This window comes from Carya illinoinensis, chromosome 2 (genome assembly GCF_018687715.1).
Source record: "Carya illinoinensis cultivar Pawnee chromosome 2, C.illinoinensisPawnee_v1, whole genome shotgun sequence".
In the NCBI taxonomy this organism is placed as follows: Eukaryota; Viridiplantae; Streptophyta; class Magnoliopsida; order Fagales; family Juglandaceae; genus Carya; species Carya illinoinensis.
The window spans coordinates 20,698,183-20,821,337 of NC_056753.1; the positions used below are offsets into that span (position 1 = coordinate 20,698,183).

The window sequence follows — 123,155 nt, forward strand, 5'->3', positions numbered from 1 at the left end:
TTTAACAAATATAAAAGATAGCATCAGCAACCCGGCGGAGCCGCATCCTCGGGCTCAGCCTCCTCCTCTTCGTCCTCTAACTCTGCACCAAAAGCTACGGAACCACGAATGGTACCGCAGGTAAGTAAAACCCAAACACTACCAGATAAAAACACATAAAACTCAAACAAGATGCATGAACCATGCCCAATGCACAAAGCCCATAAAACACCAGTTTTCCACACACGCCAAAAACCCATTTGTCCCAAAAACACATCCTTACCAAAAAACACGCCAAAAGTCACATTTGGCCGCCAAAAGTCCATTTGGCCCAATATCTCGCCAGAAGTCCATCTGGCCCAATATCTCGCCAGAAGTCCATCTGGCCCACGCCAAAAGTCCCATTTGGCCTCATAAACCATTATCCAATTTTAACCGTATGCACCATGACCTCCCCTAGGGGTCATCCGCACACCCTGGCTCCAGTGTCACATCGTAGAATACCACCACGCATGTGACACCTAACGAGCGATGCCCAGTTCCGCGCCCCGCGCGTGCGTAGCCAAGCATCCTCTAGCCCTCGCCAGCGAAGGGCCACAGAGTCGGTGAGTAGGGCGATGCCCGGTTCCGCGCCCGGCGCGTTCGTAGCCAAGCATCCCCTAACTCCGCTCCCGTCATCGCTCTCGACAACTCAGGGGACATCACTCAGTTTATTCCGCTCCCGAGTGACCAGAGGAGCTCCACCGAGATAATAACCCATCCCGGCTTGGGCTCGTGATACACACGCACCCGCAATACACTTACGCCAAAACACAGGCTTTTCACATAAATCCTCAAACACACGTGCATGCACCATGTAATGCCATATCAATGCATAATAAAATAATCCAACAATCATAAATCAAATAAACAGGCAACTCCGTCCTCCATCCATCCGACCCCCGAAACTCCTCGGACTCAGTCCGGAATCAACAACCAACAACAGTAAATAATTGAATGAGCAATATATATTAAAATCTGAAAATAGGGTTTGGAAAATACTTACAGCGCTATATGGCAATTTTAGAAAACAAGCGGCGTTGCAAACGGCGGAAAAACAGCAACGTCACAGTGAAAATTCACTGTGGCCGTGGGTTTGAAAAACCCACTTTTGAACGGGGACAAACTAGGACACGAAATTGATAGGGAATGGTCTAGGGATGGTTGTGAAGCTATTGGAAGTGGTGGTTGGCCGTGGGTGGCGGCGGAATCGCCGGAAAATGGCCGGATTACCCAAAACGGAAAGCTAGCTCGTAGGAGCTGTTCCGGTGGTCGTTGGAGGCCGGAAATGGGTGGGTTAGGACGGCAAGGAGTCGGTGATGAAGTGGTGAAGAAGTGGTGGCCGGAGGTGGAGCGACGGCGGCAGATCGGAGCCAAAACCGTGCGGCTTTGTTGGGCTTTTTCCGGCCAAATGGCCGGCCGGTTGGGGGTGAGCTTGGGTGGGGTGGTGCACCGGAGGGAGGGGAAGAGAATGAGACCGGTGGGGGCCGAACGGTGGCCGGACGGCGGCGGTCTGGGCTGTTGAAGGGACGCCGGCGTGAGGGAGAGGGAGGAGAGAGAGAGAGCTCGGGGGGGGACCGATCGGGGAGAGAGAAGAGAGAAAAAAGAAAAAGAAAAAAAGAAAAAGAAAGGAAAAAGAAAAGAAGGGAAAAAGAAAAAAAGGAAAAAGAGAAAAAGGAAAAAGATGTAAAAAGAAATGAGGTCCAATCCTCATTCCGGGAAATGAAACTAAACCGCCAAAAAGATTAAAAACCACAAAACAACTTAAAGAAATAAAACACAACATCAAATAAATTAAATTAAATTAAAAACCAATTTTAAAACGCAAATAAATTAAAATAAATAACTGATATATTAATTAAAATAAAAACAATTATTTCAGCAAAAATACACTTAAAAGCGGGTCATCACATCCTCCCCTCCTTAAAAACAATTTCGTCCTCGAAATTGCAAATCAACCACCAACTTAAAGCAAGCCACATAAACGCTCATAAACCAACTGAGATCAAGATTAAAATACATACCTTCATCATTCGAACAAATACGGGTACTGCTTCCTCATGTCCGCTGCTCGCTCCCAAGAGAAGTCTTGAGCTAACGGATCTCCCCAAGCCACTTTAACTAAAGGTATCGTCTTGGACCTCAACTGTTGCTCCTTCCAATCCAAAATCTGCGACGGAACAACTTCGTAAGTGAGATCCAGTTGCAACTGAATACCTGCTGGGTCGACGAAACGTGGCTCTTGCTGCCCAAAGCTCTTCTTCAGGGATGATACGTGGAAGACATCATGAACATCTCCAAAATAATCTGGCAAAGCAACTCTATAGGCGACAGACCCTACTCTCTCCAGAATCTGAAAAGGGCCGACGTACCTCAGATCTAGTTTCCTCTTCTTACCAAAACGCTTAACACCTCTCATGGGAGAGACTTTAAGATAAACCCAGTCACCAACTTCAAATGACAATTCTCTCCTTCTGGTATCAGCGTAGCTTTTCTGGCGACTCTGAGCTGCCGCCATTTTATCTCTAATGATCCGGACTTGGCTTTGAATTTCTTGAATTATTTCGGGTCCAATTACCCTACTCTCCCCAACTTCATCCCAACACAAGGGCGACCTACACTTTCTCCCATAAAGAGCTTCATAGGGAGCCATCTGAATGGTCGCATGGAAGCTGTTATTGTAGGCAAACTCAATGAGCGGCAAATGATTTTCCCAACTCCCTTGGAATTCCAGGACACATGCTCGCAACATGTCTTCCAGGGTCTGTATGGTGCGCTCTGACTGGCCGTCTGTCTGCGGGTGATAAGCAGTACTGAACTTCAACTTAGTACCCAAAGCTGCCTGCAAACTCTTCCAGAACTGCGATGTGAACCTCGGGTCTCGATCCGACACTATACTCTTTGGTATGCCATGTAGCCGCACTATCTCCTTGACATACAAATGGGTCAACTTACCCAAAGAGTCGGTATTATTAACAGGCAGAAAATGAGCGCTCTTCGTTAACCGGTCCACAATCACCCAAACAGAATTCTTCCCACTAGGTGTTCTCGGCAAACCCACTACGAAGTCCATCGTGATGTCATCCCATTTTCACTCAGGAATTGGGAGGGGTTGGAGCATACCTGCAGGTCTCTGATGCTCGGCCTTTACCTGACGGCACGTGTGGCATTTCTCCACATATAAGGCAACGTCCTTCTTCATTCCATCCCACCAGTAAGTTTTCTTCAAGTCTCGATACATCTTTGTACTGCCGGGATGAACTGAATACGGGGCCGCATGAGCTTCCGCCATGATCCGTTCTTTGAAATCTGAGTCCTTTGGGACCACTCTGCGATCTCGGAACCGAAGTACCCCATCACTATCCATGCTATAGTGCAACGGCCCTCGAGATTTTCGGACTCTTTTCCTGATGTTCAGCAGCTTCGGATCCTTTCTTTGGAGAGCTTTCAATTCTTCAAAATCAGTTACCCGAATATCAAGAACTGAAGACAAAATCTCTACTTGCTGCGAACTCTCTATAAGGAGCCTTCTCATCCCATAAAGTAACGAATCCATTTCTGACGGTTCGGCTTCATCCTCCAAATGTGACTTCCGGCTCAAAGCATCAGCAACTATATTAGCCTTCCCCGGGTGGTACTTGATCTCACACTGATAGTCACTGATTAGCTCCAGCCATCGCCTCTGCCTCATATTCAGATTTTTCTGGGAAAACAAATGCTTCAAGCTCTTGTGATCGGTAAATACCTTGCAAGCTTCCCCATACAAGAAGTGCCGCCAGATCTTAAGGGCAAAGACAATCGCAGCCAATTCTAGATCATGCGTCGGATAATTCTTCTCATGGTCCTTAAGCTGACGAGATGCATAGGCTACAACCCGTCCTTCCTGCATAAGGACACAACCCAAACCAAACTTAGACGCATCACTGAAGACTACGAATGGCTTATGCGGTTCTGGGAGTGCTAACACTAGTGCCGTTGTCAACCTGTTCTTCAATTCCTGGAAGCTTCTCTCACATTTCTCTGACCAAACAAATTCTGTATTCTTCAGAGTCAAAGCTGTGAGAGGTCCGGATAGGCGAGCAAAACCCTCTACAAACCTTCGGTAGTATCCGGCGAGCCCCAAGAAACTCCTGATCTCACGTACTGTAGTTGGGCGTGGCCATGACAAAATGGCTTCTACCTTACTAGGATCAACTGCCACTCCGCCCCGGGAAATTACATGCCCAAGAAATTTAACTTCTTCCAACTAGAACTCACACTTGCTGAGCTTGGCGTATAGCTGGTGTTCTCTCAATCTCTCAAGTACCAGACTAAGATGATACACATGCTCTTCAACATCTCGGGAATAAATCAGTATATCATCAATAAATACTACCACAAAGGAATCCAGGTAAGGTTGAAACACCCTATTCATCAAATCCATGAACGCTGCAGGGGCATTAGCTAACCCAAACGACATCACCTTAAATTCATAATGCCCATACCTCGACCTGAAAGCAGTTTTAGGCACATCCTGGTCTCTGATTCTCAGCTGGTAGTATCCCGACCTCAGATCAATCTTAGAGAACACGGCTGCTCCTTGAAGCTGGTCGAACAAATCATCAATCCGCGGGAGAGGGTATTTATTTTTGATGATCACCTTATTCAATTCCCGATAGTCAATGCACATACGGAGGGTTCCATCTTTCTTCTTAACAAATAAAACTGGTGCACCCCACGGCGACGTACTAGGCTGAATAAATCCCTTCTCTACCAGTTCTTGCAACTGAGTCTTCAACTCTTTCAATTCAGCCGGTGCCATGCGATAAGGAGCTTTATGCACAGGAGCCGCTCCAGGTTCCAAGTCTATAACAAACTCCATCTCCCGAACAGGAGGTAGTCCGGGCAAGTCATCCACAAACACATCGGGGAATTCTTCCACAACTGGAATGTCTGCCAAAGACTTCTTCTCAGACGACGTGGACACCATCTGCACCAAGAATGCATCCGCTCCCCATGCAATCTCTCGTCTTGCCTGAATCGCCGATATAATTATCGGTTTCTCTTTTAATCTACTCCCCACAAATTCCAGACAATCACCATCTGGAAGCTGAAAGCTAATTATCCGACTTCTGCAATTAATACTCGCAGAATATCGATATAGCCAATCCATTCCGAGGATAATATCAAAACCCAACAGCTTGAACACCACCAAATCCGCATCCAAGAATCTTCCCTCAAAATTTAACGGGCATCCCAAAGCAACCTTGGAACACCACACCATCTCGCCATCAGGTAGAGCCACTACCATAGCCTTCGGCAACGGTTCCGTGACCAAATTACACACCCGAGCAAACGTGGAAGACACAAACGATCGTGAAGCACCGGAATCAAACAAAGTACAAGCATAAAACTCATACAAACGGACTCTTCCTGAACCAAACACACAACCCATGAAATAAAAAAAAAAAACAACGAAGAAACCAAATGCACCAAAAATTAAATCCAACTTAAAAATTAAATTAATCCATACCTGTGATTACTCCAGCATCATGGGTCGCTGGTGCCTCATCATCCACCTCTCCGGGTGTGACAGCATAAACCCGGGCTTGCACTGCTTGTCTCGGGTTGGTTCTTCCATCGTGTCTACCTCCACGGCTTCCTTGAACTCTGACGGGGCAATCCCGAGCAATATGTCCCACTTGGCCGCACCGATAACACTGGGGTCCGCTACTCGTCCGACACTCGCCCTCATGAGCTCTATTACAAGCTCCACAAACAGGCATACGTCCTCCCATGCGAACACTTGAGGATGCTTGAGGTCGAGTTCCGGTCCGCTGAACAAACTTCTGAGGCGAACCCGAGCTGCTTCCTTCACCAGAAAAACTCCGCCTCTTTTGCCCTGGAGGGGAGCCCATACTCAGATTATTTTCCCGCTCTATAAGGGTGGCCACATCCACTAACTCCTGAAAAGTGGATATCCGATGGCTGACCACCATACGGCGTATGTCATGACGCAGCCCCTCCTGGAAACGATCTGCTCGCATCTCCTCAGTGGCGACAAGGTGAGGAGCAAACCGCTCAAGTTCTATGAACCTCCAGGCGTACAGCTCCACTGTCGCGCCCCCTTGGACCAGATTGGAGAACTCTCTTGCCTTTTGCTTCCTTACCGATGCGGGAAAGAAGCGGTCATTGAACTCCTTCTTGGAACGCTGCCAGGTCACCGCAGCGAAAGATCCCAGTTCAGATTCCAACAGCACCCTCTTGGTATCCCACCAATTAGAAGCAGTACCTTGCAAGAGGTAGCTGGCGTAAAGTACTTGCTATGCCTCAGTGCACCCACACACCTCAAAAGTCTTCTCCAGATCTTTGATCCATTTTCTAGCCTGAAGTGGATCCTCATTTCCAATGAAGTGTGGAGTCCGATGCGCTAGGAAGCGCTCATAGGTGCATCCGGCTTGCACCATGCTACTGGACCCTCCTGGATACATCCAAGGCCCTCCCTGAAATGGCCAGGGACCTCCTGGTTGTGGCCAATACCCTCCTTGTTGTGGACAAGGCTCTCTTGACGGTGGATAAGGCCCTCCTGATGGTGGACAAGGCCCTCCTGATGGTGGCCAAGGACCCCCTTGTGGTGGCCAAGGTCCTTGTGGTGGCCAAGGCCCTGCCTGTTGAGACCTCGCACTCTGTTGCATAAACTTCGTCATCTGCCGAATTGCTTCGGCTATGGAGTCATCCCTGGAGGTATTGTCCTGCGGTTCCTGAGTATTTTTCCCTGGTCTCCCCATACTCTTGCCACAACACCACTCTTGACCCTCCTTTACGAAAACAAATAAAACCATCATAAAACCAACAAAAACAAAAACAGCACTACATAGCAAGAAACAAAAGAAACCAGCATGCCAAAACATAACTAAATAAAATAAAAACAAGCAAACAAGCCCAAACAAATAAAACAAATAAAACAACTATACTTAACATAATTTTCAAAACACAACTTTAAAAACATTCTGGTACTACCTACGGGACATGTGGTTTTACCCAGAGCCAAACCGATCTGATACCACCTGTGACGCCCCCAATTCCCCACGCCCGAACACGGGGAAATTGAGACGTCCGGATGGTGACAACCCGGGTCACCATCCCATCAACGGGTGCCGAGTGTGTGCAAGGCAACAGATGTGTACAGAGAAACACGCAGCGGATAACGAAAGTCATAACTAAGTACCAGAATTTTTCTTAACGTAATACAAGCTGTTTAAAACGTACATAGATAAAATATTACAAAACACAAATACAGTTTTAACAAATATAAAAGATAGCATCAGCAACCCGGCGGAGCCGCATCCTCGGGCTCAGCCTCCTCCTCTTCGTCCTCTAACTCTGCACCAAAAGCTACGGAACCACGAATGGTACCGCAGGTAAGTAAAACCCAAACACTACCAGATAAAAACACATAAAACTCAAACAAGATGCATGAACCATGCCCAATGCACAAAGCTCATAAAACACCAATTTTCCACACACGCTAAAAACCCATTTGTCCCAAAAACACATCCTTACCGAAAAACACGCCAAAAGTCCATTTGGCCCAATATCTCGCCAGAAGTCCATCTGGCCCACGCCAAAAGTCCCATTTGGCCTCATAAGCCATTATCCAATTTTAACCGTATGCACCATGACCTCCCCTAGGGGTCATCCGCACACCCTGGTTCCAGTGTCACACCGTAGAGTACCACCACGCATGTGACACCTAACGAGCGATGCCCAGTTCCGCGCCCCGCGCGTGCGTAGCGAAGCATCCTCTAGCCCTCGCCAGCGAAGGGCCACGGAGTCGGTGAGTAGGGCGATGCCCGGTTCCACGCCCGGCGCGTTCGTAGCCAAGCATCCCCTAGCCCCGCTCCCGTCATTGCTCTCGACAACTCATGGGACATCACTCAGTTTATTCCGCTCCCGAGTGACCAGAGGAGCTTCACCGAGATAATAACCCATCCCGGCTTGGGCTCGTGATACACACGCACCCGCAATACACTTACGCCAAAACACAGGCTTTTCACATAAATCCTCAAACACACGTGCATGCACCATGTAATGCCATATCAATGCATAATAAAATAATCCAACAATCATAAATCAAATAAACAGGCAACTCCGTCCTCCATCCATCCGACCCCCGAAACTCCTCGGACTCAGTCCGGAATCAACAACCAACAACAGTAAATAATTGAATGAGCAATATATATTAAAATCTGAAAATAGGGTTTGGAAAATACTTACAGCGCTATATGGCAATTTTAGAAAACAAGCGGCGTTGCAAACGGCGGAAAAACAGCAACGTCACAGTGAAAATTCACTGTGGCCGTGGGTTTGAAAAACCCACTTTTGAACGGGGACAAACTAGGACACGAAATTGATAGGGAATGGTCTAGGGATGGTTGTGAAGCTATTGGAAGTGGTGGTTGGCCGTGGGTGGTGGCGGAATCGCCGGAAAATGGCCGGATTACCCAAAACGGAAAGCTAGCTCGTAGGAGCTGTTCCAGTGGTCGTTGGAGACCGGAAATGGGTGGGTTAGGACGGCAAGGAGTCGGTGATGAAGTGGTGATGAAGTGGTGGCCGGAGGTGGAGCGACGGCGGCGGATCGGAGCCAAAACCGTGCGGCTTTGTTGGGCTTTTTCCGGCCAAATGGCTGGCCGGTTAGGGGTGAGCTTGGGTGGGGTGGTGCACCGGAGGGAGGGGAAGAGAATGGGACCGGTGGGGGGCCGAACGGTGGCCGGACGGCGGCGGTCTGGGCTGTTGAAGGGACGCCGGCGTGAGGGAGAGGGAGGAGAGAGAGAGAGCTCGGGGGGGGACCGATCGGGGAGAGAGAAGAGAGAAAAAAGAAAAAGAAAAAAAGAAAAAGAAAGGAAAAAGAAAAGAAGGGAAAAAGAAAAAAAGGAAAAAGAGAAAAAGGAAAAAGATGTAAAAAGAAATGAGGTCCAATCCTCATTCCGGGAAACGAAACTAAACCGCCAAAAAGATTAAAAACCACAAAACAATTTAAAGAAATAAAACACAACATCAAATAAATTAAATTAAATTAAAAACTAATTTTAAAATGCAAATAAATTAAAATAAATAATTGATATATTAATTAAAATAAAAACAATTATTTCAGCGAAAATACACTTAAAAGCGGGTCATCACAAATTAGATATGTTGCCACATCATTATATTCTAGAGAGATGGACCATCAATGCTAAGAGTCGGGCCGTTCTTGACATACCAAATTTCGATAGCCATGTAATGACACACGATGATCCAATGATAAGAAAAAGTAAGTTGATAATGTAATTCTATGATATTACCAAACTTGGCTCACAATCACCACAGAAATACAAACACCTCTCTCTTACATTAGACAAGATCCACAAGGAGTTGCTCTTTATGGAAGATATTGAGGGAGAAAAAAATATAGAAGGTGGAAATATGTCACAGAATGATTCGCAAATGTTTAAATCCCAAGTTGTATCAAATTTTTCTCAAATTTTATAAGATCCTCCAAGGGTGCCAATGAAAGGCCGACCAAAATCATTGAGAGCAAAAAATCCGAAAGAGACTCAAGCCACAAATAAAAAGGCGTTGTAGCATTTGCAAGACTGAGGCTCATGCTCAGAACAACTGTCATTCAGTAAAGTTGGTTTAAAGTTTGAAAATTTTTTGTGTTTTAATCACTACATGTATAATTTTTTACTGTTTATTATCTTTTATGTAGGGATCTTGGAAATACAGGTAGGAACATATCTCAAAACTTGGATGCGTCGGGTCAAACATGAGGTTGGTGTTTTAAATGGTATGGGGATCGAATGTGATGGTGTTGTTTTTTAAATTATTCTTATTGGATGTAATTGTTTTGTTTTGTTTTGTTTTTTTTAATGTTACAGTTAATAAGAGTGAAGAATTGTATTGGTTGCCTTAGAGATGAAGTTGGAGGATTACAGTGATGGCTCAATACAAGGAGCATGTCAATGGAGATGTTAATGGAGATGTCAATGGAGATGTTCATTTTGGAAATGTTATGTAATGAAAGGGATTCTGGAAATGTTATGTATTTATTGGATATTTAGATTTTAGCAAGTTAGTGTAATGTTGATGATTTAATGGAAATGGTTTTGAAAATGTTATGTATTTGTGCATTTTTAGATTTTGGATAGTTAATGTAATGTTGATGATGTAATGGAACAGATTCCGGAAATCTTATGTATTGGCAAGTTAATGTAATGTTCATGATATAATTTTCGTCATTTTAGAAAGTTAAGTTTCAGATTTTCAGATTTTAGCAATTTAATGTAATGTTGGTAATTGTTTTTTACCAACAGATTCTGGAATACAGGTAATTTACAAAGAGCGTGTATTTTAACAAAGTCAGAAATTACAACATAAGTATCATTAGATTTCCAACATAAGTATCATTACATCCCAAAAGTACTAGTTTCAACAACATTACAAAGGTAATTCACAAACAACCTAATACCCATAGGTTGTAACTATTGGCCGACATACATAATTGTTGCTACGATACAAAATTATTGCAACCCAAATCAGTACAAAACAAGACCATGACAACAATAAAGCTTTTAATGTTCCCTTATACTTCTTCTCCATAGCAATAAATTTGGCTTGTTCAGTGATTACGCGTTCTTGGTTTAATATGTTGTTCCTTCTTTGAGCTAGATCTAACGTTAACTTGCAACATGTATTTAGTTTCATTTCAAGATCTATCCATTGAATGAATCCACATTGCTTCTTGATTTTATAATTTGGACAGTTGTAAAAGCGTCTGCCAAAACTAGTAGCTTTGTCCGAAATCCTTAGCTTAGATGGAATCCCACAGTAGCAAAATGGCCTCTCAAAACTGTCACTGTTGTCTTCGTATTTCATAATGCTTGATTCTGGATCACCTTACTGACAAAAGAAAATTGTTAGTTTATCCTTTTAGTTAAACCAGATAATGGCATAGTACTTGATAAAAAATAAAGTAAAATAACCTGGATGTAAAGATCTGAAGAACAGTAGAAGAAAAGAGACTAAAACAAGTTTGTGTTAAACCTTATCTGTCAAATGTTTTATACTAGGTGCTGGATGAAAAGAGACTCAAACATTATTTCTAAATTATCTGTCAAATTAAACTAGATGTATCTATTGAAACCAGGGTTGCACCTTGACATGTCAAGTCACATTTAAAATGAACAGGCATTTTTGTCACAAAAGTGCGTTGAATCCCATGGACATGTTGCTCGTTTCACAATCCAAAAGCAACTTTTGAAAGTATGAACCACGTTCAAACTTCAAAAGGATTATGTTAATACCCTAGCCATGAGCGAAAAAAAAATCACCAATGAATTCTTTCCACTGGTTTTTATACTATACAAGTTCAACTTCACCAACCATAGTCATTATCATAAGATTCATATTCATAAATATCATGCCATTCAAGTTGGTCCAACAAAATTCCAAGCCTAACTACACTAAAAGTGACAACAGGAGTGCAAGTGCTGGGGAATCCATTTCTAGAGTAAAATCAAGACTATCACCAAGTACCTCATGTGGGCAATGGTGCTCAATTATATTTATAAAATAGGTAAACAACAGCCAACACAAATAGACTATTTTGAGATTCCACAATCCAATGGCATCAAACCAATCAAACCCAAGCTCAAATCCAAAAACAGAGGAAATTAATTGCAATCTCAGATGAAGTCCAATGGCAGCAAACCACAATCCAATGGCATCAAACCACAATCAAACCCAGAGAATAAGTTTCGAAGGGCATACCAGTCTCTACCGTCGTCGTTGGCACTGTAACTTAAAAAAATAAAGACATGTTCAATTAAAATCCCACGTATAATCTTCGAACAAAATTATATAGCAATACTCTGGTATATGATAACCTAAAAACAAAGCACCATATATCATAACGCAAATTAAAGAAATACCCACACCGAAAATAGGTGACCTCACTGAAACAGCAAAACAGAGGAGATTGCACGGGCACAGCAGACGGAGGGAAGGAGTGGTGCCCGTGGGAACGTTTTTCCTAAATAGATTGCACGGGCACGGAAGACGAAGGGAAGGAGGCGTGCCGGTGGGAAGGTTTTATAAAAATATGAGAGAGACCAAGTAATCGGATTAGGCGGCAAGGTTAGGACACATAATCGCACTCCTGAGAGAAAGCAAATGGGCGAGAGAGAATATGAGAGAGGGAGGGAGGAAGTCCAACAACCAGGTTCGGCAGCAGGGCTAGGGCACATAATCGCACTTCTGAGAGAGCAAATGGGTGAGAGAGAAAATAAGAGAGGAATGGGGGAAGTCCAACAATCAGGTTCCTCTGTAACGTAGACCCATTATTGTGAAATAGGATACCTACGTGGCAACATTTTATTGGATGCCCTTTTTATTAGGAGATAGGGCGTGCCTTCGAGAATGTTTTCTCTTATATTTATGGGTAACTAAATTGTCAAGTAGAATTAGGGATGAACTTGCATATTAGATAGTATTTTTAATTTATGTATTTGATTTTCAATTACTAAAACTCTTTTGTTTTATCAATCTCAATTCATCGTTGATATTTTCTTCTCCGAATAATCATAGAATTTATTCTTTTTATGAATTCAATCATACTTTTTCTATTGAATTGATTGGTTCTTTAATTATATTTGGATCAATTATTTATCTATATTAATTTAGTTCTTTGTTATAATATCGCTCTCTGAGTATATTGTCTCGCTGGATTTTCTCAATAGGGATAATAATTTTTGTATTTTAAAAATGGTGAATGATTTTTCAAAAGGTTGCATTTGGTTTAATTTTGGCTTATAAATCTATAACTTCCGATTGAGAATTTCAAGAATTGAGTTCTCAATTTAGTTATTTAATGAATTAATAATAATTAAAATACCAGATTTGTGTAAAGGATTCTCGACGCTCTACTGTTTTTCAAATTTGAGTACTTCTTCCATTAGTAATTTTGCTTCACTTTAGTTTATATTTGAAATTAATCTTTGTTCTGTATTAATTATTTAATATTTTTATTTAGCTTTTTTGTTCCTTCTACTATTCTTTTAATTTGTCTCCCTGTGGAATCGACATCCCAAACCTATGCTACAACTATCACGTTATTCTTTGGGCATAGTTAAATTTTGACACCGTTGCTGGGATGATGGTAGAAGAATTACTAAATACTTTTTCTTTTTAGCAGTTTGTAAAGGCTGTAACTTCATTCCCTCTTTTAGCTTGCCGCATCTTTATTTTATTTTCTTTTTCTTCTTGTGTTTTTTTTAGTCTAACATTTTTCTCTACCTTGGATGCATAGGTATAGGGATGCATTGGGTCTATTTGCTTGTAGACCTGTGTTAGAATTAGAGTCTGAGTCTGATTTTTATAATCATTTATTTAATAATTCTTATAATTCTGAACAAATTAGTGAACATGAAGATCAACTCATTAGGACCCTTCAAGATTACATCCACCCTGCATGCATAGTTGCATCATTATGTATCATGTTTCTAGCTAATACTCACAAACTGAATTTTAAAACAGGGATGATACAGTTACTCTATACTTTTCATGGCTTGAAAAATGAAAATTCATATGTGCATATTAGTGAATTTGACGAAGTAGTTCCGACTTTTTATACTCAAAATGCAATTGATGACATTGTGAGACTTAAGTTCTTTTATTTCTCTTTGAATGATAGAGGTAAGAGTTGGTTATACTCGCTAAGATCACGATCTATTGGGTCATGGAATGAGATGACTCAGATATTCTTTAATAAATACTTTTCCCAATATAAGACCAACGCTTTAAAAAGGAAAATATCCACCTTTGCACAAAAGGATAGAAAGATTTTGTATCAGTTTTGAGAAAGATTTAAGGAGTTGTTGAGTATGTGTCCTCACCATGGGTAAGAAAATTGGCACTCAGTGAGCTATTTTTATGAGGAACTTACACCTAGAGAGCGCCAATTTGTAGAGATGATGTGTAATGGTGAGTTCTTACAGAAAGATCCTGATGAGGCCATAGAATACTTCAATGATTTTGCTGAAAAAGCTCACACTTGAACTAGACCTAGTGCTACTGAGAACACAAAGAGGTCACGACCTGCAGAAAACCTAAATGGTGGTAGAATTTACCATTTTAGGGAAGAGGATAACCTGAAGGTTAGGTCTAAGATTGAGATGCTTGTTAGAGAGTTAGAGGTGTTAAAGAATATGGATTTAAAACCAACACACATGGCTAATCATGCATAACCTTTTGGACCATGTTTGTGTGTGGCGGGGTAGATCACCTCGCCTAAGAGTGTCCCACATTTGCTAAGATGAGAGGGATGTATGATGAACAATGTAATGTCTTAGGTATGTACATGAAACCTGTTGCACTTTTCTCTGACACCTACAATCTTGGGTGGTGTAATCACCTGAATTTTAGCTGGAAGTCTGAAAATCAGCCACCTACACAACCGCTTAGATCATATCCTGCACCATATCATACACCTTCATCTTCTATGAGTCCTTTAGAAGACACTTTGAATGCTTTTATTGGGACACAGAGTAAAACTAATCAAAAGTTTGAATCTTTGATTATACAGGTTGTTGAAGAAAATAAAGGGATAAAGAGTCATATATCCAAAATGATGAGTTTCTTGAATATGAATGAGCGTGTCAAATTAACTTCTCAAGCTTAATCTGCACCCCAAGGTCAGCATATGACACAATAAAATTTGAAAGAGATCAATGCCATTGTGACAAGAAGTGATAAATCCTTACACATACCAACAACTGATGCGTCAAAGAATGTTGAAGAGGAACAAAGTAATGATAGTACTGAGTTTTCCAACGAAGCCGAGGTAATCAAGAGCCCAGTTAAGGTACCATTTCCTCAAACTTTAAAATCTGGTATGCAAACTTTGGATCTAATAATGAAATCTTGGAGAACCTTAGGCAAGTAAAGATTAACTTTCCTCTTTTGCATGTTATTAAACAAGTTTCTACTTATGCAAAAGTTCTCAAAGATTTGTGCACAATTAAGAGGAAGCACCATATTAACGAGACAATATTTCTGACAGAACAAGTTAGTACTCTAATTGAGTAGCGAATTCTTCCTAAATACAAGGATATTGGTTGTCCAACCATTGCATGTAATATTGAGAATCATGAGTTTGGGTAAGTCTTACTAGATTTAAAAGTTAGTGTTAATTTGATGCCTTATTCCATTTATTTGCAGTTTGTTTGGATGAAATTAAGCCAACTACTGTTGTGCTTCAACTGACTGACTGTTCAGTTAAGAAATCGAAAGTGATAGTTGATGATGTTTAGATCCATATTAACAATTTTATTATCATGTTGATTTCTTAATCATTGACACTAGTTCTATTGTTGACTCTAATTCTAAAATCTCCTTAATTTTAGGTAGACATTTCCTCGCTACTGCTAACGCTCTTATGATTGACACACTCATAGACAAGAGAGTTCACATAACTCATGATTTTGATCCCTTTGAATATTTATTTGTTAATTCTGAGTTTGATACTATTAGTGATTCATCTGATGTTGCTGATATTTGTACTATTTTTTAAAAAACTTATGATTATGGTACATGGGCTTGGCAACTGAAATTTGAGGAGTTGCCTAACAAAGGTGAAAGATAGATTCCTATAACAATGAAAGCACCAAGAGTTAAATTGAAATATTTGCCTAAGTCTAAAATCTATAAAGTTGAAATGAAAATGTTTCATGGTAAAAATATTCTTAAGAATAAGTTTGAGCCTAATGATCGAGTATACTTATATGATTTCGGATTTCACAAGCACTAAGGAAAATTTCAATTTAGGTGGACTGGCACTTTTGTAATGAAAAATATTTTTGAAAATGGGGCAGTAGAAATAAAAGATCTTAAGGATGGTCAGATTTCTAAAATAAATGGTCAACGCCTTAAAAGTCTTAATTGATAGGCAAATTTTGAAAGTGGAAGACATTCCACTTGTGGATTCAATCTATCAATCTTAACCACACCACGCATGTATTTTTTTCTTTATTTGTTTTGTTTGTTTTGTTCTATCAACTTTAATGTGTATTCTTGAATTGAGTTTCTATTTATGTTAGAATACTCCTAAATAATTTTTTATGTTTAATTTCAGAGTTTATAAAAGAGCAAATCAAAGCCCAGTCAAATTCAAATAAGAACTTTCATGGGGTTTGAGAGTACTTTGAATCAAGAAAAAAAAATGAAAAAAATCACAAAAGGAAACCATAAGAAGTCTAAGCCCAAAATTCACTAGGAGATAGTCTGGACATATTTTAATATTTTGACCATAACATTCTACTCACATATCGAATTGATGCAATTATTAATGTATTAGAAATATATCTTAAAGGGCTATAAATTTGTCTCTAATAAGGATTTCTAAATTCGAACTCCTGAAGTACGTATGTGGATAACAAGATGAATCCTAAAATTTAGGTAATTTTTTTACGCGAAAATTATGAAGACATTATGATTTATTTTCTATCTTATATAAGTATATCATTAGCACAAAATAGGGAAAAAAGAGAGGCACAAGAGGCATATTTGAAAAGAGGAGAAAATCATTTCCATGGCTGCCGTTTGCTTTATTTTTCTCTAGAGATTTTTGTTGTCCATTTTATTTATGGGTAACTAAATTCTCAAATAGAGTTAGGGATGGACTTGTATATTAGATGGTATTTTTAATTTATGTATTTGATTTTCAATTGCTAAAACTCTTTTATTTTATCATTCTCAATTCATTGTTGATATTTTCTTCTCTCAATAATCATAGAATTTATTCTGTTTATGGATTCAGTCATGATTTTTTTATTGAATGGATTGGTTTTTTGATTATATTTAAATCAATTATTTATCTATATTGATTTAGTTCTTTAATGTAATATCGCTTCCTGAGTATATTGTCATCGCTGGATTTTCTCAATAGGAATAAAAATTTACTTATTTTAAAAATTTTGAATAATTTTTCAAAGGGTTACATTTGGTTTAATTTTGATTTATAAATCTATATATTCCGATTGAAAATTTCAGGAATTGAGTTCCCAATTAAGTTATTTAATGAATTAAGAATAATTAAAATATCAGATTTGTGTAAGAGACTCCCAACGCTCTAATATTTGTCAAATTTGAGTACTTTTTTCGTTAGTAACTTTGCTTCACTTTAATTTGCATTTAAAATTAATATTTGTTATCAATTAATCATTTAATATTTTTCTTTAGTTTTTTTGTTCCTTCTGCTATTCTTTTAATTTGTCTCTCTATGGAATCGACACCCCAAAACTGTGCTACAACTACCACATTATTCTTTGGGCGTAATCACTTCTCCTTGTAGTTCTTTTGATCTGACTTTACCCCTAGCTTTACTAGATTTGTCACTTCTCCTTTATCCTCCTCCTACTATTGACTCTTCTCTTGCTGTCCATCCACTTAATTCTAATAACAGTGCTTGTCCCTTACCCAAACCCATGCATCATAGTTCCTCTCCTTTAGTCGCTCCATGCACTGATGATCAATTACAACCACCTTCTGTTAGCACTGCTGATCAATCTCAAACAACACCTTCCAACAACAATGATCAATCCTATGTCATCCACCTTAGAAAATTTAATCGAGTAAGGCAACCACCCACTTATTTAAGTGATTATTATTGCCAGTTAACTGTCAATCCACCTTCATCCACTCAACACTCAACTCACTCGATCACTGCTCATCCCATTCATAATTACCTCTCATATGCTCAACTCTTTACCTCCCACAAAGCATACTCTATCTTTCTATCCCTTACACATGAACCTAAAACTCATAATTGGGTAGTGATGTATGAGCATTGAAGAGAGGCCATGAAATCTGAATTAAAGACTTTAAAGGTTAACAACATCTAGATAATTAGTCCCTTAACTATGGGTAAGGTAGCAGTGGGATGCAAATATGTTTAAAAGTAAAATTGAGGTTTGATGGTACAATGGACAAATACAAAGCCAGATTGGTAGCCAAGGGCTACACACAAGTAGAAGGCTGCTATTATCAAGAAACCTTTAGTCTTGTTGCTAAAAACACCGCTGTCAGATTATTCTTATCCTTGGCAGCCATCCACAATTGACATTTATGTCAATTAGATGTCAACAATGTATTTTTTCATGGAGATCTTGAAGAAGAAACTTATATAGATTTGCCTCTAGGCTATCAAGTTTAGGGGGAGTCTCCTTCACATGGAAATAAAAGGCTAGTGTGTAAATTGCAAAAGTCCTTATATGGCTTGAAACAAGCCTCAGCCAAAGGAATTCAACCTTGAAATTCTCGAAGATATGGGTCTTCTTGGTTGCAAACCAGTTAACACTCCTATAGAAGTTAACCACATATTGGCTCATTCTCACATAAACTTATTAACTTATATTACTGGTTATAGAAGGTTGGTGGGTAGGTTGATTTACTTGACAAGCACACGGCCTGACATCACATATGATGTCGATGTTGTAAGTCAGTTCATGGACAAGACAACTCAAGTCCACTTGCAAGCTACTCATAGGATCTTGAGGTACATAAAAAGCACACTTGGACAACGATTTTTCTTCTCTTCACAAACTTTATTGCATCTCAAGGCTTTTAGTGACTCTAATTGGCATGCATGTCAAGAAACCAGGAGGTCAATCACTGGTTTTTGTGTATCATTGGTGACTTTCTAATCAGCTGAAAATCTAAGAAACAGGCCATTGTGTCATGATCATTAGTAGAATCAGAGTATTAGGCTCTAGCTCATACAAGCTATGAACACACACAACCTGCTTAACTCTACCGTGATAGTCAATCAGCTCTCCACCTTACTAAGAATCCTATCTTCCACGAAAAGATAAAACACATAGAGTTAGACTATCACGTTGTTAGGGAAAAAAGTTCTTGTTGGTATCATCACACTAGTCCATATTGCTTCCAAATTTCAGCTTGCAAATATACTAACTAAAGCATTGCCAGCAGTTGCATTTTAGTTTTTACCATCCAAGATGGGCATTTTGAATATATATGCCCATCTTGAGGGGGAGTCTCAAGATTTGAGAGGTAAATCTAGTATTTTTCCCAAGTCACAGAAGCATGCATCCTCATGCATAGCTGTACAAAAGACCAAAAATGTAGCTGTCCAATATGAATTAGTTACCTGATATTTCTCTATAATGTATTATGTGTATTTTTGTCATTCTCTGTACGTGGCTGTAGTGCTAGCACAATTCATTGCACCTTTTGTTATTCTTTTGGTTGGCTTCAGCCATGTATATATTGCTCTAGACATTGTAACATAAATTACTAAGGAATGAAATCTTTGTTCTTAGAATTCTGTTGTCATCTTCCTTTATCCTCTGAAAGTTTCATTTTTAGCAGGAATACTGGAGTTAATTTATTTGGAGAAGATGACACCAAAATCAAAAGAGACATAGCAAGTACTTAAATTAGCAACACAATTATAGTTTGGAGCTTTTATATTCTCAAAGCGGTATGTAGAACACACAATTCACATTACTTAAATAGTAAAATTTGATTTTTAAAATTCAGATTTTAAATTATTTGATTTAAAATCAAATTATGTCATATAAGTATTTTATTATGTATGTTATCCATAACGGCTTATAGACATAAGTGATAATGTTTTCTATATACATGCTTGAGAATAGAAAAACGTGCAGCTTGAAATGCTCTAGCTTATGAATTTGGCAAGAACAAGCTCAAATGGTAAGGAATTTGGTACGATCAACTGCATCCCTCACCATTTGTTTCCCTTAGAAGTGGCTAGATAGTATGCATGATTTAACCATCTGACGTCATAGTTCTTCAAAGTAAATGAAAACCGCACAGCTTTATCTGCAAAAAATATACCCCATTTTCCCTCAATAATATAAAATTACCTAAAAAAATTGCAAAAACAGACAAGATACACCTAGCAAATTTGCAAAAAAAAAAAAAAAAAAAAAAAAAAAAATTACAAATATTTTATGTTTTTAATATTTTATACCTTTTCATTTTTTTCTTGGTTCCTTTTAGTTTTTTTTTTTTTTTGAATTTTAAATTCTTAATGGTATTTAAGTCAATTATTTGATGAGTGCTGCAATGGAAACTTTTTGGTAGCTCAAGGGGAATTGTCAAAATTGATCATTTAGGGGGTATTTACAAATTGGGTAGTAGTTTAAGGGAGTATGTGTATTTTATCCCCCTCTTTTTTCACTTATTGATTTGTCAAGTGGATGTAAACTTTTTAAACTAAATCACTTAAATCTACAAATTTTCAGAGTTATTTGTATTTTTTTTTTTTAGTGTGAGTTTGTATTTATAGAAAATGATATTAATAGTCATATAGTGTGTAAATATTTATCATTTTTTTAAATGAATAAATATCTTAATATCATACTTGCGACTATTCTAAAAAGGGCATGCAAGAGTTTGATGCCAAATGCTGATTTGGATTTAAAGATGAAATGAGATGATTTTAGATAAACGATGAAAATTAGATAAATATTGTTAAAATATTATTTTTTAGCATTATTATTATTTTAAAATTTGAAAAAGTTGAATTGTGATTTGAAAAAGTTAAATTATTTATTATATTTTATGTAAAAATTTAAAAAAATTATAATGACGAGATGTGATGAAATGTTTTTCAAATTCAAATGAGATGTTGAATGACATAAAAAAAAAAAGAAAAAAAAAAGACAAAAACTTGAATACGAGGCAATCAAGTTGAGACACATTCAAGTTGGATCATGGAAAGATCTTAAAAGGTTGAGTTTTGCTATATACAAGTACAGTTGCGCACTAATCTGTTTATCAATATTAATTTATTTATACTTAAAATTTAAATTAACACTATTTTTAATAAAATTTACTTTTTGACCAATCACATCATATTAATGTACAGATTAGTACATAATTATGCTTGTAACTATATTTTTCCTAAAAAGTTATGGTGATCATATATGAAACTCAAATTGTTGTCTATTTTAAGTTACTTTTCTTCTTACTTCTTCTTAAAATTGAGTTAAATAATTTTGATTGTCTATGATAAAGATAAATAGCAATATTATTTATATTGAAAAAATGTCTCGAATTTGTGTCTCAAAATTTTTTTACTTAATCATTAAGAAATTTTTTTAAAATAATATTGTGATTTTTTATTTGTTTTAAAAAGGTTTATGATGATTAAAAAAATGTATAAAAAAATAAAAAAATAAGAAAAATGAAATGCAGTGTTCGGGACTTTTTTGGGGATGTGCTTCACTTCTTCGGTGGCTGTAGAAGGGGTCAAAGATAAAACCTCCTAGTGTCGGCTGTGAAGTGACAACAGTGAAGGCGAGAGTTCATAGGTGCAAAACGCTTGCATTCAGCTCGTGTCTTTCATTTTCACTCACTCTACAAACAACAGGAATCCTGGAGTTCAAAACCCCTCGTCGCATCTTCATAACAAGACCAAAAAAATAAAAAGAAAAATAAAAGCCCTCATTCCCCTCCCTAAACCCCAGCTCCACACGACGCGCCGTAATGCAAGCCACTTTAGTAGCACCAACCCCGCGCGCCGCCCTGATTGCCTCACACTATGGGCCAAGTCAGTACCGCACCTCCTTCTCTCTCCGAGCGTCCGTCTCCTCCCCACCTCCCCCGTCTGTCACCGTCGACTCTTCGTCCGCACCCCCCACCGCCCAAACCCACAAGCTTAACAAGTATAGCTCCCGTGTCACCGAGCCCAAGTCCCAGGGTGGGTCCCAGGCGATCCTCCTTGGCGTGGGTCTCTCCGAAGACGACTTGTTGAAGCCCCAGATCGGCATCTCCTCAGTATGGTACGAGGGCAACACGTGCAACATGCATCTACTAGGGCTTTCCGAGGCTGTCAAGGAAGGTGTCCGGGAGGCCGGTATGGTTGGGTTCAGGTTTAACACCGTTGGGGTCAGTGACGCTATCTCTATGGGGACCAGAGGCATGTGCTACAGCCTGCAGTCCAGGGACCTCATCGCTGATAGCATTGAGACAGTGATGAGTGCTCAGTGGTACGATGGGAATATTTCTATTCCTGGTTGTGACAAGAATGTGAGTCGGGAAACTCTTTTCTTTCGGGGGCTGGGAACTTTTGGCTGCTGGGTTTTTGCTTGGTTTTTTAATTTTCTGTGATGGGTATTGGTGATTGCGATTGTTTTATTGGTTGTTATCGTCTTGATGTTTTCAGTAATGACCCAAAATTCTATATTTCATTTATCCTCTTTGCCTTTTTGTATCCTTTTATCTTTGTTTTCCCCACCTTGTTTCTGGTCATTTTCACTTTGTTGTCCTATTTCTTTTCAATATTTGTTTCGTTGCTGTTATGTTTAGTTGCATGGAAGGCTCATCGTATTGTTCAATGCCTCCGTGTGTTTGTTTTCTCAAAAAGAAAGAAAACTGATTAAAACTCGGTACAATCCATCTTCCCTGGCGTCCACAACATACTCTTGATACGAAATAAGCCTCCCTAGAGGAGAGAGTCTGGGACTCCTCGATCACCCTCGAACTAAAAACCCAATAGAGATGGAATTTGAGTCCAACTTCCACCCGTTTTGACCAAGTAAATAAAGCTCCTCCGTATCTCTCGATCAAGTTTCAATGTTTTAGTTTAGTCTAGAATACGTCATGGGTACCTGAGCTACGCCTTTTGAGTTCTTCTATAAATTCTCAATTACTTACAAGAAAACGCTTGGTTGATTCTAAGAATGTGGTTTTTTCTAGTCCTCTTATTGCCAACGTATCCACTTATCTAACTTGAGGCGCGCATCTCGGTTTTTATATAGCAAAAAACCTGGTGGCTCTGGTCTTTCCATGGCCAGAAGGATGGAGAGAAAAAGAAAGAGGGGGGGGGGGGGTAGGAATGAATAGGGATGCCGATTGGTAGTGAGCTCTATTGGGTTTGTAGGGTCTCTTGGGAGCACCTCGTTGCTATTAAAGATCCTAATTGGCCAGAGGGGTGTTGTTATAAGTGGGTGTTGGTGTAGCTTGCGTGAGTTTAGCAGTTGTGATTGGGTAGGAGGGCAAATAGTGGCTTTTGAGTAGACTTGGGTCTGTGGTGGGCTAGCTGAAGACTTACCTTTTTGAGGCCAGAAGGATGGAGAATAGGGTAGAAATAAACAGGGATAATGACTGGTAGTGAGCTCTATTGGTTCCCGAGGATCTTAATTGGTCAGAGGCGCAATGTTGTTATAAGCAGGTCTACGCAGGTTTTGTTTTGGGTTTATCGGTTGTGCATCACCCCCTTCCCTAGGTTAGGAGTGTTACGTGCTTCGTAAATGTGCCTGGTTAAGAGACCCAACTTGATAAGAATACCTAGTTTATCGAAAAATAAAAACATAATCTCATAGCAATAAAATTTAAAACTGATATTTTTGTGAAAAAAAAAAACACTTATTAACTAAGTTTGAAAGCCCCTTGACACATGATCTATGCCTGGCCGTCAGCTCATTCACACTATCTTCTTTACCTGGACATTTTAAAAACATAAAAAATACGAACAAACAACAAAAAATGAGTCGAATACTCAAAAAGTAGTACATCTTATACTAAACATAATAAACATATTGTTTTCTTGAAAGGCGTGCATACTCAATACTTATAATAACATTAACATGTAAAATGTACTATGCATAACACATTAAACTTGTCTTTCCCCCTTCTTTAATAGTTAGCACACCTTAACCTCCGTGTGCAAGGTTGTGCACTTGTTCCATTGCTTGTGGCCACAAGGGGAACCATTTAACTTATAATAACATAATATGGTGGACCACGCTTAAGTCCGTGGCTTGCACATCCCCCCAAAACTGCATTGGTACCATGCATCTCTTATGGCCATTCTTAAAGGTTCTTTTATAACTTGTCTTTTATCTTTCTTACCATGATGCATGGAGAACATATAATGACATAGCTTATCGTAATCATAAATGAAAACGTATCATGATGCATGTTACTTAGGCTTATCCATACATATTTGGGCCTATTGGGCTGGACCTACTCCATTTGAATCTGGTCCATAATTTCATATCCAATCCTATCTCCTCAATACTAGATCCTCAAATAAAAAGTACGGGCTAATGGCCCATTAAAATAATCTTCCTTCTAGCTGTAACAAAATTGGTCCTGTGGTCCAAACTTATAAAGCCTATAAAATTTGGGTTTGGATGTTACAGGTTGTGATTGGGCAGGACATTTTGTGGCTTTTGAGTAGACTTGAGTGTGTGGCTGTTTTCTTTTGCAACTGTAAAAATTTAAAATTGTTTGTGAATCTTATGTTGGTAATTCTTTTGCAGATGCCAGGTACAATTATGGCAATGGGCCGGCTTAATCGACCAAGTATTATGGTTTATGGTGGAACTATCAAGGTTTGGGACTTGACTTTGACTGCTTATGAAGATTTGATGTTAATAACTGGTTTATTATTTTAGCTCATGAACCTTAACCCAAATATTCCTTGAATAAGTATTGACATGAGAAAATGGTCTACATCGGGGTTAATGCTTTAGTCTATTTTTTGTTAATTGTTTTTTGGAATTTAGAAAGTCAACAGTTGTGGAATTAAGTAAGTGTAGAAGAGTTAATATTGTTTTTGAACCAATGAGTGCCTACCTATTGCTGGATTTATTTTGCTTACTTGGCTGATGAAAAACTGTTGTAATTATGAGCATGAGCTCTAAATTGCTAAAACACCAAGCAGGTAATGTTAAAGGATCTCTTATCTTACGTAGTCTTGTGGTAGGACATCATCCAGAAAATCACATGCTATAAAAATAAAAGAAGTTTTCCTCTTTGCTTTAGGTTTTCAGTATCCTAAAGATCAGTGAAATTAAATTTAAATAATTGAAAAAAAAAGGTGCTGTTTGAAGTCTTGAAATAACTCCAAAATAATAATCTCAACTGATGGGTTGGCCAATACCTTATGGACCCTTCTAATATACTTATGGTTCTAATCCAGTTTCAATGACTTGATGTTCCATTTAGTTTAAAGTCATACTCTGCGAAGATGCCCCTTTTTTTAAGTTTAAAGGCATACTCTGTGAAAAAGAGTACTCTACAGGGATGGGTCCGAAGGGCCCTGCCTTGGAAAGGTTCCTTGACATAGAAGAAAAGTTTACTGATCCAAGGAATGCTCATGCCACATATGGGCTTATGCTTAAAAAGGACTAGTCAGTGGTATAATTGGAGCCCCTAGAATTATTATAATGGGCAAGAACTTCTCGCTCTCAAGCAATGTGGGATTCCATTCACCACCTATACGTGACATCACAAAAGGTTTTCTTGCATTCAGAATCATCATACTTGGCAGACCAAGTAAATTTGTTCTCATTGAAACACTGAGGTGCTGATTGAAGTCTTGTAATGACTCCAAAATAACCATTCCAACTGATGTGTTGGCCAACACCATATGGACCCTTCTAATATACTTATGGTTCTGATCCAGCTTCAATGAATTCACTGAACTAGAACGCACAGGTGATGCTTGTGTATATGTCCCGTATGCCTAGGCTTTTGCCTATTCTTATAATCAATAAGATTTTGTTTACTGATAAAAAAATCCAGTTTCAATGAATTGATGTTCCATTTAGTTTAAAGTCATACTCTGTGAAGATGTCCTCTTTTTTGGGTAGTCAAATAAAAATATCCAGAAACTCCCTTGTGAAGTTTTTCCCAAGTTGCTATCAAATTTCAGCATGTCCTCCCTCCTGTGACTTAGGGTTGTTAGCACAAATCCGTCATAATGGGAGTTTTGTTAGTATGATGTAGAGCAAATGGCAAGGTGTCAACCTGTTGGATCAACTAGAACCATCAAATATTTCAACTTAAACGGTTTTGGTACTAATAAAAAAAATTCATCTGGCATTCTGTCAGAATGTTATATCTGGATTAATTTATTAATGATTAAGACACAATGTTGTCTATCATATAATTATACACAATTCTGATGCAACTATTTACTTGACATGTTTGAATTCACTGTTTCTTTTCTTGGTTTCTCCTATTCAAGTTGTAGCTGGTCAGAGAGTTGAAGTTTTGTTTAATGTGTTCATAAAGTATCTTCTTTGATTGTTTGTTTTGCAGCCTGGTCATTTTCAAGGCCATTCGTATGATATCATCTCTGCCTTTCAGGTATACTTTCTGAGGCTATTTCTTCTAGCTTAAAGTTATATATGAGTTCTTTGAAGTCTAATTTTAACCCTCAATTATTTTTTTACTGTCACACACTTCTTTTCTCCCTTCTGCAATGCCTTTGGTGTCTTGAACAGATTTCTTTTGATCGGTAAATAAAATTTTATTGATCATAAGAATAGGCAAAAGCCCAAGTACATGGGTCATACACAGGAGCAATGCCTAGGAGTGATGTCCTAGTGATACAAGAAATCATCTTGAACAGATTTGAAAAGTAGAGAAGTTTTTCTGGGCAGATTCATCTGGGTCTTATACTTTTGACTCCTTTTAGTGATTGTTTTGGCATTTTTGGATGGTCTGGTGTAATCGATAGTTGTCAATTGCAGTTTTGGTGGAATCGAGAGTTGCTATTACACCTAGAGCCTAGGTGTAATAGCAAAATATCAAAAACAAATATTGAAACTTCTCTGCCATTTGGAATAATATATAAAAATGTTTAAAAAAGGAAAGATAGTAATATATATAATAGCTATTAACTTAATTTGTTAATAAAAAGGAAAGATTACATGAAATTCAAATAAGATTTTATATAATAATCTTGTCCTTTATGAATTATACAAAACCATGACAAGAAGTGTGGTAGTTAAAACTCATTTTTTTTATATATTATTTAAAAGAATTACAAACTTGTATTTTTTGCACTTTTAGCTCACTAAAAAAGTGCCCAAAAGCAAGCTTTGTAAATCTGCTTTGCTTTTCATAAGCGAAGTGCTTTAGCTTTGGCGCTTTGTGCTTAACTGTTCTTTTAGCAATATTGGTCTTTTGTCAACCTAGATTAGTGCTCAAGTTTGCAAAACTTTTTTTGGGCAAATGCTGCTTTTATGGGATATTTCTGATAGAGCTTCTGAGACTTGGGGCTTGTTTGGGAAACATATCTCTATCAAAATTTCTCATAATTTTTTTCCCAAACATCACTCAAAACACAAGCACTTTTTAATTTCAAATCTTCAACATTTTCATCTAATCATTGCCTAATCATTCTAATTTTCCCACACTTCCAGACAAAACACAAAAAATAATGTTTATTTTTTCAAATTTCAAAACAAAATAATATTATAACAATATTTTAACTTTATAATATTTTTTCTTCAACTTTTTCTCTCCTTTCCCAAAACCCAATAAAACATTTTAACTCAAACCATTTCACTACTATTCACAAACCCTTTCAGTAATATTTACAAAATTCACGTCTTTTCTCATTTCCCAAGCATCCTCTTACATTCTCGTTTGAACTGCTAGTGAAGCCAGTTGGAGAGAAAACATCAAAATTGACTAGAACCATTTTTGTTTTATTTAGTAAAAGTAAAACGGGGTTGGGCCTTTGAAAAGTGTAAGGAGATAAGGGAGGTTTTCTTTATTTTTTAAAATTTATGTTGGGGAACATAAGTAGAGTTTTTATTTTTATTTTTTTGCATGATGTGTGGTGTGGGGAATTTGCTTTAAGAGGCATTTGGAGCAGCAGAGTCCCTAAGAAGGTTACTTTTTTTTAGATTGCCCCTGGTGTCCGGAACAACGTCCTGACTAATCCTAGGGGTGCATAGGCCCTTGGCAATGAATTTCCTGCAAGTGCATCTTGGGTAATTTAAGGGAAAAATCTCTCAATCCGATGGCTCCTAGAGATTGCCCTAGAGATTGTTTGCACCTAGTGGGATTCGAACCTTGGATCTTGGATGGAGCATACCACCAACACCAAGGCCTTTGCCACCCTTAGAAGGTTACTTTTTTGCTTGGACATGTGCATTGGGGAGGGTCAAACTCTGGATAATTGTTGTTGTTTGTGTAATTCTTGTGAAGAATTAGGTGGACATCTATTGCCTGAGATTTTTGGTCTTGTGTCGTGTATTTATTTGGAGTTTAGGTGATGCCTTTGAAGGTTAGTTATGAGCTGATATGGAATGCTACTCCTCTAGGTATGATATGGACTATTTTTTTTAATCAGTAAACAAATTTTTATTGATCAAAAGAGTACACAAGAGCCCAAGTATACGGGGTATGATATGGACTATTTAGAGGAAGAGGAACAACACGAACTTCAATGGTGTTGACGGTTCATTGATTCAACTTAGGTCTAATTTTGCGCTCATCATATGACTTGAAGCTTGCTTTTAGATGTGTCCATTTTTCTTCCTTAGATTTTAAATGCTGTCTAAAAGTTTCATTATAATTTGCAGGAAACCTATCGTACACCCCCCCCCCTCTTCTCCCCTTATACTTATGGTGTCTCATTTTTCTTTGTTATTCCATCTCAAAAAGGGATGGGTGTGCATTCTCAAAACCGTAACAATCTACTTTTTTTTTTTTGATAGGTACGTAACAATCTTCTTAAAAAGACCTTAGGTGGGCCGAGAATGGTGGTTCAAATTTGAGGAAAAGTTATGTTCTTATTTACTGATAATATGAGAAGTTAAGTGGATCAATGTTTTCATCCTTCACAACTTCCATATATTTTCAAACAGTCCAAACAAGGAAGCATTTCATCTATTTTGGGACAAAGGGAATTTAAAACTTCGTTACTTAATTGAAAGAGCAAGTAAAGTGGAACTCTGATAGTTTGCCAAAAAAAGCCCTTGGCTTTGAAGTGAAACATTCATCCCCAAAAGGATTCACCCATTCCCATATCTTTTTGTTTCCCTAGTATCTATTGGTCGGCTAACTGTGACCCGCCAGTATAGACTTTGCCGGCGACTTCCCCGACCACCCTTCCGACGCAGAAACAGTCGACGAACACCGTGGTTACCTCGGTTTTACCGGCGTTTTCCCCAGAGGCGTCAGCTGAGCCTTTCTCCCCTGTAGAGGCCACGCGTTTGGACTCCATCAGTGGTTCTCAGGCCACCGCTCCTTCCCCACGGTTACAGAAGGGGCCGACGGTCTCCGGCGACCACTCGGCTCCTATTCTGTCTTCCACCCTTGCCGTTAACAGTTCTAATGGGATGAAACTCTCTCTTCCACTGGGGCCAAACGTGGGTGATGCTTCCGATACTTCTCAACTCTTTGGGTCTCTCTTAAGGTTGGGTTTGGATGTTGGGTTGAGTTGAATAAAGTATTGTTAGAATATTAGTTTTAAATATTATGAGTGTGTTAGGATTTGAAAAAGTTAAATTTTTTATTATATTTTATATAGGGATTTGAAAAAGGTGTATGGGGATTTGAAAAAGGTGTATGGGGATTTAAAAAAGTTAAATTTTTTATTATATTTTATATAGAAATTTAAAAAAGTGTATGGAGATTTGAAAAAGGTGTAATGATGAGATGAAATGAGTTGAAGAGAGTTTGGCAACCAAACGGAAGTCACTCTCAAGGATTCTGGAAACTGAGTTGGAAGTGGCTGACAACTCCTCGGTGGATGGGAGCACTTCGGATGAAGGGTCACTATACGGTTCTGATCTCCAGCTGGTATGTAAGGAATTTGGGGCAGACGCATTAGCAACCGATCTGTATGTACCTGGGGATACGCCAAGTCCTTTATGCTCACTGCCACCAACAGAACCTTCGGCTGACCCACAAGTAGATTGGATTTTTCAGAAGATTAAGGATATGAGCCATTGTTTAGGGATGTCTTGTGAGGGCTATGAGGATCAGTTGCAAGCTCTTCTCATCGCAATAAAATCAGGCCAACCTTTACTTGCTAGATCAGCAAAGAAGAAGGATAGGGAACTCAAGAGACTTGCTTGCTCCATTAACTATGATGCACGAGAGGGTAGCGTGTGCAGGGGACGGCACAAGGATAGGGTGAATCTTGGCGATCCATGAAGCCCAAGATTCTTTCTTGGAATGTTCGTGGCTTGAATGACCCGAACAAGCGCCTCAAAGTGAAGAACTTATTACGGGATTGGAAAGCGGATATTATCTGCTTATAGGAGACAAAATTAAAACTTATTGACAGGCACATAATAAGAAGCTTGTGGAATTGCCCTTATGCAGGATGGACCACTCTTGTTTCTAAGGGTGCCTCAGGGGGTATCATATTAATGTGGGATAAGCGAGTAGTCAATCTCGTGGAGGACTTTGTCGGGGAATTTTCGTTAGCATGCTCTTTCTCGAATGTGGATGATGACTTTGTTTGGGGTTTTGCAGGAGTTTATGGGCCAAATGATGATAATAGCAGAAAACTTCTCTGGGATGAGTTAGCTGGCCTATGCTGTTGGTGGGATATTCCGTGGTGTATCGGGGGCGATTTCAACATCACTCGGTTTCCGAGCGAGCGGTCGGGGGTTTCTAATTTGGGCTCAGCTATGGCTGATTTCTCAGCCCTTCTCTTTGACCTAAACTTGGTGGATCTCCCTTTGGCAGGGGGAGATTTCACTTGGTCAAACGAAAGAGCTTGGTCGAGATTGGATAGGTTTGTTGTCTCTCCTTCCTGGGAGACTCACTTTCCCAACTTGTGTCAGAAGTGGCTTCCTCGGCTTTGCTCGGATCATTTCCCCATTTTACTAGATTGTGGAGGTCTTCAGGAGGGACAAAGATACTTTAAGTTCGAGAACATGTGGTTAAAGGTTGACGGATTTGTTGAAAAAATCCATTCGTGGTGGGCCTCTTATCTTTTCACAGGCTCTCCTAGTTTCGTCTTAGCAGGAAAGCTTAAAGCATTAAAGAACGACCTCAGAAAAGGGAATTTGGAAGTCTTTGGGCACATCAAAGACTAGCGGGACAAACTCTTTACGGAGTTACAGCAGCTAGATGAGAGAGAAGTAGATATGACGTCATCTCTTGAGGGCAGGACTAGAAGACTTGTAGTACTTGCAGAGCTGGAAAAAATCACACTCATGGAGGAAATCTCGTGGAAGCAAAAATCACGGGCCCTTTGGTTAAAGGGGATAGAAGCACAAAGTTTTTCCATAGGGTCACTAACTCCCATAGAAGGAATAACGCTATAGAGGTACTCCATGAGGAGGGCAGGGTTATATTGGGTCGAGATGAGATTAAGAACCATGTTGTCCGCTCCTTTGAGAAGCTTTTGACAGAGCAGTACCTTTGGAGACCCAAGACGGACGGCCTAGCTTTTGACTCCATTGACCACACTACCGCCGCATGGTTGGAGAGGCCCTTTGAAGAAAATGAGGTGTTTGGTGTGATAAAAGGTATGAACATGAGGTCCCGGGGCTTTATCTTTGTTCATACAAAGATAAAGCCCCGGGAAACCTTCATGCTTTCCAATGGCTTTTTTTCACACTTGTTGGGAAGTTGTTAAAGAGGACATCATGAAGGTTTTCTTGGAATTTCACTCTTTTATGAAATTTGAGAAGAGCCTTAATGCCTCATTCATTGCTCTTATTCCCAAGAGAGCAAGATCGGTGGAAGTAAATGATTTTCGCCCTATAAGTTTGATAAGTGGAGTTTACAAGATCATCTCTAAAGTCCTAGTGAAGCGATTGAGCGAAGTCATGGGGAAGATTATCTTGAAGTCACAAAACGCCTTTGTAAAAGGAAGGCAAATTTTAGACTCGGTCCTCATTGCCAATGAATGCCTAGAGAGTAGAGTCAGAACCAGCACTCCAGGTATCTTGTGTAAACTGGATATGGAAAAGGCCTTTGATCATGTGAACTGAGATTTTTTGTTGTATATTCTTAGTAGGCATGGTTTTGGGACAAGATGGTGTCAGTGGATCAAGCACTGTATTAGAACTGCCAGATTCTCTGTTTTGATCAACGGCACTCCCGAAGGCTTCTTCAACAGCTCTTGGGGTTTGAGACAAGGGGACCCTTTATCCCCACTCTTATTCATCCTTGTCATGGACATACTGAGCAGAATGTTGGACAGGGCAGTGGTTTCAGGCTTCATCTCGGGTTATTCGGTGGGCGGTTCAACACGTAGAAGCATGGTGGTTTCTCATCTCCTCTTCACCGATGATACGCGGATTTTTTGTGATCCGGATCTGGATCAGATCCGCTCACTCAGAGCACTTCTTCTTTGCTTCGAAGCTGTATCTGGTCTCAAGGTGAATTTATCTAAGTCAGAAGTAGTTCTCGTTGGCTCGGTTAACAACTTAGGGGAAGTGGCTGCCATCTTGGAATGCAAAGTCGCAACATTACCAATGAAGTATCTTGGACTCCCTTTGGGAGCCCCCCATAATTCTAAGGTAATGTGGGAAGGAATCGTGGAGAAAGTTGAAGGCAAACTCGCGGGATGGAAGAGAATCTACTTGTCAAAGGGCGGGAGAACCACACTTATTAAGAGTACGTTATCCAATCTTCCAACGTATTTCCTCTCACTTTTTCCAGTGCCTGCAGGGGTTTCGAATAGACTGGAAAAGATCTTTCGTGACTTTCTATGGGGAGGCTTAGAGAATACAAAGAAGTTCCATTTGATCAAATGGGAAAAAGTATGCACCCCATTATCTTGTGGAGGTTTGGGCCTACGAAATTTGAGAACCTTTAACAAGGCACTCCTTGGGAAATGTTTATGGCGCTTTCATCTTGAGGGAGACGCTCTTTGGAAAAAAATTTTAGAAATCAAATATGGGTGTGCATGGGGAGGTTGGTGCTCAAATGAAGTCAGAGGGGCCTATGGTGTGGGAGTTTGGAAATATATCCGGAAGGGTTGGGATGAGTTTCTTGGCAACTGTAGGTTCGAGGTGGGAAGAGGCACGCGGACAAAATTTTGGCATGACCGTTGGTGTGGAGATGTGATCTTGAAAAATGCTTTTCCCTCTCTTTATAGGATCGCGTTGGATCAAGGTTCTTCAGTGGCTGATTATATGTGCATTAATTCTGACTCCATCACTTGGTCTGTGAGTTTCACCAGAGCTGTACAAGATTGGGAGATGGGGGACATCACTGAGTTCTATAGAGTGCTATACTCGCTGAAGCTAAGGGCAAGAAGGGAGGACAAACTACTTTGGACTGGCACAGGGAACAAGAAATTCTCGGTCCGCTCATACCATAAAGCCTTGTCGACACACTCTTCCAATGCTTTCCCCTGGAAGAGCATTTGGAGGAGCAATGTTCCCCTCAAAGTCGCTTTTTTTGGTTGGGTGGCCTCCCATGGTAAAATCTTAACAATCGACAAATTAAGAAAGCGTGGATTTTACGTAATGGACTGGTGCTACATGTGCAAACGCAACGGTGAATCGGCGGATCATCTTCTCCTTCATTGCGAAGTAGTTAAGGCTTTATGGGATGCAATCTTCTTGAGGCTTGACATTCCATGGGTCATGCCTAAGAGGGTGATAGACCTATTGTCTTGTTGGCAAAGGATTAGGGGCAATCGCCAGATCGCTGCTGTATTGAAGATGATACCTTTATGCCTAATGTGGTGCACATGGAATGAAAGGAATGACCGCTGTTTTGAGGATAAGGAGCGTTCCCCGGACAGCTTTAGGGACTTTTTCTTTCATACTTTGTTACTTTGGGCCCACTCTATTGCATGGAATGGCACGGGAATTAATGACTTGTATGCTACTATCCGTAGCACGTAGCTTTTGTAACTAGGCTTTTCTTGTATACTCCCTGTGTACTCGGGCTTTGCCTATTTACAAGGATCAATAAATTTTCTTTTTACCTATCAAAAAAAAAAAAGTATCTATTGGCCTTTTTTTGTTCACATCTGTATGGAGCACTAAAACCATTAAGATATCGTGAAAAATCAAAATATTCATCAACTGTTAAACAATTTAATAGTACTTCTCTTGTATAAGAAGGTTGTTTAATATTGTTGAATATTCCATCTACCAATGTCTTAAAAAATTCCAATATTCAATTTGAGCTGCATATGCTGCCAATTAGGTTGTTGTAATGGTCTTGGAATTCGTGGAAGTTAGGTTGGTAATTCTCATGAACATTGGTTTTCATGAAACATGAAAAATGTTGTGTTTAAGAAAACTATTAAGATGATATCCAATTTTTTCTGAAAATAACTATGTGGAGTTAATTCTTGGGGGAAGAAATGTATGATAGGATGACATAGACCTGGGAAACGGGGCTAGCAATTTAGCTTTATGTCTGTCTCTCATGTTACGTCTGAACTTCCATTACATGGTATATAAGCGGCCTCTTTAATGATGAGCTCTAAAAAGTCACCAAAAATTGTGAATATAGACAAGTAAAACAAATATATATATAGAAGTTTTAAGGTGACAGTTTGCTGTTGTGTGGAATATTTTTCTTGTCCTGACTTATAAATATTCATGGAAAATCTTATAAGAGTAAGATAACTGATTTTTTTTCGCATTGGTAAGCAGGGACTGCACCACATGTGGCTATGGTTAATCGCATGTTTTTGTGTGATTCACATGCAGCTGTGCTTGGAAAGGCACCTTTGTATTGCATGTCCTAGTTAAATTGTTAAAAATTCTACTTCCATTTGTATGGTACGCTTTTGCCAATATGTATAGCCATAGCTTTTGAAAATTAAGAATAATCTGTATCGTAAATGCTGTAACTCATTTTTGTCGTGCTAACTTTGCAACTCATCTTTGTCTGATTCAATTCTCACTGTAGTGTTATGGAGAATTTGTTAGTGGTTCCATAACTGATGAGCAGAGGAAGATTATTGTCCGTAACTCATGCCCTGGGGCAGGGGCTTGTGGTGGGATGTATACGGCCAATACCATGGCTTCTGCTATTGAAGCAATGGGAATGTGTCTGCCTTACAGGTAGAATTATTTTTCAACGTTTGATCACTTGAATTGGCATCAGCTAGCATTGTTGTTCTTATTCTCTCTCTCTCTCTCTCTCTCTCTCTAAAGCTCTTCGACACCTGCTGAAGATCCATTGAAGTTGGATGAGTGCCGTTTAGCAGGAAAGTATCTTTTGGAATTACTGAAGATGGACTTGAAACCACGAGATATTATCACTCCAAAATCCCTACGTAATGCGATGGTTATTGTCATGGCACTAGGTGGCTCGACAAATGCTGTATTACACTTGATTGCTATTGCAAGGTGAGGAGACTTCTCGCGACCTGATTTTCCATGAATACCATTGATTGAAAGTGCCTTATGATGAAATTCTTTGCAGGTCTGTTGGTCTGGAACTAACTCTTGATGATTTTCAGAAGGTCAGCGATAAGGTTCCATTTCTTGCAGATCTTAAGCCTAGTGGCAAATATGTCATGGAGGATGTACACAAGGTCTGCTTTATAATAAATATCGTCTTGTGCTTTAAATTTACAACTTCTATTGCTCTTGTATATGCCCCGTATACTTGGGCATATGCCTTCTCTTTTGATCAATAAAAATTGGTTTACCGATCAAATATTTTTTTTAAACTTCTATGAATGAATTTGGCTCAGGATATTTTTAAGTGCATGTGACACTTTTAATATGGTTTTTGTTTGTCACCGTTTCCTCTTGATGAGCCTATGAATAATTGTTTTGATAGATTGGAGGAACACCTGCTGTCATTCGCTACCTTTTGGAGCACGGTCTTCTAGATGGGGATTGTATGACTGGTAAATTTATTTCGATCTCTTTCATCAGAAAATGCATTTTTTTTTCTGTGTTTTTATATTAACCTAGAACTATTTCCTCTTTAGTCACTGGAAAGACACTGGCTGAAAATGCAGCAATGTTCCCTCCCTTAGCCAGAGGACAGGTTTGATGGCATTTATATTGTTATCCTCATCTATTGATTTTTCTGTTGCTTTTATTGTTGATCACTTACATTTGAATGCAAACAAGGCAGTTCTTGCTTGTTTTTTCCCCTTCGTTCAGGATGTAATACGACCATTGGAAAACCCCATAAAGAAAACAGGCCACCTCCAGATATTGTATGGAAATCTTGCACCAAATGGTTCTGTAGCAAAAATCACTGGCAAAGAAGGGCTATATTTCTCTGGTGCTATTTTATGTTTTACTTTTGTACTATTATTCTTGAAGTTCCACGTTCTATATTTAATCTTCACTCTACTGCAAAAGTATTTAGGTATTTATTACAAAATTGTTCTCCAGGTCCTGCACTCATATTTGAAGGAGAGGAATCTATGATTGCAGCTATCTCAGAGGATCCTCTGAGCTTTAAGGTATGTTGTTTTAGTCAACAATGTTATGTAATGAGGTCTTTATAGGCAGCAGTTTTTACTGCTGTGTTACTGATTGTTAAGGTCAAACCCAAAAAGATAAAACAAGAGGATTGGATAACTGTCTGTGTATATGTCCCATCATTGAAAAGCTGATGATTTATCTGATCCGTGTGATGGGGATGTGTTACACAGTCCAGGTTTAACCGGTCAAAAGACATGTTGCACCCATGGTCTTCGAGATTCCTCATTAAAAATTATAGCTTTTGGGAAAAGAATGACTGTTGCCCAATAAGTTGTTTCAGATATAATTTATTTACTAAAAATGGCCACCTTTTATCTCAAAAAATAAAATTAAAAAAAAGGATAAAACAAAAGGAATTAGGAATTGTTTTGGGTAAAAAATAGTTAAAAGCAAGCGTCATTGCTAAGCACTGCTTCTTTTTTAGATGGCTGCTTTTCTCTCATATCATTTGGCCTGGTAGTGAATGATATTTTCTGGTGTGTCGATTTTAGTTCTCCAACCTGACCTTTCTCTAAGGAAATCCATTAAATCTGAGTTTGGGTTTGTGTTCTAACAGTTTGGTGATACTTGAATTATTCTTGAATTGGCTGAACTTACACCCTTATCTGTTAAAGACTTGTTATGCCCAAAGGACTAAGCATGATTCTTTTGATCATTTTTTAACGTTGATTTTTATTATTGATTTTCTAGAAGGAGAGGCCTGAAACAGTGAAACTTTTTTTTTGATAAGTAATAAAAGATTTTATTCCCAAGAAATAGGCATAAGCCCAAGTACACAGGACGTATACAAAGGAAATACCTACTACTTTCCAAAAATGAAAGGGAAAAAAAAAAAACAGATTCTGGAAATTATCTTCCATTACAAAAGCTAGCCCACAAACTCAAAAGTACTAAAGAAAAAATCCCTAAGTTTTCCCAATGATCTTCTTTGTCTTCGAAGCATCTCCCATTCTTTTCAAGCCATAGGCCCCACATGAGACAAGAAGGAATCATCTTCCAAATGTCGGAAAGAAACGCGTGTTGCTTTGAAAACAAGAAACGCAACATGGAGGAGCTAAAGAACTTCTGTTTTCAAACTTTAATGCTTTGGTTTTCCACTATTGTACTAAATGGGGACAATGTTCATGATTTTTATCTTTAATTCCTTGAGCATAGAATGTATCTAGGTATCTTATGTGTACTTCCTGTGTACACGGGTTACGCCTATTATATTCTGAGCAATAATATTTATCTTTTACTTATAAATAAAAAAGGAATCATCTTCTAAACATGAACAGCATTCTTGCTACCCTTCCACCCTACCAATAAATCCACCACTTCCTTGGGCATTACCCAAAGTAAACCAGTCCGAGTCAAAACCTCATTCCTCAAGAACCTGGCCACTTCACAATGAAGAAAGAGGTGATTAACAGATTCCCCATCCTTCTTGCACATGACACAATGAAACTTATCAGTTTTTATCTCCTATATATGATATTCATCCTGAACATTCATTTGCATTACCCTTATTTCGTTAATTTTATCTTTCCAATGATCGAAGAGGAATTTCATACTTGGAAGAACTTTCCAAACTCTATTTTGAGGGGGCTGAAAGTTTAATTTCTTTGGTTTCTTCTTTAGAAGTTGTGCCTTGATTGCTGCTTGTGCATTACATGCAGACCAGTCTAATATCAATTATCTGCTGAAAACTCGTGAAATTTGGAGTTTGAAATGATCTTCTTCTAGGTTTTCATATTTTAAATCCTTATTTCTTGCATCAACAAATTTCAATTTCACTGCTCTTGTTAGGCTCCTAGGTATTCTGTCTGCATTTTGTAAATTTTGATATTTTCTTATTTTAACTTGCACCCGTGATACTTTCCCATGATACTGTTATTTATATCTTAAAAGTCTTGGGCATCTGTCCATCACATCCAAATGTAAGCAGCGTCCCTCATGATAGTGGTATCTTTTCTTTTTTTATTTGTGTAGTCATAGATATTATTGTGGAACTCAGATGTGGTGTGATTTTTCTTTATATCATGTTTATGTTTGCCATGTTTCAGGGAAAGGTAGTCGTTATTAGAGGAGAGGGGCCGAAGGGGGGACCAGGCATGGCTGAAATGTTGACACCAACAAGTGCAATAATGGGAGCAGGTCTTGGAAAGGTTTGGTTTTATTCAATCCCAGTTTTGGTTTGAGCTATGGTCTGTTCTTTTCAGAATCTGGGTCAACTCATTATCCTGTAGTTTTCTGGATCGTGTGACATGGACACTTACTAAATACTTCTTTTGTGTTCAAATTTTATGGATGGCTCAATCTATTGGGATTCATCAAGGTCATGAATCTACAACAAAACTGATAAATTCGTTATATGTCTTTTTAAACATGAACTTAGTTGACTATGCATGTTGTTTCCTAAGAATATGACGTGTTTGTTTGGATATTGCTTTCGATTGCTGCAGGATGTTGCTTTGTTGACTGATGGTAGGTTTTCAGGCGGTTCACATGGATTTGTTGTTGGCCACATATGCCCTGAAGCACAGGTGCACCAGCTATTTATCATTATCATCATGGATAACTAAATTAAAAAAGTACTAGAGGAAAAGTTTTCCCTCTTTCTAAGGGAACTAAAACCTACAAAATTAAGAAAAATAGGAGACCAAAATAATGCGTTGCCAATCGTTTTCAGGAAGGTGGTCCGATTGGTTTGATTGAAAATGGAGACATCATCAATGTTGATGTTCAGAAGAGGAGAATAGATGTGCAGGTATCGGATGAGGAGATGGAGTGGCGACGGAAGAAATGGACTCCACCTGCATATAAGGCCAACAGAGGAGTGCTTTACAAGGTACTTTTGAGACTCTGCCTTGACATCCATTTTTAGTGTATACTAGTTGATGTATTTATTAAAGAAGCGTCCTATTTTATTTCCAGTACATCAAGAACGTGCAGTCGGCTTCAAAGGGATGCGTGACTGATGAGTAGTGTGGCCAGCCAGCCCGTAGAGTACATGCCTTTTTTTGCGGCTATTCTACTTCATCTGTTCTTTATTAATTCAGGGAGAACTTGTTTTTCTCTCCATTTAGGGGATAATTTCTCAAACCAATACTTCTTGACTCTGCATAGATGAAGTACGAACATGTTGCTTATCTTAATGAATTTTGGAGGTATTGATACACCTACTTGGGTAGAAGTTTGATGCAAATTAGGAGGATGCTCCATAATTTGTGGAGATATTTTAATTAATAATGATCTTTTTCTAATTTATTGCTTTCTTAGTTAGATTAGCATTTCCTAATTTTATTCTATCTGCAATTGTTATTTCCTAGTTAGATTAGTATATTTTAGTTTTATTCTATCTATAATGGTTATTTCCTAGTTAGATTAGTATTCTATTTTGTTGGCTATTTAAGGATCAAGGATGTACAATTAAAGACACTTCTTGAATGATTAATGAAATTGCATGTTTGATCTTGAGATGAGACTAGTCTCATTAGACACCGGAACTGTTAATCTATTTTCTTGGAGAGATTCCAATTTTATAGAGAGAGATTCTGTGCTTTTCTCTTCTTGACATCGACGCGTGGTTGAACCAGGAAGTTGGCACCAAAGTTAGAACTCACCATTGAAAACTCAAGTTGCAAGGGAGGATGTCCAAGAGCTTGTTTACACATTATTAACCTTTTGCTTTTGTCAAGTGGGACATGAATTGTAACATTCTACAACGCTTCACAGCAAACGACCATGGTGACTTACGGCCTGAACCTGGACCCGAGTGTGTAATGCAGCTTGGGATATGGCCCAAGCCAGTAGGTTTTGAAACCCAAAAATTTGGGCATCCGAGGTGTACCCTTTATTTTATTTTTTAAAACTATTTTACTAAAATATTTTCAAGAATAAAAGTATTGACAAAACAATAAAGGCAATGAAAGAAATCTTAAAACAACTAACACTGTCCATTGTCCATGATGATAAAAAGTACTATGTGAGAAAAATAACTAAAACTAGAAACAACTATTTACCTTTTTAATTAATTGCATAAAGAAAAACCTCATATTTATTAAGGAAAATGCATGCAGCACACGTAATGCAATCCATATACAGAACACAAAATTGCATGGTTATACGCACTAATTTGATTTTGCTAACAAGCAGTTGGTCTAGAAGCATACCTTCAGTTACATATTTGCTCCAGACACCAATAGGCTCTTCGATGAATCGGTGAAGGGAATAGAAGCATAGGTATTAATAATTATTATAATTTTTTAAAATTTTTACACAAAATAAAATAAATAATTTAATTTTTTCGTATTTTAAAATAAAAATAATATTAAAAAAATATATTTTAATAAGATTTTATTTCATTTCTAATTTTTATCTCAATTCATATAGAAAACAAACGAGAACGTGGTTTATAAGCCACTTCACTACAAATAAAAATGCACCACATGGGCTATAAAATAAAAATCCATATATGCACATGGGCAATGATAAACCTTACACTTTTCTTATTGTTGCTTTACTAAATTGTATTTTTTTTTTTTCTTTCCGCTCTTTAAATTTGGATTAAAAATATTAGAACAGGACTTTTTTGCATAATTGAGAAGAAAATAAATTTAATCAACTAATGTAATTTAATTAAAAATAAATTTAATTAATTTACATGATTACATTGGTTAATTGAATTTATATATTTTTTAGATTATATAAGAAGGTTATATTCTAAAATTTTTAATTCAGATTTAAATAGTAAAAAGAAAAAAAAGATAATAAAATAATAATAAATAAAATGTAAGGATTACGGACGTATACATTCAGATACTTAAAACCCAAACACTGCTTTAAAAAAGAGAGAGAGAGAGAGAAACCCAAACAGATACTGCATCAGATTTTAGGGTTTTTATTTTTTATTTTTTGAAGTTTTTGGGTCGAAGAAGATAAAAGAGGGTTGGATGGTTGGCTTGGGCTAACTCGACCCGGCCTGTTCTTTAGGGACCCGACCCTTCGCCGCACCTGGAAACGAAACAACGGGCCTAAGGCTGTAAGACAGGGGGAAGGAGAATGAGATGAGACATGATGAGTCTATGGCATGGTCATCTTCCTTGGATTCCTCGAATTTAAATTCAACTTCAGGTCTTCTCTCTCTCTTGGATTTGAACCTGCAACAAGATCAGGTACCCTTCCTCTCTCTCTCTGGTTCTCTGGGTTAAAAATCGCATTTTATTTTTGAGGTCGGTTTACTTCCTCCTGATTCTCTTCTATGTTAAATTTTCCTTTATTATTATTATTTTTTTTTTTGTTTTGAAAATTTTCATTGAATCAGTCATGTTGTTTTGTTACGATATTATTAATTAAAAAAATTAATTTATTATTCTTGAATCGATCATATTGTTTTGATACTATTTAGTTAATTAATTAATTAATATTGTTTGATATTTTATATTTGTGGGGTAGATATACTTGCATTTAGACATTTTAATTTTAATTTTTAATCTCATGCCCTATTTTAATGTTAATTACGAGTTTTATACAATTTTTATATGAAACATTTCATATGGTTAATATCATTTTCTGGTTTATTTTTTATTTTTTTTTTATGGGGGGTTGCATTAAAAAAAATAATTTTTTCATAGTATTCTCTCTTTTACCGACGGTGATGTTGAGGCTTAAATGAATTCGTGTTTGTGAAAGCTTATTCCAGATGTTCGTTATGTAAATTTTTTGATGGGTAAAATGATGTTCTGTGTATAATCATAAGGTGAAAATGTCAGAGGGCAATGAAGCTTGCCTAATTTTAGCCCACTTCAGAACATTGGCTCATGATTCTATTACCGTGCTTTATATTTGCTAATGGCTTTCATAGCTTAGAACGGTGCATGGTTTGAACAAATCGGACAGCGAATCCTTTGTTGATAGGGCTTGAGATTATGAATCCAAGATGAACTCATGATACATCAGATGTGGAAAGTCCAATCAAGTAGCTCTTTTAGTGTTTTAAAATGCAATCCATGCCATGTTGATGCTAATTTTTTCTTAACAAGATAGTATTATCCTTTTAATTAAATAAAAAAAAATGATTTTGCTTTTAAATTTATTGGAGTGTTTGGTGTAAGGCTTTTCAAATAAGTATGCTGCAACTGTTGCACTGCTTTTGTTTAAGTATCATGGTCGAAGGAGATCTTCATATTGTATTTTTTGCAGGATTATTACTTTCTGTGCAGAAAGGTTACCCATCCTTTCCTTCTTTCTCAATACACATAAACTGTTAGTTTTTTTCTCCATTGAAATATATCCCTATGGTCGATTAATATCTTGGATACTTAATATTTTGGATGTCCTGTACTTTTGAAGTTATTTAATTTCCTAAAATCTGAGCCATGTTCTTTCTACATAGTTGATGTCAGTATGCTGACATGCCTATATGCATATGTTTGGCTTCTTTTATTTGTAGCTTTTGGTTCAACATGTTGGTTCTATGGGATACAGTGGCCAATTATACCTTTATCTCGATTTATATCATGTTGACTTTGTAATACTGCATGCACTATTAACTGATTTTTTGGGTAGTCCGTAGTTCTTTTGATGCTTTCATTCTATGCAGTGCTCTTAAGAAATCTATCTTATGTGTGAAAGTTTCTTACATATAAAAAAATGGGTAAAAGTTTCTTGTTAGTTGTAGTGGCTATGGAATTTATTGATTTAACTTGGTTGTCTGGATTTTTTTTTTTCCTTTTAAATTGATGCAGAACATGGAGGATATGGACATTGATCAGGTAGTTGATGTCCCTGACACGCCTGATAGGTTAGCTGCCCGTCGTAGTTTTGGTAAAAATTGTATGGAGCTAGAAAGAAATGTATCATCGGCTGTTGATTTAAGGACTCCAGATTTTGTGGATGAAAAATGCATGAATGGACTGAAAGGCAGAAATAGGCTGTTCAATGGTAAAGGCCAAAATGGAAAATTGGTTATTCGTTCCCGGAAAAGTATCAGAAATGATGAACCTAAGGGATCCAACAACTCTATTGTTCATTCCCCATCAGAGAACCCATATGCTCCCCGGAATGCTTGCATACTTAGGAGACCAGCAAAAGACGAAAGCTATAGTCATAAGACCAGACACTCTATTGGAGCTGAAAATATGGATAAAGAGAAAGGCACACGCTTTACGCTTCCTTCTAAATCATCTAGCTGCCAAGAAGACACTTTGAGTTTCATTCCAGGTTCTTCTAAGGCATCTAGCAATGCCTATAAAGGGAAGGAAAAATTAGAGGATGATACATTTAAAGTTCCTGGTTTGGATTTGGCTCTTGGAAAAGGAGCTAATATGTCTGCTGATTCTCAACATGAAACTGGAAAACAAATGCCCGTGCCTGATAGTTCCCTTACCCTTCCAAGATTCAGTGGGCAAAAAAGGTTGGTTCGAAATGGTTGTATCTCTCCACTTAATATAGCAACAAGGGCAAAACAATTAGCTGAACGGCAAAGTACCAGCTCCACTGGTGAACAGAGTCATTTGGGGGCAATGGTTTCCAAAAGTCCGGCTTGTCTGAAAAATATAAGGGACATAGTTTCAGAAGACAATAGTGGTGATAGAGTGAAAGGAAAAGGTGTTAGTATTCATCCTTCTGCATCAAAGGAGCAAGGTGCCAATATTTTTTGTACAACTGGCAGGTAATTTGTTTGTTTGCAGTGCTTGTTCCTACATAGATGTTGCAAAATGATAGTTACATTCTTGCTATTTAGGACCAAACTTTTCAGTTCCGCATTCATAAATAACAAGGAATTCTGTTATATGGATGATGAATTCCAAGGAATTCATTAGTATCCTTAATATCAAATGGTACTTATGTCGATATTTTTTCTTACCTTTCTGATCCTTCCCGCAGCAGAATCGGTTGTTTTTCTCATGAAGCCTTTGTTCTTTTTTCTAGGTTGTTTGTTTTTATTGAAGTCCATTGTAGTGATTTTACAGATCTGATACTAAATCTGGTTGTTCGATACAACTAGATCTTAATGCTTGTTGCATCTTTCCTGCTTCTTGGTTATTTTTCTGCTGAGAACCTGCCCTGAAGTTGACAATGTTAACAGTAGTTGTTTTATATTTTTTTCCATCTTATTTCGTTTGGTATTAGCCATGCTCCCGTGTACTAATTTTTGTTTTAGCTTAAAGATGGGCAAAAAGTTAAAAAACTGACACAGAACATGATTTACCAGTGGCTCTATCATTTTATTGAGTGTAAATCTGGTTTGGCAACAACCTTGTATTGCTTGAGCAGTCTGAAGAATCTCATCTGCCCTAAGTGATTTCTAGTCCACCTTGAACCCTAATAGCTCTCTTTGTGTTTGCGCGTGCGCTAAAGAACAAAGGCCTTGAGAAAGTGAAGTTGATATAAATGGGACTTGTACAAGGAAAACCCCCCATCTCCACCCTTCACCCAACAATAAAATATTATTATAAGTGAAATCTCCACAACAATTATGAAGAAAAAGAGAGATGAAGGAAAATCAGATAAACAAATAGAAGATCTACTTGAGGAATTCAATGCCAAATTTTTCTTTCAAGGAATTATATGCCCAAATACTACCTCATAACTAGGGCTATATTCATTCCAAGCTCGGGTGAGTTGAGGCTGTTCAAGCTTAGCTTGAATATCTAAAAAATCTGGCTCAAGCTTGGTTTGTATAGAAGTCGAGCTCTATTGAGCTTGGTTTGATTGTAGAAAATCCAGCTCGATCTCGAATTGAGCTGTCGAGTGCTTAATTGAGCTTGGCTTGGCTTGACTAGAGTTTTTTTTTTTTTTTTTTTAAAATTTCTTATATTCTTTTTTTTTTTAATAAGTAAGAAGAATAATTTTATTAATCCACATAATTAGGCAAAGCCCAAATACACAGAAAGTATACAAGAGATGAACCTGATTACAAGCTAAGCGTTGTGAAAAACAGCATATAAGTCATTAAAACTAGTCCCATTCAATACAATAGCTGAATCCCAAAGTAACAATGTATGAAAGAAAAAGTCACTAAACCCTCCCAATGAACGTTCCCTATTATCAAAACAGTGGCTATTCCTCTCATTCCAAATGCACCACATTAAGTATAGAGGCACCATCTTCCAAAAAGCCATGATTTGGCAATTGCCCCGGATACCTCCCCAACATGACAATAGATCTACCACCCTCCTTGGCATTACCCATGTGATACCAAGCCTAGTAAAGATTTCATCCCATAAAGCCTTAGCCACATCACAGTGAAGAAGAAGATCCACCGATTCACCATCTCTTTTACACATAAAACACTAATCTATTATAAAAGGACCAAGCTTTTTCAGCTTGTCAATTGTCAACATTTTCCCATGGGAGGCCAGCCAGCCAGCCAAAGAAAGTAATTTTGAGAGGAACATTACTCTTCCATATGCTCTTCCATGGGAAGTCGATGGAAGAATGGGTCGACATAGCTTTATAAAAGGATTTGATCGAGAATTTCTTGTTCCCTAAATGAGTCTAAAGCAACCTGTCATCAACTTTCCTTAATAGCTTTATAAGGCATTCCCCTCCCGATGGTATCGCCAGGGCCATTTCCCTAATAGTGCATTATTGAAGGTTCTCAACTTTCTAACCCCCAGGCCTCCTCAAGATAAAGGGGTATAGATCTTATCCCGTTTAATCGAATGTAATTTTTTCACATCCTCAAGATCTCCCCACCACAAGAAATCACAAACAATCTTCTCCAATCTATTTGCCACCCGTATGGGCAAGGAAATAAAGATAAAAGGTACATTGGGAGGTTAGATAACGTGCTCTTGATTAAAGTAATTTTGCTGCCTTTGGACAAATAAAACCTCTTTCAACCCGCCAATCTGCATTCAATCTTTTCAACAATCCCATCAAACATCGCCGTGGATTTATAAGGAACCCCCAAGGGAAGGCCGAGGTACTTCATAGGCAAGGATGACACCTTGCAACCCAAGATAGCAGCCAATTTGCCTAAGTTATGAACTAAGCCAATAGGAACCATTCCAGATTTTGAAAAATTCACCTTAAGGTTGGAGACAGCTTCAAAACAAAGCAATAGAGCCCTTAAAGGAACAAATCTGGTTGGGGTCCGGTTTACAAAGAATCAGCAAAGAGGAGATGGGAGACATTCAAGCAACCATTTGAGGAACTGCCCACCGAAAAACCCGAGATAAAGCCCCTACCCTTCACTGTCTTCACCATTCTACTCAAGACATCCATTACTAGTGCAAACAAGAAAGGGGACAAAGGGTCTTCTTGTTTCAAGCCCCAATAACTATTAAAGAAATCTTCGGGAGTGCCATTGACCAGAATTGAGAATCTGACGATTGTGATGCAATGTTTCATCCACTAGCACCATCTCTCTCCAAAACCATATCTACCAAGAATATACACTAGAAAATCCCAATTAATGTGATCAAAAGCCTTCTTCATATCCAATTTACAAAGAAAACCTAGGGTACCGACTCTGACTTTACTTTCCAAGCATTCATTCACAATTAGGACCGAGTCAAGGATTTGTCTACCCTTGACAAAGGCATTTTGGGATTTCGAGATCTTCCCATGACTTCACTCAACTAATTAGCTAGGACTTTAGAAATGATCTTGTATACCCCACTTACGAGACTTATGGGACAGAAGTCTTTTACCTCCATCGACCTTGCCCGTTTTGGAATAAGGGCAATGAATGTAGTGTTAAGAATTTTCTCAAATTTCATTAGTGAGTGAAATTCGAGAAAAACCTTCATGATGTCCTTCCTAACAATATCCCAGCAAGCCTGAAAGAAAGCCATTGAGAAGCCATATGGACCCAACACTTTGTCTTTATCCATTTCTCTTAACGCACTAAGCACCTCATCTTCTTCAAACGATCTCTCCAACTAAGTTGCACTTGACTGATCAATTGAATAAAAAACCAGCCCGTCAACCTTAAGGTGTAACGCCCCAATGGAAGGCTCAAACCACATGACTTAGACTCCAAAAGTACTAGTCAATGATATAATTGGAGCCCCATTGAAACCTTATAAAGAGCAAAAACTTCTTCTTCCTAAGAAATGTGGGATCCCATACATCACTTATCCATATTCTTATCCTTATCATATGGAGCATCACAATCTCCCCCCCTTAAATTCCCAATGTTCTCGTCAGATCTATCCTTTGTAGGTGGCATGGCTCAAGTCCCATATTTCTAGTTGAGATAAGTTCTAATACCATTTGCAACGCCCCAATAGAAGGCTCAAACAACATGACCTATACTCCAAAAGGACTAGTCAATGATAGAATTGGAGACTCATTGGAACCTTATAAAGAGCAAGAACTTCTCATTCCCAAGCAATGTGGGATCCCATATACCACCTACCCTTATTCTTATCATATGGGGTATCACATTAGGCCTTCAAGGGTATTGTTCCGTGAGAAGCTTTTCGTAAAAGTGAACAATGTGATCCTTAATTTCAGCATTGTCTGTAAGAACCCTACCTTCTGAATGAAGAACCTCAATGGAATTTTTCCTTTGGTGGGAGTTAGCTACTTGGTGAAAAAATTTTGTGCTTTTGTCCCCTTCTTTCAACCAAAGAGCCTGATATTTTTGTCTTCAAGAGATCTCTTCCATAAGGGTGAACTTTTCCAGCTCAGTCACGACAACCATTTTCCTTGCCTTATTTTCAACCAAGAGAGCACCATCAACCTCTTTTTCATCAAAACACTGCAACTCCTGAAAAAGTATATTCTGCTGGTCATTAGTGTTTCTGAAGACTTCCATGTTCCATTTTTTCAAATAATTTTTCAGGGCTTTAATTTTCCCAGCTAAAACAAAGCTAGGAGTGCTTGAAAATTGGTACGAGGACTACCACGATCTAACCTTAGTGCGTGAACCCATCTACTTTCAGTTACATGTTTTTGAATTTAAAGTATCTCCGCCCCTCATGAAGGCCCCCACAATCCAATAAGAAGGGGAAATGGTCAAAACATAGCCTAGGAAGGCGTTTTTGGCAAGGTTAAGAAAATGTGTTTCCTAAGAAGGAGAGACAATAAATCTATTCAACCTAGACCAAGCCCTCCCATCAGACCAAGTGAAGTCTACCCCTGCCAGAGGTAGATCAACCAAATCTAGCTCAAATTTAGAGTTGAGAAGTCAGCCATGGCCTAGCCAAGACTAGAGTCCCTCGACCTTTAACTTAGAAACCGGGTGATGTTAAAGTCCCCTCCAATACACCACAGGCCATCCCACCAACTACTCAAGCCAGCAATCTCATCCCAAAGGAGCCTTCTATTATTATCGATATTAGGCCCATATAATCTAGCAAAACTCCACCCGAAACCATCTTCAACGTTTGTGAAAGAACAAGCCACCAAAAATTCGCCGACATACTCTTCCACCAAATTAACTTCTCTCTTATCCCACATCACTATAATACCTCCTAAGGCACCCTCGGAAGCAAGAGAGGCCCATCCCATGTAAGAGGAACCCCGCAAGCTTCTTATTATAGTTCTGTCCACAAACTTCAACTTAGTCTCTTGCAAACAAATTACATCAACCTTCCAATTCCGAATCATATTCTTCATCTGAAGGCGTTTACTCGGGTCGTTCAGCCCCCAAACATTCCATGAAAGAATTTTAGGCTTCATGTAGCACTAGGATTCACCCATGTCATTATGCTTCCACCTAATGGCACTTTCTTCCCTTGTATTGTAATTAATTGAACAAGAAAGTCTCTTAAGCTCCCTTTCTTTTTTAGAGGCAGATCTACCTAGAAGGGGCTGTCTTGCTTCAATGGCAATACGAAGGGCCTTAAACTGATCCTCAAAGCCTACACAAGAGATCCAGACCAATGTTTTGAATATCGTGCTGGATGCTGTACCGGTCAAGGTACTGGAATGAAATATTTTCGTACTGGTATCGTTTCGTGTACCGTTTTGAGATAATCGATATATGAATAAATTATATATATATATATAAATATATATAAATTATATTCCAAAATAAGTCTATATATGAATAAATTATACATAAATACATATATATATAAATTATAAATAGCCTGGTCTGAATTGGGGGTAAAAAATGAACTTGTAGTTTGAAGAAATGAAAAAAAAAGAGTAAAGGCCGAAATACCGGCCGGTACGTAGGCCGGTACAGCCGGTATTTGGACTGGTACGAAACAGGTAAAATACCTGTACCGGACCAGTGGCCGGTACGGCATATACTGGCCGTAATGGCCGGTACGGTACAATATTTAAAATATTGATCGACACAATTGCGAATTTCATCTACCTTCTGAAGAACCCAGTCTGATTGTAATCTAGCCCATAAAGGCGCTGAAGGCAAATAACACATAGGACTAGGCTCGTCCTCATAATCATCTAATTTGTTTAAAGAAGCACTAGCCCCGAACTCCTTGCAAACCAACTGCAGTTCAGACCCATCATCCGAAAGAATCTCATCTTTTGAAGGAGACTCATCTGCTTTTTCCAAAGTACACAATATCCTAGAAGGACCCTCGTCGGCGGTTGAAACTGACCCCATAACTTTAGCGAATTCATAAGCAGATGACTGGGGGCATTCAGAATGTTGAAGAGCTATTGTTATCTTGAGGACAGACAGAAGCTTCGATCCGAGCCAACCCATCTGAAGTCGTCCCCTCTTAGTGTTTGTACACCCATTTCGTGGCCGTAGGCTGGTTGTTATTACTAACCTGTAAGTCTCTAGCAACAGGCGACCCTTTCTGTGTCTCGTCGGTGGCTCAAGGACAAGCAAGGGCTTCATTTCGAGCCAACCCATCTGGGGCTGTTGTCTTGTCGTGGCTGTGCAACCCTACCGAGGGCAGGAGCTGCACCCTTCTCGAAGCCAGAGTGTTGTCGGCAACCAGTGACCCTTTCAGATTTTTAGTTACTGATAAAATCTTATGGCTTTTTATTAGTAACTAAAGATAAGATTAGCAAGTGGTTGCTGGTCGCTTGTCCAGATTGGTTGCTGGTCGCTGTATGTCCAATAATCATACATGATCTAGATTGGAGAGATTTTTAATATCACTAGAGTGGGAAACTCACTATCCGGAGCTTTATCAAAAGAGGATGCCTTATCTAATGCTCGGATCATTTTCCATTATTACTAGATTGTGGAGGTGTTCAGGGAGGGCATCGGAATTTTATGTTCGAAAACATGTGGCTGAACACTGAAGGTTTTGTATAAAGGGTTAGGCAATGGTGGGATTCTTTTAAGATTGATGGCACTTCTAGCTTCAGTTTTGCTAGTAAGTTGAAAGCTTTAAAAAATGATTTAAAGTTATGGAACACTCAATCGTTTGGTGATGTAGGAGACTGTAAAAGTCCATGCTAGAAGAGCTTCAGGAGGTAGAAAGGACTCAAGATGGGAGGGGCTCTTTCTATGGAGGGAGCATCTCGGAAGGTTGAGCTAAAGATAGAATTAGAAAGGGTCGTGTTACTGAAGGAGATCTTTTGATGTCAAAAATCAAGAGCTGTATGGTTGAAAGAAGGGGATTGCAGCACAGAGTTCTTCATGGAGTGGCCAGCTCCCATAGGAGAACTAACACCGTTGAGATGCTAAAAATAGACGGAGTGGACTGTATGGAGGCTCCTATAATTAGGGAGCATATTGTGGGATTTTTTGAACACTTACTTTCTGAATAGGTGGGATGGCGGCCAAAACTCGATGGACTAACCTTTGAGTCCATTCATCCATAAGTTTCGTGGCTGGAGCGGCCTTTTGAGGAACTAGAGGTAAAGCAGCTGGCCTCGAGAGCTTTTCCATCGGATTTTTTCAAACTTGTTGGGATGTGGTGAGGGTGGATTTAATGAAAGTGTTCCAAGAATTCTTTTCAGTCTGGAAATTTGAGAAAAGCCTCAACGCCACATTTATTGCACTCATTTCTAAGAAGATTGCGGTCTATGAGGTGAAGTATTACTAGCCCATTAGGCTTGTGAATGAAAGATATAAGATTATTTCTAAGGTGCTTGCTAATTGCTTAGGAGCGGTTTTGGGGAGGATCATTACAAAACCCCAAAATGCTTTTGTTAAAGATAGGCAAATTCTGAATTCAGTCCTCATTGCTAATGAATGCCTAGACAGTAGGCTAAAATCTGGCCAGCTGGGAATTTTATGCAAGTTAGATATGGAGAAGGTGTATGATCATATGAATTGGGAGTTCTTACTCTATGTGCTTGGGAGGTGCGGCTTTGGGGAGAAATGGTGCTCGTGGATTAGATGCTGTATTTCAATGGTGAGGTTTTCCGTATTGGTGAATGGCTGCCCACATGGTTTCTTTAATAGCTCTCGAGATCTAAGACAAGGAGATCCTTTGTCTCCATTCCAATTTGTTCTTGTCATGGAGGCACTTAGTAAATGATTCTAGCCTTGGTGAATAGTGGCTTTATCGAGGATTCTAGGTGGATAATCCTAATAGGGGCACCATTAACCTATCTCACTTATTGTTTGCAAATGATACACTGATTTTTTGTGAGGTAGAACAAAACCAAATTAGAACACTGAGGGCATTATTACTTTGTTTTAAAGCGGTGTTTGGGTTAAAAGTGAACTTTGATAAATTAGAATTGGTGCCAGTGGGTAATGTTCCTAACATCTCTTAGTTGGCTAGTATCCTTGGATGTAAGGTTTCCTCTCTTCCCATGAATTAAGTTGGTCTTCCTTTGGGGGCAGCTGCAAGATTTATATTGATTTGGGATACAGTGGTGGAGAAGATTGAATGCAGATTGGCAGGTCAGAAGAAATCATATCTCTCAAAAGGTGGTAGGATCACCCTTATCAAAAGTATGCTTTCTAATCTACCAATATATTTTTTATTTTTATTTCCAATTCCAGCAAGTGTGGTAAACCGTATTGAGAAGCTATATCGTGATTTTCTTTGGAGTGAGATAGGAGAAGAATTCAAGTATCATCTAGTCAAGTGGGATAAGGTATGTTGTCCAGTCTCCTCGGGTGGGTTGGGTATTAGAAACTTGAGGATTTTCAATCAAGCCTTGCTTGGGAAATGGTTGTGGAGATATAATATGGAATCGAAAGCCCCATGGAAGTCAGTGATTGATTGCAAATATGAAAGCTTTTTTTTTTTTTTTTTTTGGAGGATTGGGGGGGGGGGGGGGGGGGGGGGCACTAGGGAGGTCCATGGGGTTTATGGAGTGGGGAGTTGGAAGCACATTCGAAGAGGGTGGGGGATCTTTAATTGGCATACTAGATTGGTGTTGGGTGATGGATCTAGAATAAAATTCTGGGCTGACCAATGGTGTGGAGATCAAGCCCTAAAGGATTTATTCCCATCAGTTTTTAGGATTGTAGGCAAGAAAGATGCCTCGGTGGCTAATTGCATGGAGTCATTTGGGGAACTAGTCCAATGGAACGGGAATTTCACTAGAGCCGCCCAAGATTGGGAAGTTGGCAGCTTAGGAGTTCTTTGCTCTTCTATACACCATGAGGCAGAGAACCCAAGGAGCAGATAAGATGTGGTGGAGACCCACATGTAAAGGTAAATTCTCAGTCTATTCTTTCTATAGGTTGCTAACACAACCACAGAATATGCAATTCCCTTGGAGAAGGATATGGAGAAACAAGGCGTCTCCTGAAGCAGCATTTTTTGTATGGACAGTAGCATTAGGTAAGATCTTGATGACAAGTAATCTATGGAGACGTAAGGTGATCATAGTATATTGTTGTTGTATGTGTATGAAAAATGGTGAAAATGTGGATCATTTACTGTTGCATTGTGAGGTGGCTGGAATTTTATGGAATGAAGTGTTAATAGAAAGGAGTTAGCTTGGGTTATGCCTGCCACAGTGACAGAGCTCATGGCCAGCTGGATAAATCTATGAGGCTTCCTAAAAATCTCAGTGGTGTGGAAAATGGTCCTGATTTGTATCATGTGGTGTCTATGGAAGGAGCGACATGACCTGACATTTGGAGACAAGGAGCGCTTAGTAGAAGAACTTAGATTATTTTTTGTTAGCACTCTTTTTCTTTGGGCCACAGCTATAGATTGTCGTGGCCTCGATTTTCATGATTTTCTTGTTTTTATTACTTCTCTCTAAGTAGGTGTGACCTTTTGTATGCCATCTTGTGTACTTGGGCTATGCCTATTCATATCAATATAATCGTTTACTTATAAAAGAAAATCTATATCTTTTTGTAGAATTCACTTGAGGACTTGACTTTATGCATGCTTCTTTTTATTCTGATATTGTCATTCATTCTCCTATTGTCCTTTTCAACTAGCTTCTTATTGATCAGTTTCACTTAAATTTTAAATACCAAAGATCATATCTGTTCATCTGTCTTTAATTCATCATCATTTTGGAGGTTTGTTCTTAACTACAAAATAAATTCATTGCTTTCTTTTGTTCTCTCTCTGAGAATTGTGGCTAGTTCTCTCTTATAAACATGAGGATGCTCGCTTTTCTCTGATCCTTTAGCTTGCAAATCCAAGTATCATATGCTTCCTACCTTTAGACTTCATGAATATACAGTCAGCATAATTGCAACTCCTGTATTAGTTTTTGAACTTTCTAATATAATTTAAAGAATGATTTGAAGGATGTGGATTCTCAGAAAGTTAGGGATTAGTGTTATGTACTTGTATCGAACAATTTAGCCCTTATTTTTTGGACATATTTTTCATTCTTATTGTGCCAATAGTTGGACAATCATTTAGTTTCGATTTCTTTGGGCTAACATTTGTGAAAGATCTGGTATAGACCAAGTCTTTAACTCTGGCAGAAGTTTTAGACAGCACCTGAGGGAGCTACATTTGAAAATATGATAATGTTAAAAGTTCAACCTTGTTTTGTAATTTCTGTTGCCGGCAATTGTTGGATCAACTTAGGTGTCTCATCTCTTTAAAGTAATATCATTCTAAGGCCTTATAGGTGTTGTGTTTTTGGGGCAGCCCTGTAATTAATAATGAAGAGGTGGATGGAAATAGTTATGTCAGTGGAGACCCATTTGGATGCTCTGAAGAACTACTTGGCTGGAGAAGCACACGGAATCGATCAAAGAAAACTGGTCATCCCTTGTCTGAGAGAGCTGGGTGTCTTTCTGGTGTTGAAAGTTTTGTCACTCAACAACATGAAAACAGAGTGGAGAGAAGAGATGTTGGTAGTGGAATAAACCATAGGGCTCAATTTGATTTTGCAAAAGATCATGATGCAGCTGAAACAACTTCTAAGATTGTCTCCGAGGCTGACCGCATTGCTGGACCACATCGTGCTGCAAATACACTTATTAGAAGGCAAAAGAAACATAAATTGACTTCAAGGAATCCTGGTGAATGCTCTACATCAGTTTCTAATGATTCGGATATTGTGTTTCTTGGTTCATCTTGGGAATCATTGAATTCAAGATCAATCAGAGATCGTAATCGTCAACCTCAGGGCAGTTTGCATCAAGTAATTGAAGTTGATGAATTATCACCTGAAATGACTCAACCCATCTCCCGTGGTTTGGATTGTGTGGATAACGATGACTCGGATGCTAGGGCAAGACAATTAGAAGCAGATGAATTATTGGCCCGGGAACTCCAAGAACAACTATATCAGGAGGTGCCTGTTGTTGGAGGCGGTGAGGTAGGTTTCTTTGTATGGATGTTTTAATGGTTTTTTTTTTTTTTTGCAAGTAGTGATCCTTGTAAGTGTTTCATGATGTTTTTGTAGATTGATGAAAACTTAGCATGGGTCCTGCAGCAGGAAGATGTTTTTGATGGCGCTTCTGGTGGAAGTCACAATGAATCACATCTTGTGAGTGAGCCTCCTTTTTGCTGATGTTAATAATATGGAAAGCAGCATCAAATTCATGTTATTGAAAATATGGCATTGCAGACATAAGTACTAATAGGAAAGTATAAGCCAGTTGTCATTAAGCATTGGTTGTAAAATTATGCCACGCTCATACCTTGGCCATTTAATATATAGAGACCTCTATATAGTCTGAGTGGTATTTAACAAATGATCGTGATAATTTTTGTAATGTTTAAAGTCTTTAATCCTGACGGCAGCAATTGAGGTGAGCTAGGCCAAATTTGAATATTTGAGATTGATCTGTTTAGTTTATATTAAATGCCAAGCTCAAGCTAATCCTTAAGCATGATGCATACCCAAAGGACTACAGAAGGTTAGAAAGGACAAGAACTTCTCCCTTCCAGGCAATATGAAATCTTTTTTTTTTTTTTTTTTTTTTCATTGGTAAACAAATTTTTATTAATTGAAAGAGTAGACAAGAGCCCAAGTATATGGGTAGATGATTTTCTGTACTCATCCCGGGTTTATGACTTTCTAGGAGTATTCCCAGCCTGTTTTAGATTTGTATAGGACTTTTATGTTTTATATGTATGTTTGTTTCATCATAGAAAGAGACATCATAAGATAAAACTTAGAAACCTAAGAATTAGCAAATTTGATGGACAAATTTTATGAGTTGGAGTGTTTGTCATTTGTACTGACCGAGGATAGCATTGGCCACATTTGTGATATGACCCTAGAAGAACTCGTTTAGTCAAAGCTTCCCTATAATCATTAATAAAGACCAGTTTTACATAGTAAGTAGCCAATGTGAGACAAGCACTCACCACTACCTTTCTAACTTATACACTCTATAAGACATTCCTTTTCCCAATGTGGAACTGGGTTGTTACAAGCCTACAAGGCCTGACTCTGCTGAATGCTCGCTTTGTTTTGCTAATGCCTGCCACTAGCTTTCACTCAGAAAGCACGATCGTATCATTATGGTGGCTGATATTTTTTTAAATTTTCACTAAGTTGATGTTACGAATTAGAATGTTAAATCATAAAGGAAGTTTCTTACTGGCAAGTTGGACATCAATTTTCCCTGCATATGTAGTATTTGTTTTCTGTTAGTTACTTGGGGTAACTTATTCTTTGTTGGACTATTCTGCTAGATTTCACTAACAGCTCATTTGGGTTGCATATTTGTCAGAGAGGCTCATTGGCATCACATGCACATAGACAACCTCTGTCTCGGTTTTCTCAAAACCCTTTAACTAGGAGAGGAACCCAGGCTCGAGCTCCTACATCTCGACGAATAGCACAGTCAATGGGAGCCCAGGTGAGAGTTCCTACCTCTAGTAGAATAGCACGGTTGAGGAATCGCTTTTCCAGACATTCTCCTGCATTGTCATCAAATGGAAGGAATCTACAGTTTCCTTTGGACATGGATTTAGACATGGTATCTCTCTCTCTCTCTCTCTCTACCCGTTATTTTTCTTCCCCCCACCCTTTTTCTTTTTCTTAACTGTGTCATTTGATGATGGGATATAAATTGAGACACCTTGATAGTTTTGATGGCTAGATGTATTAGACATATCTGATGGTAGTCAAGTTATATTCTAATGCTACCTCAGGTATGTCTTGTTATAGGTTATAGGGATTAGGAAGATCAGATGTGTTTCTGGTTTCATTGTTTTTGGATAGGTATAATCTATTTTTTGAAAGGAAAAATAGGCGTAGCCTAAGTGCAAAGGAGGTATATATAATGAGAACACCTAATTACAAATTAAGACCTAGAAATGATACAAGAAAGTCATAGAAACTAGTCTGTTTACTTCCTGTGTACTTGGGCTATGCCTATTTACTTGTCTTAATAAAATTTTCTTACCAATAAAAAAAAGTCATAGAAACTAGCCTGGTTGAGGACAATGACCGAAGCCCATAAATACAAGGTGTTAAAGAAAAATCTCTTGCACTCATCCGAGGAATGTTCTCAATCTTCAAAGCATTGACAATTTGTGCTCATGCAAAGGCACCACATTAGACATAAAGGAATCATTTTCCAGAGTGGAAATTTGGGGTTCACCTTGAAGAACTACCCTTCGACAGGCCAGAAGATCCACCAACCTACTTGGCATTACCCATGCCAATCCGGTCCTGTTAAAAATATCATCCCACAATATCCTGGCCACCTCACTGTGTAATAATAAATGATCCATCATTTCACCATTTTTCTTACATATATAAAACCAATCAATAACAATAAGCCTATGCTTCCTCAGATTATCGATGGTAAGGATTTTCTCAAGGGAAGCAGTCCAGTCAAGGAAAGCTACCTTGGGAGCCACGTAACATCTTCAAATGCACTTACAAGGAAAAGGGTTGTGGTTATGAGCCGTCAGAACCTTGTAGAAAGACTGAACTGTGAATCTCCTGTTTCTGGTTTGAAACCAAACCATCTTATCCGCCTCCACATTACCATATTCAAAGCATACAACAAGTTGAAAAATTCAGAGAAGGCACCTAACTCCCAATCTTGAGCCGATCTAAAAAAATAAACATTCCTCTAAGTGAGCCACTAGAGCTATCTTTCATCTCTGCCACCAAAGCTTTCCTTATCTTGAGCAATCCGATAGAGAGTAGGGATTGTGGTCTTGAGGGCCCCATCTCTACACCGAGTATCGTGCCAAAAGTACACTCTTGAACCCTCACCAACCTCAAATCTGCATTATGTAGAAAAGCCCCACCATCCGCTTGTAATATTTTTCCACAGCCCTACCTCGTACGCACCCCTAACTTCATTTGAACACCATCCCCCTCTATCACTTGCATACTTAGTGTCAATAACCACCCTCCATAAAGCCTCCCTCTCTTGATGATATCACCACAACCACTTCTGAAGGAGGGTCCTATTAAACATCGTCAACTTACAGACCCCCAACCCACAACTAGAAATCGGGGTGCATACCTTATCCCAACCCCCTCTTAATATGATTGGCCACACCTGCAGATGAGGGAAAAACAAAGATAGGATATATGTTGGGAGGTTAGAGAGTGTGCTTTTGATTTAAGTAATTCTGCCCCTTAGACAAGTATAGCTTTTTGTAACTAGCCAGTTTTCTTTCTATCTTCTCAATCACTCCATCCCAAATCACCTTTGCCTTAAAAGCAGCCACCAAAGGAAGAGCAAGATATTTCACTGGTAAGAGCATTGGCAATGGCCTAGCCATTGTCAAGTCTAAATTTTGACTAAAATTAGAGCTTTTGGCTAAAGTCCAAACTAATAGAGATAGTGATCCACATTGGACTAGCTATCATAAAGTCAAAATAATAATATAATATTATATATTTTAATAATAATTTTTTTAATTTTTTTTTTTAATACCATAAAGTCCAAACCAACTCTTCATTCAGTTTGAGGCCTGTAGATACAACAATTTCAAACCAAGGTTTGCTCCAAGTCTCCTAAATTTTCTTTGATGTTAATCACTAATTCTCTATGTCGATCTCTCTCTGTAATTGAATCAATTGCTTCCCCTTCAATTCTCTCTATGTCCATATGTAAACCTGCATGCATCACAAATACTCCATGTTATTAATTCAGCAGACCTTGAGTTATTATTTAATAAATAGAACCTTTATAAAAAAAAATTTAGTTGAATAATTTTATAACTTATCCTCTAGTCTCCTTTATTTCTATGTCAATGATGAAAAACATCACAAGCTTTGCTCTTCTGATAAAAGCCTGCACTATGCTCCTATACTCTTCTTATAAAAGCCTGCACTATGCAGAAAAATCCTCACAGCCCCAATTACTGCATTGCACATTTTCCTGTACCAAACTCGAACTGAGAATAATCCTGCACTATGCAGTCCAAACTCAAACTCAAATATGAACTTAACATCTATAAGACCAATTAATATCTTCTGATAAATGCCTGCACTATGCAGAAAAATCCTGACAGCCCCAATTACTACATTTTTCAACCAACATAGCAATCATCGGCATTCCCAAGTTAAACCAATCCAATGAATTATCAATTTTGATGAACTTCCTCATAAATATCATCCCTGTATTCTAATTTCCAGAACTTAATAAAAAAAAATTAGATCTTTGTTTTTTGCAACTAAATGTCACCCACAGTTTGCTCAAAGTCTTCTCGTTAGCCAAAATATGCATTAAACTAAATAGACTACAAAAAACCCAATTTTAATTCACTCAAAATAAACTCAACTCAAACTACACGCCAGCTTCATTTTAGCATAGCCAACCTAATAATCCTAGCAACTAGAAATAATCCATTCAAATTCAATTAGGAAGCAAACTTCGAAATTTATAAATACAGAAAGGACCACAGATCGAATCCATAGATCAAATAATACTTGCCAACTTTCGAAAGCACCACTGATCAAATGAGTTTAAAAAAATCAGCCAATACAAATACAAATTGAATCCACAAGCCAATGTAGGAATTTGACCCTTGCCACACAATAGAAATCAAAATAGACCAACTTGGAGAGCCAGTCTAGGGCAGAAAGTACAAGTCTGAACCCAACAACCTTCGGAGGAGGAAAGCAGTAATGTAACTGGGAAAAAAAAGGAAAAATGGAGAGAAGGGGAGAGAGGGAGGGTTGGGCCAATCTAGAGGGAAGAGAAAAAGGGAGAAAAAGAGAAAGGGAAAGAGAAAATGGAAAGAAAAAAATGGAAGGGGCGTTCGGAGTAGAGGGAAGGGAGAAAAGGAGAGGAAGAGAAAGGGGGTGTTGGGAGAAAGAGATTCATGAGGGAAACTAGGAGTCAGTTATGTAATAATGAAGTAATTCAAATGACTATGAACAATTGCTCGTCAAAGATGGAAAAACTTTTACAACTACTGTAGCTCAAAGTCTGAACTTCAGTTATTTGCCTAGGCCAATACAGCGATTTTATTAGAAAACTCTTCATATTTTGGTCAAGACTAGAGTATAGCGAGTCCGATACCACTGCTCTAAGGAAGCAACCTTGTAGTCCAAAATGTTTTCCAGGCTACTAATATTTCTCACTACATCTACCTATAAAAAAAAATATATATATATTTCTCACTACATCCACCGGAACCATTTTGGAGTTCATAAGGTTCACTTTCAGTCCAAAGACTACTTCAAAGCAAAGCAAGAGGGCCCTCAAAGATTGGATATGACCAAGATTTGCGTTGCCAAAGAACAAGATGTTATCTGCTAAAAGAAAATGAGAAATATTGACAACACCAAAATTAGCGCTTCCCACCGAAAAACTTGAAATAAAACCGCCACCAACTGCAACATCTAGCATGTGCCTAAGTGCACCCATAATGATACCAAAAATGAAGAGGGATGATGGGTCCCCTTGTCTCAATCTCCTTGAATGGTTGAGGAAACCTGTTGGAAAGCCATTTACCAAAATAGAGAAACAAACTATGGATACACAATGCTTAATCCAAGTACTCCATTTCTCCCCAAAACTACATCTCCTAGGTAAGCAATACAAAAATTCCCAATTAACATGATCATAGGCCTCCTCCATGTCTAATTTGCATGATTAAACCGGCGCTCCATCTTTGATTCTACTCTCCAAGCATTCATTAGCAATGAGAACCAAATCTAAAATTTTGTCTAACTTTGACAAAACCATCCTGAGGCTTCAAGATAATTTTCTCCATAGTTGTGCTCATTTGATTGGCTGGTACTTTGGTTATAAATTTATACACCCCATTCACTAGACTAATGGGGGTGATAATCCTGCACATCCAAAGCCCCAACCTTATGTAGGGATAAGAGCAATAAAAGTCTTGTTAAGGTTTTTCTCAGACTTCCCATAATTATGAAACTCATGAAAAACCTTCATGGTATCCTCGCCAACAATGTCTGTCCCTACAAGCCTAAAAAAATGCCATAGAGAAACCATCGGGGCCCAGAGCTTGCCTTTAGCCAACCCTCTTAACACTTGTTGAACCTCTTCCATCTCAAATGGTCTTTCCAACCAATTGGCACTCAAAGGGTCAATTGACTTGAAGGCTAGGCTAAGCCATCAAGTCTAGGCCTCCAATTATATTGCTCAATAAAGAGTTTTTCATAGAAGTGGGTGATGTGATCCTTGATCTCAACATGATCCGTTAGAACCTGACCGTCCACATGAAGCATCTCAATGGCATTCTTCCTCTGATGGGAATTGGCCACCCAATGGAAATAACTGGTGCACTTTTTCCCTTCCTTGAGCCTAAGAGCCTGAGCTTTCTGCCTCCGAGAAATCTCCTCCATCGAAAACATTTTCTTAGTTCAGAAGCAATAAGAGTTTTCAATGAAATCTTGTTATCCATGAGAGCGCCAATCTCCTCCCTGCCCTCCAAACGCTGCAACTCCTCAAAGAGAACCTCCACATTCCCAAAGACCTTCATATTCCACTTCTTCAGGTCCTTCAAAGCTTTGAGCTTACAAGCTAGGATAAAACAAGGTTGCCCACAAACTGGTAAGATGAGCACTAGTGTCTCACCTTATGCTCGTGCTGGTATCACATTTCAACTCTCAGATACCACGGTCGTAAATTTTATGGAAAAAAGAAGTATTTGGAGATTACTATATCATTAATGCATAGCGCTGTACAAGAAAAATGTAAAAGGAAGCTGTATGTGTTTTGTTAGAAAAAGAAAGTGTGAGTGGAGAACCCATATGTGGCCATTCTGTGCAAGTTGATAGTAAAAGTGTGTTTAATCCCATCAAGGGTTAGACAATAATCCTGAATTAATCTGGCAAGTATCATGCTTATATGCATAAAAGCTTGTGCATTATGGCAAAGCAGTGTGTTAAAAAAATGCCTAAATGGCAAAGCAGTGTTGAGGATACATCTTTCATGTGAATTAAATTTTAATGTGCTTATTGAGGATGCATAACTACTCAAGTTTTGGATGATGGGTTGGTTTTTATCATATATACTTTTTCATCATTATGATTTTTTGAAACAATTTGTATATAGACGATTATATTAGAAGTTTGAGACATTCCAACTTAAGATACAGTCTTATCTATTGAAGGAAAAAAAAGTTAAAAAGGCGTAATTACATAAAAATCCTGAAGCAATTGTCAAGTTTTGATTGTAGGAACTTTGGTAGTCATTAAATATGGATCCCCATGGAACGTCCGCTGAATGAAAATTACAGACCCATGTGAATCGCAATTTGGATTTTTGGCAAAAAACATTCAATCCGAACCACATCTGTCATCTGGTATTTGGATAAATAAAAAGGCACTATCATAGTATCATGTGCATGGTTCTTTGACACTCTTTTAAGGTTTCGTATGCAGCTCATGTTAGTCTTTGCTACTTCCAGTTATGACTCATTTAGGGTCTAGATTCAATAATTTTGAGGCCATAGAGTGGATATGGATTTTGTTTGAAGTCTTAATTTTTGGCCAAAGTCAATTGGATTCTTATTTATAATCATTGCCTCAAAAGAAAAGGAAGACCTTTCTACTCACTTGTATTAAGCGTGACGATGGATTGTTGATTATGCGATGAATGTTTGCGGGGTGTTTTATAATGGATGCTAATTTTTTGCTTTCGTACACAGAGACTTGATATATTGGAAGCATTAGAGACTGCAGTTGGGCACCTTAGTGATGGGAGTACGGCTAATAGCATCTTACAAGTGCAGCGTGATTTCAATGAGTAAGATCTTATTCTCTGTTAATCGATCTGCACTTTCTGTTAACTCTTTGATTAATCTTCAATGAATCTTGTAGTTATTTATTTATTATTTTAGTCCTGTTTCTTATTGGCCATGGTATATTTCTATGTTCTGGTGGATATATCAACTTAAATTTCAAACATATGTTGAGCCTCTTGTTTTCTTGCAGAAATGATTATGAAATGTTGTTGGCCCTTGATGACGATAATCACCAACACGGCGGTGCATCTGTCAATCAGATTAATTGTCTGCCACAGTCTACTGTACGGGTAAGTGGGTGTGTGTAAATAATTAGACTGGTCACTTTTCTTTTTAGTCTTTGTACGCCTGGTTTGTTAGTTCAGGAGATTTATTTGTTATATCATGCGGTTCTGTTTTATGTTCAACATCAGACTGACGCCAGTGAAGAAGCTTGTGCAATCTGTCTTGAAGTCCCAACTACTGGAGAAACCATTCGCCACCTCCCCTGCTTACACAAATTTCACAAAGATGTAAGAATTTTGTTTTTTCGAAGAACAAAACTTTATTATTGAATAACCTATCGAGCATCTGACTCTTTCTGTTTGTTTTCTTCTTTTGTCAGTGCATTGATCCGTGGCTGAGCAGAAAAACTTCATGCCCAGTTTGCAAGTCTTCCATTACTTAATCTGCATTGAGATTCCAGTGCTCAAGTAATCATGTTGTAGTGAATTACTAATTTACTTCACATCTGCAAGCATTCTTATTTTGGGGCTAAAGCTATAATTTTTTGTTCAATCATATTATTCTACCCATTAGATGATTTTGTAATGGGAAAGTGTGCACAGTGGCAGACTGCATATCATATTTCTGTTTCATTTGATTTTAGAATCCCTACATTTTAAATCACTAATTTTAAGAAGAGCTTAAACTGATGGGTTCAATGTTGCCCACAAGGATCTTATTTATTTCATTTAGGTCCTGTTTGGAACTTGGATTGAATTGAAATTAACTCAGGTTAGTCTAATTTTAAATTGAGTTTAACATCCAAATACTCAACTTTCGAATCTTTGAACTTATCTCAACTTTTCCCCGTTTGGTTGTTAGACTCAACTGAGATTGACTCAGTTCAGTTTAATTTTAAGCTGAGTCTAACATCCAAACACTTAATTCTTAAATTACTAAATTTATCTCAACTCAAAATCTCTTTACATGCGAGATCTACATTCTTTTTCAACTTAACACTTCTTTATATGTGGGACTTGCAACATTTTTTAACTTTCCATAAATATCTCTAAATTTATCTTAACATCTAAATACATTTAAATTTATCTTAGGTGAATCTTACAAAATTTACTTCACCCTTTCAACTCATTATTATTTATAAAGAATTTAATTCATCTTAACTCAGCTCAATATTCAAATGTAGCTTTTAAAACTTATTTACATGTGTGACCTACAATATTTTCAACTTAACATCTCTTTACATGTGGGACTTATAATTTTTTTTAATTTGTCATAAATACGTAACTCATCTTAATATCAAAACACATCTAATCACATTTTAGGTGAGCATTACAAAATTTATTTTATCATCTCAACTAACTATTAATTATAAAGAATTTAATTCATCTTAATTCAGATCAACATCTAAACATGGCAAAAATGGAGAGGAGTTTATTACGAAGGGGGTGGATTGTTTCCTTATCATTTTGAATTGAACTATGGCCTCATTTTCCACGTAAGTTGGGTATTGGAGTTTTAAGAACCATATACCCTTCTCAATTTAAAGTTGTTATGAGGTCAATGCAACTAGGATGGCATCCTGAAGACTGGGCCTAACTTCAGATGGATGAGTAAATAGTGGTGGTATGATGCTTTTTGAATGCATTGCTAGAAGTTGACTCTTTTATTTGACGATTGATTTGAGAATTGAGTTTTTATATTTTGAAGCCGGTGTATAGAGTACACCATTTACATAATTTAAATGATAATATTTTATTTATAAAATTCAAATTTTAAAATTTATTTTTCAAATCAAATGATGACATATAAATACTTTATTAAGTGTGCTCTACACACCACTTTATAATAGAATTTGTTTTTGAGAACTTAGACCATCCTTCTAGCATTATTTTTTCCACTACATACGAGACGAGAGGCCAATTTTACTGATGATACCTTAGCTAAAAAGGCTCTTGGAGATTGTGAGGATATTGTTGATATGGAAGTTTGTCCATCATGTATTATTTCCATGGATTGAGGTTATCAATGAAGTGATTCCTTTTATCCAAAAAAAAAAACAAAAAAAAAGAAGTCTAATACTATATTACTATTAGTAATATATTTTAAGTCTATATATAAATTATTATGTAAATAAGTATACTAAATAATTATATATGAAATAATGATATAGTAATAATAATACTATCACTATCAATGATATAGTTATAATAAATTAAAATCACCATAAAAAATACTAATATATAGTTATTCTAATCACTATAACTAATACTAATATATATACTAATACTATTAAAATAGGAAAACCAGATCGAAACTGATAAAATCAGAAGTACCGGTTTAGAAAAATAACCCATGAGTAATCAGTTTTCAAAAATGTAAAACTGGTGCATACCGGTTTAGTCCCAAGTTTTGTCTAAAATCAGACAAAATCGAATCGATTGCACCTCTACTGACATGTTAGATTATAAAAATTACGATATTATCAATTTGTAAATATTAATTATTTTTGAGCTCTTCTATATGGACGCTGCACCGCCCACGTGACGTGGAATTGGTTTTTATTTTTATTTTTTGCCGCTAAAACGTGGGTTAGGTCTGTATCTCACTCTGCAAGAACTCTCTCTTCAAAATTTTCTCCACCCATTGTGCACTAGCATTCTCCCCTTTGTTTGTGCTCCACTGTGCGACATCCTCCTTTGTGTTTCTTTGAACCAGCAACAAGTTGTTCTTTATTCACCCTTACAGATTGGCAATGCCTGTAGATTGTGTAACCTAGCTCTCTCTCTCTCTCTCTCGGGGCCCCAATGATAATGTCTTTCAGCTTTTGCTTGAGTTTTTTTCTCTTGTTTTAGAGTGCAAGAAAGTAGAGCCAAAATGTAGTGGTTGAGAAACTAAGGTCAATCTTGTTCGTGATATTTACTCAATTTTCCATTGAATTTTTTCTTCTTTTTCGTGGCCATTTCTTTGGTTTTGGGACATGACAAGGTGGGGATTTTTTTGGGTCCATACAGTTGAAGGTATGTGGAGTTTTGTGTTAGATTTTTTATTTAACATTAGAGTTTGAGGAAAATGAAATTTATGATTTGAAAATTCTTTCAATCTAAAGCTTTGCATGTTTGTTAAGTAAATGGATGATGCAAAGGAAAAATTCTGTTTCTATTTATTTTTAGGTGCAGCATGAAAGTGTACTCTACAGATTAGGCGTCGTTTGGATGTTGAGATGAGTTGAACTTTTTATGAATAGTAATGAGTTGAGAGGGTGGAGTGAGTTTTGTAGAGCCCACCTAAGACGAATTTCTTCTCTATGTCGGAGATTGAGAACTTGGAGGAGTTGAAGCCGTTGTGCTGGAGAAAGCGTGGAGAATGGGAGTGTGAGTTAGTGTGGTATTCAAAGGAAAATCAAGTACCTTTACCGTTTGGTTCATATTTGGGTGCTTGATTGTAGGCGTTTTCATAGTTTATATAATCTCAATTGTTTGTAGGCGTTCATATTTGTGTATGGGTGGGTTGTCGAGACCCTGCATTGCGGAGACTTTGTGTTGTGATTTCTCAGAGCATTGGCATTGGTTTGTCTCTATGCAAATGCAAACACATTTTTACATAACTAAATTATTAAATTGACTACATTAAATTATGCACATGGAAATATTTCCCTAGCTATGAACAGTGGCAATACATCTTTAGAGATGCACAATTCAATTCTCAAATGCTATTTTATTAATTCTCTCTCACTCTCAACCCTTTCCTCTTCTCCTCCCTCAACAACACAACCTTCACCTTCACCTTCATTTTATTATTATAATATATTATACTTTTTTTTATTTATCATTTTATTATATTTTTAATATAATATATAAAAAATTATATTTATTATTATTATATTTGTATTATTAATGCCAAATATATATAGTGGATGCTAATTACAAAACATATATAAAAGAATTAATTTTAGGAAAAAAATAATATTTTATTATTATTTTGACTCAAAGATGCATAATACAATATGTGAGTTTTTCTTAAATGGTAAAGACAATCTCCAAAATATGTGATTTTACATTTGCATATAGAGAAACCAATGCTAATGCTCTAATAAATTGGGAGTACATGTTAATCTTACCATACAAAACTAATATATAAAATCAAACGTGCTTCAATGTCAGCTCAGCTAATTTGTTTATGTGCATGCGAGTTTGAGAAAAAATCTATATAGCTTGTGCAGATTGTTCTTCACTTATCATCCTATGTGTATAATAGATTGGGGAAAAAAAAATGTTATGAAGAATGTCATAGATAAATTCAAAAGTGATCAAAACAGATCGGGAAAAAATCTATATAGCCTAACAGATTTAGAAAAGTGACAAAAAATACTAAATCTTTCAGTCTCCACAGTACCTCTTCCCCTATATAACAAAATGCCTGATCAAGTATCTAATCAGGCTTTGCCTAATTCAAGGGAGAGTACCATTACAATTGATCCATACAAGAAAAATAAAGAAAATATCTACCTACTTATATGTGCCCTATAGTTTATTTGAACCAAGTAGAAACTATTACAATTGATATAACCCAATTCAAACCCAAGACTATTTGTGCATTTCTATTCTTCCGCAAATTTTGTTCAACCTCAACCTCTTGAGCATTTGTCTATTTCTCTCTTTATCGTCCCTTCTCCGCAATACGTCCTTCTCCCTCTTCAGAACTACAGATCCATTATAACAAGCATACTGTGAAACATTAAGTATGTGAATCATTGACAAGTAGATACAAACAAACGGGATAAACAAGGTCATATTAATCAACAAGGGTGACAAAATAAGTATCAATTCTTATGGAAGTGTTGGACAAACAAGAGATAGTAAAGGGAAGTGTTGGACAATCTAAAAACAAGTTCTCCCACCGTGTACTCATCAATCCGTTATCATTACACAACATCACAAGTTTAATTTTTTTTTTTAATCAGTTATACAATGATTTTATTGATATAAATAAGCATAACCCAAGTATATGAGACATATACAAGAGCTACACCTAAGCATGAATGACATATCAGTACAAGTTACTACTTAATTTCTTTCTCTATTTAGCCATATATTGATACATTACAATTTAGATCATGACAAGTCCACAATACATAACAAATAAGGACTTGAATACTTTACTCTTAAACTTTACATTATAAAAAACTAGCAGACTCATTAGAGTGGCACGTGCCTCTAATGTCAACTCACATTCATAAATGACTGGATGTATTTGCCTAATTGCGGGATCCTTTGGTGTAGCTCATTGGGCAACTAAATAGCTTGCTATGATATCCAATTATACATACCACCAACAATTGAGTAAGCAGATTTCAATAAATCAACTGGTACTTCAACTGATCGATCTCATTAGTCAATTAAATATTGATAGTGTTATAATAAAATGGAAAGTAATGAATCCTTTTCAGAGTATTAACAAAAATATCACAATCTCAATCATTCATTAGTTCTTATATAGTTAAAACATAAGAGTAGGGATACCAACCCTGATATCTGGTGAAAATTGAGTTTACTACCCATCATAATACTGAACACAAGAGGGAAGGAAAAGATCAATAATTTAAGAATGAGATGTCGACCGATTAGATATGCATTGAGCTATTTCTAAAACAATATGAATTGTCATTCATGCAAACCAGAAACTGTGTCATTTAGTTTCATTGAATGCCAAGGAAGCTATTCAAAAGGCCAAGGAAGTCCATTCGGTGAAGTAATCATCCCATTAAACACAATATAGGCAAAAAAAAAAAAAAAACATATTACACATAGTCAGACACTATAACCATCATCCTCACATATCATCTTTACACTCGATCAACAAACACTATCCATTTGGCGAAGTAATCATTTTGTGAAACAAAATATGGGGGTAAAAACAAATCACTAGAATCCCTAAAAAAATTAACACAAAATCAAGATAAAAAAAAAATTACGCAATCAGGGTAAGCAAATTTAAGAGTAAAAGAATAAGTTCAGATCATATGTAAAAGTCTTATCACTAATCCCATGACAGATCTATGAAAATTACATTAAATAGCTAAAAGTATTTATTGCATGGGACCGTAAGCAATATCTTCGCGTGGAAACTGACACTGAAATTTCATGAAACTGAAAGCACATTGACAGTGTGGGGGTAATAAAAAGGATCCCAATGCATGAACTGTTCAGTCTGTTTGGGAGTCCCATCCACTTCATCAAGAAACATTCTTCCGTGAAAAATGAAAAATACTTAAAAAAAAAAATGAAAATTTCCCATCTTTCTATTTTCTCCGTGACCAAACAATGCCTTACACTTAGGGAAAGATTGGTCCGGTCTGTTCCAGGGGGTCCTAACATCTCTGGGGACATGTAGCTATTGGTCCGGTCCATTTGATTCAAATTTTTTTTTTTTTTTAAAATCGATTAATTAAATAAATTTATTTAAAATATTAAATTAAAATTAAGCAACTTATTAATTGATAATTACATAATAAATTATATAATTATTAATATATATTAGTACTATATATTATAGTCATATATTAAATAATATAATAATATATTGATCTAAATATATATAGTTATAGATTTAGTACCAATACTATAACTAATAACTATACTAATAGTATTACTAATATACTATATGTTAGTAATAAATTGGTAATACTATATTAAATAATACTCTATATAGTTATAGTGATTTAATACTAACATATTAAGTTAACTGTACTAATATTATTATAAATTTATACATATATTATAATTTATATTCTAACTCTTATAATACGTTAATTTATTAATATATACTAGTACTATATATTATTTTTATACATTAAATAATATAATACTTATGTAATATTGTGATATATTAATAATTAATTATATGTAATTATTTATATAAATAATAATATATATTTTTTATTTTCATTTGATCCAGTTTGGGGTGAAAAATCATTGGACTGAACCCTAGGTTTGGATACCAAAATCATCTCATCTCATCATTATACTTTTTACATATTCTTACATAAAATATAATAAATAATTTAATTTTTTAAATATTAAAATAATAATATTAAAAAATAATATTTTAATAATATCTTATTCAAATTTTAACTTTAAAAATAAATTTAATTGTAAATACAATTACCTATTAATATATGTATCAATCTAATGTATTGATCAAAAAATAAATTTAATTGAAAAAAATGCAAATTTAAATTTAGAAAAATTTAATTGTAAGTATAATTATGTATTAATATGTGTATCAATTTAATGTGATTGATTAAAAAATAGATTTGATTAAAAATAATACTAATTTAAATTTTAAATATAAAATAATTAATATTAATATATAGATTAAAACATAATTTTATTTATATATAATAAAATTTTTTAAATTTTAAATATAAATAAACTAATATTAATATACAGGTTAATTTACAATTTATTTATAATCAGTAAACTCTACCGAAATATTGGACGTTGCGTTTACCAGAAGTCTGGAAGTCTCTTTATAGACTCACCATCGCGATCTGCATAAATACCGCGGCTTGTGCTTTGCTTGGCGACCAAGCTTTTCACCATTCGCCGACGTTGAGCATTCGGTGCGTGCCTTGAATTTTGGGAATCGAAGGAGAAAAAATGGAGAGAGGAAGAGGGAGGATGCTGCCACTGCTGGCTTTCCACGCCGCGAGCGAGTATTACAGGCTCGAGCGGAAGCCCCCTGTCACTGCCTGCCTTCTCGCCGCCAATACTCTCATTTATCTGAGGCCTGGATTTCTCCATTCCATCCTCCCTCCCATCGACGAGGTCTGGTTCAATGCCCACCTCATCCTTAAGGTAAACGCTCTCTCATTCATCTCTTACTTCTCCGTATGAAGAAATTTTTTTCTTTGGTATTTACTTTTACATGTACTGAATTCTTCGTCTCCTAGTAAATAAACACGAGCTACATCTTTTGCTAATCGAATGCATTACAAACTATTGCGAAACCCTAATCCCTTTCGACTTGATAATTAGAGTACCAATTTTATGGTTCTCGATGAGACCAAGGGTACGGGATGCCTGAGCAAGGCAATAACAAAACAACTTTTGTTCATCAAGTACAAGATATGAACAGAATCAATTATTTTGTTTCTGTTAAGTAATAGTCTTTTGGGTCTACCGTTCAGGAACTGAAGAGAGGAAAGCAAAAAAAATTAAAAATTAACAACATGATGGGGATTGTTCACAATCTGATTCAGGTTGAGGTGGGGTTTAGCATTACGTTTGTGTCTGGTTTCGAAACTATCGCATCTGATCTCATATAATTATTACAATTTTTTAAAATTCTTATATAAAATCTAATAAAAAATTTAATTTTTTCAAATTTCAAAACAAAACTAATATTAAAAAATTTTATTATAATAATATTTTATTTAACTTTCAACAAAACATATCATTTGAAATGTGTAACCAATCGAGGTAGTTTGTTTCCTTAGACCAATCTTACTTCTATTTGTTGCTTCTTACCTAGATATCATTTACAGCAGAATGTATTGATAGACGCTTGAGTTCCTCACTGATAGGTTAGCCCAACTTATCTTAGAATTGGGACGGATGTCAGGATAACTTCAGCTTCTGAATTGGTTGAAACCTCTCAAGTAGACCTAATAAATTAAATGTCAGACGTTGTGGTATGAACATACTCTGTAAAGAATTGATGTTTTCTTACCTGTACATCCATGAAGAGAAGTTAATTTTGTGTTCTCTTTTCTTTTCCTTCTATTGCTGATACGTATTGGCTGGAAATATTCTCAATTACTTTAAAAAGAGTAAATGGTTACAAACCCTATCGTTTGGGTTTCTATGTGAAAAGGAATGTGGGAATTTATAGTTTGATCTTGACTAATATGACTAATGTTGCATCTTTGGTGAGATACTGCTTATTCCTGAAGGGCTTCAATGTCCCAAACTACCAAATTTTGCATATGCCTATATAAGAAAATAAAATTGTAGAATTTCAAGTATCTATTTACTATTCTAGTCTATTATGTATCATTTATGGTGAATCGGTGAACCATCTCTTAATACACTGTGAGGTAGCGAGAAGGTTATGGAATGGGGTTCTTGGCAGATTGGACTTAGTTTGGGTTATGCAGGAGACGGTGGTTGGGGTTTTGGCCAGTTGGAATAATCTGAGAGGAAATCAATAGATAAAAGTGGTGTGGAAGATGATCCCTATATGCATCATGTGGTGTTTATGGTGAGAGCGCAATGATAGGACATTCGAGGACAAAGAGAGATCGATGGAGGATTTGATATTTTTTTCTTTAGAACTCTTTGTACATGGACCATAGCGGTTGATTTCAATGGTTTGGGGTTACATGAATTCCTTATATCCATTGATCATACATAGAACTGGTCTCTAAACTTTGTATCAGGCTTTTGTCTTCTTTTTGATAATATAATTATTTTACTTATAAAAAAAAATGTATCATTTATATTGTCTTGATTGGGTCTTCCTCATAAGTATTCAAGACTGATTCACTCGGTTATGGTAAAAAGAAGGGGGCAATTTGGTGGCCTTTTTTTCAAGTTGTTTATGATCATTGCATGTCTATGTTTTCCTCATGTGGAAAATCAAATTTTTGCTTTGGCAGCACAGGGACCTGAAGCGTTTTTTCTTGTCGGCATTCTACCATGTGGGTGAATCTCACCTGGTCTATAACATGATGTCACTCTTGTGGAAGGGGATTCAGTTGGAGAATTCAATGGGAAGCGTGGAATTTGCCTCTATGGTTACTGCTCTTCTTGGTATGTCCCAGGGAATCACACTGCTACTAGCAAAGTCCCTTCTCTTGTTCTTTGATTACGAGAGACCTTACTACTCCGAGTTTGCTGTTGGATTTTCTGGTGTTCTCTTTGCCATGAAAGTTGTTCTAAATTCTCAGTCAGAAAACTACTCTTATGTGCATGGTGTAGTTGTACCATCACGTTATGCTGCATGGGCGGAGTTGATTCTCATCCAAATGTTTGTACCTGGTGTCTCATTCCTTGGTCACCTTGGTGGAATACTTGCCGGGCTTCTCTATCTGCAGCTGAAAAGTAGATATTCAGGTTCAGATCCATTGACTTTAATCTTCAGGGGTCTTGCTGGCGCATTGAGCTGGCCAGTGAGGATTGTAAAGGGCTTGTTTCGATCCCCACGACGACGAATTTCTGGTAGAGGAAATGTTGGTCGGGTTCACACAGGGAGGACCGTTTCTGATAGATGGAGTTGCCAAGCATGTACATATGATAATTCTGGTTGGTTAAGCATTTGTGAGATGTGTGGGACAAATAGAAATGACAATGGATTTTCTCCCCGTCAGGTATCACACCATTCTCGTGACCTTTCTTTAGATGAATTACGAAGTAGGAGAATGGAAAGATTTGGGAGATGATATCAATCAATTGATTCAGTTCATGATGGAGGCCCTAGTGCTTGTCCAATCATTAAGATAGGAGAGACAATCACAAGAAGAAGAAAGAAGATTCAATTTAAGAATGCATATATATTTAGCAAGACATTACTTCTAAATACAATATTTTCAATTTCTCTTCATCGACTCCTCTGGCCCTTATATTGTGTTTGCTTTTATGGTTTCTACTTTGGCTGAGTAACTGTTTAACATATTTCTTCTGGGTCAACTCCTCATTTTCTCAGTTTGTTTAACACTAATTTATGACTAAATTGGTAGGTGCTAGTAGAGGTGGAAATTGTTTTTTATTTTTCAAGGTCCAGAAAGACCGGAAGTAGTTCACCTGATGTTTGGCATTGGGATGTAACCGTGTAACCGTGTAAGATGTGTTTTCATGTTCATGATCAGAGAAGACATGAACCGACATCATATTGAATTGGCCGGGTCTTTCTTATTAAAGTTGTGAGGATGGTGTTGCAGTTTATATATATATATATATATATATCTGAAAGGTCGGGGGTTCAGCTCGCTCTGTATGACCCAAAGCGCCAAAAGCTCATTCAAGATAGGGTTTTTTTTTCTTTTTTAATCTAAATGAGACATTAATATGATAACATTCTGTTCCAAGGGTGAGTTCGTGCTACTTGATCGTATATCCCAATCTATAACATATATAGTTTTTTATGCAATGAATTTGCTTGTATTGAGTTATGTCATTCAGTTCTGTGTTAAATGATTATAAATTTGATTATTTAAGTTTACTTAATCCAAATGGACAGAATTTAAAATTTAAAAATCAAAATAATTCATATTCGTTTTATCATGCTTCATTCTTTTCTCTGAAATTAATTAATTAATTAATATTGTTATAATAAAACTCCTTAATCAAGTTATAAAAAAAAAAAATGAAAAGTTACAATTTTGACTAATTTTATAAATAGGGATTATAATACCTTAGATTGTGTAACAGAAAATAGCCCTATTGATATCTTAGATTGTGTAAGAGAAAGTAGTGAATGAGATATTGCAATATCTAAAACGGAAAATCCTCTACCATGACCGTAATGAAAAATTCTACTCATTAGTCTTACACTATATATTTGTTTTTTGTTTTTTGTTTTTTAGCATATGTGTGATGTAAGACTGCTAAGTAAAAGAACTCAACTATAATTATAACATTAGCCAATCTTTTGATAAATATGTGCTTAAATTTGGATTGCGTCTTTTTTAAATAAAAAATTATGAAAAAGAAAGAGGACAAATGAAGTCTCATATTGCATGAATTGGAGAAATTCAAATTCTTCCCAATCATAGATATACAAATGTATAATAAAAGACCAATTCTTTTATAGGCAGGCAAATTTGCGTACCAACAGTGCACCAATGTTGACTTGGCAAGCCAACTTTTTTTTTTTTTTATTTTATTTTTATTTTTTATTTTTTATTTTTTTAAAGAAAGAAAAGAGGGAAACGAAATACATACGAAGAAGAAGAATTGGTTCTGCCATTTTCATCTCTCCCATCCGTGGCGTCTATCACCTCCACGGATCTCCTCTGCTATTTTCATCTCTGCTCGCCAAATCCTCTCTCACTTTCTCTATTTTTATCTCTCATTTTCATATCTTCCTGGAGCACTACACATTACTCCCTGTTCAGCTTTAAACTTTACATTAGAGTACATAGTAGTCTCAGCAGGAGAATTGCACCAGGCATTCCACTTTCATATGTAAAAACTGTCTTCTCAAAAAGGTATTCGCTTCCACAACTTTAGTTTTATTGTTCATCTGAAAAAGAATGTAGCTTTTCACCATTTTTTTCCGAAGATAAACGAGATGATGTTTTCCTTTACCTTATTGACAAAATGTTATTCGATTACAACCAAACATAGCGTACATACGATGAGGTTGTGAATCTAGGAAATGAGTAGAATGGAAGGGTTGAGGCTGTGTTCGTTGTTTTCTTGTAAGTAGGGCAAATTACCCTCATCTTGCAAGCTAGGGAAACAGGGCAATCAAAAGCACTTCTTTCAAAGGTGCTTCATCTAGATCATTGAGTCGACAAAAGTTGGTTGGTGGCAGGCCTTTAGGTAAGCTTGTTGGATTTGTGATCCTTTCACTATGTATATTATCAATTTGCATGTCTTCTTTCAATTGACCCCCCCTCTCCTTGTCCCTCCCAACACTTCTTTTGTCTAAAATGCTTTTTTTGTTTGTTATCTTGCAGAAGTAACAGACTTAAGAGATTGAGGCCAAAGTGAACATCTCAGGCTTGTTGGAATAGAAGGTAAATTTGATAAGACTCAGATTTCCCAAAAATTTTATTTGTAAGTAGTTCAAATATATCAAATTTGAGTCTTGGCTACCAAAGAAAACGAAGAACAAAGAGGCTAGCTGTAAAGTACACTTTCACAATTTTTTTGGTCAGCCAAGAAAGTAAAACAAAAGTTAGAGAAAAAAATACAACGTCTTGCTAAATACAAGGTCCAGTGCCCCATTTATTGCCCGGAATATGATTACAGTAGTTTTGTTCCTCTTGCCATGTCTCACTAGTTAGAAAATTTGCTAGTATTACAGCTTAGAAGTCAATTGATGTTGTAGTTTTTGCTTGATGAAATGCAATTGTCCTTTCATCCTTACTATATACAATCTGGGGCCCAATTGATCAATTTGCCTCATCTTCGATAATCGGCCAACTTTGATGGATTGAACAAATCTTCTCTAATTCTCATCTGTTGGGATTTTGTTTTTAAGTTCATTTGCCATGTTCTTTTAATCTAAGCTGTTCTTTAGTTCTTATATCTGTTATCTTCGATAAGTTTTTAATCTACCCAAACATGCATGCGTTTCTCGAATATTGAGAGTGACTTCTTGGTTCAATCCCAAAAAAATTGAGTTAGTTCTATGTAATTCACTTCCATATTTAAAGCACGACCATAGTGCTTTTGTTAACCTATAAGTTATGCTAAATTGTTTAAAATGCTCATGATAACTAATAAATTATGCTAAATTGTTTGAAGTGTTCATGGTAACTCATAATTATGCCAAAGTTGTTTGAAGTGCTTATGGTAAGCTTTATTATTTACTTTCAGAAAGCTCTCATCTCATCTCATCTCATCTTAATCATTACAACTTTTTCAAATTCTTATACAAAATAAAATAAACAATTTAATTTTTTCAAATTCCAATACAAAAATAATATATTCTAATAAAACAAACTAGACATTTTTATGCTTAATCCTTTTTGATTGTCTCTTTTTGCTTTCATATGCAATATACACTACTGGTATTTATAACTCAAAACACTTTTTGCCTTCACGAGACCATATCTGTGTAAGTTCATGAGCAAGCCTGTTGTGATGGGAAAATTAATAAGAAAAAGGGTGGCATTTCATAATATATATATGTGTATATATATAGATAATATTAACATATTATAAAATCTCAATCCTCTATGTATCCTTGATTATTATTATTTTTTTTAAAGATATAGGAAATCTGCAAAGCACATGATGAATAAAGGCAATGTTTTATTATATGATCAGATGTAACTTGAGATAGATGGAACACAACCGGATAGCTTGGCTGGGACAAAACCAGACTTGTATGGAGCTGTGCTTGGGGATATCGAACTAGATCGGAATGAGGAGTGATATAATCTGGTCTTGCAGTTTAGTGCATATAATTATATGATCTTAACATATAACGTATTTATAACATATTTATTAATTTTTAATGCAGGGATTTTGAATTTATTAAGTCATGTAATCTATCCATATTATTATGTGACCATGAATTTAATTTTTTTAAAATTTAAAACAATTTGAAACTTTTATGTAAATAGTTAGTAGACAATTTAGAATTTTAAAGGTTTGTCACATTCCTTTATAAGACTTCGTTTATACATCTATATCTAATCATTATTATTATTATTAGCAGTCGAAAAAAGTAGCATTTAGAAAATTACACACCCAGATTATAGAAACTAACAAGTTTTCTGTGTTAATTATTATTATTTTTTAATTCGATTCAGCTCACTTTCAATTTCCCAAAAGCCCATTCAAGATATTTTTTTTTTTTTATTAACTAATCTAAATAAGACTTTAATATGATAACATTCTGTTCTAAGGGTGAGTTCTTGCCACTTGATGCTATTTCCCTATCTATAACATATATAGTTTTTTATGCAATGAATTTGCTTGTATTGCTTTATGTCATTCAGTTCTGTATTATATGATTATAAATTTGATTATTTAAGTTTAACTAATCTAAAAGTTCAGAATTTAAAATTTAAAATGTTCAAAATAATTCATATTCTTTTTATCATGCTTCATCTTTTTCTCTCAAATTTATTTATTTATTATTGTTAGTAATTAAAAAATAATAATTTCCGAAAACTCCATAATCAAGTTAGAAAAAAAAATCAAAATTTACAATTTTGACTAATTTTATAAATAGGGATTATTATAATACCTTAGATCCTATTAATATCTTGGATTGTGGAAGAGAAAGTAGTGAATGAGATCTCGCAATATCTAAAACGGAAAAATCCTTAACCATAACCGTAATGAAAAATTTTATTCATTAATCTTACACTATACATCTGTATTTATTTTTTTCTCTTAAGTAAAAGAACTCAACTGTAATTATAGCATTAGCCAATCTTTTATAAATATGTGCTTAAATTTGGATTGAGTCTTTTTTAAACCGAAAATTATGACAAAGAGAGATGATAAATGAAGTCTCACATTGCATGAATTGGAGAAATTCAAATTCTTCCTAATCATAGATCTACAAATGTACAATAAAAGATATATAAATAGATTTGATCCAAAAAATTTAAAAAAAAAAAAAAAAAAAAAAAAAAAAAAAAAAAAAAAGATGGGTCTATACTATTTTAGCGAGGTCGGGTCGGAAGGGCGAAGGGATAAGGTGTGCAGTACTAGGAGTTGACACTTACCGAGAGGACTGCGGGGGTGAGAAAGAGAGCGTGGGGAAGGATTGGAGAGAATGTCTACTTCCACTTGGTTTCTTCAGAGTGCATTGGCCTCTTCCCAACAGCTATGGATGGGGCCGAAGTTTGTTGGCTCTGCTTCTGCTTCTACCCAAAGGCCACGCCCTTCTCTTTCTCTTGTCGTTGAAGCCAAAGCCACCACCAGAAGGGAAGACCGAACTGCTCGCCATTCTCGCATTAGAAAAAAGGTTTTCTTTTCTGCCCATCTCTCTACTTCGCCATCTACAGTGTTGTTGTTGTTCTCTATCGTAATTTGTTCAATGTAAAATTTTAGCTATCTATTTCCATGGCTTTAGAATATTGTTAATCTCTTCTTTCTTCTTGGGCTTTGACCGAAGACCTTGAAATATGTTTAATTATCACATTAGAGTTCACAAGATTTCCTGAAATAAATTGCCCAAACTCATCGTCGGCTGCCGACCCAACATCTACAATAGAACTCCTACTTAGCAGGCGTCGTGTTTCTGAAATTACCAATGAAATGCCTGAATGAAACGGTGAATTGTGATAATTGCTTTACCTTGTGTTACCGAGTTGATTTGATTGGCAGAGCAAGAGTTGTGATTTTGAAAATTTTATGTTCATCTTAGTGGTGCTCTAACCTTTCTTTGAGAAAATTTTATGCAAATCTTCCTCAATCACTATTCTCATCTTGGTGCTTTTATTTTAGCTGCACAAAGCTGCTTTCTTTGATCAAGGCTCTCCCCGCCGTTCTCATATTTTCTTCTTTGCTTCTGGTCAAGTGGGTAGCTCTTGTCGATTTTTAACCACTCTGTTGGTTCCTTTGATCTGATTTAGCTGCTTTTTAATGTTCCTGCATTTTCTAATTGGGATGCGTAAATTTTACTATTAAAGATGAGTATTTTATTATCTGATTTCAAGATATTGAACGACTTGATGTCTTGAAGTTGATATTGAGGTTTGGAAATTTGCATTTGGTTGAATTAAACTCTTCATTTTTTGTCCCCTTACTTCACGAGAAAGGAACTGAGGGGTCCTGCTCAACAAGCTTTGAGGTTATTCATCATGGTCGGTAAATTTACACTTCATGCAGTGCTTATATGAGGTTTTACCTGTGGCTAGAGTTAGTGTTACAGGTCTAAAAAAAGAGGAGCAAGATATTATATAAGGTCCACTTTTTTACAAAGGCTTGTGTGGGGCTTGTCTATGTGGGGCTTGCACAAATCATTTCTATTATATAAATGGTAGTCAGTAGTCTTTTTGTGGTGATTTAGCAAAGAGTTGCTGGGGTCCTACATGCAACGATAGTGAGGTGTTGGCGAGCACCTTTGTCAAATGGAAATTCTTTTGTGACTGGGTGCTTGCCATCCATTTCAAGTGGCATGAGGCTGATACTTCTGAGTTATATCTATTAGGAAAAATGGGAAGAAGCAGAACTTTTGCTTCTTCCCAGAATTTAGGTTCTGGAAATTTAGAATAAAATGATTGTACCTAAATTATTTTCTATCACTGCCTAACCTAAAACTGAGGAGTATCTTGCTTACCTGCCACGTTATACAACCTTTCCTTAGAAAATAAACATTTGTGAGTGTTTTTTTTGAATCTATCACCTATATAATTGCTAACCCTTCAAATGCTGGAAAGGACTTTTCATTGTACTGTTTTTGTTGCCACAATAAACCCACTCAAGCTTTTGAAATTAAGATTAAAAAAAAAGGTTTGAAGGCAAAAGGTTTCCCGCCATTTATGATTACTAGTTCAATAGAAAGAAAAATAAAGACTTTTCATTTTATAGTAGTTATTAATTTCTCATTACATGCTTCTATGAGTTTCCTGCATTTAACTTGTCTATGATTTTATTGTCACTTTTTCAATAACAAAAAAAATACTATTTATCTTAATGTAGCTATTGACTCTTTGTTATTTACCCATTTGGCTTCCTCACCTCTGAACTACTTACTATTATTATTCCAGCACATTGCACAGGTTGACAACTTGTTATGTATAAGACTTTCTACAGTAGTTACAACTGCATCGATACTTAGATATTTATCCTTTGTGCTATTCTTTTCCTAGTTTGTTAATTTTTCCTATGGACGAGGGAGCATGACCTTGTTCTTCTTTGAATCTTTGTTTCTGTACTTTGGGTTGATATATTTCTTTTACATTTTGGAATATGCTTATCTTCATTGTTGGTGATGCTGTGACTGTCTATTTTGCCATCAATCTTTTTTTTTTTTATCAGGTTGAAGGGACACCAGAAAGGCCAAGGTTATGTGTCTTCCGCTCCAACAAGCATCTCTATGTCCAGGTGATTGATGACACCAAGATGCACACGCTTGCTTCGGCTTCAACCATGCAGAAACCCATATCTGAGGAGTTTGATTATAGCTGTGGTGCCACTATTGTAAGTTCACAAATATCTATCTATTTATTATCTGAACTAAACTGGTTGCTACCTAACTGTCTTCATTGGTCTAAAAAGATGGTCTCTCAGTCTCGGTCTTAGTCTCTCTTCTCTCTCTAATCAAATCAAACACCCACGCACCGGTGGGGATTTGGGCTCAAAGTCCAGAGCAAAATAGAATAAAATGTATTGTTTGAAAAACACAACCTTCTATTTATAAGAAAGAAAGAAAGAAAGAAAGACACCAGCTTCTTAAGGTATCTCTTTGGCCGGATCTTTGCTTCAACCACTCTAGTGCTTCTTTTTGTATTTCCTTCTATTGCGTATCCTAGTCATTGCAAGTTGTAATATATTCAAGTTTATGATCCAGTTCCTTTTTTCCTCAAATCCATTATCCTCATCATACAAAATTTATGCTCCTTTATTAGACTCTTGCCCTCGCCATCAAACATATCTGTACTCTTCCTAAACTTGGCAATATTGATCTTCTGCTGTCTTAAATGCATCATCATCATCTGAAGCTGGATTTTTGGGTACTCTGTCGTCATGGCAATATTTGATCCTCTATGGGTCTGAAACGTTTATTGCTTCTGTTACCAATGCCGTGGTTTTTTTTTTTTTTTTTTTGGATTTTTTGGTTTTTTAAATCTATTGACCCTTACATGTAATTTCTGCGTGCTTTTGAATTGTCCTATTCTGAGTAAATGCTGGCAAAGCCCCATCTCTCATGTCCACTTAAATTTAAGTATCTTGGCTAGTAATTTGGTAATTGTTACCCCCTTTTTTTATTAATAATTTGGCTATTTTTCTTCCTCTTCAATGTTATTTTCTAACTTTATTTTTCAAGAAAAAGTCCTGATCTTTGCAAATTTCTAACATAAGGAGGTGGCAAAGAAGGTGGGTGAAGTCATTGCAAAGTCCTGTTTGGAGAAAGGAATCACAAAAGTGGCGTTTGACCGAGGTGGATACCCTTATCATGGACGTGTTGAAGCCCTTGCCAATGCAGCTCGAGAAAATGGCCTTCAATTCTGAGATTTAGGTAGTCAACATTTTCTTCAACACCATGTCTTTCTAATGTAGAATCTTGGGAAGGAAGAATGCATCAGTTTGAGAATGGATTGTTTTTAGGAAGGCTTTTGCTTCTGTTTTCCGTCTTTCTTCATGTGAATTGAAAAGGAAGTTTCAAATTGGAATCTTTCCTCTGTAGCTGATAGCCATAATGCATACTGATTTAGGAAGCAAACTTTCCGCCTCACAACTAAGTTGGCTGCCGAGATTAGACGAGCATATATTCAATGATGTATTTCAAGACAAGTGTTTAAGTTTTACTTGCATGATGGTATTTCACATATGTTCATTTAAAGTAGGTCGTCATTCTAATTAGACATATAGTCGGAGCATTTTCAAGGAGCTTCACATGGGATGAAACTAGAGACAGCCAACGCCTGGAGCATAAAAGATGTTGAAAAGAATCCTTTTTTCCCTCTTCTATTTTTCGATCCTTCAAACAGGTATTAAAAGTAGGTAAATTCTTGCTTGATCACTCTGAAAATCATGGGATATACATGGAATAGGTTAAGCCAGTCAGAAAAGGGCTCCCTCATTGAGTGGCTAATTATTATTATTATTTTTTATGTTGGGGAAGCTCTCCAAGGCAGGGTCATTCGAACCCACCCTTGCAGGGTGAATCCTGGTCCCGTACACAGCACTTTCGGAAGTTTCCTTATACAAAACTGGTTAAACCGCTGGCTTTTCATAGGGTATGTGGCCTCAAAAGATTGTTTGCACTTATGAGGTGTTGAACCTTGACCTTGAAGTCATAAGTGATACCCTAAGACCAAGATCTTCACCACCAGGGCCAATTCCTTGGGATTGAGTGGCTAAATATTTGCAGCTACAATCCAGATTAACAGCATGCCTATTCCTTGTATATATAGTTTTATTTGCTTAAGATGGTTAATATTTAGGGTCTCCTTTGCCCATAGTCACATTTATTATGTTTGGCAAAATGGAATTGCTCGAAGGAAGAGTGCTACTTTGCAATGGAATTCATTCAATCTGCAGAAGGGGACAAACTCATGGGATCCTTCGAAGATAATTGCCGAGTTTAATTGCTTGTTACTTCTTGTGATTATTTAAATATTGCCTTTCAAACAGAAAAACTTTATGTAAATCTTCAAGAATGCCCTTTCAAAGTCGTGTTTTTGGACCATATTGTTCGGCTTCGTTTTATCAATCGGTGCTGCATATGGAATTTTGGTGCAATCATGAGTCCAATCATGGAGTGCATGAAAGGGAAGGACTTGGAAGCAACACAAGGCATCCATTCTGCTTGCAGGAGTTGGGACTTCAGTTCGAGAAGGAAGCAAGCATAGGATTCACTTGCTCGGAATGGAGCCGGCTGTCAATTGCTAGCAGTATCGGGATTAGGAAATGATGATAAGGATTCTCCGACTATCCGAACTGTGTAGACCTCCTAGTGATGAAATTTATGGGCATCTCTAGTCTGATAATAAGAATATGTTATAATATTTATGAATAATAGTGAAATAATTTGTGAATAATAATAAAATAGTTTAAATTTGCATGTTTTATTAGGTTTTGGGAGATGCGAGAAAAAAATTGAATATAAATATTATAAAATTAAAATATTGTTAGAATATAATTTTTGTATAAAAGTTTGGAAAAGTTGTATAAGGTTTTGTATTTTGTTTGAAAATTTAGAAAAATTGTAATGATTAGATAAAAGAATTGAAAAATTTAAAATTAAGAAATGTTTTAAGTTTGAGTGATATTTAAAAAAAAAAAAAATTTTGAAAATATTTCAAAATGTCAGAGAACAGTTGCCTCTTAAAAGGCTTGGTGCTTTGGGCCTTTAATTCACACAGTTGAAGATCCTAGTGCTGTTGCTAACTCGGAATAAGGCCTCTGCGGCATTATTTCTAACTTCCCCAGTCTCTGTCTGGCCTGTTGAAATTATCCTCTGCCTATTCAGGACTCCTTGACATCCATCAAGGATATGATTATGTGATCAATCTGGGCAAATTGCTACCGATAGTTAATTTTATTTTACGAACCTTCATGTTTGAGGATTGATTATATTTGCACATTGCTGCCCTTCTTCTAACCTTAAGACATGAATAATTATTTTCCTTCCAACAGGCATCTGGAGTGCAAAAATTCATATCACTTTGGCAATATAAGAAACGTGTGAACTGTATAACATCTGCGTTGATATTGTAATGAAAGTCAACGTTTTCTCCAAGATACTCTGGCTCATGATCTGATTGTTCAAGCAATTGAAACAACGCATGCAGGAGACTCCATGCCAATAATTCAGAGACCCACATGGGAAACAGATTCTCAGAAACTACTTCTGGCAGTGTATAGATATGCTTTTTTTGGTGGGGTTTGAGTGGAGAATTAGTGGTTCAAGGCATGAGAGCTCTTGAAGATGGGAGGAATTAGGGTTTGTAGTGTGAATATAGCTTGAAAAGATCAGGTTTCAAGGGTGAAAAGGAGCTCTGAAAGAGGCAGAAGTGCATAAAACTCGTTTTCTCTTCAAGCTATAACACGTCTTCCTGAGTGTGCAAGTTGGAAAATGAATGAAAAGGGACCCATCTCTTAAAGAGGAAAAAAAAAAACGCACATGCAATATGGTCCCCATCGCATATGCAAAGTCCTGAATAGTACATCATCTAACATGTGAATTAGGTCTTTATCCTCATTACTGCCTCTGGTTTAGATCATCCATTTTTCGTTTCAGTTAGCAATGAACAGATAGATATCTCCATGGAAGTGTTTGGGGTTGGGTGGGGGGCAACCATCATTTAAGTTTTGCCCAGAAGCAAAGTGGTGGGGGCATTTGGAGTTCCTTATGGGACTTGAGTCGGTGCTTATTATGTTCTGCTGCATGTTCTCATAAAGCTTTTCTTTTTCTTTATCCTTTTTTTTAAAAAAAAAATTTCCTGGCGGCTTTAAAGAATTGTTGATGTTGCTACATTGTGCTTGTTTGAAGTTGTAAAGTTTTTCACTCGGAAAATGCTAACCACACCCATCTCTCTCTCTCTCTCTCTCTCTCTCTCTCTCTCTCTCTCTCTCTCTCTCTCTCTCTCGTGATGATATGTCGCAACAAGGTTGAGAACTCATGTTATCACAATTTTCTTATTTTATTTTATTTTTTTACAATTTTCTGAGTTGGATTTGGGAAACTAAAGGCAATTGTCAAAGTTAAACCAATGGTTTGCAGTAAATTGTTTTGGTAAGATCAAAAGGTAAAAAAGGTCATAATTGTTGGCTGGTTAGCTGATGATCAAATGTCATGTGGGTATGCCGGTTGAGCACATGGAAGAACCACGATTGCCGGCAAAATAAACAACAATGACAGCTGAGCACACGCTTAAAATAATACCCTAACATAGCCCACAATGGTACAAACTACAAAGAGGTGCTTTCATTGCCAAAGAGGCCAAAAAGTTTGAGAGAGAGAGAGAGAGAGAGAGGTAAAAAAAAACATCACCGCTATTGCTATGCATCATCTGTAACAATCTTTTCCGTAACTCCAGTTTGGCATTCATAGTTTCATACATTTGTATGACTAGACAAAAACATCGAAAAAAATATATAGTAAAGAGACCCAAAAAAAAAGAAAAAACATAAAAACTTGAATAACCTCAAATGCTATAAAACCCAAAGACAACAGTATGTAGGTAAGGGCCAAGATTGACACTGTAAAGAGACAGAGACCAGGGGTGGTTAGAAGGTGAGAGAGAGAGAGAGAGAGAGAGAGAGAGAGAGAGAGAGAGAGAGATGAGGCTGAGAAGCACATGAAGCGGAATATCAATGAACAACTCTTCCGCACCTGCTCCTTAAAATAGCTTTGCTTTAAGTTGAAGCAGGAGGAGGTTGAGCAATAAATTAAAGGTACACAAACTCGGGCGTTGGGGTGGGGGGACATGGGGGCAAACAGTACTATTACAATGACATGTGTAAAGAATGTACACTTGTCGTCGACATATGTGAAAAGACAGATGACAGAACAATGGGAGTAATAAATAATATGGATATTGGGTGCTGCTGTAATATTGAAAAATTAAAGGAAAGAGAATTGGGGTAATGGCCTTTGCTTTTGGCCAATTTAATTTACTGGGGTGATATACTTAGCACTGGCTGCCTCTGCGGCAGCCAAGTGCACCAGCACCAGAAGTTATAGAGCCAACCATGGAAGAAGACTTGGCACCCAAGCTTGAGGCCCTGGCATAGCTGGCAGAAGCTCCAGCTCCTGATGGAGTGAAATAGGCACCATTCAACAACAAATCCCCCTCTGATCTCCAATTCCAGCCCTCCCACTCGCTTTGAGATGTCTCCACCCTCTTTGTCACCTGCCCAAGACAAATTTTGTCATTCACAATCAATAAGTTCACACATTTTAATGACAAGAAGACCATGGAGACTGCTGGCAGTTAGAGGATATTTTGAGTTATATATAATACCTCTTTTGCAAAAGGGTTTGTGGGTGCAGCATATCTGTTGCCCTGGCTATTGATTGTGGGATTTGCACTTCCACCAATGGCATACATCTCCCAGTGAGTGTAGTCATTGTTCACCACATGAAAGTATCCGTGTCTACACCTGCATTGATAATCATAGATTGGTTTCTTGTCAGATTGATCAAGACTTCCAAGCCAAAACAATATGAACAAAGTCTTCCTTGATTTCTTTGCAGTTAAAGGTCATATTAGAGGGTAGGAATTTAAAGGAGCCCAACCCAAACATGGGTAGTGGCAAATTTGTCAATTGTTTACCTTCTCTAATTAAGGAGTCTTTTCTGTGAGCTCTAGTTACAAAAGTTCCTAGTATTTTTTTTTGCTTTTAATAATTAGATTCCTTAAATTGTCCTGTTTTAAAATTTTGTTCTTGGAATATATATATATATATGGTCTACTTGTGTATAACAAACGGAGTGTAAGGTCTCCTTGTGTATCACATGTTCCCCTATATTCTGATTCAGTTCAACAAGAAAAATAAGAACGCAATTTTAAAACTAAAGAATTGAATAATAATACTCGACAGTTCAAACATGAAATGGGAATCCAGACCAGAATGTAAGAATTATAATGGGAAAAAAATCATGTTTGAACAACAATTGTTTTTACACATAATGGCTTTAACATGAAAAGCAGAAGTAGATGTTACCTTGGCATTCTATCACATGTTCCCCTATATTCTGATTCAGTTCAACAAGAAAAATAAGAACGCAATTTTAAAACTAAAGAATTGAATAATAATACTCGACAGTTCAAACATGAAATGGGAATCCAGACCAGAATGTAAGAATTTAATGGGAAAAAAATCATGTTTGAACAACAATTGTTTTCACACACAAGGGCTTTAACATGAAAAGCAGAAGTAGATGTTACCTTGGCATTCTCTGGATAAGTCCCTCTCCAAAATGGTTGTACGCAATGGTCGCTTGCATTTGCTTATCTCTCGTGTAACTGTCGCTATGTCCCAACAGAATCACCTGTTTTTGCAACCCGAAACAGCAGATGTCGGTTTGGTCCCCCAATTACGAGAATACATCTTAACAAAATCAATACGCAGAAATGCAATAGTAATAAACATACTTCATTGTGGTGGGTGAAGTGGTTGTTGGAAATGGTAATGGCAGTTGAGCCCATGACAGCATCAACAAGGCCATCAGCACAATTGGAGAGGGAATTATGATCCACCCAAACGTGACTCGAGCCGAAGATGGAAATGGCATCGCCATCAGCCATAGTCCTCCACCCAAAATGACTCGGGGAGCTCCTCACCATGGCATTCCCAGTACGCTTGCAGTCATGGATGTGCAGGCCGTGAATGATGACATTGGTAACAAACTGGATGGTGATGCATGCTCCATTAGCAATGTGGACATTGGCCCCACGGCCATCAATGGTCTTGAAGCTGTTCATGATGAGCTCCTGCTTCAATTGTATCACCATGTCCCGCTTGAACACAATCCAGAGAGGCTCTTCCTGGATAACAGCATGGCGCAAAGTGCCGGGCCTTGGGTTGACAGGGTCATCATCCCCGGCGTCAGTGACGACATAGAAGCGGCCGTCACGGCCACCAATGGCATTCCTTCCAAAACCAATGCCACAATCTGCAAGGCGCTTGCGGTTAGTTTGCCAATTTGGGTCACAACGCCAGCAGTCATCAATGGGATTGCCGGTTCCGCATGAGAAGTAGCCCAGTTTCCTCCTCTCAGTGCTGTTGCGGATGCTCCTGCCATATCAAACACATCGATTTAGTTCCCACCATAAACATCTACGAAGCTGTTCAAGGATTCCCAAATTTAATCGTATAAATTTTGACACATTTAAAGCTGTTTTTGTATATCAACCATTTAAAATGAGAATCTAAGATAAATTAGTTAGATTTACATTTTGCCAAACTAACGTTAACAGAATTATTGTAGCTTGAAAGGACAAGTAATTCCTCCGAGGTGTGTCGGTTGAGGTAAAATGTTCCTCCTATTTTAAAAAAATAAAAATATTTTTCATTCATTTTTTTATACATTTAAATATTTTTTTTATAATTAAGTAAAAAAATCCTTAAAAAATACTTTCTTAATATGTAAAAAAGAAATTGTCGGAACCCTGGACCCTAACTGTCGGTGACAATGGCATTTCTGATCAATAAAGTGCTACCCCGACCAAAGTTTGAGCTTTGCAGAAGGGCAGCATACAGAGACCTAAAAGCGACCGTTTTGTCAACTATGACAATTGTGGGTCTTTTCTACTGTTTAGCCTTATGTTTCAGTTATCCAGAATTAAATATTCTGCCAAACCTCATAATTATAATATTAATAAAATGAAATAAAAATATTATTTATTCTCTTCTCTTTATTTTGATAGTTTATATATTTAATTTTTTTAAAAATTTTTTTTATTTATTAATTAAGAAAATGATATATTAATAATTTTTTAAAAACATTTAAAGATGTTAAAAATCACAGTTTTACCTAAAGGCAAAAGCCAATATCATCTTTGTTAGCTAGCTACTTTTGCAGTGCCCATATAAATGCCACATGCACTCATACAATACAAAGCAACTTTTCAAACAGTAGACGCCCGAATTATTATTATTATTATTATAACTTTTGATACTGCAAAACGATCAACCGAAAACAACAGCCGGCCCTATATGGAGCAGCTGCAGACATTATACTATTAAAATCAAACAGCCTCGGCATACCTTGTTGTACCTTTTCAAGTACTTGGAGAGACCAAAAAATAAACAAAATGGCATACAAGAGAGGGAGAGACAGAGAGAGGACTCACATTTCGACCATGGAAGCAACCTCCTCGGGATTATCCACTGCATGCTCGTTCGAACCCTCCGCCACTTCCAAACTGAAATAACCAACCAACCGATACAAAAAGCAAGGTTACATGAAGAAGAAGAAAAAGAAACAACCCCACTAATTAGCATATAATAATATACGCACAAAAACAATTAACGATTTCTTCTCATAATAAAATTCACAATATCAGTAGAAAAATAAATAATTTTCTTTATCATTCCTGAATGCTATACATCATATTTATTTTATAATAAATATATAATGTATGAATGATAAATAAAATGACTTAATTAATTTAATAAAAATATATATATAAAAAATATCGAGAGAAATATTCGAGACCCATAATTCGGATTCTAGCATTTCTCTATATAAATAAGTAGACATGTAATTTTAATAAATATATAATATGAATTTAAATAATTTTAATAAAAATGCAATTTATGACTAATCTTTTTTTTTCCTCTCCAATTAATAAAACAAAAGAAAATTTATATATTATCGATCAATTTGTCTATGATTATCGAAAATAAGTACAAAAAAATTAACACCTGTTCAATTATTACACATTTCCGTAAAAGGTAAAAAAGAACAAAAACTCATAATGAGAAGAAGCAATCCAGACAAAGAAGGGTAGTTTCGTATAGAATTTCTAATGGATATTTTTATTTGCCAAATTAGAAATGACGACGTGTCGAAGTAATTATGATAGTATGTGTTGGTGCGCAACGCTCGAGGACATTGCAGTGGTCGCTCGCTCGCTCGCTCACGATGTCGGTGAGGATATCGGTAGCTGTAGCATAGTTCTTCCAGTAAAACCGTTATAAAAAGCGATTTCTATTGTGTGAGAGAGAGATTGTGCGAGGGTAATTTCCTTCATGGAATGTCAGAGAGAAAGTTCTGTTTTCGGGGGTCGGTCTGGGGTTATTAAAGGAATAAACGATACAGATCTACGCCTGTGGCTCTAACGGCTGATATTCTTCCACCACGTCTCGACAAGATTTTCTTAACGAAACAGGGAAATTAACCAACGGTCTAAAAACACAAACGAGGACAACATCACAAAAATAAAGAAATAAAAAACCGACAACAGCCAGCCGTAAACGTTGGGGGTACACCGGTACAGTTTGTTTGGTAGCTCAAGCACCTAATTAACAGTTTTACTGGGTTAATGGGCACTGACCCGGCAACCATTGACGAGTTGCTTGAGCTCTGCAATTTTTCTGTTCCTCCATTCCTGTAAGAGAAAGTTACATGGGATAAGCTTCGAAACTGCCTCGGAGAGTTTTTACAGAACTTGAGAGAGATTACTAGAGACGACATTGAAGCTAAATTAAGGTTTCACATGCTATTTTTGGGAGAGGATTAGGTAGGCCTTGGAGAAAAACAATAAATGTGAAGGACAAAGTTACGAAAGCTTGGTGAAAAAAAGAAAACCAAGAAAAATAGCATTCTTTAATAGAGTCGACAAAGACAGTTAATGAGGAGCAGTGTTCTGTGATGTAACTTTCGCAGAAGCTGTTCCTATCGTGTCCCAGATTGAAAGTAGAAAATTACGGAATATGGTTTAAACTTCAGAGACAGGTATTTGAAAAATCCTAAAGTGGAAGGAATGGCGGAAAATGCGTTACGCAAAATCGAAAACAGAGGAGGTGAAGATGTACTTCTGAGAAAATACTGTACGGATTTTCATAGAGGGAGCGGGAGAGGGAGAGTGATAGACTTACTCAGTTTCTGGGATCTGGTCCTCCGGTACCTTCGCTATTGTCCCCACGCACAACATCATCACCAGCACCATTGAGCACAGACCGACCCATCTCGTAGAAACCGCCATTGCCTCTCTCTCTCTCTCTCTCTCAAATTCTTAATGTCTCTAAGTCTCCCTCTAAAACCTCTCTTTTTTTCAGTGGATATGAATAGCAGAGGAAGAGAGAGACACGAATGCAGAGGAGAAAAAAGCAGAAGGAGCAGAAGTAGAAGCAGAAGTGAGATAGTCAGAGAACGAGCTCTAACAAAGCGACGTTTTTATAGAGAGGAGAAAGACAACTAATATAAATTAAACAAAGAAGAGAGAGAAACATTTCGTCGTCGTTAACCCGAGCGAGTTTGACCCTGGTTAGGTTTCCCTTAACCAATCCCCACACCAACTAAAATTAGACAAACAAACCCTCGCCATAGTTTGAAAGATTTCCTTTCATTTTGTATTCTTAAAAAAGAGTTAGATAAAAATTATTGATGTTTTGGCTTTTTATTTGGGAACGCACGCATTGTTTACTAAGGTCATACGAACAATGGCGTGAACAATAAGGGATTTGTGTAAGATCGATATTGTGAGCAGTACCTCTCGTTAATGAATACAAATGGTCCCACAATAAAAAATATATTACGTACTAAACTTCATGTAAATAACATAGCAAAGATAGGGGACAGAAGTTACTTCATACTGCATACATACATACATTCAAATAATGTAAAGAAAACTTGACAACAATTATACAAGCCTTAAACGCAACAACAAATTTACTCCGAGGAGGGGGTAGACGAGGATGCGGTCATGTTTTAGGACAGGTACAGGTGTAAAGGAGGGTTGATATTGAAGGTAAACAAGGTGGCGCTAACGCACATAAGTGATGGCAACATACCAACGGGAACAACAAGGCTTCACTCAAAGAAAATTGTTTAGTTGTGGTTATTATTTTCTATAAAAATAATTATTTTTTGTCAAAATGAGACTTTTTATTGTAAATAGTCATTCTTGTCCTATATAATTCGTCACAGACAGTTTATTTATTTATTTATTTATAGTATTTGTAGTAGTAGATGGATGAGGGAAGATGTATTAGTTCATGATAGTGTACATGTAGATGGGTGGTGGAAGAAAAAACCCCTAAATTAATTACTCTACTATATATGTTTTGAGAGGAATGGGGAAACTAAGAAAAAATGTAGAAAAAAATGAGGAAGAAAGAGAAAAACTAGGGAGGATAAATTAGACTAATTAAGAGAGGGAGGGGAGCTAGCTTCTCCTGACTTCCTCTGATATACACTGCGGATCGAGGCCGCAATTAACCTAAGCTTACTCTTAACCACCTCCCCCAACAGTCACTAACCGTCCAGCATTTAAGAATCGTTGTTTTTGTTTATTTTATATTATTTATTCGATTTCAACTTTTAATGTGTATTGTGTTGGGTGGATTTTATTTTATTATATATTTATATATATATATATAGATTAAAATAAAATAGATGTAATTCCCAGGCGCCAATCACGGCCTTTTTCAAGATATTGGACTCTCCAACCCAACACGCTTCAACCAAATGAAGGTATAATTCATAATGCTTACAGGCTGTTTTAATATTTTTAATTTCGGTCTCTCTCTCTCTCTCTCTCTCTCTCTCTCTCTCTCTCTCTCTCTCTCTCTCTCTCTCTCTCTCTCTCTTCTTTTAATAATTATGCCAACCCAATTTATGGGGTTGGTTGTTGTTTGGTAAAATTATTCACTAAAATTAATGATTTCAATGTTTTTGTTTTGTTTGTGTATTTATTTCTTGAACATGGGCCAAAAAGCAAGCAAAACTGGTCAAACAAGAACTCAAAGCTGAAATAATAAATCCATGGCCATGAAGAAGAAGCTCAAAGCAACATGTGATCACACGTATATATTTCAGTGCATCATGTGACTTTGCTTGAGAACCAAATAAAATCTATCTATGTTTTCCACATTGCATGGAATTATGGTCGGGCAAACCTCAATGCATGCCACCTTTATAAATCGATCGATGACGATGATCATGTTTTGAAACCTAAAGATCTCCGATATATATATGAACCGCTTTGGTCAAATTTGATCAAACCATTCACATGCATGCTTATAAATTAATGCCTTGCATCAAGGAGTAGGAAAAGATTCTAAGTTTCAATTGATCCTATTTGTAGGCATGAGGCCGCCAACTGAATTGGAAAATTGCTAGTTGATATTGGTACCCCTAATTAAATCCATGTCTTGTGTCACGGATAGTACTTCAAGAATCCAACGTTTATTTTCCCAACTTCCACATGATCATACACCATTTGAGGATTTGCCTTCTTTGGAATTCCAGTTGAATGGATAGACGTAGGACTATTCATCCTGGTAGCTAGACCAATGTTTTGAATACCGTACCGGATGGCGTACCGGTCAAGGCATTGGAACGAAATATTTCGGTACCGGTACCGTTTCGGGATAGTCGATATATAAATAAATTATATGTATAAATATAAATAAATAAATTATATTCTAAAATAATAGTTTATATATGAATAATTTATACATAAATACATATATATATATATATATAAATTATAAATAGTCTGGTATAAATTAGAGGTCAAAAAATAAACTTGTAGTTTGAAAAAATGAAAAAAAAAAAAAAAAAAATAGAAGGCCGAAATACCGGCCGGTACGGGCCGGTATGTAGGCCGGTACAGGCCGAAATATCGACCGGTACGACCGGTACCGGCCGGTACGGCCGGTATTCAGACCGGTACGAAACAGGTGCAATATCTGTACCGGACCGGTGACCGGTAAGGAATATTCCGGCCGTACCGGCCGGTACGGTACGATATTTAAAACCATGAGCTAGACCTTTCAAATCTGGACTGCAACTTAAATGAATTTAAGTTGTTGAAACCCAGAAATCCGGGTTCTGGACTTTTTTATTTTATTTTATTTTATAACAAAAGCTTATATGTTATTTATTTCTTTTAAAGAAAAAAAAAAATAGTGTTGAAAGCAATTTTATTTTTTTAATCTAAAAGCCTATGTTTTATAAAACTAAAAATATATCAAAATAGAAAACTAGATTTATATATAAAAAAAAAATAGCTAAAGCTGTAAGCCTATAAACAAATAATTAATTTTTTAACTAAATGCATGTAAAAAAATAAAATTCAATATTTATCATGTAAAATGCATGCGACATATATATTCGATGCAATCCACTATATATGATATTGTTTGAACTAATTTGCTAAGAATATTACGAAACACATGCATTACTTTAATCAAACTGCAATACACGACAAATTGTCTACAAAAACCAGAAAATTTTCCATCAGGATATTTCTCCCTAGCTAGTTCTTGCAGCTTCAACATGTCTCTAATTCTCTTCTCGAGCTAGCGTGTTCGTTGTGTTTTGTAATCATATACGTATATCTCTTATTCAACGGACTCAATTTTTGAAATTGGGTTTCAGTCTTATCCAATGTTTTATTTGTTGTCGTATATACAAGCTTTATTTATTTTTTATTTGATCAAAATAAATAAATAAATTATTTGCACTAAAGATTTAGGCCTTGAAATTAATAGCCTATTAAACATCAAACTTTTGCTTACAAAGAAAGGAAATGCACTATATCCATCTTGTCTTAATTTTCATATATCTTAATTAAAACTTATGTGATATAAAATGAATTATATTGACGGGATAAGATCATTATATCCACCGGCAACATTATATTACCCTTTTCCTTGTACTAATTCTGATTCTATTTTTATTAAAAAAAAAGAAAAAAAAAAGGTTAAGTAAACCAAAAATGATCAGTGAATGGAGATAGATTGGATTGAAAATATGGACTACAAAGGGAACGCCCCACCAAAACTTGAGAATGCATTCACTGTTTTCATTGAGAGTGATCCCGGCCTCGAGTAAGTACCGTACATTCTTTTTAAAAATGAAAGAGGTTTTATTATTAAAAAATTAATTTTTTCTTGTGGTCTATATTTATTTATTTTATTTCAAAAGAAATACATGATACTTACATATTATATGATTAAAAATATCATTTATCAATTTTAAATTTTCTCAAAGTTGCAAAAGCCTTTGAAGTCATTCAAGCGAAATAATTATTATATGCAAACTGAATTTATTTTGTAATTTCTAAAAATTATAACATTAATTGTGCCATCTGATGTTTACTTATTATTAATATTTTGTTTATTTATAATTACAGATGCACCAAAAAATAAAATTAATTAATAATTAATATATTTTTTCGAGCCCTTCACTATTTGCCTTTTTGAAGGCACGATGATATGATGTTCCCATGCAACCACCAAGTGGCTCCCATCATAGCGATTTTACTCACTCCTGTTCAAGAACCTCCTCTTTCCCCCTTATTTACGGCTCTACATACTATCATCATCGTGTACAAAAAGGTACACACAAAGCATTATGATCTACAACAAACCCCCCCGGCCAAGGCCATTGATTATGTGGACCAATCTAGCATGAGTTGGTTATGATTTAGGCCTTTTACTTTCTTTGAGCTTGAGAATTTGATATAAAAAAAATACTATAGACACAAAGGGATCCCACACACTGTGTCACGTCTTCTTCTAATTTTTTTTTCGTCTTCCTTTTTGTCCCTCCAATTTTTTTTTTCTCTCCCTCCCCTGTACCCTATCTCCCGCGCCGGCCATGAAGGCCATCGTTACCTACTGTGCGCCACAATGCTCAGGGGCATTGCTTCAGGAATAGAAATGTCGACGGTCCACATGGTGGCTGACGGAACCCCTATTGCGCCTTGGCGCGACTAGGTCGAGGAGTTAACGACCATTGTCGCACCCCTGCAGCATCTCGTGGCCAGGAGGTCGAGGACCGACTCCGAGGAAACAGACGATGCTGGTGGACCACAAGGTGGCCGCCAGCCCCTATCACGCGGTCCATCTAGTATGCAAGGAGAGGTGCACACGGGAGAGCTCCGTTCACGATCCCTGCAGGAGGGGGCTATCATGGCTGTAGTCATAAACCAACTACCTGTGGGTCACTAGTGGTCAGTTTGGTGGCCAACGGAGGAAAATGGAGGTGGGGAGAGCACGAAAAGAGGGGGAGAAAAAGGGAGATAGAGGGGGAAAAAAAAGAGATGTGGCACAATAGCAGCTCTCTTTGATATATATATATATATATATAAACAAGTTGAAAGTTTAAAAGTTAAACAAGTGGAATGGAATATCCGTCTTATTTAAGAGTAAGATGAAGGTTTACTCCAACTATGCGTCTATCTGTAAAATATTGCTCAACACATCATCTCAAGTACTACTTGTACCAAATATCGATATTAATATTTGATCTTATGAGTAATGCTAAATATAGTATTTGGATATACAACCCTTGCAAACTCATTTTTGAAAAAAGTGAGGTAGACCTCATGCGCGGCTTATTGGCACGATTGTTGCCGGTAGAGTGCTCATTAGCTCCGGGTGCTTCTATTAGAAAACGTAAAATTTTATGTAAATTCTCTCAAAATCAAAGTCACTCACAACCTTCATCATCCCTAGCTAACAATTTCTATGCATGCATGCTTCAATTGAGGTGGATAGTGCCGAACTTTTTCTAAGGGAAGACCATGTTTGTACCAGATCGAATCCAAGTGAAACAAGCATTATTAGTGTCAAGAAGAGAGAGAGAGAGAGAGAGAGAGAGAGAGAGAGAGAGAGAGAGAGAGAGAGAGAGAGATTGGTTTAGGGGGAGACCGTGTGAGACAGTGGGATTGCTTTGAACACTTTTCACTCGATTGCATGTTTTTACATAATGAAAAAGAAAAGAAAGATTTTGTAGGCCAATGTTTGTTACCAGAAATCTGAAAGGGTCTAATTAATTAATTAAGCTCATTACCTTCCTTTAATTTATTTTATTTATTTATTTATTTGTAACCTCACTGCCCATAGTGATGATGAGATGATGGATGCAGCCAGCAGACTTGGATTGGACAGTCTTGACCGATCGACCTCAAAGTGCATGTGCCCAAGGTATTACATTCTCTAGTGAAGGGACCATAATTAATTTGGAGTGACCAAGAATTGGGGCAATCAGCCGGGCATGTCATTTTAATATGGTTTTGGTTTTTTTGATATAGTTCTTAAGAGCCTATATATCCTTGACATCATGACATTTTAAAGTTTGGCCACCAACAGCACGTCCAAAATGATAGGGGACACAGAAAAAGTCAAGTAATTTGGTGTAAAGTCTCTATTACACTTAAATCTCCTATAAAATTGGATTCATTGAGTAATATTAGACTCACATCTTGCGATTCCCTTTAGTGCATGGGTTGAATTATATAAATGTTTTAACACTACTGCTGACTTCTTAATTTTCTTATCCAAGTATGAAATTTAATTGGGAAATTAAGGACCAACTTGTTTGAATAATTAATTGAGAAAGTACATGAATAGAAGGAGAATGTGAAAGCCTACTAGCTATATATATATATATATACACATGTAAGGACGGTCAAAGGCCACCATAGCTTAGCTCAAGGAATTAATTTCGAAGGCCAAAACGGATAGAATTCATAAATACATTATCTCTTCATATATAGTAATAAATTAGGTGAGCACGAGCATGAGAAAACTATATTAGAATCAACTAGTCGGCTACTCGCTCAATATATGAGAATATTATTAATTTATTATCTGTTTATAGCATGATTTGGGATTTTAATGAATGTTTATAAAAGGGATCAATGCTACCCACCGTACATGGCCAGCGGGAAGCCACCCCACCCGCACCCTCCCCCTACATATATACTTCCTAACTCTATCTGTTCGATGGGCAAACAAGTGGCTCAGTCCACCATCCGAATCCCCCCTAGCGCCACTGTATTACAGTAAAAAATCATATCACAGCCACCATACCACAACCAACAAAATAAAAAACAAAACACAACTACCTATGCCTTTGGAGTCCACTGTGTACCTGGAGACCCTCCCAGTCTGCACTGTGGCTCTCTAAGCGCGAATCTAGTGGAGGAGATGAAAAAGACAAGTAGAAAGGAAGAAGAGGAAAAAATGATGAAGGAGAGGTGCAGGTTGTGCGTTGTGTGGGAGAAAATGAGGAGAGAAAGACAAGAGAGAAACTTTTGGTTTAGAATCAGGGTTAATAACCCTTATTATATATAAGACATACAGGCGGGTAGTTGATATACAGGTGCTCGCTCCTTAGATTTTATTTCTTTTATCTGCACATTTGTCTGTAAAGGTCGAGTGGGTAGTCCTCCTAGTACCTAACTAGCAGGGGCGAGCGGGCATGTCAAGTATGGGGGCTTGCTCAGCATCCCTAGTTTACAACCAGTCATCAAAATTATTAATTGTTGCTAGGATAATTGAAGTCAACATTGAATTATTCAATCTATAATAAGGTAATAAATTAGATATAAAAGAAAGAAGAAGATGAAATTAAGCGTTATAGAGGAAAGAATACAAAATATACCAAACTTCTAGAATTCTAAATTGTCTAATATTTGGGTTTGTCTCAAATTATACTAGAAGGGAATGTACAACTGGTCGTCAATGATGTTAATGAAATTGCAGATAAGTGGAATTCAGTTGGAGTGTTGGTCTCTAATATTCGTTTGATGTTGCAACAGTTTCAGTTTTGGTCTGTCAATTTTATTTCCCGTAAGTTTAATTGTTTAGCTCATAGTCTTGCAAAGGATGCATTAAAACTCTTTGGGGAGAGCACTATTTTGGAGGATGTTCCTCCTTGTATCCGTTCTATTTTGCATACATTATGAATGAAGTGGTATTCTTCTTCTTATATATTATACATGATACATCTGTGAGCGTCAGATGAATATTCTTCAAGGATATTCCTAATTTTGGATAGAGATTCCCTAGAAGTCCCAGTACATGATATTCTATGACAAAATTCTTTCAATCCCAATCATGGCTATTTTTTAATTAATTGACTTATCAGACTTCGGCACATGATCCGTATTTATCATTTTAATATATGCAAACTATATATGTATATATAGTAAACAAAAATACGATAAATTATGGTGGAATTGTGTTTCATGCATATTAATATTGCCTCATGTATAGATATTCCTAGTATTGACTGCAGACAATATATATATATATATCGAAAATGGCCCATATGACCTACAGTACTCTGACAGCCATTGATCAGGAAAGGAATTGTTGTTTCTATGAATGCATTTTCTGCATAGATAATATCGATATCGTGAATATGAACCCTGTTAGAGATGGCCGACATGAATACGAACCCTGTTAGGGATGTATGGAAGATTACAGGCCTGAAATTAATATATATAGCAATAAGGTCGATAATATATGAGCATGTATTTTACAAGTCGACCCCAAATGTCTCAACCATATACCAACTTGCCACATGGCTACATGTGTATATAATAGTGATCTCAAAAAGCCTTAATTAATTTCCAATTGATGCTCTACCAACTCTTTCTCATTCATCATCCGGCAATGAAGTTGGATATAGACAGCTTTCAGGCCGGGTGATCGATCATTCATGATTAATAGATCACGAAAGGTTTATAAGTACTCATAAAATACAGATAACGTGATATTTTCATCTTATCACAACATATCATATAATTGAAATTAATATTTAGACATGATATCCTATAAAATAATAGGAGTACTACGTGCTCGTACTCTAGAAATATCTAATAATTATTCATATATCACTACAACAAAAATGTCTTCTTGGACGCAATTTTTTGTTGCAGAAGATTTCATTTTCATTGCACAAAAAGTACTTTAGACAAAAATGACATTTGTATTTTTGCAAAGAAACACTTTGTCAAGAAAAATACATTTATGTTGTTATAACGTACTACGTGTATATACATTGTTTGGATCATCTCAGCTTTTAAGAGAAAAAGCAGTTCAATATTGGTTTGATAATGACGAGCTACCAAGCATGTGCGTGCCATGTGCGTTGTGGAAACTATGGGGTACCACTTATCCCCATATGGTTGGTTTGTCTCTCTCTTTAGCGCTCTCTCTCTCTTTCACGTATACATGCCACTGAAAATACATGTTTTCTTTTGGTTTTTTGTTTTTCCAGAAAGATGGAGAAGACAAATAAAAATTAACTTCTTATATATATATATATATATATAAATTATAGGATATATACTTTCTCGGGAAAGTATTCATACTGACAACTCTGATACAGTATTTTATTCTTGGAATCATGAAAAGACAAATTTCATTAGTTTAAGTTTTGCTTCTTGTGAATAATTTAAAACAATAAAGCAAGTACTACGTACGTCTAGTGGTAGCCAGAATTAATTAGTCGATATTTTAAGACTCGAAAAGAAAAAAGAAAGTTGCTTTTGTTGTACGATCTTTTTTCTCATTTTTATTGAAGATAAGATGATGATCAGTACGTATAAAGCTAAAAACCTATCTATATCTTGTACCATATATGCATATTTATGAAGTAAACCCTTTGTACTGTTGCCAAAGATCGAGGCCGTGTGCGAAGAGTGAGTAATTGTCGTCCTGTATTAGGCTATGTATGTACGAGAAATGCAAAGTCATAGAAAGTAATTGGAATACAGATCATGTGGAAAGGAAAAGAAAAGAAAAACTGAGCTAGCTAAGCTGAAAGAAACCTTGGGAGACATATATAACTTAATTAGTTGGAAAAGTACTGAATATAGATCATGGCTAGAGGTCAATTTTGTGTTTATTTTTCTCTCCAAGCATTCAAACATGATGAAAGCCTGAACTAAAGCTCGGTTGGTTACACCTAGAATCGTGTTCAAACTTCAGGGCATGCAAAGTGTTCATGCATACATTAATTGATCAACAAAGCGTGATCAGAGATGAATAGTAACATTGCCAGCTCTTTAAACGAAATGTTATGCATTTGGGGGGCCTAGTTATATAGCCTAGGGTGGGACATATCGCCCGTTGGCCAATCATGACATAGGCAGTACCAGATTCACCCACCACACATGCGCAAACAGTGTCAGTACCTGGACACGCACGCAGCGTTCATCAAGGAGCAAATTAAAAGAGTCCTTCCCCTAGCCGGCCAGCTCATCCATTATTAAACCACCTTGGCTCTTTGCTTTGCATTGGCAAGCAATATATATTTCACTTTTCATCATCCTTTTCTTCTCTTTTTTCTTCTTCTAGTTGGCTTTAATGCATGTAACATAAAAGTACCCATTCTGGCAATTAGAGTGATTGGCGGGGGGCATCTTTGACACAGATCGAGTCGACCCCTTTCTTCGACGTTCTTTTTGTGAATTTTAATTATATTTTTGGAATTGAAGTTGCAAAGCTAGCATGCATGCATGTGGGCACAAACCATGCATGTGGCTGTAACTGTACGGTCAGCCTTCCCTGGTTGGTGCAACCATTCCCCAACTGAAGAATCTTCTTTCTATATATGACTGACTTCTTATCCACAGCGAGAGAGAGAGAGAGAGAGAGAGAGAGAGAGAGAGATGTGTCGTGTTTGTGTGTGCATTGGCACGTGGGCTTGGGTGGTTGATATGTATTTTAGGGGATCAGTTGTTTACAACTAATACTGAATTATTAGGTAGGGAATTATATGGATCAACAGTATCAAAAAGAGGTTGTGGATAGTGGGGTTTGAAGGATGAATGTTATTTTTCTATAATGGACAATCACCTCTCTCTCTCTCTCTCTCTCTCTCTCTCTCTCTCTCTCTCTCTCTCTCTCTCTCTATATATATATATATTATATGTTTGTATGTATACCCCACTCACGTGTACTAATTCTTATTTCTTTTATTTCTTCTTTCACGTACGACGACTTGCATATATATGGTTTGTGATTTTGTTGGATTTTATTATTTTGTACAAAAAGGCAATAATTGGAGATTTAGATATAAATGCACACAAATATGTGAATTTCACAATATTTATCAAGTATTTAATAGTACTCAAAGATCTACATATACATATATAGATAATTATAGATCGATGTTGTAAAACCCTCCGCATTGTGTAGAATTTTCTCCAAATCCGATCCAAGCGGCCTTACATATTATTATTATTATTATTATTATTATTATTATTATTATATCCTTTCCATTTAAACAAAACACATTGTGTTTTACACTAAATGGAACTACGTACCCATTTCATTTGAATTGGAGAAAATATTTTTCAATCAATGTAGACAAGTATTATATATTTAATATTGATAATTAAATAACACAATTACATGAAAAAAAAAAAAGAAGAAGTAAAGTCTCAACATTGTAATAAATGGTCCACATTATTAGAAGTTCATCAACTCAGGGCTTCACACTCACGAGAGAGAGAGAGAGAGAGGTTTCCTATGATGTACGTAACACGACATTTTTTGTGTACTAATTTGCAGTAGTACTCGTTTAGTGGGCTTCATGTCTCCGGCCCAGAGAGACAATAAAAAGTCATCTTAAAAAAAGAAGCTTGTGGCCCTGTGCGATAATATGCTCACAATTCAGTTTAATCTTTTCTGAGTTAGTTTTTAGATTAGATCATACAATAGAGAGATATAGACACAGTATTAAATGTTTATGCGGAATTAATTAGTCCCGAAAATCGTATGCAGTTAGCATTAAATGTTATAAAATTCACATAATATGTCTATCTCTTTTTAAAATAAGACCATCTCATGGGTTATACTTTTAGAGTGAAGTCATGTATTAATTGAACATATATCGATCGAGTGGTTGATGTCCTCCCATGGTTGTTTGCCTAACTAAAGTAACAAGAAGCGATGTACGTATGGATCGAAAGAGATAATGAAATGTACATGTCATATTTGACAACACAGATATTGCCTTTGGTGTTGTTCACCCCACAATCACATGCATGGGTTAAAATCTTTCCTGCCCATGAACCAAGATTCTTCTTGTTCCACCAACCAATAAACCAGTACTACTACGTACCTAAGATAACGACAACAGTTCTTTACATGTAGCTGCATCCATGATCATCGATCTATATCCAAGCTGCTGTGATATTGCCATAGATCAATGCACTTTTGCATGCCTTTTTATCTTGTAGTTTTAGTGTGTGATATGTTTGTTATGATCTCATATTGTCTTTATTAAGTTTTAAATTATTAATGTCATTTAGAAAGCACTCAAAACTATTCAAAGCGATGACCATTGATTAAGGCCTCATTTGGTTACACAATCCAGATGAGATGAAATGAGATGTTTTGTTAAAAGTTGAATAAATATTGTTATAATATAATTTTTTAATATAATTTTGTTTTAAGATTTAAAAAAATTGAATTGTTTATTATATTTTATGTGAAATTTTATAAAATTTATAATAATGAGATAAAATGAGATAATTTATATTTAGATATCCAAACCAACACTAAGAGCTCAAAAGTATTGATACAAAATACGCGGGATGAACTATACGACCGGATTTACAAAACGGGGACAAAAAATTTTACCATTCATGCATTGTTCATGTTTCAATCTATTAAAAATAAGAGATGCCTTCTTACTATTGATGTTTCATTATTCTTTGAAAAAAGTATCTTTTATGACAAGGTTAAACACATCACTGAGATGAAATTCTACCACCTAATTAACAGCTAGTAAGAAAAAAATATTTATCCTTAGTTTGACCAAATCTTAACCAAACTTTATATAATTTTCAAATTAGGTAGGTCATTGACCTTAGCTTTGCATGGCTGTCTATTTGCACTTTATAGATGGCTAGCTTTTAAGTCTTAGCTTTAGTTAAAGGAGATTGAGCAAGTAATTAGGAACAAAACATCCACCAAAAATGAACTTTGACCTTTTGCATTAATATTACAAAATTTCAAAATAAAGATGAGGATAAATTAGAACCTGCTTTTGATCTTTTATATATACATATATATATATATATATATATATTATATAAAGAGGGCAACAGTTAGCAAAATGGGAAAACAAACTTACTTGGGACTACTGATCATCTTATTTATTTTACGAGTAGATGAGGATGTAGCACGAGACGGCTCCCGACAAGAACAAAGAAGTTTTTTTATTTTATTTTTGGTTTTTTATTCATTTTTTTATATTTTAAAAATAAATTCACAACATCACTAAAAAAATACTTCCTTAATAACTAAATAATAAAAAAAAAGAAAAAAATATGTGGTGACCCAACGTCTTTTAGTGACAATAGTATTTATGTTATTTTAAACTATTTTTGCTACTAGTTGCAGACATTTTTTACTTGAAAATAACCGTTATTACTGTTAGGGGTTCCTATTTAATTAGGGATATTAATGTTTGGAGGCTCAACCAATTTTGGAACTTTTCGGGGATCTATTGGCAAGAACTTGCAATCGATCGAGTTGGATGGATCGTGTTACTTCATCATAATATCTTTATGGTGTCATATGCTTTCTTAATTCCCATAGTTCAAATTTTATAATTTGATCATGAAATTAATAAGTTCGAGCTTACTATGTACTGAATTATTAAAAATATTTATTTATTTTTTGAAGACTATTATAACCACAAAAAGATTATACAAAAATAATCACATAAACTAACATGATTTCATATGATCTATTAGATTTATTTTACAATAAAAATAATTTTACAATCTGATGAATTATATGAAGTCGCATAAGCTTAAAGGATTGATTTTGTGTAATTAATTTGAGGTTAAAGTATTTCTCTCATTTTTTAAATCATGCGTTTGAATCAAACGATCATTGATTAATTTTTGAAAGCAATAATTTGTTAATTAATTATATACATTTGTATGTAAACTAATGTATATATATGCACATAATGCACTAATAAAAAAGGCAAGTAATTTCATCAGGGAAGAGGGTGTGGGGATTGATTCCCCTAACCTCAAATGTTTAGAGAAAGAATTCAATGGAAAATAGTTTCTAAATGATAAAAAGAAATTAAATAACAGCTAGGAAGCTTGTTAAGTTAATCGGTTGCTAATCTTCTTGAAAGGAGATGGGTATGTACATGATCATATATTCGTTAAATCTTAATCGTAATTCTTTGACTGCCAATGCCTTTTTACTCTAACTGCTAAGTTCCAAACAAAATACGAAAAATAAAGCTATTTTTTTTAATTTTAAAATAAAAATAATTTTAAAAAGTTATATTTAAACAATTTTTTAATTTTATAATTTTTTTTTAATTTTTTCTCTTAGTTTTCAAAATCCAATAAAACATTTTAACTCAGAACATTATATTATTATTCACATATACACTCATATAAGTATCCAAACGAGCTCTAAGTTTTCTGTCCAATTTTTGTCAATAGAAAATTCACAAGTGAGCTGGGAAAATCCAAAAACTCATTTTAAAGAAGTTTTTTCTAACAAAAATGTAGTTCTAATGAATGTGATCACTAAAAGGTGTACCCATTGGAATGACATTCTCTTCATGTTGATGGTTCCCATGAGAGGTGATTGTAATGGACCCACTACTCCTGTGACACTTTTTGAGGGAGTCACCCTCTAAGAATTCAAAAACTAGAGAGAGAAAGTAAGAAGAAGATATAAGAGAGAGAGAAAGAATTGGAGGGAGTTGAGCAATCAACCAGAGTTGACATCTGTTACAACTCGTGGGTGCTTTATACCTCTTATTATCAAAACAGTATCGTTTCTTACCACAACAATTACACAATACTTTAATTCTCCCAAGGTGAGGAAACTTTTCCCTTAATTGCCAATAAAATTCTCATGTCACATCTTCAACCCTTGCTCATTGCCACTACACCAAGATTTCAATAACAGCCATATTATTAAGCTTTTTGCTCCTGCGTTGTAAAATAGCCTTAGGCTCAGGTGGTAGCTCTCCATACATGTCAATTGGAGGTAATGTAGAGAGAGGTGAAGTATGTTGTCTCAGTTTCTTCTATAGACAAGATACACGAAATACTGGATGAATTAAAGTGTGTTGAGGAAGATCTAATCTGTATGCAACTTGTCCAATTCTATGTGTAATTTGAAAGCGTCCAATGAACCTTGGAGAGATTTTGAGATTATGTCTAATCGCCAAAGAATGCTGCATATAAGGCTAGAGCCTCAAATAAACCCATTCTCCCACTACAAATTCCATTTTAGTTATACCCTTATTATATTGAAATTGCATCTTCTCTTGAGTTGCTACTAAATTTTGTTTAAGAATGAGCAGAATTTGATCCCTAGACTTTAACAAATCCTCTACCGCTTGGTTAGATGTAATTCTTGGAATATACTGCTGTAACTTTGTGAGAGACTGGATATAAACTTTCTCAGAAGGACTAAACTTGGTAGAAGTATGGAATGCGTTGTTATACCACCACTCAGCAAGTGTGAACCACACAACCCATTGCCTTTGCTTATCACCAGTAAAACTCCTCAAAAAATGCTCCAAATCTTATTGACAGCCTCAGTCTACCCATCACTTTAAGGGTGATAATCAAATGAGTAAGATAGAGTGACTCCTTGCAACTTAAAGTGTTCCTTCCAAAATGAACTTGTAAAAGTTGAGCCTCAATCATAGACTATAGTTTGTAGCATCCCATGCAATTTGAAGACATAATCAAAGAAGAGGGAGGCTACCTTTGCAACTATAAAATGATGCTTTAAGACTATGAAATAACAGTACTTATAAAACTTGTCAACAACCACCATAATACATGAATAACCTGTAGAAATTGGTAGACCTTCTATAAAGTCTATAGACAGGCTAAGCCAAATCTGCTGAGGAATTGGTAAGGGTTGTAACAGTTTAGCAGGGTGGACATTCTCTACTTTATTTCTCCGACAAGTGTCACATCCTCTAATATACTACTTCACCTATTTCTTCAACCCTGGCTAGTAAAAATACTCCTGGCTTGCTGCAATGATTTCTGAAATTTTGAGTGACCAATAGTAGGGCAAGCATGAACAAAATTCAAAATCTTAGTCTTCAGTTCAAGACATAATGAAACATGTATCCTTCCCTTAAACAGGATGCCATGTTTAAGAATGAAGGAATAAGTGTAGGGTGAACCACTTCGTAATAGTTTGATTTGTTGTTGTGCTACATCATCAATAATATATGCTTGCTTGAGTTCCTCCAACCAAGTTGGAGTAGGAAAAGAAACAGTTGAAAGTGTTCTAGAATCACCTGAGACATCAACCCTGGACAATACATCAGCCACCTTATTGTCTACCCATTTCTTTAATTCAATAGAAAACACATACCCCAGTAGCTTCAAGATCAATTTTTGTTGAGCAGTTGTTCCAAGAGATATTTCAAATTATGGTGGTCAATTTTAATAACAAATGCACTACCAAGTAAATATGGTATTCACTTTCTTATAGCTATCACCAAGGCCAATAACTCCTATTGTTAGGTGGAAGGGAGTAATTTTTTTCTTTAAAAGCCTGACTAAGGAAAGTATAGGTTTATGATTTTGCATCAAAACTACACCTACCTCAACACTACAAGCATCACACTTAATGACAAACTTATGAGAAAAATTAGGTAAGGACAATTGTGGAGGGCTAGTTATAGCCTGTTTCAACTGCTCAAATGCCTTTGTTGCCTCTATAGACCATTGAAATGCCTCTTTAATCAATAAGGACGTCAGCGGAACTGCCATTTGACCATAACTCCGAATAAACTTCCTATAGTAACCTGTCAATCCCAAAAACTCTTTCAATGACGACATTTTTTGGGATTGGCCAAGTTAATATAGTCTCCAACTTTTTAGGATTATCTTTCACCCTATCTTTAGAAATCAAATGAGCTTAGTACTAAATTTCATTGCAAGCAAAATGACATTTAGATTTCTTTGCAAATAACTAGTTTTTATCTAAAGTTTCCAACACAACAGACAAATGTGACAAATGATACTGCTAATCTTTGCTATATACCAGAATATCATCAAAGAAAACTATAACAAAATGTCTCAAATATGGTCTAAACACAGCATTCATAAGTGCTTAGAATGTTGAAGGAGCATTAGTGAGTTCAAATGGAATGACAAGGAACTCAAATGTCCCTCATGTGTTCTAAAAGTTGTCTTCCGCACATTTTTAACTTCCATACGAATTTGATGATAACCTTATCTCAAGTCTAACTTGGAAAACACGGCAGAACCAAATAGCTAATCTAATAACTCATCCACCATTGGTATAGGGGTACTTATATTTGATAGTGGCCTCATTCAAGACCTTGTAATCACTATACATTTTCCAAGACCCATATGACTTCTTGACCAACAACATTGGAGCAGAAAATGGAGATTGACTAGGTCTAATTACCCAAGACTTTAACAAATCTGCAACTATCTTCTTTATTTCTATTTTATGAAAATAGGAGTATCTATAAGGTTGAACACTGACTAATACAGAGTCTTTCTTAAGCACTATTTTATGGTTTCTAGATCTTTGAGTGGGTAAACCACAAGGTACATAAAAAAACCTTATAATATTTCTGTAGTAACTTAGAAGTTTCCCTTTTCACTATAGGCAGTTGTAAAACATCTTCAGAAGATTGAAGTTGTAGCCACACACCCTTACACCCCACTTTTGTGATACTGGAAAGCTTTTATTATCTACTAAATCAGTGGCATATGTGAGGCCTTTGAGGCAAACCTTCTTACCCCAATATTAAAAATCCATTTTTAATGTTGCAAAGTCCCAAAGTATAGGACCCAAGGACAACAACAATTGAACACCCAAGACTGCATGATAACCTCACAAGTTCAAGGCAAAGAAATCAGTTGAAAACATAGTGCCTCGTATACTGACCCCAACCACTAAGGATTTACCTCTACTGCTCAACATGTCACCATTGGCCACCCTCGTTTCGTATGGGATTTTTTGCCGCTAATAGCAAATTGCATTGAGACACAACTGCAGTATCCACAAAATTGTGGGTACTACATGTATCCATTAAAATTATCACCCTTTTCTTTAATTAATGTGCCCCACCACCCTCATTGATTTAGGGTTTGGAGTGCCTACCATGGCTTGCAATGAAATAGAGGCAATATCTGCATACTCATCTATTTCATCAACCACATTATCAAGCACAACTACCCCCATCAATTGTTTCAGTATTAATGCTACTAAGGATCTACGTAATCTTCATCAACTAAAACTTTGGTTTTACACATTTATGGCCTTGATGACACTAATCATCACAAAAATAACATAGACATTTCTTTCTCCTCTCTTGCATTTGAGCCTTAGAAATTTTCTAGTAAGGTAGCTTTGCAATAGGTAAAGACTTAAGTGTGCCAAAAATTGATCCCATAGGACCATTTCTAGAGACTGCCCCTTTATAATTATGCTGATGAGAGTCAAATGAACTACTACTATGCCAAGCTATTTTTGTACTTCATATATTGCTCTTGAATTTTAGCTAATCCAAAAGCATCATTCAAGGAGGTGGGATTTAGCATCCTCACAAGCATTCTGACTTCATCATGCAAATCGCTTAAAAACCAACTAAATTTATTCTTCCCTGAGATCCCTTTAATTATATTAGAAAGCAACTCAAATTCAGCTTTGTAAGAAGTGACAGAACTTACTTATTTAAATTTGGTAAGAGTTTCCATTGGATCATCATAAGCGGATGATCCAAACCTGATTTGTACAACCTGAGTAAACTCTTCCCAAGAATGAAATGCATCAGCTTTACTTGCATTTTGAAACCATATAAGAGCTTCATCATCTATATGAAATGACGCCAGAAAAATTCTCTGCCCTCGTGGAACTTGATGATAAAGAAAGTACTAATTAGCACAAGAAATTCAAGAAGAATGATTCTTACCCACAAATCTTGAAAAATCCACTTTGATGCCTTTAGAAAAAACTTATGTCACCCATATCCCTATACTGCACTTCACCTATACCTTCATTCATGTCAGCAGTACGCCCACCATTACCTTTTGATCCACTGTAAGAAAGCTTTGAAATTTTTTGCAACAACTTGGAAAACCTCTTATCCTGATTTTCGTTCTCAACTCTAGCCGCTTCTTGCTACTGCACTAACATTGCAATGGTATCCTCAATCTGCTTTTGTTGCCTTTCCTACCACTATCGAAGATGATTAATATAATCAATAATCTGGGCATAGGATCACATACCCTCAGCTATGTTACTTTGACAATCTAATACCAATTGTAATGGACCCACTACTCCTATAAATGTTTTGAAAGAGTCACCCTCCAAAAATCCAAGAACTAGAGAGAGAAAGTAAGAAGAAGATAGAAGGAGAAAGAGAATTGGTGGAAATTGAGCATGATTCTTTCGTAACAAACAAAACTGTCATGCCTTCATCAACTCTCCACCAATAATTCTTCTACTCAGCCACCATCACTGCATTTCAGCTTATGACACATGGTTGAAAAAGTGTCAAGAGATACAACCCTTTGATTTAATCAAAAGGTTGTATCACTTACCAATGATTGTGCCAATTACCAACCAATGCCTCATGGTCTATAAATAGGAACCATTTAAACAAAATGAACACAATTGATTCCCCTTTGTCTATCACCAACAAGTGGGACAAATACCCTCATACGAGTATCACCATATTGTCAAAACTCTGTCTATTTTTTGGTCATTTTTGTTCTCCAAAATTTTACAAACAAAAAAAAAAAAAAAACATTTTTCTTTGACTTTCAACATAAACATATTTTGGCCCAAAATATTTTTTATATAAAATATTATCTTATGATTAATGGATTGCCTCACTTTTCCTTGAGCTCTTTGAGGTTTTTTATATGCATTGGCCTCCTTTAGTTTCGCTCTCTGTACTTTTGTCCTCTCTCAATTTGGGACACTTCCTCGTTGAGAGGGTCATGTGAATGGTTGTCCTGATATACTTTCGTCTTTGTCTTTTTCGTTTTGAACTCACATTTCATTTGTTGTAATGCTTTCATGCCCTAAGCTATTTGTGACATCCTTTCCTCCATCTCCAAGACATGTTATACCTATTGTTAGATTATGCTACTTCTTGGGTGTGTTTCTCGTTTGTTGTACTTGAGTCATCTTGCTAGTCCTAGTCTCGCTAGGCTCGAGGTCTATTGATTGCTAGTATCCATGTCAAGGATACAACTGGTAATCAAGTTAACTAAACCAAAATCAATCTCACCTTTTTTTTTTATATGGAATGAGCTCTTATAGTTAGCCTTGTAATAGGATCTGTACATGAGCTGGTTAGTTATTGTACAAAGTTTATATATAAATCGTGCACACCAAATACATGTTACATTTCATTTTCAAATTTTTTTATAGAATCATAGCAGTGGTCCTGAATTCGGATTGTAACCCTACATTTTAATACATTTAATTAAATATTTCACGTGTTGGACTCACACATTGAGGGAGAGTTTGGCACGTGAGGATGAGTGTTAAGAATATAATATAAATAATTAAACCTAACTCTTTGCATAAGTTTAACCTCTGCAATGCATAATGATAAAAGGCAAAACCTCAGTATAACTGATAAAATTGATGAGAGTGAATGTAACATCACTAATTTAGGAGATGCTCTTCTCGAGTGCATCATATCTTCTCTTCCCATCACTTAATAAAGCTCCTACTACTTCTCCACATCATTTGGCACTCTCTATACCAGAACTCTCATCCCATGGTTACACAAGGAAAAGTTGGAATCAATGTTTTAAATTTCGTACCGTACCGGCCGGTACGGCCGAAATATAGCGTACCGGAATCTTAACCGGTACAGAAAATGGGTCTGTTTCGTTTCGGTTAAAATACTGGCTGTACCGGTGTGTTTCGGCCGGTACCGGCCGGTATTTCAGATTCTGGCCGAAATGACTATTTCGGCCGATACATATAATAGGGGCAGATTGAGTCAACCGGACATTTTTGTGATTTTGTTAAAATGATAAGGGCATTTTCAGACTGTTACTTTACCAGACTGCACCTCGTTTTAAGAAAAGAAAGTAAAAAGTATATGCCCTCGTTTTAGGACAAGAAAAGTCAAAGGGACAAGACTGCACGTCTGACCTCAAAATTGCATTTTAAATTTTTTAATTAATTTAAAATAGATACAAATATTTTCTATTCTAAATAAAATAATAAAAAATATATTATATCTTTTACTCATTTTTTCTTGCTTGAAAGTTTAAAATTGCTTGAAAGTTTAAAATTGTATTATTATTTTATGTGATCTTAATCAATTTTTTTTATTATTTATTTTAGTTGGTATTATTATTTTTTATTTTTTATGTGATCTCAAGATGAGTACTTTTATTTTATTAATTGGATTTAGATTTATTTAATTTTACAAATATGTGTATTGTGTTAAAACTTATTTTATTATTATTTTAGAAAATAATTTATGTGCATATATATATAATTTATACATATATAAACTATTCCGAAACGGTACATGAAACGGTACCGGTACCGAAATATTTCATTTCAGTGCCTTCACCGGTACAGCTTCCGGTACGGTATTCAAAACTTTGGTTGGAATCTCAAAACCGAAAGCTTATACTCGTATTACTAAACTTCATGCTTCCTCCTTCATTCAGTCCTTATTAGCTCTTAAAAAACACAAAGGTTTCATCTTTACATCCAAATACCTAGAATGGATTTCAACCATGGATGAGGAAATTCATGCATTACATCACAATCAAACGTGGACATTAGTTCCACTCCCACCTAACAAAAACATTGTAGGCTATCAACGGGTTTTTCATACCAAACTTCAACCCAATGGCACTATTGAGTGCTATAAAGCGTGTTTAGTAGCAAAAGGGTACACACAACTTCCTGAACTAGACTTCTATGAAACATTCATTTCAGTTGTTAAGGCTACTACGGTTCAAATCATTCTCTCTCTTGTTGTCTCCACTGGTTGGTCCCACCATCAACTCGACGTGAGAATGCATTTCTTCACAACTCCTTAAATGAAGAAGTTCTAAACCTCCTGGATACACAATTCTCAATTTTCTGATCATGTTTGTTGATTACAAAGATATATATATATATATATATATATATATATATATAGGCTTAAACAAGCACCAAGGGCTTGGTTTCATTGGTTCAGTGCATTCTTGGTATATTTTGACTTCATTTGCAGCTAAGTTGACTCAAGCTTATTTATTTACAAGAGTTCATACAGTGTTATCTATTTATTATTATATGTAGATGATATTGTTAATACGAGAAACAACTCAAAGTTGCTTGTTGATTTTATCAATCAACTCAGTCGGGTTTTTGCCATGAAAGATCTTGGGTCCCTTCACTATTTTCTAGATATAGAAGTTCAACACACCACCTCTGGTCTATTCCTTACTCAAACCAAATATGCTCTTGATCTCCTTTAATGTTCAGCTCTGCAAGACTATAAACCAACTGCTACACCCATGGCAGTTGGCAACGCCTCATAGTTGACGGAAAACTCTTCTCAGATTCTACTTTATACTAGTCTCTTGTTGAGGCACTGCAATATTTGACTATCACACATCCAGACTTGGCTTACTCTAGCAACATCTTATGCTAATATATGCGTGTCCCTACTGAAGAATATTTATGTACTGTTAAAAGAATTTTGAGATAAGTAAAGGGAACTCTTCACTTCGGCTTCCGGATTTTCTTCCAAAGCTCAACTCAAATTCTGGCCTACTTGATTGTGAACTGGGACGGTTTTCTTGACACTTGTTACTCAAACTCTGGTTATGCAAATTTTCTTAGAGAATATATGGTATCTTGAATTGCAAAACAACAACTAATTTTTTTTCACTCAATTGTAGAGTTTGAATATTGTTCTCTAGTCCTCACTACAGCTGAGGTCACTTGGCTCATGAATCTTTTGCAATGAATCTTTTGCATGAACATCATGTTGATGTCAAAGCTCCTACAATTATTTTTTGTGATAATCTCAGTGCAATTTTTATGTCCACCAATCTTGTCTCACATCCTCGATCAAAACACTTTGCTCTAGATTATCATTTCATTAGAGAACGAGTTCAATCTTGCTCTATCACCAAATTGCCGATGTCTTCACCAATAGCTTTTCTTGCCCTCACTTCATTTTCTTCTACTCCAAGTTGACCATACCACCACCCCTTGTAAGCTTGACGAAAGTGTTAAGGATACAGTTGGATGATCGAGTCAAGAATACAATTGGTTGATCAAGTCAACTAAATCAAAATCAACCTCGTTGTTTATATGTGGAATGAACTAGTAGTTAGCCTTGTAATAGGATCTATACATCTCCTTGATTTTGGATGAAGCCAAGCCAATACATACGATAGGTGATTAACAAAGTCTATCTATAAATCATGCACACCACAATACATTTGAATTGTGGAACAATATCATTTTCGAAGATTTTTATGTTTGGAGAACCTAATTGATATCCTACAAATAGCGTTGAACTGTTTATAAAATTTCCTGTTGAGTCACCACGATTAGCACTGTTCATCCGAATTTCAACTCGAAAATTTGGATAAATCTGGTTCAGAACCCAAGTTTCAAAACCAGACTGAGTTAGCCCGGGTCAAACCCAGGTTCCGGGTTGTACCTTTTTTCTTTTTTTAATCAGGTTGTACTAGATTTTTTTTTTTTTTCATTAGGTGAGAAGTTCTCCCAAGAGATTCAATCACTCAGTTTCGACTTCCATGCATGTTTTAATAGCCAATACATCAGTGGTCAAGTACATTGTCATGAAACAAAAGAAAATGTCTGTAGCACCTATGTCATTCTTTCTAGCATTAATATCGAATAGTTTTTTTGCCTCGGACCGTCGATATGCTATTTTAGTTATAAAGGGAACCCATTCGAGAGGGACAATGAAATTCTTGAGTTCTGTTTGTATGCTGGAGTCAGGCTCATTTGGTCTTTTGAACGATGTTGACAACAACAACTTTTATCGTCGTAACTAATAGGAAAGAATGACCAGGTTTTGATGCTAGCCCTTGGATAAGTTTTCAAAAATACTCGGGTACCCAGACTAGGTATATTCGAATTTTGCCATTCGAATTTCAGATCAAGTTAGAAAAAAATCTGACCTGGATCAATAGTCCTAACCACAACGATGGATTGCAAAGGAAAAAGAAAGTCGTGTGGCATGCAATATTTAGAGATTGAGTACACGACCACGATTGTCTAAGGCACATGATGATATGCAGTGAGAGAAAATAATATGCATGAATGCATGATTCTGTATATAGAATGAAAAGCAAATGCATGCAGCGCATAATGACACAATCCCACGCAAGAAGAAGTAGTAGTACTAGATCAACCAGATCACGTCTAGTCGTCTAGGTCCAGATGCATTCATTATTCAATGCATGGCATGCCGTTAGCGCCATGATATTGGACTAACATGCAGTAATATTTATTACTCATGCTGCCCGGCCATCTCTCAAATGGACTTCTACGTGGCATGCACGGGACCATCCTCCTACGTACGGAATTATCATATTAATTATTTAAGAACTTATACTACCTACCAGCCGTGGGATACATATGCGGACGCTGTATCCATATTTGACCTTAACGTGGGTACGGTACGTACGATCTTTGCATTCATTTTAAAGCAAAGCGACAAGCGTGCATGAGGCACAACCCAACTTGTCTGATCCTTAGCAATTTTTTCTTTTAACCGGCCACGATATCAGTTTAACTGGACGGTTGAGATCGATTCGAACTACTTCTAGCCGACTTTTTACTATTCAGATCTGATCAGAACCTATTATTACAATCATCTATTACTATTTATTATTTTATTATAATTTTTTATTTATAAAAATAAAAAATAAATAAGTATTTTATATTAAGTTTGTAACAACCATTCATGTCATCATCATTATCATCACACTTTAAAAAGAAATGATATTTAGAGTGTGCAAATGTCTCGCATAATTTTTTTTAAAAAAATTAATAAATACAGAATTTACATAAAAAAAAATAACAATAGACTCCACTCTTTTTTCAAGCAATTATGTAATATTTACATACTCCATTATAGCATTATTCTTAAATTAGTGAGTTGCATTGCAAATATTTTTTGGACGTTTTTATTAATTTTAAAATACTCGATTGAAAATTATCATAAATCATCCAATTTAACAAATTAAATCATCTGAATCAATGAATCGGTTACTATCCGATTCTAATTTTTAAAACCTCGTTTATAATGGACTCAAATTGGGATGGGCTTCGCCTTTTCTGGGCCCAGATATAAAGATAGTAAAAACAAAGTTATATTGGACATTGTAATATTTTAGGAAGCACAATCAGCATTCTGTAACCATAATAGAGAAGCGTATGGACAATCTGTCTTACTTTGCCCTTGGTCTTTCGCTAAGCCCATTAGAGGCCCAACACATGTGGCTGGTGAAAATAAAGCTCACAAGGGATTAAGATTAGGAAAAGATTATCCATAATAAATCATATTTCTAACACCATGCGTGTTGCTTGAATTTCACCTTACGAATATGATAATTGATATATGTACATGCAAACTATATATATATATATATATATATAGATATTTACAAAAACTCAAAGACGTTTGTTTACCAAAATATATAAATAGATTTATGAGATACAATATAAATAATTTCCTTTTTTACAAAATTAATTAGGTTGTAAACAAGCTCGAACTTGCTCAAATAATAAAAAAAAAATATTCATAAATAGAAAATATAAGATGTAAACTCAGTGATAAACTCGAGTTTGACACATGTCTCATTAAAAATTAAATGAATATGACTTCACTATTCTCGCTCGAACTTGAGTTATTTACACCCCTACATATGTGTGTATATGCATACATATACATTGATGATTGTATTTATATATGTATGTATGTGTATTATTTGTACATCTTTATCTTTAAGATAACATCAACTTATCTCAGCAGTAGGTTTTGATCTTCGATCTTTAAGAAGTCGGAATCTGGAACACATCAACGAGCAATGGGCACTCTAAAATAAGAGTTTGGCTTACATCCTATTAAAACTTCACTACATCCTGTTTGAAAAGTGAACGAACAAGATGTCTTTAAGTGAAAAATAACTTCACATTTTTTTTTTTCAAATTTTATCAATCTTTCAATTTTGTCCATTCACTTTTCAAACAGAATGTATTAACTAAGTTTTGAACAGGGGATGTAAGCCAAACTCCTGAAAGAAATATTAGTACCACATCAATCACCTGCAAGGAAACCTCATCACCCAATGATTTGGATGGCAAGAAAGATAAGATATACTAGGAATTAAATTTATTTACTTCTATCGATTTTGACTTTCAAAATAAGTAATGATTTAATTTGGTATTAGAGCAAACCCATCAATTTAAACTTTAGGAACAAGTAATATTAGTAATTTAACAAAGTTCTCTCTCTATGGGTCAAATATCTCAGCTTAGAGGGACTTGTAGATGTATCTCTTCTTTACTCATAATACTGGCCGATACCTTTGGCCCCTCCCCCAACTACTTGGTAGGAGTGTAAAAAAAATCAATAAACCAATTGAACTAATTGAACCGTTCCGTTCATAATCAGTCCGGTCCAATATTGGTTCTTAACAATCAAAACCGATTTTTATATTTTGAAAATCATTTTGAACCGAACCGGACTAATATATATTTGATTTTTTACATTATATATAAAATATTTGTGTATAGTTTTTTATATTATATATAATTTCTTATATTATATTATGAAATTTTGTGAAGTTGAAATGAAAGTTTGTTAGTTTTTCATGACTAGAAGTATCTCTTTGTATATATATTGCGGATAAGTAATGTTGATGAGTGTCATTGCTTTACTTGTTGACTACTAATTGTAAATGATGCTAATTATTTTCACAGGTTGAGGTGTGGTGGGATGCATTTCTTTACAAATATGCTCTTCTATATAGTTTTTTAACGCCAAACTAATTTTATATTCAATATAAGATATTTTTATTCTAGATGGATTAAAATATTTGTTCTCAATCTTTTCTATTTAACAATCTGTCCATAAATGCTTCTTGGGAAATGAGAAGTTCCTTTGAGAATACTTGTAAAAGAGAGAGAGAGAAGCTTTTGAGGAAAACAAATATAAGAGGAATCGGCTCTAAAGTCTTGGTTTATGTAATGCCATATGTGTATATGCTAAATCGAAAAATTGGACTAGATCGAGATTGGAAAAATAAAAAAGTCTTGATTTTGATAATGAATTGATCCATATCAGTTTTTAAATTTTCAAAACCAGTGTGTATTGGTTCAGTTTTAAATTTTTCCGAAACGGGAACAAACCAGACATGTTACCCCCCTACTCCTTGGTCATGATTTTCATTAATATATTGTTGATGCATTTTTTTCATTGGGGTCGAGGCCCAATAGTAGGGTTGAATAGCCCAGGATGATAGCTCGGGCGTTGAAACAATTGTCGGATGCTTATACAAGAAGTAAATGATAAATAAAGAATATAAACCTTAAATAAAGAAATAAAGAGAGAGATACAGAGATTTATGCGATTTAATATAAAAGCTTACGTCCATGGATTATTTGAGTGCGAAATCCACTATGTTTGATAATTTTAAGTTTCTTATGAATTCTCATGAATCTCAATACAATAAAGGAAATAAGATTTTTGGGAGCTTGAAGAAAACGATTTCGCTGTAGAAATCTGGAGATGGTAATCTTAGAAGTCTCTGTCTGTAGAGAAGTTTGGAGTATGTGAGCCGAGTCTTACTTTCCTTGGAGAAGTTTGGAATATGTTTTATCTCTTTTTTATCTTATTTATTCCTTTATTCTTGGTAATTAGCTTCCAATGGGCTAGACCCAATTCATCTCATATCCAACTCACTGGCAATCCATTGTAAAGAATAAAAAGAAGAGATTAAACCAAAAAGTATTTGATTGGTATACAAAAAGGTGAAGTGACATAAAACAAGTAGAACCAAGTTATTCCAAAGAAGGAACAAGACTTCTATAAAAGGATGGGATTTATACAAATTTAGACGCTTTTATACACTTTCTTAGGACTCTCTCTCTCTCCAAATTTTTATAGGGACGTCTTCAACCTCACCGTAACTCTATTTGGTCTATTGTATTGAGAATCATGTGAGGTAGAAATTATACAATTACCAAGTATAGTAGATTTCACTCTCAAATGACTCGTAAACGTAGGCTTTTATTTCAAATCATTTAAATATTTTTGTCTCTCTCTTTATTTATATCTCATGTACTTTATTTTTTACTTATTTTATAGATGAACATCCAAATATCATATCAATGCCCAAGCCATCTTCATGGGCCATTCAACCATATTGTTGGGCTCTAGTCACACTGGAGAATTGCATCAACACTTAGCTTCATGAGTGAGCACTATAGCTTGCCCCAAATCGAAAGCCTAGTTGGAACTTAACCCACCAGTGCTCTCATCTCGGAATGCCCATGGCGAGCAAGGAATTTTACCTTGGAAAACACCTTTGCCGTGCACTTTGCTCGCTACATTGTAGACATCATGAGTAAGGTTGTCAATTCACCCTCCACAAATTAAGTAATCAAGGGTGAGCAATGAAGCTTTGAGTAATGAGCATGGCTCAGGGGTGAGCAAAGAAGCTCACCCCAAGGAACATGCAAGGTAAACACTTAGCCCACCTACATAGGGATTAACAAAGAGAAGCAAGGTAGGGCACTTAACCCGCTTGTGCATAAATAATCTCAGGGTGAGCAACACATCACAGTGAGCAAAAAAGCCTAGAGGGCACTAAGCCTTACACATGCAAGTTACATAAGAGTCAAGCAATGAAGCTTGCCTTGAGTCACAAGCCAAGGAGGTCACTTAACTTGCCAGTGCTTTGAACACCTCAGGCGAGCAGTGAAGGTTGCCCTCAGAAAATAAGCTTGGTAGGCATTGTGCTTGCTAGCACTTAAAATATCATAGATAAGTAATTGATGTCCAGATTACTAACACAAGAGGGGGTAAATTAGGTTGTATTTAAAAATTAATAATTATAAATAAAAAACACAATAAAAAATATGAACAAAATACGAAGTAACCATAAATATAAAGAATAATGATAAAAGAGAAGCAAGCTTAGTATTTTAACGAGGTTCAGCCTCACTTCCTACGTTCTCGTCTCAAGATACTACTTGAAAATTTTCAAATTCACTATTTAACCTCATTCAGGTAGAAATAGAAACTTATTATACATTTGAGTAGTACCGCTACAAAGAATCTGTATAGAACACCCTCTATACTTATAATCACCTTATAAGTGGTGATTTAACTATTTCCTGTGTAGAACACTTTCTACATATACAAGAGTTATATACATCCTTTTATTGATACAAGAGCTGATAGTGTGTACATTATAAGAAAACACTCCTCAATGGGTGAAATGAAAATAATACAGTTCAATCTATATCTCTTTCAAAATAAACAAGAGTTAAGGCTCAATATTTAGAGAAGAGAGATTGAAAGTTTTGAATAAATGTTATAAAACTTGCAATTGATGTGTGTATGTTCTTGTTGTAAAATTGACGATCTCAATTGAGTTTTTTATAGACATATGTACACAGATAGCTACAAATCATGCACAAAATCATCCTTAGGATTGTAACTGTTATACTAAAATCATAGTTGCTATAACTCATTGAATTCATTTCTTATTTGTTAATTTGTACAGCTTAAGTTTAGGAACAATTACCTTGCTTTCAAACTTGTATATATTTTATAATCGCATTCTCTAATGAAAACGTGTGAACCTATTTTCAAATTTTGTGTATTTTCTCTATAATATGAGGCTTTATTTTCAAGTTTAAAAATATTCACATGTTAAAAAGGAGCACCACTCACTTTTCAAAATTTTCAAATAAAAATTTCTCCGTTTTGCAATTTTCAAAGACAATATTATTTACTTTTTAAAATTTTCAAATCAAGTCTTCTATTTGTGCATATGACAAAATGAGCATTATTGAAATTTCAAAAATTTCAAATAAAATCATCTATATTTTGCATATGTTAAAAATAGTATCAATCACATTTCAAAATTTTGAAACCGAATCATTTACGTTTCGCATTTGACAAGATGAGTATTATTTATTTTTCAAAATTTTCAAACAAAATCATTTGCCTTTTGCATATATAAAAAAGAACATCAATCACTTTTCAAAATTTCAATCAAATATGCATATGTAAAATATGACAATCAATCAATTTTTAAAATTTTAAAATTTAAACGTTTAATCATGTTATGCACATGTAAATGATGCAATTTGATGCTTTATGAAAAAAAATTAATTTTGAGCCTTATCCAATTTCACATTTTTTAAAAGATGTATAAAAGTATTCTAAGAACTTTATTTGTAAGATTGTTTCATTTCTTGCTCATACTCGGTTCATTGATGTGTTTGGCTCTATTGTGTAGACAACTTGAATTTAAGACTCATTTTTGCTTGAATTTAGTTATTATCATCAAAATTTATATGTAAATATAAAATCATATAAAGTTTGAAACATTGAGTTCAACAATAATGAAGCTTGCTTTTGAGCAATGAAAGTCACCTGTAGGGAAGCAATGATGCTTGCGCTGAGCAACATTCATGGCAGGCACTACAACTTGCCCCCAACTAGAGCATCATGAGCTAAACTTTGAGCTCACTTGTAGTGGCTGTGATCCCAAGTTTGCTTCCCTCAGAGTATCTCCATCTGGATTCCCATATAATTTTTTATAATTTAACTAAAAATCGCATTCCCTAAAATGTTTTCCTAAATTTTATTCGTCTTCTAAAAACCTCCAACATCTCATTCTCCATCTCTATCTCTATTTTATTAAATAATATTTCTCTATTCTTTTTTTTATTACTTTTTTATCTCACTTCCATTTACAATCTTAATTACAAACTCTTTTGTCTTATTATCTTCTTTTCAAGTATCACATTCTATTAAATACTTATATGATTTTGACTACCAAATACAAAATTAATTTTCAAACCGAAATTTGGTATTTTTTTAATATATAATATTTATCAGTTTCTCTAATGGTAACACCTAGCCACATATTGATGATAAAATTTGAATGTCATTTCTATAATGGTAATATTTTTTGTCATTTTTTAACGCTAAGATTTTGAAGCCTTTCTCCAACGGTAACATTTTGAACTCTTATCTCCAATGGTAGCATTTTTTATCTTTTCTTTAACGGTAACTTTTTTAATCTTCTCTCAAATGGTAAGATTTTTTGTCTTATATATAACGGTAACTTTTTCCTCTATAAATATGCATTTTGCATGCATTCACATTCTCACAAACTCAAGTCTTATTTGATTTAAAGAATCAAAATTCAACAGTCTCCCCTGATCTCCCACTCCCTTCATTAAATGGCTTGTACCTTTTTTTGCAAATCACTCATACACTTATTTTCTGAAGATGAGTTAGATGTTGTGCTTAATGACGAGACCGATAGACAGTCATCGAGGCATCGTGGCAACCGCCAACGCTGTAAGTTTATTTGGTGTGATCATATTCAAGGGCACGAGCGCCTATTTCGCTATTATTTCCTAGAAAATCTAGTATATCTCTTGTTGAACTCAAGGTTTCAAGTTTTGTGTAATTATATATCTACACATGAATTTTGATGATAACAAATGAATTCAAAGAATAAAGGAGTCTCAAACTCAAGTTGTCTACACAATGGAGTCAAGCACATCAAGGAAACAAGTATGAGTAAGAAGGGAACAAATTTACATTAAAGTGATAGAGTAATGTTGTAAATCTCTTAAAAATTCGAAATTAGGATTAAGGCTCAAAATTAATATTTTATCATAAAACATTAAAATACATTTTCCACACGTGCATGAATATTTTGAAAATTTTGAAAGATGATTTATTGTCATCTTTCACATATGCATACCTTGATTAAAGGGTTGAACTTTGAAAATATTAAAAATGATTGATTATCATCTTTCACATGTGCATGTTTTATTTGAATATTTTCAAAAGTGATTAATGCTTTTTTCTGACTTACGCAAAAGATAGATGATTTTGTTTGAAATATTTGAAAAGTAAAGTGTGCTCCTTTTATCATATGCGAAAAGTAAAAGTTTAGGTTTGAATTTTTTTAAAAGTAAAGTGTGCTCCTTTTGTTATATGCCAAAAGTAAAAGATTAGGTTTGATTGTTTTTTAAAAGTAAAGTATACTTCTTTTATCATATGCCAAAAGTAAAAAATTAGGTTTGAAGTTTTTAAAAAATGAATGATGTTGTTTTTGACAATTGAAAAAGAAGCACATTTTATTTGAATTTTTTGAAAAAGTAAATGATGTTGTCTTTGACATGTGAATCTTTTTTAATTTGAATATGAAGTC

The 123,155-nt window shown here is 36.1% G+C and overlaps 5 protein-coding genes across 9 annotated transcripts; 4 read left to right on the top strand and 1 right to left on the bottom strand.

The window, feature by feature from the left end:
• Positions 1-21,359: 21,359 nt before the first annotated feature.
• Positions 21,360-39,476, top strand: LOC122300293 (dihydroxy-acid dehydratase, chloroplastic-like). Its single transcript, XM_043110824.1, has 14 exons — positions 21,360-22,116; positions 24,354-24,425; positions 26,140-26,187; positions 34,684-34,838; positions 34,932-35,126; positions 35,203-35,314; positions 35,566-35,635; positions 35,720-35,778; positions 35,898-36,021; positions 36,135-36,205; positions 38,273-38,374; positions 38,672-38,752; positions 38,899-39,057; positions 39,144-39,476. The coding sequence occupies exons 1-14, from the start codon at positions 21,574-21,576 to the stop codon at positions 39,192-39,194; spliced, it is 1,842 nt and encodes a 613-aa protein (XP_042966758.1). The 5' UTR covers positions 21,360-21,573; the 3' UTR covers positions 39,195-39,476.
• Positions 39,477-41,065: 1,589 nt separating this feature from the next.
• LOC122300294 lies at positions 41,066-63,555 on the top strand. 2 transcript variants are annotated; one of them, XM_043110826.1, is made up of 10 exons: positions 41,066-41,383; positions 42,411-42,473; positions 42,956-43,881; positions 54,134-54,809; positions 54,897-54,980; positions 56,176-56,424; positions 62,546-62,643; positions 62,832-62,931; positions 63,055-63,153; positions 63,246-63,555. In XM_043110826.1, exons 3-10 carry the CDS (start codon positions 42,959-42,961, stop codon positions 63,306-63,308), a joined length of 2,292 nt encoding a protein of 763 aa, XP_042966760.1. In that variant the 5' UTR covers positions 41,066-41,383; positions 42,411-42,473; positions 42,956-42,958; the 3' UTR covers positions 63,309-63,555. The 2 variants fall into 2 exon arrangements, with proteins under 2 accessions (XP_042966760.1, XP_042966759.1); XM_043110825.1 differs by lacking the exon at positions 42,411-42,473 and having other exon boundaries at positions 41,067-41,383.
• Positions 63,556-70,364: 6,809 nt separating this feature from the next.
• On the top strand, positions 70,365-73,539 carry LOC122300295 (rhomboid-like protein 14, mitochondrial). Of its 2 annotated transcripts, none has more exons than XM_043110827.1 (2): positions 70,365-70,722; positions 72,525-73,539. In XM_043110827.1, exons 1-2 carry the CDS (start codon positions 70,525-70,527, stop codon positions 73,305-73,307), a joined length of 981 nt encoding a protein of 326 aa, XP_042966761.1. In that variant the 5' UTR covers positions 70,365-70,524; the 3' UTR covers positions 73,308-73,539. The 2 variants fall into 2 exon arrangements, with proteins under 2 accessions (XP_042966761.1, XP_042966762.1); XM_043110828.1 differs by having other exon boundaries at positions 70,560-70,722; positions 72,530-73,539.
• A 4,693-nt stretch (positions 73,540-78,232) lies between these two features.
• Positions 78,233-82,031, top strand: LOC122300296 (50S ribosomal protein L18, chloroplastic-like). 2 transcript variants are annotated; one of them, XM_043110830.1, is made up of 3 exons: positions 78,233-78,523; positions 80,542-80,703; positions 81,589-82,031. In XM_043110830.1, exons 1-3 carry the CDS (start codon positions 78,332-78,334, stop codon positions 81,733-81,735), a joined length of 501 nt encoding a protein of 166 aa, XP_042966764.1. In that variant the 5' UTR covers positions 78,233-78,331; the 3' UTR covers positions 81,736-82,031. The 2 variants fall into 2 exon arrangements, with proteins under 2 accessions (XP_042966764.1, XP_042966763.1); XM_043110829.1 differs by having other exon boundaries at positions 78,235-78,523; positions 81,586-82,031.
• A 3,221-nt stretch (positions 82,032-85,252) lies between these two features.
• On the bottom strand, positions 85,253-91,072 carry LOC122300297 (probable pectate lyase 1). 2 transcript variants are annotated; one of them, XM_043110831.1, is made up of 7 exons: positions 90,781-91,071; positions 90,237-90,290; positions 89,031-89,102; positions 87,330-87,972; positions 87,123-87,226; positions 86,196-86,334; positions 85,253-86,084 (listed from the first exon to the last, which is right to left on the bottom strand). In XM_043110831.1, the coding sequence occupies exons 1-7, from the start codon at positions 90,885-90,887 to the stop codon at positions 85,863-85,865; spliced, it is 1,341 nt and encodes a 446-aa protein (XP_042966765.1). In that variant the 5' UTR covers positions 90,888-91,071; the 3' UTR covers positions 85,253-85,862. The 2 variants fall into 2 exon arrangements, with proteins under 2 accessions (XP_042966765.1, XP_042966766.1); XM_043110832.1 differs by lacking the exon at positions 90,237-90,290 and having other exon boundaries at positions 90,781-91,072.
• Between the last annotated feature and the right edge of the window lie 32,083 nt (positions 91,073-123,155).

Excerpts from the sequence above, each read along its gene's own strand:
- LOC122300293 (XM_043110824.1), top strand. The coding sequence starts at position 21,574 with ATGCAAGCCACTTTAGTAGCACCAACCCCGCGCGCCGCCCTGATTGCC. Across the intron at positions 24,426-26,139 it reads TTTATGGTGGAACTATCAAG|CCTGGTCATTTTCAAGGCCA; the intron begins GTTTGGGACTTG and ends TTTGTTTTGCAG. Across the intron at positions 35,779-35,897 it reads CTCCCTTAGCCAGAGGACAG|GATGTAATACGACCATTGGA; the intron begins GTTTGATGGCAT and ends CCCTTCGTTCAG.
- LOC122300294 (XM_043110825.1), top strand. The coding sequence starts at position 41,276 with ATGAGACATGATGAGTCTATGGCATGGTCATCTTCCTTGGATTCCTCG. Across the intron at positions 54,810-54,896 it reads CTGTTGTTGGAGGCGGTGAG|ATTGATGAAAACTTAGCATG; the intron begins GTAGGTTTCTTT and ends ATGTTTTTGTAG. Across the intron at positions 56,425-62,545 it reads TGGACATGGATTTAGACATG|AGACTTGATATATTGGAAGC; the intron begins GTATCTCTCTCT and ends TTTCGTACACAG.
- LOC122300295 (XM_043110827.1), top strand. The coding sequence starts at position 70,525 with ATGGAGAGAGGAAGAGGGAGGATGCTGCCACTGCTGGCTTTCCACGCC. Across the intron at positions 70,723-72,524 it reads ATGCCCACCTCATCCTTAAG|CACAGGGACCTGAAGCGTTT; the intron begins GTAAACGCTCTC and ends TTGCTTTGGCAG.
- LOC122300296 (XM_043110829.1), top strand. The coding sequence starts at position 78,332 with ATGTCTACTTCCACTTGGTTTCTTCAGAGTGCATTGGCCTCTTCCCAA. Across the intron at positions 78,524-80,541 it reads ATTCTCGCATTAGAAAAAAG|GTTGAAGGGACACCAGAAAG; the intron begins GTTTTCTTTTCT and ends TTTTTTTATCAG. Across the intron at positions 80,704-81,585 it reads ATAGCTGTGGTGCCACTATT|GAGGTGGCAAAGAAGGTGGG; the intron begins GTAAGTTCACAA and ends TTCTAACATAAG.
- LOC122300297 (XM_043110831.1), bottom strand. The coding sequence starts at position 90,887 with ATGGCGGTTTCTACGAGATGGGTCGGTCTGTGCTCAATGGTGCTGGTG. Across the intron at positions 86,335-87,122 it reads CTTATCCAGAGAATGCCAAG|GTGTAGACACGGATACTTTC; the intron begins GTAACATCTACT and ends TTATCAATGCAG. Across the intron at positions 86,085-86,195 it reads CAAACCCTTTTGCAAAAGAG|GTGACAAAGAGGGTGGAGAC; the intron begins GTATTATATATA and ends TGTCTTGGGCAG.